Below are 108818 nucleotides of genomic sequence, written 5' to 3'. Positions count from 1 at the left end.
TCATATTGGATTAGGGCTCACCCTAATGATCTCATCTTAACTTGACTACATCTGCAAAGAGCCTATTTCTAAATGAGGTTACATTCTACTGGTACCAAACTTTAGGACTTAAACATATCTTTTGGGCAGACACACAATTCAACTCCTCTTCACCATCTAATATAAAATTTACCTTTTTCATCAGCTGTGCCCCCTTACTCCAGTAGAATGTAAGATCCACAAGGAGAAGAATTTTTACTTGTCCTTTTCCATACTGTGGGCCAGCTCAAGGACTGTGTCTGCCATACGGTAGGTCCTCAGTGAACATTGGTGGAATGACAAAGGATCTACTGACCGACCCAATGGGAATAAAAGCAGGCGCTTACCTTGCCAGCTTCCAGGATCTATTATATGGATTGACATTGTTTACTTCTTTTCAATATTTTAAGCTTCCCCCCCCCCCCACCACCACCCGCATAGCCTGATGCTCCATCTTTGCTGTTTGCCTCTAGCTAATTCCCTTAGTTTGATTCATCAGCCACCATTCAACTTCTTGTAATTAGACCTGGGATTTTATTACTTGTGTATTTGGTCATAAATCTTTTATGTAAATTAGAAGCAATATATTTCTTAATGTAAATCAAGAAGCACTACTGAGAGTAAAATTCAGTCCCTGAGACTCTGGGCAAGGGATGTCTTTCTCATTGCTTACCTAGTTTCACAGATGAGCCCAGCATTTTCCCTTTTTGGCCAAAACCCACTCCTCTCTCTCTCTCTTTCTCCTGATAATAGAGGAGAGGTCATAGTAGAGATCACATTATGGTTTGTTCTCACAAATAAATGGTTTCCAAAGTGTGGCCTACAATGGACTTCTTGCACCAGAATTAGATATGCTGATTAGTTTAATGCAGATATCTGGGGCTCACCAGACTTTCTAGGAGTGAGGCTGTATTTTAAGTAAGTTCCTGAGCCGTTCTTAAACACAGTAGAATTTGAAACCTTTGCCTAATATATGGTTCCCAACCTCAACTGTTTACAGGAACTGAATAGGTAATGTAAGTAACAGAAAAAATCAGGGATGTGTGTGTGTGTTAGTCAGCTACTGCTGAGTAATAAGTCACCCCCAAACTCAGTGGCTTAAAATAAGTATTTACTATTGCTCACAAGTGGTTCTGCTGATCTAGGTCAGATACAGCCAAACTTGGCTTACAGATCACTTATATGCTGCAGTCAGCTGGCAGGTGAGCTGAAGGCAGGTGGTCTAAAGTGGCCACACTCACATGGCCGACTATTGGCTGGCTGGCAGCTGGGCACCAGGGACTGGCCCATGTGTCTCTCATTATCTAGCAGGCTAGACCCAGCTTGTTCTCAAGATAGCCAAAAGGGAAAGCAAGTGGACACGGACGAGGTCAGAACTGTCATGCCTTCACTTCCTCACCAAAGCAAGTGACGAGGCCTTGACAAGATTCAGGTGGTAGAGAAATAGCTTTCACCTCTTGAGGCAAGGAGCTTCATGCTGCAAAGGGTGTGGGATACTGAAGGGGAATAATTGGGGCCCCAAAGTGACATGAATGAAGAGTGGTGGGGACCCTAGTGGAAAGGGTCCAAAGCTGCTCCTCTCCTGGATGCCAGAATGCAGGATCCACTCAACTGGAAAATACAGTTGTGAGCCTGTAATCACCTGATCTGAAATGTCAACCCCTAAGTAGATGCAGCTGGTTGCCCACCCAAGTCTTTTGGCCCTGCTGCCCTTCTCTGCTCTAGCTGGAAGAGCCCTGATTGTTCCCAGGTGTCTTCATGGCCAGGTACAAAGGAAGATGCCACATTCCTCAGACACAGAGTCTGTGTTGTTCTTGATCTCATTCTTCCTGCCAGCGCTGAGGTAAGCACAGCAGATAACTTTATCCTAGAGGGAAAGACTTGCAGGAAAAGCTGTTAAGACACTCCTGGGAGTCTCCCAGTTGAATAAAAAAGACTTATAAGAGGAAACTTCCTTCTTCACCACTGAACATACTTATATCTGCCTAGGACCCCTCACAATGCTGTTGTCCTCTAGAGGCCAGAAGAGAGACTTGACCAACCCTCTGGGGGATGGGCCCAATGATGGGAAGATGCTCTCAATTGCTTGCTGAGCGGCAGATCTAACCGTACCATGGCTCCCTCAGACCCTTCGGCATCTGAGGTGATAACTTACTAGTTGAAGTATTTTCTGGACAGGTCACACTTTCATTTGCTGCCGAAAGCACCATGATATGGCAGTTAATTAAGAAAATGCTAATGTAATGTGAAACCCAGTCTAGAACAGTCAATGGGGTTATGTCTAGCTTGTGGGTAATCTCTTGTCATTGATGCGGGGAAAGAGAGATAGAGAGAGAGAGAAAGAGATCTGCACCTAGCAATTTTGATGTGTTCACGAAGAGAGGTTTTCTGCAAATGTGAATGCTGAACTTTTTGGAAGTTTCAAGCAGTGGTGCCACTCAATTAGAGGAAATCTTTGGAGTGAGTTTTTCTGTAAAATGAATGAACTCTCTTTTTTCTTTAATTATGGAAAGTTTCAAATTTATATAACAGTAGAAAGAACATATGTAATGAGCCTCTGTGTACCCATCACCCAGCTTTCCTAATTATCAACTCATGGCCATGCTTGTTCATCAGAATCCTCACCCTCTTCCTCCCTGTTCAACAATTTTGAAGCAAATCCTGGATAATATATTATTTCATCCATATATATTTTAGTACATATTTCTAAGTTCTAAGCATTCTTGTTTTAAAACATAACTATGATACTATCCAAGTACTAGTATAATTACTGTCTTACTTAATATAATCAAATATCTGACCAACAATAAATATCTTGGAGTATCTTATAAAATTTTTAATTGGTTGTTTTAGTTTTGTTTTTCAAAAAACATCTATACATTACAATTGGTTGATTTATATCTTCTAAGGTTTTTAATCTCTGATTTCTGCCTCATCTTTTTTTTTTTTTTAATCTGTTGTTGAAGAACAGAGTTCATTTTCCCCACAGGCTGTATTTTGCAATTATATCTCCATGTGGTATCATGTAACATGTTTCCTGTCATCTCCATTCTCTGTGAATTGGTCTCTGGATCTGGAGACTTGATGGAATTTCAGTTTGGTCTTTTTAGTTTTGGCAATACGACTGCAAAGGTGGTGCTGTGTCCCACCTGGAGGCTCCAGCATTTGGTGTTCCCTTGTGGTGACGTTAGTGCCTTGGATGAGCATTGCCTAAAACACTAGGTCCACTGTTTCCTCAGAGCTGAGTCATCACATCCAACCAGCACAGGATCCCAAGACTGCTCCACCCACCTAATCTGAAAAGCAGAGGATGCCCTGCAGATCCCCAGGTCTAACGCCTTACTTTCTAGGTGGGCATTCTGAGGTTTGTCTGAAACCACAGCCCAGTTGGGATGACGAGAGTGGGGACCTCAGCAGAGCACATACTATGAGTTAGACCCCATAAAAAATTAACTTCATTCAGTCACACAGAATATGGAAGGTATATTTCAGTGGAAGGAATATGTAACAGAACTGGGGAAATGGTCTGTAGGGTATCTATATAAAAGGAACCCCCCAATTATACTTTGATTTTCTTTATCCAAGGAAGCACATGATCCTTCACCAGAAGGTGAGCTCTAGGGAGACGAGAGATTTTCAAAAAGCTCCACCCAAAAAAGAAAGGAAACTTTGTGAGGAGATAGATACATTAGCTAGACTAATAATCATTTCACTGTGTATAGGTATATCAAATTACCATGCTATATACCTTAAATATGTACAAATTTAATTATAGAAAAATAAAGAAATAAATTAAATTATATTTTTAAAAATTCATACATAAATTAAATCATGTTAAAAAACAATCTTGGTTTTGAGAAGTAAAAAATATAATTTCAAAATGCTTCAAAATTAATGTTAAATAGATATATATTAGAAAATAGTAGAAGTTTGTGAACATAAAAAATGGTAAGCCTCAGGTATCTGTAATAGAATTTGTGTGGAAGTCTTACTACTTCACAATAAGGTAAATGGAGTGTTATGCATGCATGCTATTCTCCATTTTAAATGTTTAGATAATACATAATAAAAATAAATTAGTGGTAAATATTTGGAGTCATTTTTTTAAGGATTCCACCTTGTCTTAGAAGAAACCATCTCATCCCCTTCCCCCAATTTTATTCCTGGAAATAGAATTCCCCAGTGGAAGTTATAAGTTAGCCCTCAATTTATGCCTTGTACCAGTTAAGAATAGTTCCATCAAGAGTAACAGAAAGAGGAGGAACCAAGATGGCGGCATAGTTAAACAACTAATCTGCTGCCTCACACAACAATTTCAAAAATACAACTAAAAGACAAAAACGTCTACCACCCAGAACCACGGGAAAGCTGGCTGAGTGGAAGATTTACAACTAAGAAGAGAAAGAAGCACAAACGCTGAAAAGCTGAGGTACGGAGGCACAAGAATCGGGCCGGCGGCTGGGTGCGCGGCTTTTCTTCAACCCGCAGGGAGACAAGCTCCCGATCACTCTGAAATCCAGTTTCTGGGGACACTCGGGGGACCCAGGCACCTACGGGGAGAAGCTGGACTCTCGGCCATCGGGTTGGAAAGTGAGAGTGACTTTTTTGCAGTGGTGCGCCCAGCAATCATTGTTTACTGCGCTGGAGCGCGGGGCGCAGGGACTTGGAAACGTGGAAAGGCAGAGACGGCTGACGGCAGCCATTGCCGTTGGCCACGCCCCAGCCTAGTGATGCCCTGAGACCCCGCCCCGCCCTGAGGCCCCGCCCCGCACATTCTACAAACCCGCCCAGGCTCCACACAGCGGCTTTTGCATATAAATGGCCTGTTCTGTGCCAGCTTAACCAAAATAACTGCAGCTCCAGTCAGACTGCTCCAAAACTGCCCAAGCAAAGGAGGAGAAAACTAGCCCTTGCTGTAGCTCCTGCTGGGGGACACACAGTACACAAGGGTACACCAAGAGTGTCCACCTCAAGTAACTGGGAGGCTGACCCGTTGAACCAATAGGACACCTAGTACACAAAACTATCCTACCAACTTAGGGAAGCAGAGAATATGAGAAGGCAAGGAAACAGATCACAAACCAAAGAAATGGAGGAGAACAAGCGACTGGACATAGAGTTCAAAACCATGGTTATAAGGTTTTTCAAGAATTTCATGGAAAAGGCCGATAAATTCAATGAGGGCCAACTAGAAATTAAACATACACTGACTGAGATAAAAAATATTATACAGAGACCCAAAAGCAGACTAGAGGATTGCAAGAATCAACTCAAAGATTTGGAATACAAAGAGGCCAAGGACACTCTTCCAGAGAAGCATGAAGAGAAGAGAATTCAGAAAGTTGAAGATAGTGTAAGAAGCCTCTGGGACAACTTCAAGCGAACCAACATCAGAATTATGGGGGTACCAGAAGAAGAGAGAGAGCAAGATGCTGAAAACCTATTTGAAGAAATAATGAACGAAAACTTCCCCCACCTGATGAAAGAAATAGACTTACAAGTCCAGGAAGCACACAGAACCCCAAACAAAAGGAATCCAAAGAGGACCACACCAAGACACATCATAATTAAAATGCCAAGAGCAAAAGACAAAGAGAGAATCTTACAAGCAGCAAGAGAAAAACAGTTAGTTACCTACAAGGGAGCTCCCATACGATTATCGGCTAATTTCTCAACAGAAACCATGCAGGCCAGACGGGAGTGGCAAGAAATATTCAAAGTGATGAATAGCAGGAACCTACAACCAAGACTACTCTACCCAGCAAAGTTATCATTCAGAATTGAAGGGCAGATAAAGAGCTTCACAGATAAGAAAAAGCTAAAGGAGTTCATCACCACCAAACCAGCATTATATGAAATGCTGAAAGGTATTCTTTAAAAAGAGGAAAAAGAAGAAGAAAGATAAAAATTATGAACAACAAATACATATCAACAAGTGAATCTAAAAGTCAAGTGAATTAAAAATCTGAGGAACAGAATAATCTGGTGAACTTAATAGAATCAGGCATAGAATGGGAGTGGATTGATAATTCTCAGGGGGAAAGGGGTGTCTGTGTGGGGAGTATGGGAAGAGACTGGACAAAAATCATACACCTATGGATAAGGACAGTGGGGGGGGAGGTAAAGGAAGGGGGGGTAGGAACTGGGTGGTGGGGAGATATGTGGGGAAAAAGGAGAAACAATTGTAATCTGAACAATAAAGATTCATTAAAAAAAAAAAAAGAGTAACAGAAAACATCTGACAGTGGCTGTATTTGTTTCCCAGGGTTGCATGTGATAAGTGACTGCAGACTGGGGGCTTTAAAACAACAGAAGTCTAGTCTCTCATAGTTGAGGAGGCCAAAGGTCCAAGATCAGGGTGTCACCAGAGTCACCCTCCCTCTGAAGGCTCTAGGGGAGAATCTTTCCTGCCTCCTCTGGCTTCAGGTGGCTCCTGATGTCCCTTGACTTGTAGCTGCATTTGCCTCTGTCTCCACATGGCCTTCTCTCCACAAGACTCCTTGTGTTCTCTCCTCTTCTTATAAGGTCACCAGTCATTGGATTTAGGGCCCACCCTAAATCCAGGATGATTTCATCTCAAGATCCTTAACCAATTACCCTTGCAAAGACCTTATTCCCAAATACTCTAAGGTCATATTCTGAGGTTCTAGGTAGACATGAATGGGGAGGGAGGGAGCACTATTCAACCCACTACAGGGGATTATACCGAGCAGAGTTCTTTTCTACCAAAATAAGAAATCAAGAGATAGAGGGCTCTTGCCGTGGTGAAGAAGCACTCCAGAATGTCTTAGCTGACCCACTGTGACTCCCCTGGCTTGGCACCATGGCTGTCCCAGCCCTAGCCATATGCCCACAGTCAAGGATGGAAGGGGAGAGGTGGGTTGTCTGCTGTGTGTGACCATTTTTATCAGAAAAGCAAAAATTTCCAAGAGACTCTCACACTGGATTTCTCCTTATATCACATTGACTATAACTGGTTATAAACCACCCCTACCTGCAAGAGAGGCTGGGATACTGGTACACAGAATGATTGTGAATGACTTGGGGTAGGGAAACTATTTTCTGTTAAGGGCCATTTGGATATTTACAACCTCATTCACAGGCCATACAAAATTATCAACTTAAAAATTAGTCTGCTATATTTGGTCAAACAGTTAATTAACTCACCCCTAATGCCTTGGCAGGGTCAGACCAAATGATTTTGCAGGCCTTCTATGGCCCAAAGACAGGACATTCCCCACCCCTGGCTTAGACCAATCACGAGACGTGCCTGTGCTGGGCATATCGCCATGTTGGAAAAGACTGGGGTCGTTAGCCAAAAGCAGATGGCGGGTTTGTGTAAGCCAATGTCTGCCACCCCCAATCTCTTCTGAATTTGGTCCCTACAAGTCTGCTTGCAGGAGCCTTTTTTGACAAAGTCCAGTTTCAGGTCAGCATTGACAAAGTTGACTCCACCAAAATAATGTGCCTTGTGCTTTCTTGTCAGGGTAGCAGATAGTTCCTTCTCCCACATGACTCCAGAGCAGGGCTTCTCAAGGGCTGATTTTGTCTCCCAGGGGGCATTTGGCAATGTCTAAATGATTGGCACATCTTGGGGTAGCTTTTGAGCGCCTGCTGTGTGTCAGGAGCATAGACAACCAACATAATCTCTGTCCCAAGGGCTCTCAGTGTAGAGAACACAGGGGTATGCATGGTGTGCGGGTGATTCGGGAGATAAAGTGGAAAGGAGCCTGGAAGAAGTGTTGCCCAGAGATGTTAAGCCAACAGAAGGAGGTAGAAGGCAGGCAGATGAAGGATGTTCCCGAGGAGGCATGGTGAGAGAAACAGTCCTGAGACAGAAATGCCCAGCATTTCTGTGGCCAGGCCCTGTGGGTGGCCACAGAAATCTAATATGAGGGTTACACTGTAAACCAAAGCCAGGCATGGAGAGACCATGTGTCATGTTATAGCAGTTGGAGGCCATATTCGAAGTCATTATTAAAAGATTTATACCAGGAGATTTCCTCTGCCTTAGCAGGTGGAATTGTGATGCACACGGTTGAAGGTAGGGACAGAGGTTGGGAGGATGTGGCCTGTTGAGAGAAGTAGAAAGTCAGTCATGGGTAGAGTATTAGGTTTAGAAAGAATTATTTAGGTGAAGGTCAATTAAGGTAAGTAGCCTAAAAGTTCAGTGAACATGGTATAGTCAGAGTTTATTTCCTACTTCCATCCCAGTCCAGTGTGGGTCTGTGATGGGACCTGGGTGTGAGGAAGGAGGGTCCCGGTCCATGCAGTCATGCAGGGATGCAGGCTCTTCTGTTTAGGAGTTCTGCCATTCCCTAGGGCCTGCCTGGCAGTCCTCTTGGTTCTCTGCAGAAGGCCAGCAGGAGAAGGAAGAAATAGGATGGAAGACCCTGCAGGAAGCTTAGAGGCCAGGCCTGGGGGTGGCCAACGCGGACCTTCGGCCCACATCCTGGTTGTCAGAACTCAGACTCATGGCCCCACCCCCATACGAGGGAGTCTAGCAAGCATAGTTGAGCTGAGCGCTCAGAACAGAAAGGAAATGGGTCCGGCTAACATAACACTGACTCTGCCACAAAATGTTTCAGAGGTAAAATCATCAGGGCCCCATAATTGATTCCACGTGGAGGAATGGGAGAGGGAGAGTCGGAAAGCATCCAGGTTTCCACCGAGGAGTTTGGGGCAGGGCGCCCTGGATGGTGAACACGGGAGCTACTGCCTTAGTAAGGACAGTAGGTCTATTTTGAAAGCACCACAGAGCACTTCGCATTGACTGCCTGTTATACTGTGCAACCTGTATATAGGAGAAATGCTTTCATTATATATATATATATATATATATATATATATATATATTTATATTTCAGAGGCTTACTCTGCCATAGCAGATAGAATTGTGATGAACATGGTTGAAGGTAGGGATTTTATATAAATGGATATAATCACAGGCCAGGACAAGAGGTGAAAAACTGGAGGATCTGAGCCAGTCAATCAAGATGGAATTTATATTCTCGGACAGATTACCAGCAGGCTATGTGAAAGGTAACTAACTGGGCAGGGAAGAATGGAGACAGTAAGCCGGTTTGGGGAAGAGACACGGTGTGGGTACCTGGGTGATGGGGGTTGAGGGGGCCAATAGGCAGATTCAGCATGGAGTTTGAAGGTAGAATCATCAGGATCGACTGCAGAGTGAGGCAAAGAGAAGAACAAGGGGTCCATCTCTGATTAGTGGCCAGCGTGTGCTGCGGGGAGTAAGAAGCATCCCTTTTGGGAACATTAGGTTTGAGACATCCCTTGACGTCCTGGAGAGATGTCCAGGAGGCAATTGGACACACAAGTCCTACGTTTAGAAGAGACGTTGGTCTGGAAAGGCGTGTCTGGGAGTGAACACTTCCTTGCTGGCCTGCAATCGGCAGCTCTGGGTGAGCCCGCCCAGTGGGTGGGGAGTGGGGGGGGGGGGTGCGGGTTACAAGAGCAGAGGAGCAGGGTGCGTGGGACTAGGACCAGGAGACTTGTCAAGTGTCTTTGTGAATTAGCTGTGTGGCAATATAAGCCTGTTTAAATTTCTGAGTAGGTTTAAGATGTGTGTTGTCATTTTTCAAGGCCCTGTTCAATAAAATATTTGGGTAATTACTGCACTTGGGAAACTGGCTCAAATTCACCGAGGCCTAAAAATAGCGAGTTTACAGACCTGTGGATTCTTTTCTCATGACAGTGAAGCCTCGAAATCCCAGCCAGGCAGCTGGGAGGGGCAGGCCCCCCTTAGAGGCGCCGACAGAGGCTGGACACAGAGACTCGCTGGCAGAGACCTTTCCAGTGAATTCTGTGCAGCCAGTAAACCAGATGTAGGCGATGGCTGGACTCTCCCTAGTCCACCAGTCGACTATTTGTTGAGAAAAGGTGCTCATCATAATGCTGCCTTCCTTCTGAATTTGAGCCATGAAGGGTCAATGGCTGCAGGTCCCCAACTCAAAGGGCAGCCACAGCAGAAATGAGCTGGGGCTTGGAAAAGCACGGGCCAGGGCGCCCCTGAAAACACGTATGTGACTTGTGGCCGAAGGAGTCCATTTCTAAGTTTTGCTTTAGTAAATGATGCTACAGTACTTCCCAACAGGACACAGTAGTTGTGAAAAAGGCGTGGCTTTCACTACCAGCAAGCAACATAATCTACAAGTACCAACATTTAAGAAAAAAACGTAGGAGAGGTTGTTCTTCATTGCTATTGCCCATTTATTTACTTCCTCGAAGGGGAGGAGTGTTGAATTTCAGCGATGAAGTGCCTCAGAGCAGCTCAGAGAATATGGTCATTCCATGGAGTTTGAGGTCCTGACTCCTGATCAGACTGGAGTTTTCTGTTCAAAGGGGTTGGGCTGGTGAACAAATCCCTTGCACAAAGGGTCTAAGGAGGTCTGCTCCTGCCTGGGGACTATCCTCGCCTGGCCTCACATAGACGCTTTGAAGGAGGAGGATGCCTTGAGGTGTGATGGAAGGAGTCTCAGTGTCACCCGGATGGAAGTCAGACACCTACCTAGGTCCTACTCCCATGAGCAAAAGGCAGATCCCTCAGAGCAGGTGCTAAATGCTCTGGGTAAAGAAAATCTCAATGTGACAGACAACGTGCACACGGGATGGAATGTGAGCCATCTCAGAGGGATGTGAAGTTCGTGTTTCCACCAGTCGTCCTGAGGTCAGAGTTTCTAAGGGACAGAAGCAGCAGAGAAGCTGTGCCATTGGCACACACTGTTATTTGAATGGTGCCAATATCCTGGTTTTCACTGTAGGTGTACACACTTATGTTCCTGTATAAGCAAACCCCCATGGGAGTTAGGGAGAGTGCCAGCCCTGTCTACTCCGTATGACAGAGCTCAGCAAGGCCTGGCTGAGAGCTGTGTCCCATACACAGTGTCAGCTGGATAAAAGGTCTGACATTTGAGATCTTCCCTGCTGGACCTCAGCCTCCAGACCAGCCTTCCTTCCAACCACTTACGGTTTGCTGATGCCTCAGGCCTCAGAACTCTTTGCTCAGCGAGCCACGGGCTTTCCTGTCTCTCACGTTTGGTTCAGGGTGCACCAGTTTTCTGGAAGATTCTCTCAGTAGGGTCTTTGCCTCTCCCAGTGCAGCCCAAACCTTCCAGGAAGAGGTCCAATGTAAACCTTTATAAAGCTTTCTTGGCCACATCAACCTAACGTGATAGGATTGGGAGGTAGTCGTAGTATATGCAGAGACTGAAACTCTGCCTCTGAACAGGAGGGCAGGGACAGACCAAAGAAAGAGGATGGCCACTTCACTCTGGGAAGTGATGGGCATTATTAAAGGAAACTTACACAGTGGAACCTCGTTTTTCAAATCTCTCCCATCTCGAACAATTCGCTTCTCAACCTGGCAACCCTTTCATGCTGATACCTGTATGATCAGTCACACATTTCTCAGGTGACAAACAAAGGAGATAATGCACAAATATGAGTCCATTTACCACTGTTAAAAATCTCAGGATATTATGCTGTGAATATTTTTGTGGGTTTTTGCCTTTATTGCTGCTTATAATTATTGTTAAATTTTCATTTTTACTGTATATTTCCTTTCCTTTTTGTTAAATTTTCATTTACATTTCATGTCCTTTTTGTTTTTAAAGTATTTATTTATAGATTAAACAGCATAATAGATATGTATTGTATATAAGAAAGGTTAAAATAGGGAATCTGGAATTTGGGGTTCTGGAATGAATTCAATTTACATTATTTCTAATGGGAAAAAAATGATTTGGTTTTCAAACAGCCTTCCAGAATGAATTAAGTTTGAGAAATGAGGTTCCACTGTATATGAGGCACGTCTTGGATGGCTGCAAGATAAAATAGTTTCCCAAAACTGCTTGGCAGGTACTAGAGAATTATATAAGGGAAAGGGACGGTCACAGGTACTAACTAGTACATGAATGCTACCAGCTACAGAAATTACATGCTTGCCCAGGTCAAGACAACAACCTGTCACAGAAACCAGCACATAGCAGGAGGCGGGCATGGGTGCTGATTTATGTCAGAATGAACATCAGTTACCATCAGTCTTTAAGGGTGGCTGTGAAAAGCAATCTTCATTTTTGCCTGTGTCTAGTTCATGGGACAGACAGTGGTCATCTCATAGAACAGTCCTTCCTCCACACGTAGAGATTTACAATCGTTGTGAAAATTACCATACTGATTTGGACAATAAATGAGTAATGGGCTGCTCTCATTGCCTGGATTTAGGTAACTCTTGCTCTACCTAAAATTTCATTCATTTACTCAGTGTCCCAGTTGGACTCCAGGCTGTGTCATAGCAGGAGTCCTGCAGGCAGGAGGCGCTCAATACCAGTGGGTGCGACCTGTATTTGCCTGCCCGCCTCTCTGCGCCTTTGTAATTCACAGGGCGGGGCTAGGGTGGTCCTGGAGCTGCAACAGGCAATCCCGAATCAAAGGGGAAGAAACATGCCTAATAGCAATTGGGTATAGATCTTTTAGAAGAACTACGAAGTCCCAAACTAACATGAGACAGGCACGATTCACCTCCAAGTGTTCCGGACCAGCAAAAGGAGGAGTCTGAGGACAGGCATGCATTTGAGTCTAAGGATTTAAGGAGTAACCACTGCATTCCAAGAGTGTGAGGCTCTGAGCCAGTACCTTCCCGATGACCTCAACTTAGGGAACTGGAGAAAGAGCAAGAGACAGAGGTTTTTCACACTAGCTTGAAAATGTAGCACGTAAGTAAAAATTAAAAGATCGAAATGAGTCAATTATTAAAGTAGTATTCATGAACTCAACACACTGCTGACATATAAGGAAAGTGTCGTTTAGAGTCAAAGAAGATATTTAATTTATTTTGTCTTCATCTGTGGCTCAATCAAATAATATTTCTAAAATCATTTCCATTTCTTTTTAAATAGAATATGTGCTTTTTAATTGGAACACTATATTTTATCATTCAGTAAGAGAGAATGATCTTGTTTTTTATTTATTTATTTAAATATATTTTATTGATTTTTTACAGAGAGGAAGGGAGAGAGAGAGAGAGAGAGTTAGAAACATCGATGAGAGAGAAATATCAATCAGCTGCCTCCTGCACACCCCCTACTAGGGGATGTGCCCGCAACCAAGGTACATGCCCTTTGACCGGAATCGAACCTGGGACCCTTGAGTCTGAAGGCCAATGCTCTATCCACTGAGCCAAACCGGTTAGGGCTTGTTTTTTATTTTTTGTTTTTCCCAAAAGAAGCTGTCTCTTTTCCAGACAATGCACTTAGCATATTTTAAAGACACAGGTCAAGACACATAGCTGTGGGAGGTGGGATGGGAGAAACATTCACTTTGTTCTTTTGCTACAAATTTCTAAGAATGAGTTTGTGAAATAGACGTGTCATAGAACATATATGCATAAATGGTGTAGTTATGTTATTAGTTAATAATGGCTTGACTAGTGACACACACAAATTCATTTCATGTCTTAACAATAAAATGGCAAAGAAAAATCATGAGTGTGTTTCTCACATTATTTCAGGGTGAGACAGAAAATTCTGTTTCAAAAGCATCATCCTATTTGCAAAATGCCTAAAATGAACCAAGCATGCTGTGGAGGCAAAGGCATTTCCAGAATTCAAAACATTAAAAGAGCCGTGAACCATCATTGCCAACACTGATACATTCTCCTATATAATAAAAGGCTAATATGCAAATTGTCCCCACAGGCAGGAGTTTGACCGACTGGGAGTTAGACGTGCACTGGCCACCAGGGGGTGGTATGGAACACGACAGGCATTGGCGATGTGGTGCTGGCAGTGGGTGGCAGTGGAGGCACTGCCGGCCCCCATGGGCCCCGAGGAGAGTGGGACCGTGGCAGGATGGTGGAGCAGGTGAGCGGGTGGTGCCAGGCCAAGGTGGGTGTGAGCGGGGACCCCGATCACCCCACTGATCACCCCACAGATCAGCCCTGATCATCAGCCAGGCCTAGGGACCCTACCCATGCATGAATTTCATGCACCGGGCCTCTAGTTATTTATAATCTGCTAGTTAAAGTTTCAAATGCTAGACAAGTTTAAATTCAAATTGTGGCCACTCAGGACCCAGTCTTTTCCTGTCATATAAGTTCATGGGGAAATAATTTATGGTAAATATAAACCCAACACTAGAAAAATATATTTTACTTTTGTGAGTTTTTATGAGAGAATTATTTGAAGGAAAAACATGTATACTGTTTTCACCTGGCAGATAATGAAACATAAAATAATGGTTTAATATACTATTTTAAGAATAATGAACAAAAGTGAAGAGAACTACTCATAGACTACTTTTTCTTATTGCGAGTCATGCTTAGAATTTTCTCACCGATTTCTGAATATTAATTTTGCATTCTGCTACTTTGCCAAATTAATTTATTAATTTTTTTATGTATAGTATCATGTCATCTGCAAATGATACTTGTATGCCTTTTATTTCTTCTTCTTGTTTGACTGCTGTGGCTATACTTCCAGTACTATGTTGAATAAGAGTGGTTAAAAAGGCATCTCTGTCTTGTTCCTGATCTTAAGGGGAACATTTTTACTTTTTGTCCTGTGGTTATGATGTTGGCTGTGGGTTTGTCATATATGGCCTTTATTATGTTGAGGTGTGACCCCTCTATTTCCACTTTGCTGAGAGTTTTTATTATAAATGGGTGCTGGATTTCATCCAATGCCTTTTCTGCATCCATTGATATGATCATGTGATTTTTATCTTTCATTTTGTTTATGTGATGTATAACATTTATTGGTTTGTGAATATTGTACCGATCTTGCAAGTCCAGAACAAATCCCATTTGATCATGGTGTATGATGTTTTTAATGTATTGCTGGATCTTGTTTGTTAATATTTTGTTGAAGATTTTAACATCATCAGGGATATTTGCCTATAATTTTCTTTCTTTGTAATGTCTTTAATTGCTTTTGGAATTAGGATAATGCTGGGATCATAAAATGAGCTTGGGCATCTTCCCTCCTCTTGAATTTTTTAAAAATAGTTTGGGAAGGATATGTGTTAGTTCTTCTTTGAATGTTTGGTAAAATTTGCCTGTGAAGCCTGTTCAGGACTTTTTTTTTTTTTGGGGGGGGGGGTGTTATTAGTGCTTCAATTTCATTAGTTGTAATCAGTCTATTCAGAGTTTTTGCTTCTTCCTAATTCAGTTTTGGAAGATTGTATGTTTCTAAGAATTTATCCATCTCGCACAGGTTGTCCAATTTGTTGGCATATAGTTGTTCTTAGTGTTTTCTTACTATCTTTTGTATTTCTGGGGTGTCAGTTGTTTACTTCTCTTTTATTTCTGATTTTACTTATTTGGGTACTCTCTCTTTGTTTCTTGATGAGTCTAGTTAGAGGTCCATCAATCTTGTTTATCTCTTGATTTTATTGATCTTTTGTATTTTTTTTTTAGTCTCTATGTCATTTATTACTGCTCTGGTTTTTATTTTCTTTCTTCTACTTATACTGTGCTTCATTTGTTATTCTTTTTTTTAGCTCTTTTAGGTGTAGGGTTAGCTGTGCTAGATTTACACAATGAAATACCACTCTACCATAAAAATAAAGGAAGCCATGTCCTTTGCAACAGCATGGATGGACCTGGGATTATTATACTAAGTGAAATAAGCCAAGATGTAAATATAGGAAAAATAAAATGATGCAAATATTTGATTAATACGTAAGTCATGAAAAGAGAAAAAAGGAAAATAAGGCCGGTGAGGTAAAATAAAAAGCAAGTAATAAGATGGTAGATATAAATACAACTATGTCAGTAACTATATTAAATATAAATGGTCTAAATATTCCATGAAAAAGATTAAGACTGCCAGTCAAATTTTTAAAAATCCAAATATGTGCTGCTTACAAGAGACAGCTTTTAGCTATCAGGACACAGGAAGTTTGAATGTGAAGGGATAGAAAAAGGTATGCTGGGAAAACCAAATTTGTTTGTTAGATAAGCTTCATTCAGGCATAAATTATAGTGCTACTGACTATGGATTCAATATTAATTGATCAACAATATATATTAAATAGATGTCTTTAATAAATAATTACTTAACAATGAATCAAAGCTATGTATTGATTGGTTGGTAAAAATGTTATGACCAGAAGCTCTTCATTTCATTTAGGAGCAATGTTTCAGTATTTGATAATTTGGTGTTTGTGGCAGCTTTATAGAATATCACTAATGTGAATAACAAGAGCTGACTGTATATAATGTCATAGAAATATGATGTGTATCATGTCATAGATGGTGTCATAACCCTTCCACAGCACCCCTGTTCACCTGAATTCCCAGCCTCAACTTTTGGATAATAAGGTGAAAAGATTCACACATTTACCCTTTTATCTCTTTTATTTGTCTTGATTATTGGTAGGCTTAGGCACATGTCTAATACTTGTTTTTGTTTTGTTTAGTTTAATTTGTATAACCTACAAGTGTCCCAAGACCCAAATTAAGGACATCTATTGTTTGGCCTGTGTAGCACTTTTGATATTTTTGAATTAGTTGCTCACATTTAAAAACCCAAAGATTTCATATAAAATTTTGAAAGGATCAGGCATATAATTCTTCCTCACAACTCCTTGTGACCAACCTTTCAATCTTTGGCCTTATAAATCTCTGAGCATCCACACAAATCAGTGGCTGACACCTATAACTGAGGGTAGATCTGTCCTTCTTGTCATTCTTGTCTATACAAAATGACAAGCAAATGAACTGCCTAAAATTCTGCCTTTTGAGAAGATCTCCCTCCAGCATGGTTTTCCTGGGATTTTCCTGACTGGGTTGACATGCTGCACCTGTCCACTTCTAGTTGGTTCCTCCATGATGTGCAGCACCAAGTATAAAGCAGGCATGAGGGCTTTTCCTTCCCAGTCAACTACACAGAAAGAACTCCATAAGGAAAAGGTTACAATGCACAGAGACAGGTGTCAGTCTGAAACACATGCTTATGCAATTTATTTGTGTGTCCTATACCCGCTGGAGGCCAATTACATAGATGCAACACCCACCAGGTGATGAGCTCGCTTGATCAGACAACTTGATCAGTATTTTTCAGGGTCAAGTAACAAGTAAGAAACTTTTATTCAAAATGGAGAATATTATTCTGCAGAAGAGAGGTCTTTGCTTTAAAAACCTCTGGCTCTGTCCTGTGATTTTATTGTTGGGACTTGCCGGAGATACCCCTCGCTTAAAGTATCATTTGATCTGCTCTATCATAAGGCTCAAGTGACAGTGCAATTGCATTGCAACCTGGACTTGATACAGAATCTTCTCTTGCTCTGGTACCTTTCAGGTTATTCAGTAAATGGGTTGAAGAAGCACAGTACAATGTGATATATGTTGCCTCCAAAATTCAGAAGGCCCCCTAGGTGTGAAGCATCTCTTTAGTTGTGGGTGGAATAATGTACAGCAACTTTTCTTTATCCTGGAAAAGAATATTCTGACATGCTTCAGACCACTACATGCCTAGGAATTTTATTCAGGTTTTGATACCGTGAATTGTCCTTGCATTTATCTCTTGCCCTCTGGCTGTCATGGATCTTAGTAAGGCATCTATTATGGACTGAGTTGTGTTTGTCTTCGTACCCCAGTTCTTAGTATATTGAAGATCTAACCCACAATATGACTGTATTTGGAGATAGGGCCTTTAAAGGGGTCATTAAGGGTAAATAAGGTCATCAGATGGGGCCCAAATCCTATAGGACTGGTGTCCTTATAAGAAGAGAAGGGGATATTAGAACTCTCTACATGCATGCACAAACAGAAGATTGTATGAGGACACAGAGAGAAGGCAGCCAACTTTAAACCAGTGAGAGAGGTCTTGCTAAAAACCAACCCTGCTGGCATTTTAAACTTGGACGTCTAGCCTCCATAACCGTGAGAAAGTAAATTTATGTTATTTAACCCACTTAATGTGGTATTTTGTTATGGCAGCCCAAGCTAAGATAGCACCTAAGGTACTTGTTACCTACTAATCATATTCAATCTGAATAATTCCAAGAATGTAGAGAGTCAGTGTAATATTTCATAGGGTATCAAATAATCAACTTCTCCACAGACTGGATTATGGCAGAGAAAGAAGGTGGATGTAACTCTGAGGCAAGATTGTAAAGGTATATTGTTGGCTCTGCCAAGTGAGAACAAATTTCTTTGGGTACTAACAAGTTAGAAAAACAAAGGGAAAGGAAGGAAGGAAGGAAGGAAGGAAGGAAGGAAAGAAGGAAGGAAGGAAGGAAGGAAGAAGAGGTGCATTTGTGAGATTTGAGAAGGAAGGAAGGAAGGAAGGAAGGAAGGAAGGAAGGAAGGAAGGAAGGAAGGAAGGAAGGAAGGACGGGAGGGAGGGAGGGAGGGAGGGAGGGAGGGAGGGAGGGAGGGAGGGAGGGAGGGAGGGAGGGAGGGAGGAAGGAAGAAAGGAAGGAAGGAAAGAAGGAAGAAGAGGTGCATTTGTGAGATTAATAGCTATATATCAAATGCCAGGAGCTGTGTTGATATTTTCCAGTAAAGGTACCATATCTGGAAGAACAGCTGCTATTGAAGTCACTGTGTAACTAAATTTATGGTGTCCATAGTTCCATTACCTTTTGAGATGACTCAAGAAGTAAGTTAAATAAAAATGTAATGCTCTTTCAACTTACAAAAAAAGAGTAATCTGATCAAAACTTACTGCAAAAATATTATATGATCACCACCCCTCCCTGTATCTTTCAAGTCTTTGGCAATCATACTGATCTCTGCAGTCCACCCAGAGACATGGTATTTTGTTTGTTTGTGTCCTAGAACAGTGGTCGGCAAACTCATTAGTCAACAGAGCCAAATATCAACAGTACAACGATTGAAATTACTTTTGAGAGCCGAAAACCGACTTCTGCGCATGGGCCACGAAGTTTCAATCGCACTGTACGTGCACACCCGCATGTGGTATTTTGTGGAAGAGCCACACTCAAGGGGCCAAAGAGCTGCATGTGGCTCGCGAGTTGCAGTTTGCCTACCACTGTCCTAGAAGAAAGGAAGAGTCTGAGGGACTTCCACTTGTTGCCTTCTATCGTCCAAGCACCAGGGACCCAATGTGCAGAGTGCAGAGCACTCTAGTGTGTATTCCAATCACTACTTTCAGGCACTGGAAAAATGACAACAAAACGGGTCCACTGCCAACAGGACCCACTGTGGGATTTGGATTACAACCCATTTATTATTTGACCAACATAAGTCTTCACTCTGGTGAAACACAGTGATTAACATCAATTCAGAGTCAGTGTCTAGTGACCCACAAAAATTGGAGAGTTTCCCTTTCTCCACGGCACTTCCATCCTACTAAATGGATTCTGGCCATTTTAGGGAAGGCTTAGAGGGTGATTTACAGAATATACATGTAGCAAAATCTCAGGGTTTCCAGCTGTGCAATATTTGCTTAGTGATGGCAGGGCCTTGGACTCTAGCTCCATTAACACAGGGATCATGTTGCTTGGCTCACCCTCATATTCCCAGAACCAAGCATAGTGCCTGACACAAAAGGGAGCACATGAGTAGTTTCTGAATGAATGAACCTGGGAAGAGTGTGGGAAAGGAACACACTCGGCTCTGGGCCCAGCTCACACACAGGTTTGGAAACAAAGACCATCAAGACTGGTCATAGCCCTGGCCGGTTTGGCTCAGTGGATAGAGCGTCAGCCTGCGGACTGAAGGGTCCCAGGTTCGATTTCAGTCAAGGGCACATGCCCAGGGTTGCGGGCTCGATCCCCAATGGAGGGCGTGCAAGAGGAAGCTAATCAATGATTCTCTCTCATCATTGATGTTTCTGTCTCTCCCTCTCCCTTCTTCTCTGAAATCAATAAAAATAAATTTTTTTAAAAAAGGCTGGTCATAAAGAGTGCCCAGTACACAAGGGTGCATCTGTATTCCTGGAGCTCTCCATTGGTGACAACTCAATGGGACCAGATCCTAGGTATCCAGAATTCTGAATCTCAGCCACTTTCAACTTCTTTTTTTTTTTTTTAAATATGTATTTTATTGATTTTTTACAGAGAGGAAGAGAGAGGGATAGAGAGTTAGAAACATCGATCAGTTGCCTCTTGCACAACCCGTACTGGGGATATGCCAGCAACCAAGGTACATGCCCTTGACCGGAATCGAACCTGGGACCTTTCAGTCCACAGTCCGACGCTCTATCCACTGAGCTAAACCAGTTTCGGCAACTTTCAACTTCTTTTGGCAAAGACAGCCTCTTTCCCCCTACTTGCCTCACAGGTCTCCACCTCCAGGTTTACCCAAGTCTTAGTTCCAAGGATGAATCTTGACTGAATACAAAAAGGATTAAAGAAGCACCAGATCATTCTCTGAGAATGAATATCAAGTCACCTTTGACATCCATCTGATTCTGGACTCATGCCCCATACAAGTGCATGGGCATCGGGTGCCTTAGAATCTGAAGCCTTGACTCTCTAGGTCAGTGATGGTGAACCTATGATATGCGTGTCAGCACTGACACGCGTAGCCATTTCTGATGACACGCGGCCGCTGAGGAGGCCGCATGCCGAGGATGAAACATTTGCTGTTCCTGAGGATGAAACATTTGCGAAATAATGTTTTTTCCTCAAAGTGACACACTACCGGAGTTATGCTCAGTTTTTTGGCGAAGTTTGACACACCAAGCTCAAAAGGTTGCCCATCACTGCTCTAGGTTGTAGTTTGCTGGCTAAGATCCCACTTGCCTCTCCTTCTGCCCCACTTATCTTGCCAGGCCCCTCCCACCTCTTGCCAGAGGCCCTTTTGGATACTTCCTTAGGTATTTGATCTGATACCATGCTTCGCAACATATTTTTAAATTTTCTTTTATTTTGTAATAGGTGTAGATAAACACAGAAAAGATACAAAATAGTACAGAGTTCCCATATGCCCTTCCTGCAATTATCAAACCAGGAAATTAACAATGATAGAGCACACATCACTAAGCCATGATCTTGTTGAAATTTCATTGTTTTTTCCATGAATGTGCTTTTATTATCCCAGGATCCCACCTCTTATTTAGTTGTGTTGTCTCTTTAGCCTTCTTCAGTCTATCACAGTTCCTCAGTCTTTCCTTATCTTTCGTGACTCTGACATATTTGAAGAATACCAGTTAGGTATTTCAGAAAGTCTCTCAATTTGTGTCATGTGAAGTATTTTTAAAGGTTATATTGCATCATATTACATATAACTTACAATTCCTATTTCCATATCACTCACAGAATAATTTATCTTAAACTTCCCATCTGGACAAGTGGACTCTTGATCATTTGATCTTGCTGTCATTTCATTCTCTTTATGGCTTTTAGAATCACCCCGATCTGCAGCCATCCCGAACCCACTCTAATAAATATGCTCCAGCATCTTCATCCTCACTACACCTAAAATCCATTTTTCCTTCCCCCTTATCCAGGTGAACTCCTAGTATTATTCAAGACACTATTATTCAGGCAAGTGATGTTAGAAGCTACAAAACCCCCACATCTTAGTGGCTGAACATAATAACAGTTCATTTCTCATTCACTCAAGGTCTCATGTGGATGTTCCTGGTTGGGTGGTTCCCTTGGAAGCTCTCCTCCAAGTGGTGGAAACATCTCGTGGCACTGCCATCCTCAACAAATAGCCTCTAAGATCACCATGGGACGGAAGAAAAAGAAGTTTGTATCTATGTCACATGCTAATATATGTTCACATCATTTTAGCCCATATTACATTGGTCAAGACTAATCATATGGTCACAGCCATATGCAAGAGGTTAGGGAAATGTAGTTTCCTGGATCCCAGGTAGAAAATGAAGCAGTTCAATAAAGTTATGGCATTTCTATGCCATTGGCCACCCTCCAGTGACCAAATTGCTTTATATTTCTCCCCACATAATACAATTTGCTCACCCTCTTCCCAAGAGAGAGAACTCAGTCACCTATCCAGCTGTAGTAGGCAACTCAGAGCCCAGGATCTCTGCATGGTTCAGGCCTCCCCCTGAGAACAGCAGCAGTTCTTTTTGGTCTGACCTTCTGTGATCTGAGAGATAAGATCTGCCACCCCACTTTCCTGATCTCCAAAATACAGCGGTGGACCAGGACAGGAGAACCTCTGATAGAACCGCATGGAACTCTTCCATTTGGAGAATTATTCTATTAATTCTGGGAAGAAAGTCACATATGGGGACCTTTGTACATGGGGACCCACTGTCTGGGAAAAGGAGGAAGGAATGTTTTCTTAAAGGTTACGGAGTAGCTTCTTGTGGAGAATGTCTGACTTTTGCAGGGTGTTCTACATCGTCTTTCAATCTCTAATAACTACAATATAACGTCTTCTGATAATTTCACCCTACCTTATAGTAATGGACAATTTCACCCTACCTTATAGTAATGGACATGCTAAGCTGGTTGGTTTCTAATATGTGGGATAAACTGTTTATTCATATGCCCCTGTCAATAGCAGCAGGGGCCTTGTTCCTTAGAATGACTGACAGTCTTTATGCCCCAGAAACATCACAGGATCCAAACCAAAAGAGACCTTCTCATAGCCATGCCACCAGACTGCAATGATATCCACCTGTGGAGCCCTGCTGAATGTATTGCTTCAATCATTTTTTTTTTTTTTTGCTTCAATCATTTTTGTTATGCTGGTAATGGTAGGCTCCCACAATGTAGAAGTGACCTGGCTGGCTTTGTAGCATGGAAACAACCCTGAATGCCAGTTACAGGTCTGTACATGGAGTAAATCAAGAGCTGAGTCAGAAGGCAGAGAATTGGGTTTAGCCAAAACCGGTTTGGCTCAGTGGATAGAGCATCGGCCTGCGGACTCAAGGGTCCCAGGTTCGATTCCGGTCAAGGGCATGTACCTTGGTTGCGGGCACATCCCCAGTAGGGGGTGTGCAAGAGGCAGCTGATCAATGTTTCTCTCTCATCGATGTTTCTAACTTTCTATCCCTCTCTCTTCCTCTCTGTAAAAAATCAATAAAATATATTTTTTAAAAAATCAATGAGAATTGGGTTTAATTTTCTCCTGTTTATTTTTGCAGTGTGGTTGCTTGCTGCCATTTTCAATGTCTTCCTCTTTTTAGATCCTGCATTCCCTGCATTCCATCCCCACAAACTGCTTTCAAGATACAAGCAAAGGCAGTCCATCAGGATGAGACTTTTCACCTAAAACTAATCTCATAGATATGAGATTATAGAAATACCAGTGGGGGATGTTAGGGGCAGAAACAGAATATTGGGAACTAGCTATAATTATAAGAAATATTCATCATGCTCTGCTAATCATAATTGTTCTGTTCTGATTAGAGAAAACACATTCTAACCTGACTGGGAGTTGTATGCTCTGAGACATGGGAGCTAACAGCAGAATGCAACCCACCCTCCTTTCCGAAGAACTGCCTACCATTATAGAAAGATTTACAACCTCATGGCTGAAACAATCTAGTCCTGGAGCCACCTGCCCTTTGCTACCCCCAGCCCTATTGCCTGTAATCAGGTCCCAGAGGAGCCAGAAGTCACAGCCTGCATTATATAAAGATATAACCATTATGCCTTTCCTCCTTTTCCCATGCCTGTAATTCTTACTCTCCCATGTAATCTTTGCCCTTCTACTCAATATAAGCAGCTGCCTTATGGGGAGGGGAGAGAAAATTTCATTGGATGACCTGCTGCTCTCCTATACTGTTGCATTTTTGGATTAACCGCTCATATTTGATTTAACCTTGTTTCTGCTTAACTGGCTCAAGTAGCACAGACCCCTTGGTTGTCTGGTTACAGTACCTCCCACATTGCATTAAAAATTATTTTTTTGACTTGTCAGGTAACGAATGCCTCAAGGTTAGGAACTGCCCTGCATTTATCACTGTAGCACCTGAGCCTGGAACTCTGCCTGGCACAGGGCAGGTGCTGAATGAGCACTTGTCAAGAGAATGTTGTGGTCGGCAGGAGGCCAGGTTCAGAGTGGACATCAAGAGTCTGTCATCTCTGCAAAGAAGGATGGGGATTCCCAAGTAGGGAGAGAAAAATTAGTGATTATTGTAAGATATATTTTCTAATAAAAATGAAAATAGCATTATGCTCTTTTTCACTTATTCAAGTAGGAAAATCATCCCCCACCTCCCAGCCTTGGCATTTACTTGGTCATTGTGCATTTCCCAATGGATTATTCTTAATACAATAAAGTTCTCAGCAGAGGCTATTATTTATTTTTCTTTGAATAACATTTCTTTTCCTGAAATAAATTCTTACTTTCAGAAAAAAAACAAAAAACAACCATAAAATTTGAACATCAGTACTGGGAGGGTGATTGGGGCACAGTCCTGAAGATTTAGGACTGTGCCCCAAGACTTTTCTATTCAAGGAGCTCAAGATAGAAAACCTTCCTATTCAGGCAGAACTATGCCCAATTAAGTGATGGGAATACGTAAAAATGTGGAACAGTAGCCACTTGTTTGCTATCTAAGAAACAAAGCGCTCTTGATGAGGTTGCATGAAGGGATTCTGAATAGCATTTGGATGTCTCTTGGCTGCTGAGGGTGGCCTGCAAGTGTGCAGAAGGAAGCTTCTCAGTGTTCTGGTCTGTCCTAGAACACAGAAAGCTGGCCACCAGGAGAGATGTGCCAGGAGCTGAGAGGCAGTGGTGGTGGTGGTTGTGGTGACAATTTTCTGACAAGCAGACATGAGGTGTCTCATGTGGTGTTTTTTTTTTTTTATTGATTTCAGAGAGGAAGGGAGAGGAAGAGAGAGATAGAAACATCAATGATGAGAGAGAATCATTGATTGGCTGCCTCCTGCATGTTGGACCAAGCCTGCAACCCAGGCATGTGCCCTTGACCAGAATCGAACCTGGGATTCTTTGGTCCACAGGCCGACGCTCTATCCACTGAGCCAAATAGGCTAGGGCATGTCTCATGTTTTTATAACTTGCCCCAACATACTGCCTAAGCTATCTGCAGCCTCATCCCAAAAGCCCTTAACTCTCTCTACCCAGGGCCCAGTTTGGAGAAGGGATTTAACTGTTTGAATGGGTAGCACAAGAGTTCTAGACTCCCAATCCTTGGGAAGGTGACCTGTCTTTGAGAAATCCGTTTAGCACATGACTCTTTGAAGCAGCTCATTGAGCAACTATTCGTCACCCCCTTCCATCCCCTAGAGCCACCTGTGGCAGGAAGGCAGTAGAGCACTGCCCTGGGGAAATCAGAGCATCAGATCTGGCTGCTTGAAAACCCTCAGGGGCACTCTAACTTTCCACAGGTTGCACCACCTGGTTAATTTAATCACAGGAAGGAGCAGTCTGTCAAGTGAGTAAAATGCCTTTACTTTCCACTCACCTATTTTTTCTTTAATTAATAGGCTTCACTTTTTAGAGTAATTTTAGATTTACAGAAAAACTGATGGGAAAGTACAGAGTTCCTTTATATCTCCTCTCCCTACATAGCCTCCCCATTAATAACATCTTCCACTAATGTGGAACATTTACTACAACTGATAACACAATTAATACTATGATAAATAAAATTAAACTACAATCTGAAGAGCTTTAAAATTTTTAAATTAATATGTTAAAATTTAAATAATTAATTAAAGTAACTTTAACAAAATAGCTAATAATATAGTAAGTTATTATTAACTAAAGTCCATAGCTTACATATGGGTTCACTCTTGGTGCTGTACATCCTATGGGTTTGGACAAATGTATAAGGACATGCATCCACAATTATAATATCATACAGAGTAGTTTCACAGCCCTAAAAATTGTCTATGTTCCACCTATTCATCCCTCCGCACCACACTCCCAATCCCTGGCAACCCCTAATCTTTGTATTATCTCTATATTTTTGCCTTTTCCAGAATGTCATAGAGTTGAAATCATACAGTATGCAGCTTTTTTAGATTAGCTTCTTTCACTCAGTAATAAGCATTTAAAATTTTTCCTTGATCACTCACTCATTTTTTGAAATCTCTGAGTAATATTTCATTGTGTGACTATACCACAGTTTCTTTATCCGCCAAGTTTTAGACATCTATATATATATAAAAGCCAAGTGGCCAGAACAACTGGAATGACTGCTCGCTGTGACACACACTGTAGCTGGCCAACTGGCCAAATGGGGGCAGGGCTGACTGGCCAACCTCCCACAACCCGCCCCCTCAGCAGCCCGCCTCCCACATTCCCTCCCCCCAGCCGGCCAGCCCTGATCAACCCTGATCAGGGTGGGGCAGCCAGACCCCACCCATGCACAAATCCATGCACCCAGCCTCTAGTTATAAATAAAGCTGCTATAAACATTCGTGTGCAGGTTTCATGTGGACATAAATTTCAATCACTTCAATTAGGTAAGTAAATGCCTGGGCACATGATCACTGGATTATATGGTAAAAGTATGCTCAATTTTGTAAGAAACTGTCAAACTTTCTTCCAAAATACCTGTGCCATTTTGCATTCCCACCTGCAATGAACGAGAATTCCTTGTGTTCCACATTCTCACCAGCATTTAATAGTATCAGTGTTTTGGATTTTGGCCATTTTAATAGGTGTGTTGTGATATCTCATTGTTGTTTTAATTTGTAATTCCCTGATGACATATGACATTGAGCATATTTTCAAATATTTGTTACTCCATTGGGTTGCCCTCCCCCTCCCCCATGGGCCTAATGGAGATATTTCCTATTCAAAGCAGAAAGAATTGGCTTATTATTATGGGGGAAAATGTTTCTAGATCAATTGGGCCAAATATTCTCTTAACACATTTTTCAAAAGTGATGGGGAACTACACTAATTCCAAGTAACATTTCCCTTTTTAGATACTTTCAAATTAGACAGCTCAGTCAGAGCTAAAAACAATAGGAAATGATTAATACTCCCCGCCGCCAACCTGGGGAGCCTTGAGACCAGATCCTATTGCTTTGCAATGGGGGGAAGCACCCAGTCCAGACTAGTGAATACTTTGCAAAGAGCGAGACACTAATTAATTTGAGATATTTCTACAATCCTGCCTCCCACGTGTATATTTCAGACCAGCTAGATTTTAAGAGATAAAGGAAATTGTTATCTCATTGACAGAACCAGCTTGTTTTTAATTCAATGAAACTGAAATTCACTGCCTGCACTGGCTCCAGCAAATTCTCTGCAAGCCAGTATTTATCAGGACATTAAGATGTCTCTATTAAGGACCAACATGTCTACCACAGAGAGGTATACAAAGAGCAGAGTGCTGGCTCTCTCCTCATTGTGATGGGGAAGAAGAATTAATAAACAGACACCAGGAGGGATATAGAACATCTACAAATAATACAGCAGCCAGGAGTTTCATGTCCATTTTGACCAGGACACTGGTGCTGTTGCAATTTCTAGTTTGACATTGAAGATTAGAACTGTCTGCTCTGAGGTGCACTCTGAAGAAGAAACTGTGCTTAGTGGGACTATGGGACAGTATGGTGGCTATTTGTCTGAGATCCTCGAGCCTCAGCTCCTCTTCCTCGCCATGGCCAAGCTCTGATGAGCATCACTCTATGAAGTGAAATGGTAAGTGAAACATATTTTAACATTGTCTGTCTGGACTTTGTCTCTGGCCTAAGGACCCTTCATTTACTATGGTTTACCCTCAGCTCTGAGTATTACATAAGCTTTTCCAAATATTTCCTCCACAACACCGAGTTTTAACAATTACAATCATTCTTTCCTAACCAGCTCATTTGTAGATATTGAAGAACCTATTCTTCCAGTGTAATTCATAAAGCAACTGGTTTCCAGCATCTTCCTAGATGAAATACAATGTTAGGGAGGTATTCTGGCCACAGTGCACGAAATTCATGCACATTAAAAGGGAATTAATTAGAGGAAATATTTTAATATTGCTATTTGTCCTTTCTCTATAATAGAAGTGTCAGAGATGAAAGAAAATTAGTAAAATGTATATGAAAGTCTTCCTCCTGTCAGAGTCTGGGGCATGCCGTGGGACCCAGAGTCAAGTCCCTGCCCACCTGTGCGCACCTCAAAATCGCGCGAGACCCAGCCCCAGCCAGCCCCACCTTCGTCAAGCCCCACAGGGTGGGGGGTGCAGCCTCAGGTCCTCCAGCCCAGGGCTGGGTGGGGGGCGCAGCCTCAGGTCCCTCATCAAGCCCTGCCAGGTGGAGGGCATGGCCTCAGGTCCCCTGGTCCCAGTGCCGGGGCAGGGGATGCAGCCTCAAGTCCCCTGTCAAGCCCTGCTGGGCAGGGGAGGGGGGCGTAGCCTCAGGTCCCCTGGCCCAGCCTCAGGTCCCCCGGTGCTGGGGCCAGGGGCATGGCCTCAGGTCTCCCAGCCCTGGCACAAGGGCCCCAGGGTGTGAGGGCATGAGGGCGTGAGGGCGTGAGGGCGTGATGAACCATTTGCATATTAGCTCTTTATTATATAGGATCTTATTTTTTATATATATTTTTATTGATTTCATAGAAGAAGGTAGAGGGAGAGAGAGATAGAAACATCATTGATGAGAGAGAATCATTGATCAGCTGCCTCTTGCAAGTCCCCTACTGGGGATCGAGCCCACAACCTGAGCATGTGCCCTGACTAGGAATTGAACCATGACCTCCTGGTTCATAGGTCAATGCTCAACCACTGAGGCACACCAACAAGACATGTGCTATACTTTTATATGATTGGCAGCATAGTAGTTTTGTTTACACCAGTATCACCACAAACACATGAATAGTGCATTGTGCTATGACATTAGGACAGCTATGGTGTTGGGTGGTAGGAATTTTTTCATCTCCATTATAATCTTATGGGACCACCATGGTACACGGAATCCTTCATTGACCAAAACATCATTATGCGATGCATGATTATAGTATCTTTGATTTGCAAATGAGAAAACTGAGGCAGAGAATTCAAAGGTGACTTATTCAAGGTCATGTGAGTAGGAAACAGTAGAGTCAGGATTCAGCCGAGTGCTTTTAACTGCTCTGCGTGTCCCACTGCTGTTCACCTAAGTTGGAGCCATGAGGGGGAAGGAGTGTCCTCTAATTAATGTTAATTTATGCTACTGAAACTCAGATTCGCTGGGCAGGTTGGGACTCAATGGAAGATCAAGAAAGTGATTTAGTGATAAGAAAGGAGTTGCATCAGGGTTAGGAGAGAGGCAGTTGAGCCCCAGGGAGAAACAGAATAAGAAGGGGTGATCAAGAAGCTGGGATGGCGACCTTAGTGGCTCAGTCAGAATGATAAGTCAGTGCCAGCCATGTGACCAAAGGGCAGGTCACCAGAGTGCCTGGCTGCAGCAGCAGCAACTCGCAGACAAAGCTCCAGCAGGATGGCTGGGGCAGGATCACAAGGCGCCTTTCCTTGTGATGAATTGTGCTAAAGCCTCTGAGGGGTGTGGTCTCAGAGGGCCAGCTCACCTGGTCCTCAAAACAGCCCCCAAACGTCTCTAGAAAACAGCAGGATGTAAGTTTATTTCTCATAAATTCTCCTTTTATTGGAGTCATATCTGATGTCTTCTTTTCCCCCCAATTGTTCTAAAATATAATTGGATTTCTAAACTATGGTTTTAAATTTTATTTTCAGACTAGAGGCCCAGTGCATGAAATTCGTGCACAGGGGTGGGGGTGTCCCTCAGCCCAGCCTGCACCCTCTCCAATCTGGGACCCCTTGAGGGATGTCCAACCGCCCGTTTAGGCCCGATCCTGGTGGGATCGGGCCTAAACGGGCGGTTGGACATCCCTCTCATAATCCAGGGCTGCTGGCTCCCAACCACTCACCTGCCTCTGCCTGATTGCCCCTAACTGCTTCTGCCTGCCAGCCTGATCACCCCCTAACCACTCCCCTGCCAGCCTAATCGACTCCTAACTGCTCCCCGGCTGGCCCAATTGCCCCTAACTGCCCTCCCCTGCTGGCCTGGTCACCCCCAACTGCCCTCCCCTGCCAGTCTGGTCACCCCTAACTGCCCTCCCCTGCCAGCCTGGTTGCCCCCAACTGTCTTCCCGTGCTGGCCTGTCCCCCCCCAACTGCCTTCCCCTGCTGGCCTGTCCCCCCCCCCCAACTGCCCTCCCCTACAGGCCTGGTCACCCCCAACTGCTCTCCCTTGCCAGCCTGGTCACCCCTAACTGCCCTCCCCTGCTGGCCTGGTCGCCCCCAACTGCCCTCCCCTGCAGACCTGGTCTACCCCAACTGCCCTCCTCTGCCAGCCTGGTCACCCCTAACTGCCCTCCCTGCTTGCCTGATCGCCCACAACTGCCCTCCCCTGCAGGCCTGGTCCCCCCTAACTGCCCACAACTGCCCTCCCCTGCAGGCCTGGTCCCCCCTAACTACCCACAACTGCCCTCCCCTGCAGGCTATCTTGTGGCAGCCATCTTGTGTCCACATGGGGGCAGCCATCTTTGACCACATGGGGGTGGCCATCTTGTGTCTCGGAGTGACAGTCAATTTGCATATTACTCTTTTATTAGATATGATTGTGAAAACTCCATTCAAATGAGTATTTTAGAGCTGAAAATCCTTTCTTTGATTCCCAACAGTATCTGCAAATCTCAGAACTCTGGTTGCAAGCCTGCTTAAGAAGTGGGCTTGATCCACACTAGCTCCATCCCCTCCTGCCTGGTCAGGTGAGGGAGGCTGACACTGGAGATGACTTTCCCACAGGAGCTGATCCAATGGGTGTTCAGACTCTCTGGCATTTCTCTTTGAGTCGTAATGTACAGGGGTCCTACCAACAGGACAGGGGATCTAGACATGCAATCAGTGGGGCAGAGAGACCCAAATTGCAGTGCCTTGGAACCCAGAGCAGAAATCTCTCCTGGAGGCAACAGAGATGGAAGTGGCTGAAGGAGTTTGAGAAAGCATGTATCATGATGAAGCCTGTGCCTGCTGCCAATGGACAAGGGGACAGGGAAGTGGTTGTGGCTTCTGCACCCCCAGAGGCCACCAGTGGGAGACAGCCTGGAGCACACTGGTTCATGTCTGGACAAGGGTGGCAGCATTTGACCACCACAGTGGCCTTGGGTGGAGGTTCAGACAACACTGAGGGTCATAATCCCCCTACTAGGCCTTGTGTTTATTTTTGTCATGTTTTCCTCCCGGCCATTGTTTTAGCTACTTATCTGTTTCTTGCCTGTCACTGTGCCTAGGCAGCGAGTATTTCATCTGCCCTCTGCTTGGCACACACATACTCAGTGCTCAGTAAATCGTGTTGAATGTACACCTTGCCCTGAAGATGCATCCACTGAAGAGGACACAGATACAATAAGTTTCTGCTTTGCTGGATTTCACCTTTGGCCCGGCAGCAGTGGGTGTGATCTTCCCACAGACAGTGGCAAACTGAGCAGATAGCAGATAATAGGTGACTGACGCCATGCCCAGTGGCCTCCCTGAGGGAGGAGCCTGGCACACAGATAGTTTTGGTGAGAAGCAGGTCAAAAGTAAGGAACGAAGTCCCTGCCAGGGAGAAGTTAAAATGCTATTAAGTTAAACAGGAAAAAGCCAGGGATTCTGCGTCAATAATGGAAAGGGACTGGTGGGCTGAGGGAAAACCACTTAGGGTTAAAACAAGCCAGGCAGCTGGCAGTGGTAAGAAGATGGCCACTTCTGGAACATGACCTGACCTTACCCCTTCATACTAAGCCAGTCCCTACCTCTATCCTGTGCCTTGTGCAACATTAAAGTGTAACCACATGTTGAGGTCAGAAAGAAGGTCCAGAAGGCAACAGAGGACAAGATGGAAACCTGCCCCTTCAAACCTGGGGACAGTGAGAGGAGGACAGTGAGGCCTGGCAAAGGGGCAGGGTGAGGCTCAGATGAACCAGGAGTGCACAATAGGAAGGGCTTTTGGTCACAGCAAAGTACATTTGTCAGGGAAGTCCAGGTGTGGGGGAGCAGTAGGCTCCTAGGAGGCTGCAGACTTGGGGTGGGGGGTAGGGGGATGGCCCAGAGGAAGCAGAGCAGTGGGTAGAGTGGCCAGGGACTCTCTTTGCTAGGTGACGAGCTGTGGGCTAGGCACCTGGATCCACCTGGTGTCCCAAGGACCCCGCACTATAAGAGCAAGCCAGGGGCCACTGGCTCTGACCAGATAGAGAGGTTGACCCAGGGTCCCTGAGAGAGGCTGCAGCCCCCAGCAGCAGTAGGGCCATTTCCCTGTGGAGCAACCTTCTGCCCCACACTGCGGGTCAGTGCCATGATCCCACATAGAATCTCAGCAGAGAGCTGGTCCCAGTGCAGGTGGGTGAGACATGTTCAGGTGGGGAAAACAGACAGCGGGCCTTCCCTAGGGGCATAGAAGAAGCTAGAGGGACCAGGAATTACTGAATCAGCTTAAGTGGCAGGGTCTACAGTCATGACTTATTTGGCAATCTTGGACTTACTTCATCATAGCCCAAGGACATCCTCACATCTCCTCCCTGGTGAAGCTATCAGGGCTGTGGCAGCACTTCGAGAATGAGGTCAAGTATCAGAGTGGAGAGGCAGACATGGGGGAGGGGGTGGCTGGTGGTGGCAAACTGACCCAGACAGGGGCTTTAACTTCTGGCAAGCCCCAGGGCCCAGGGAAGCGCTGTCCAGTGGGTTGTAATGTGAGCCATGAAGGCCACAGCTAATCCTTGGCACCCAGCTCCTGGGCACTGATCAATCTGGGTGAAAGGAACCTCGGGGTTGAAGTCTACTGTTATGAAAGGGGCTAGCATGCTGTTCAGGCAATAACTCAGGGAAGTGCCAGAGAATGGCCACAAGATTTGTTTATAGGAGGACTTGCCTGCAGAAAGTGGGAAGAACAGTTAACTCTGAACATTGGATGATGTAGTCTCCTGGCTGTTCTTATTTTTTATAGAAATCAATGTTCTATGTAAATAATGAGCACATAACCATTTACCATCTGGACAATGTAACATATTAACAATAAGCCTCCTGATTTTGTTGAGTATGTGTCTCACAGCCTCATACACAGACTGCCTTTATCATAATGCTCTGCAAATGCTGTTCTGGTGTGTCAGAGTGACTTTGGGAGGAATTCTAGGGCATAGAGTAAAAATAAAAATAAAACTACTAATGCCTCTTTCCCAGTGATTTGGAAAAGATACATCTTTATATAGCTTTTTTATTTTTTGGACTAACTTTTTTTAAATGACAAAATTGGGTTAAATTTTTGTTAATAAAGATTGCATTATTAGTCAATTTTGCTTTTTCTGGTCAAACCAGTTGCGCCTGGAGAAACTCCACTATGAGCAAACATGTAGTTTCTAAACTATTTGAAGTATATGTAACAATATTTAATGGAGAGAAGTAAATAAGTTATGACTTATGAGTGTTAATGGGATAATGCTCATATTTGGGGGACTACCAATTTGAGAAGGAATTTTTATAGATTTCAACACTGAATATCAAAGAACTATGTGAAAAGAAGGCTGGGAACTCTAGCATTATAAATCAAATCATTTCTTGACTTGTCCTAGAAAAGTAGGACAACTGTGCAGTAATAATTCTTGAGTGTGCATTCCATTCTTTGCAGTACCAAGACTTTGAAAAATGAAATGATTTTTCTTGATTCAAATTCAAAATTTATGTTCTTTTTAAATACAGCACTTGAAGTCTAAATTATTTTGACTGCTAACTTGAACTGGAATTTCTTGTGGCATTATGGTCTATATTTAGTGCTGTGATAAACTGTTTCCAAATCTAATACCACATTTGTAATACAGAATACCATGTGATAAACACTTCTGAGCTTTGGCAATGAAGGAAAGCTTTCACCAATTTTAAGTACAGAAAAGATGAATGTTAGGAATATAATTTCTAAAATGTGTAATGGTACACTTGTTAAATTCACACTGTGAATAATATTCAAAGAACAAGCCAAAAAATTAAAATTCCATTGTTTGTAGTTAAAATTTCCCAAGTTTCAACAGAAATTTAGCTAAATTTTCAGTTGAGATTGAGAAAAATGTTATGATGTTCAGAGCAACAGTGTTTGCTATTTATGATCAGATGGTGATAAAATTGCAAGAGCATGAATTATTTGGCCTTTAATTGGCATTAAATATTTGACAATTTAAAAAAAAGGAAGAGAGAGAGAATGAGAGAATAAAAGAAGAAAAGGAAGAAAGGTGGGAAGGAAGAGAAAGAAATAAAGAAGGGAAACAAGGGAAGAAAATTGCTAGTTTTCCAAAGTTGGTCTTTGTTTTACATTCTTACCAGCGATGCATGTGTGGGCGTTTCAGTTGCTTCATGTCCTCACCAACACTTAGGCTTTTTAAATTGGAATCGTTCCTTCACGTGTGGTGATACGCTTATGGTTTTAATGTGTTTTCCTGGTGATTAAAGATGGCAATCTTTTCATGTGCTTATTTGCCACAGGCACATCTTCAGTGGAGTATCTGTTCAAATCTTCTGCTCATTAAAAAATATAGCCTTCAAAACACTCCTAGTTTTCATATCCACCTCCTTCCCCTACCCCCAACTCTTCTCTAGTTCAGATTCTCATTTTATCTGATCTAGACTCCCTGTCTCCCAGCCACTTATCCTGCCACCTCCCCTGCATCTTCCACAGTGCTACCAGAGACATCTTCCAATGTCTAGATGTGCTGATGTGTCATTCTCCTGCTCAGACGAGTGCAGTGGGTCCTGACTGACAGGGTGCCTTCTTCATGTGCTTCTCACCTGTTTTATTCCAGTTCCTCCCATTCCCCCTTTTGTTTCATTTGTTTGTTTTTCACCAACAGTGGACTAAATGCAGACCCAGGAAGCCTCCCTGTTCTTTCACTCCTGTGGCCTCTACAGGTATGAATGGCCTCTACCCAGGTTGTTATTTCCCAAGAAGACCTGTGGGATCTCTGTCCTGAGTAAAAGAACCCAGCCCATGGCCCATCTCTGTATTGTTTTACGATTTTAAAAATACATAAAATTACAAAGTATAACATAACCACCCAACTTTCTCCCTTGGGGTAAGGCAACTCTGGATTTAGTACCCATTCTCTGTTCAATTGCCCCATTCAGTGTGCAGAAACTGTCAATAGATCTCAGCGGAGCTCATGAACTCTTTGTGCAGCCTCCCATCCCCCAGCAACGTTGGCAGAGAAGTGTGGAAGACCCCGGCCCTGGGAACACAGGCCTTTGGTGCTTGCCTAGAGCTCTCCATGGTCCTGCAAGTGCCGCTGTGCACAGTGCAGATTCCAGAGTCTGGTTTCTCATTGCCCATTTTCTCCTATTCTATTTATAACATCCTAGCTTCCCTTTCCTCCAATCTACGCTCCATGACCCATCTCTGTTTTAAAATTTAAAAAATACATAAAACGACAAAGTATAACATAACCACCCAGCCTAAATATTTGAAAAAGTTTTGATATACTTGCAGATATTAATAAGGAAAATACCTTAATAAAAGGTAGTTTAGAGTAAAACAACAAAAAACCTTTGAGAACATCTAGTGAATAACCCACAAGATTAGAATGTCAACATGGTCATGTTCTAGTTTGCTATCTCCTCTACATCTGTTGGCAAACCCCCTTTCTCATTTCTGATACAACACATTTGAAAATCTCAAAACAGAGATTTTTTTTTAAAAAAAGCAAAGACATAATCCCAATGGCTAATGTAGAAAATAACCTTGTATAAAAAGAAAAGAATGCTTAAAATGCTAATCTCAAAAAAAAAGGCATTCCTGTTAAAATGACACGAGAATGCTGACAATAACCTCTATTAACAAAATTGTTCTTAAATTTCTTGCTAATTTAAGCAAACAAAAACAAAATAGCTTCAAATGATGCCCTGGACAGGGTGGATCAGTTGGTTGGGCATGATCCCATGCACCAAAAGGTTATGGGTTTGATTCCACCATCATGGCACATGCCCAGGTTATCAGCCAATCCCTGGTAGGGGGGCATGGAGGAGGCAGCCAATCGATGTTTCACCGTCACATCAATGTTTCTCTCTCTTTCTCTAAAAATCAATAAAAATATTTTAAAAATATTTATAAAAAGATATTTGCAAATGATATGACTCAAAGCTGGGAAACCTAAGAATAACAATAACAACAAAAAAGTTGAGAGCTTATCAAGTAATTTCAGAAGCATGGCTAGATACAAATTAACAAACTTCAATAGCTTTGATTTATCCTAGTTATAAAAAACATTTAGGGATACATTCTCATTCACAATAAGCAAAATATCAATTATCTAAAAATAACCTTAACAGAAATGCATAAAATTTATAGGAAGAATGTTACATGGCCCTATCGATATAAAGATATTGATGTTATGAAATGCTAATGTAGGTGGGAAGTTTTCAGGGCTAACAATGTTATTGTCTGAACTTCTAGAGTGAAGAAATGTCAATAAAGACCAACAAAAACGATGGGACTTTTGACAGTCATTTTATTAATCTCCTTAATTAGTAAAATTAAAAGAAAGACTGAAGATGATTTCCTAAGCTGTAAGGAAATGAAGGGCAGAGCGACAAGATAGAACAGGATTTGTTTCCATGTTAGTCATCCATCCAGTGTGTGCCGGGAAAGTAGAAATTCTGCATCAGATCTTCAGTTAAGCCAACCTTCTGCACACATGGACGATTCCAATCAAACGGCAGCACTTAGAAGTAACCCTCACAGGGGGCTTCTCTGGCTCTGGACACATCTTCTGCCCAGGTGCGCCTTCCAAAACACAGGGGCCCGAATCCATCAAGACTGGCTCAGCTGTTTGAGTTCTCCTGAGTTACCAAATATTTATTGCTTTATGGTTTCAAGTAATTATTTGGTCTGAAAAGGAGCCAAAGTTCATTTAATAATAAAATTTCCCCGCAAAAACATTCTGTTTTTAGTGAAAATGAAGCACAGCCGCATCAGGAAGATTTCTGTGTAATTCTAAACCCCAAAAGCCCACGGAGAACAGAGTTTCTACATAAAAACTCATGAGGGAGGGAGGCCCTACTTGGTAGGTGAGCCAGGAGAAGGGTGGGGGAGCTGATGGGGGTTTAGGGGTCTGGAGAGATGGGGGCAGCAGTGAGTAAGCTGACAGGACAACACTTCAGGTGTGTCTGGAGGACTCCTGAACCTAGCACTGTCAGCAGATCAGAAGTGAACAGTCTCTCCTTTTCCATTTCTCTTTTGGTTTTCACCTCTGCAAATGTGGCAGCAACTGAGGCAACACTGCCCAAGGGACAAGGGAGGGGACCTTTACTAGGAGTTCATTAGATTTTCACAGAGAGTGAACAGCTTTCTAATTGGAGATTTCTTTTAAATACCTGGCCCAGTAGTATATTTAAAAAATATATACATACATTTTATTGATTTCAGAGAGTAAGAGAGAGAGAGAAGAAACATCAATGATGAGAGAAAATCATTGATAGGCTGCCTCTTGCAAGCCCCACACTGGGGATCGAGCTCCTAACCCAGTATATACCCTGATTGGGAACTGAACTGTAACCTCCTGGTTCATAGGTCTATGCTCAACCACTGAGCCATGCTGGCTGGCAAGTAGTGCATTTTTTTTTTTTTTACTGCCATTTATATTCGTGAACCTTCAAATGCATCTTAAGCAAGAAATTCTGCTTCAAGGTATCATTTTGCAATGTTGAGATGTACTTTTTAAAAAGTGCCTTCAAAATTTCTAGTTCTAGCCCTGGCCAGTGTGGCTCAGTTGGTTGAGTGTGGCTCCATGCATCAAAAGATCACTGGTTTGATTTCATCAGGGCACATGCCCTGGTTGTGGGCTCGATCCCAGGTCAGGGTATGTGTAGGAGGCAGGTGATCAGTTTCTCTTACATCAATGTTTTCCTATCTCCCTCTCCAAAATAAAATAAAAATAAAAATTTCTAGATCTATTTGGAACTTAGAAAAAAAAAAGAAAGAAAAAGCATCTCAGACCAGGGAATAATGCTGGTTTACGGCGAGTGACCCGAGACTGGGATGTGCAGGAGGTGCGACTGCCCTGTTGCACCTGCCTACTCCCACCCTCACACCTCCAGAAAGTCCCTTTGTGGGGGACAGAGTAGCTTGCTCCTTATAAATATCCCAGCATCCTGCACTGCCAGCACAGTCACCTGGTGGGCCAGGCTGGAGCAGCGGCAGGTGCCTTTTGTCCAGGCCTCAGCTGGGCCTCAGACATCTCCTTTCTCCATCCCTAAGTTCTCTGCCTGCATAGCACCCAGTAGGGAGAGGCCGTGCATTTCTCTGAGTCCCTGACTATACTGTGGGTACCCAGTGGGATGAGAGGGACCCAGAAGACAGATCATGCTTCTATGGGGAGAAGGGACAATATTGCCTTCGATCTTGTCAGAACTGTTCTATGGGATTATACAAGGCCTAATGGAAGGTTTTGGTCCATAAAGGTCTTCAAAGACGGTATGTACATTCTGGTCTTGTGCACATTCAGCTAGATGTAACCAAAAGTCCAAAATCAGAGAAATGGTCAGCAGCCATTACCCAGAGCTCCAGAGCCCTACCCTGGTATGCAGTAGAATACTTCAACCTGCATTTCAGTTTGACTGGTAAGTTATTAGGTAGCTTTTTTACTAGGAAAACAATTCCTAGGGCAAATCGTGAAAAAGATGAAGTAGCAGGAAAATGACAGAGAAATAATTCACTTATATAATCCCTAGAGAAACATTATTAAAAAAAGCATCAAGTTGAAGATAATTCCACTGACAATGGACTTAAATCAAAAATGGAATTAGAGTTTTCCTGGATTTTGGATAATCTTCAAATTTCTCAAGGTACCACCTACAATAAAAAAAAAGGACATTAAAAAAGGAAATAATTTTGTCACTTAAACATGTAACACATGCTAGCAAAAGGAACAATATTTTTTTTATCACCAAGGCATACAGTTTTTAATAGTAATAAAAATGTTGGCATTTCAGATACATAGGTTGATTTTATCTATTTCATGAATAATTAGATATATGTGATTATAAAGTATGATTCACAAGAAGTGACTCATATAACCCACCCTTATACTGGCAAGAAAAACTACTGATTTGTGATAAAGATGCTGATTAGCATACGGAGGATACATCTTTCCAGACCTAGGAAGCGTGCAGACTGGGGGAGAGAAGAGGAACCCAGTAGGTATATCTTAATTATTTTCTGGTGACTGGTAGTTTTTTCCAATCCCCAGGAGAGAACTACTGCTTCATACCCAGAGTCTGTGGAATGGGCACCCAAGCTGGCAACTCTGAAACAGACCTGGGAAAATACAACATGGGCTCATTCATCATTGGGCCCTGCATTCAGAACAAACAGGTCTTTTCCATTCTGATATAAATTATATCAACAAAGGCACATTCATTCATTTTGGGTTAACAGCTAGTTGAGAAGGATGGAAACTAAGTAGACAGAATAAAAATTTAAAATAATTTGACACGATGAAGAAATAGAAAAATGGAGTTCCCATGAGCTCAAAAGAATGCTAAACAGATTAAAACTCATGATGGAAAACAATTAGTTATTTGTTAACATGACAGCAATATATGACAACAGCAAACAAAGTGAGTGAAGAAGTCCTATGGAATTTAGATTTTGGCGAGGTTTAGCACTGTAACGCACAAATAGAGAATTATGGGAGAATACCATGTTTACTTTCAGATGCTGTTCTGTATACCCAAAAGGACATGTAATGAGCAAAGTCCCGAGGAGCTGGGCAGTGGACTTGTGGATCAAGTGTAGCAACAACAGCCTTTTCCAGCTCAGTGATGTGCTGCAGACAAGAGTGCTTATGGCAGATATGGCCACAGACAACAGCAGTGCAAAGTGTGCACAAGTACATTATACATATATTTACTCATTAATCACTGACATTTTTTATAGGCCTATGCAACTGTCTGAATGTGTATCCTCCAAAATTCGTATGTTAAAAACCTAAGGTGATGGTATTAGGAGATGAAGCTTTTGGGAAGTGAGGCTGGAGCCACATGGTGGGATTAGTGTCCTAATAAAAGGGGCCCCCCAAAAGCTCCTTGCTCCTTCTGCCATGTGAGGACACAGCGAGAAGGTACTGTCTGCAACCCAGAAGAGGGCCTTTGCCAGAACCTGACCATGCTGGCACCCTGATCTCAGACTTTCAGCCTCTAGAATTGTGAGAAAGAAATGTTTGTTATTTATAAGGCACCCTGTTCACGGTGTTTTGTTATAGCAGCCTGAACAGACTAAGACAGCCTGCTTGGGACTTAAAACATGAACCATGGACAAGTTTCTAAGAGCTTCCCCATAAATCAACAGCGTTGGGCACTGTGTTAGGAGAGGCAGGAGGTGAAACTGTCCATTGAAGAGGGACACACTAGCCTAAAAAGAACAAGAATGGAAGCAAAGGACAGCCTAAAATAGAAAAAGCAGGCCAGCACGCCCACACACCTGCAGGATGGTAGAGGGCTGTGACAGCCCTGCTGTGAAGTGCTATGCAGCAGGCTGGATTCTACCCGCTGTCACAAAGAACCTTTATCAGAGCAGAATTTTCTCACCCAACAAGAAATATGTTAGCCATAACTGGTTTGGCTCAGTGGATAGAGCGTCGGCCTGTGGACTGAAAGGTCCCAGGTTCGATTCCGGTCAAGGGCATGTACCTTGGTTGCGTGCACATCCCCAGTAGGGAGTGTGCAAGAGGCAGCTGAATCGATGTTTCTCTCTCATCGATGTTTCTAACTCTCTATCCCTCTCCTTTCCTCTCTGTAAAAAATCAATAAAATATATTTTTTTAAAAAAAAGAAATATGTTAAATGAACGCCATAGAAACCATTTCATAGGAATAAAATACAACCTTGCCTTCTGGTTGAAAGTGAAATGACCCTCGGCTGAGGACTACCCACTTCATCTAATTCAGGTTATGCTAAATCTGAGGTAATTCTTCAAAGCTGTTACTGTTTTTCTGGCTCACAAACAGTTTCGTTTTCCTACATTTCTCTTGTGGAAGTCTTTCTCTAGTAGAGACAGGTCAGTGACAGCTGAACAAACACTTTGCAAGCACTCTCAAGTCCTGCTCTTTGAATTCGAGTCTGATGAATGGGGCTGTGAGACCAAGGCAGCATTTCATAAACATATTTGTAATCATCACACTATCAATCAGTATCTTAAAGACACACTGAATTTACACTGAATTCACTTTTTAAGTGACATTAAACTTAACAAATGGGTAAGTATGTTCTCAACAGAGCCCCTCCTCAAAGGCTATCCTCCTCCCTGGGGGTCCAAGCTGCAGTTTTGAGACATGACAAGTTTACATATGTACTCACTCTATCACCTCACAGCTGCAAAAGCATGGGCAGCTTGCGCTCTGGTCCACTGCATAAGCACGAATGCCCAAGGCAGATGGGAAAGAAGCCATGTGAAAACAAGTCTCCTTAAAATTCCTTGAAATGTTGCCCTCAAACCAGAATATCTGTTAGCACTTGGCACAGCTGACCCAATGTGTCGGACCTAGCACTTAATGATCAAGATAATCATTTATGAATTAAATACTTCTGTTACAGACAGAAATTTGTTGTAACAAAATGCTGCTTTGAGGACTACTCCAGCCATGAAGACAGAAGAAAAGCAGTCCAGAGATGGAAGACGCTGACGTGGCCCTCCCATACTAGCAGTTAGCAGCTGTACATCACTGCAGGTTGCCCAGGACCAAACCAGAGAGAATCGGACCTGCATTACCACCATTTGTCCACCATCCAGAACTGAAATGTCATTGCCGACATGTACACATAAGGAACTGTTGGACATTGAAATTGGGTCTCAAAAGAACTGTTGGCCCAGAAAGAAACTCACTACAGACTGATTCATTTGCCTGTCAGCATAACCATTATTGCTTGTGTCATTTTCGGTTCTTATAAGTGTATTTCTAATAGCACATGATCTCACTCATCTAGGGGAAATAATGAACAACATGGACTGATGAATAAGAACAGACCCAGAAACAAGGAGGCATGGATCAGACTGTCGGGCCTCAGAAGGAGGGTAGGGGAAGGTGGGGGTAAAGGGGAGAGATCAACCAAGGGACTTGTGTGCAAGCATATGAGCCTAACCAGCGGTTAAGGACAATAGGGGGGTGGGGACATGTGTGGGGAGGGGTGTGGGATGGGAATGGGGGGATGAGGACAAATATGTGATACCTTAATCAATAAAGAAATTTAAAAAAACCCAAAAAACAAAATGCTGCTTTGATGCAGCATTAGCCCTGTGGACTGTTTTCTTTTGAAATCAGTTTATCTCATGGGCTAATTAGTTGGGTTCACTGGATTACTAGGGAAAAAAAAAAGAACAGCTTTCATTTTGTACTCAGTTTGTAAAGCCAAGATTTGTAAACATACTTCCACTAAACTGAATTGATTCATTGTTCAGCAATTAAAATTGGTTTACACCAACATTAATTTAAACATCAAACAAATGGCAAAGAGCCCTTTCAATTCATGAATCTTTGTGCAAAGGATACCTCAGAAAATGAAATTATGTATTTTCTATTTCTGTTACATATTCCAATACTGAGAGGGATTTTCCTATTTCATTTTCATTTGAGGAGTGAGCCTGACAATTGGCCTGGCATGCTCTTGTTCAATCCTCCCCTGATCCAGTTTCTTAAAATATCAGCATAATCTTATTTGTTTTTATTATTAGAAACCAGCCAATATTCGCTTCTTAAAACCTAATATAACAAATATCTGGGAGCAGCATCTTCCCCCAGAGGTGATTGCAACCAGGAGAAAGTAGTTAAAAAGGAAGAGGAGGTGAAGGTGGAGGTGGAGGCAGGGAGAGCACAGATTCCCAGAAACATAGGACCTCAAGTTGGGCTGAGATTAGTTGGCTGTTGTCATCATTATTGATGCATGAAATTTAGCTGTTTTATTCATTTTCTAGGACTTTGTAATGCATATTTAGTCTAAAGTACTGACATATTATTTCAGTCAAGCCTGTTTAGAGTATGAATCCTTCTGGTTCTGAAGGAAGCATTTGAATGTGATGTGTGTGTGTTGGCGGGGTGTGGGGGGGAGGGGGGGCACGAAGCCCATAGTCCATCAGGAACCTAGGTGTGAACGGGCTCTGTTGGGGAGGATGCTGGGCCTTCCCTCCAGCTGCAGGCCTTCTGTGCTCCCATTACTGCACAATCAGCATTCCTCCTTGTAATCAGCGTGTTCTAGGTCAGATCCCAAATGCCCTGCTTGACATTTAACTTGACCATCAAGTCCAGAGTCCAGCAGTGTAAATTCAGAGCCTCAGAACAGGGTGGACAAAATGATAATGCTGATGTATATCCAATGATTCCTTATAGCTGGGTTAGTCTTCAGATATTTGCATGATTTTGTGCTTTTTAGACACAGCATGGTATAAACTGGGATTTGGCAATTCAAATTAATATTAACATTTCAAAAATCTAACCTAAAAACTGGTATAATAAGGTCAGAGAACAAATTAAAAATGTTTGTAAACTTACTGATGATGCTGTTGTGCTCTGGTGAATAAAACACAAAAGGTGAACAGAGCGAAAGCCCCGCCTTGAACAGACCAGGTGGCCAGGCCATAGCCACACCACTCAACCACTTCTCCAAAGTAGTTGGCTGCACTTACGTATTCAAATAAGCCTCCTAGAAGAAAGCACAGACCCAGTGGTGCATTGACTACAAAGTGATGTCTCAGGAAAGATTGACTTAAGAGATAACGGTAAATACTACTTTGGAGAACATAAATTCAACTATGAGAAAATATAACTTTTACAGAATTTTAATCAATGAAACACTTCCAACATTACTAGTTTTACTATTTCATATCACAAATTCAAGTAGTAACTATCTACCTGTATCAATACCTATCTTTTTAGCTGAGGAAAAAATGCTATAGTTTTCATATACTTTAATATATATCACTTCATTAATTAATGGATCAAACTGACAAAACCTGAGCAAGGACAGAGAATACAGAACAACAATTAATGAACCAGCTTAATAAAATGGATCTGTATAGAACTCTAGACTAAAAATTGAAGAAAATATTAATTTTCAAGGACAGATTCATTCATTCACTCATTCACTCACTCACTCACTCACTCAGTCAGTCACTGGTTTAATCACTCATCAAAACTTTACTGATTCATCAAGTCTACATTATGGCCAGACCCTGGTCTAGACACTTAAAGCAAACTGTGGATAAAATCCCCACCCCCCACATCTGGAACATTAAACTTCAGTGTACTAAACAAGGAAAGCACAGAGTCTGGCAGAGGGTGTGGAGTTCTGTGGGGAGCAGAGCAGGGTAAGAGGGCTCAGAAGTCGAGTTGGGGGAAGAAGGAGGTCATGGTAACAGACAGTGGCTGGGAACAGGCCTCCCTGGGTAGGTGAATTTTGATCCCAGACTTTCTGGGAGGGTTGGGCTGCAGTTATTGGGGTGGAAGCCCTCTAGGCAGGAGAAGCAAAGGCCCTGAGGCCAGAGCTGTACACTCTACAGGGCCCCAGTTTAAGTAATTTGATATCTGTAAGATTTTTTGGTCATTTGTTCCTTATGTCGCTATTCTCCTTGTATGGTTTCCAGGTATGTAAGTGTGCTTTCCAGCTCCATTGAAGTTTTAGTCTTACCTACTTGATTTCTGTTTTAAAAGCTCTATTGATTTATAACTTATATTTGCTAGTCCTTTTTATAGTATATATATATATATATATATATATATATATATTTTTTTTTTTTACTCATAACTTCAATCCTTTTTTATTTTTTTAAACATTCAAGTATTCAGTATATAATCTGTTTCTATTAACTCTAAGATCTGAAGTCTCTCACGTTTAATCGTGCCAGATTTCTTCATTGGCTCTGCAACCTTGGAGTATGCTCTGTGGTCTGTGGGGCTCTCTGAGGACCTGACTGCAGGACCCTTCTGTGTGTCCTGGCCCATGTATGAGGGCACCACCCACCAGGACGACATGGATCCTAATTCATGGCTTGAGGTTTTTCAGACCCTCCAAGTGGCACTAATTTGGGCTGCAAAGCAGCATGAGGGCAGCAATGACCACAGATTCTGATGTGTGTACTTTAGACATTAGGACTCACTTAGATTTTGCCCTCTGATGATGACTTCCTTCCCTGACACCACATTCATACATTTAAAATGACTTTTAAAAAATTTCATCCAGTGAAAGCAAAGCATGGAGAAAAGAAGTACAAAGCCAATTTAAGGAGAATATGGACTAAGATAATTTGATATATTTAAATTGTACCAGGAAGTAACTGAAAATAAGATGAAAAAGGGTAGATAGGTTTTTATTGGTGTTAAGCATCTAGTGGTTTGGTTGACTTTTTCTTATTAATTTAATTAACCCTTTATATATTATGAGCAATAATAATAGCTCTCAGTTAACCCAAGAAAGTACATTTTATTATCTCCATTTCATAGGTGAAGAAACTTGAGCTCCCCCCACCCCACTTCCGCCGCAAATGTCACCCAACATTTTTAATTGTTTTCAGAGGGAGGGTCAGTCAAGGTATCTATTATGTAATATTTTTTAAAATGAAGTATTAGACACCCTTTGTAAACCATAAATTCTTCCTCATATTCTCTCTTTCCAACCAGAGATAACTAGAGTTTCCTTTTTGGTTAATAACCATTCAGTTGGGCAGAATTTATCATTTTAATAAAACAATATTCATAGTGACTGCTATGAATAATAGTGACTCACATTAAAAACTACAGCTAATACATACTACACATTAGTTACTAGATCTGGCAAAATTAGAATAGCAAGGCACCATAGACTAGCAATGCAATTTTAGAATGAATTCTCCACTTTCAGTACATACCCCTTGGGATTTTGTATCCAGTCTCCCCTGGTTGCCTGAGATTCCTCAGGATGTGATCTGAGTGAATGTTTATCAGCATGCCTATCAGCCACAAGACAAAACCTGAAGGAAAAAAACACACAAGTGTGTTACGGTTGATAAACTACAAAATTTATGAACCCAGGCCTGAAAAGACAGTATCACTGTACTCCTTCAAATTATCATTATTAGTATAACATATAAGCCATAACTAACAGTACAAATCATAATATTGTCCTTTATTTAGAAAGATAATTACTGTTCTTAGGTATGCTCAATAGGGCTTTGTTTTTCTAATAAGATTATCTGATCTAGTCAAAATATTTTGACATGATGGCCACAATCTATGTTTTTAGAATGACTGGGATGATTAGAAGTATTACTTATGGTTATAACAGCTGTGAGGCATGGCTGCCCCCTCCATGCAACAGAGGAGAAGAGTGACATCTCAAGGTGTGCCTCATCGTGATGCACACAGGTCCCCGGAGGGGTGCTGGTTCCCAGGAGCTACTCCCTGGTCCTTCTCGCTTCCTTCTTTATAACCTCATTTGAACATTTTCATACATATCCATGGCTTCCAACACTGCTGATTTCCTGCTCACTTATCAGTCAGTATTTCTAGGTCTGCTCACCTGCCTCAGCTCCCAACAAAATCTTCCACTGCCACTGCACGCATGTGGACACCCCATAGCTTCCAGAATGCTTTCCCTCCCATTCTTAAGTCTTCAGAGGGCTGTCCTCACAGGAGACTTATTAGCATCACATCAATTAATGCCAAAAAGAAAATGCAAAATGCCAAAATAGTGTTTTATGAAAGAAATAACTTGATTTGATTAAAAAAAAAAAGAGTTAACTTGACTGTTCTGAGATACTTCAAAAATGTGAAAGGCAGATGTTGCTTTATGGTGGCATTCCATTCAATATGAAAAAAAATGTATGCTTGAAGTAACATTATGAATTACTCATCACTCATCATGATGGTATTAGTTTTTCACAATTAGAACAGGGACTTTAAAGCACTATGGTTTATGGTAAGGGTTTCAAAATGTCCTTCTGATTTCGCCACTGTAGGCTGCTTTCTTCCAGGCATGTTAAACTTGTGGTCCGCCAATCGCGAGTTTGACATGCTTGTAACAGCTCCTACCAGATTTTGTAATATAAGTCACTTATCGAATTCGTAAATTTATAGCTGATCCACCACATTTTTTTTTCATTTAGTATGTCACTGCTACGTGATGTGGCCCCCAATTTGAGGTCCCAGAAAGTAGCATGTTCTCAAAATTCCATGCTTACTTTATTCTTCTTCTAAGAGACAAGCTTCCTTTACTGTCTAGATTGGGGTTCATCTAAGCTAAACATTTAATTCCATTTCTGGCGATCTTAAAAATTTTTGTATAAACTCTTTTAGATCAATGACTTTTACTGCTCTGGAATTAATTATTCATGCAATTTCTTGTTGGTCTCCTTACAAAACCGAGCTCTATGAAATAAATATAATGCAAAAAGAGTAACTTAGTTTGTTTCCCTATTGTGTTTTTTTTTTCTTTTCATTTTTGATTCCTTCGCTTCAATTGTAAAGAAGCCAAGAGCTCTGTGTACAATTTATCAGTGTCTTAAATTTTACAACAGCTTCCAAGGCATCTGCAGGTAATGTGGTCTGTCTCCTTTAAATGACAATGATATTCACAGACCAAAATGATTCTTTGTTGTTGTTGTTGTTCATCAAAATTATTCAAATAATGATTCCTGTGAGAATCACAAATAAACATTAAAATCCTTATCTTTTAGATTAAAAACAAAAGCCCTCCCCTTGCTACTTTTGGGAAACCAGTGTGGTGAGCAGGTTTAAACCTTTGCTCTGCTATTTACTCAATTTAGATGGTGGGCCAGCTGCTTAACCCACGGATTCTCCCTTTCTTCTGTGAAAGGACCTAACTTCTACTCTTCTCAGCATGTTGGGGAAGCATACGGCACATACATGTGCAGTTCCTGGCTGATGGCCAGGCCTGTTCTTTCTCCTGCGTTTGATGGTTGGGGCAGAAGAAAATCAGATTGTCTAAAGGCAGGTAAGTCAAGAAGATATTGGGGATAGTGTACAAACAATCTAATTTAGTGTTTCCTGGAGGCACGGATTTGTGGCGTGAGAAAAGGATACTGAAACACTTTTTCATCCATCCTTCTTTTGATAGATGAGGAGGCAGCTCCCTCCTAGTAAGAATTCAGGTATGACCAGGGCACTGCCCTGGGAATAAAATTTTAATTCACAGAAAAAACTATGACTGAGAAATGTAAAAGTACTTTGTCAACAACAAAGTACTTCAAATGTTAGTTTTCTCTATCATTACAAATTTATATAGGGAAAAAGCCAAACAAAAGGTAACTTTATGGAGCTTAGGATAAAGGACTGTGGGGCATCTTGAAAATTTGAGGTTTAATTTCATATCTCTTAGGGAGGGGTTATAGGGGCACGTTACATCTGAATGTGTTACAATTAACTGTAGGAGGTGCACGGCTATCTTAGATAAGATGAACAATTAGTGCCCAAGTTTCCTCAGTGTTCTGGCTGCTCAAGCTGCTGAACCTTATTGCTATATTTAGGTTTGCCTTAAGAACAGGTATTTGTGCCCTGGCTGGTGTGGGTCAGGAGGTTGGAGCGTCGTCTGATTTGTGCACCAAAAAGTGTCGGGTTCAATTCTGCATCAGGGCACATACCCAGGTTGTGGGTTTGATTCGTGGGAGGCAGCCAATCTCTCACATCAATGTTTCTTTCTCTCCTTTCCTTGCTCAAAAAAGCACAGATATTTGCACTTTCGGTGTCTGAGTGGGCACAGGTGCTGTACATCTGCATCATCTCCCGCTGCTGGGACACTAGGATAGCCTGATTCTGCCCCTAGCACTCCAGCCTCCCCCGACCCCTGCCCCGCCCTTGCCCCCGCCACCCCACCAGCAGCTAGGTCATGAACCATCTCAGACTTTTTGCTCTCCCAAGAAGTGTGGGAAGTGTAGGCTTTCTCACTGCAAACAACTGGAACACGAACAATGAAGTGATGACTGGCATGGTGGAGTGCATCATTAAGGTCACTCACCTGTTAGGAATCGGGGGTCAAGGATCCAGTTATCAGTATACACTGCATATTGGCTTAAGTATCTGCTTTGCAAGTAGCCATTATATGCACAGAACATGAATGCAATTACACATGAGTACAATGGTGTAGGCTTCCCTCCTCGGATCAGAAATGGGAAAATCAAGGACCTGAGAAAACAAGAAACAGAAACAAATTAAAAAGAACAACAATAAAGTATTTCTGGAATTCTATTTTAAGTGTCTTGTTTTTTTTTTTTTTAATTAATTTCTTTATTGATTAAGGTATCACATATTTGTCCACATCCCCCCATTCCCATTCCACACCCCTCTCCACGCATGCCCCCACCCCCCTGTTGTCCTTAACCACTGGTTAATCTCATATGCATGCATATAATGGCTATTTGCAAAGTCCTTTGGTTGATCTCTCCCCTTTACTCCCACCCTCTCCTACCCTCCCTCTGAGGCCCGACAGTCTGATCCATGCCTCCTTGTTTCTGGGTCTGTTCTTGTTCATCAGTCTATGTTGTTCATTATTTCCACTAGATGAGTGATATCATGTGCTATTAGAAATACACTTATAAGAACCGAAAATGACACAAGCAATAATGGTTATGCTGAAAGGCAAATGAATCAGTCTGTAGTGAGTTTCTTTCTAGGCCAACAGTTCTTTTGAGACCCAATTTCAATGTCAAACAGTTCCTTATGTGTACATGTCAGCACTGACATTACAGTTCTGGATGGTGGACAAATGGTGGTAATGCAGGTCCGACTCTCTCTGGTTTGGTCCTGGGCAACCTGCAGCGACGCACAACTGCTAACTGCCAGTATGGCAAGGCGACGTAAGCGTCTTCCATCTCTGGACTGCTTCTCTTCTGTCTTCATGGCTGGAGTAGTCCTGTCGATTCCTCTCTGTTGCTGGAATCCACATGGTCTCAGAGTTGTTTTCTGAAAATATACAAACATATTCTCGACCAAAAGTTAATAAAGGGATATTTTCTATAAAATTGACTTGGGATCCTATTTCATTTTTTGCCCAAATCATTTTCCTCTGGCTTGTTTTGACACCTAGTGTGTTTTTCATGGGTGTCTTGCTTTTAGCCTTACAATTAATTTTCTAAAGTATTAATTTTCTAGATGTAATTTACTTACAGGGTATTTTTCCTTACATGATATTCTTCTACTATCCCCCCTTTTTTGATTTAAATATTAGGAGGCTTTTGAAAATTTTATAATGCAGTCTTGATAGCTTTTAAATTTTAATTTTTTGCACTATAATATTACTGCTTTAGGTTCATTACATGTTATGCAATTTTATCATGAGATGAACCACCAATAAAAATTTTAGTTAACACTTTAGGAACACCTTTTTGTCCAGTACAATTAATTTTTCTAGAATATTCGCTTGTTTCAACTAGCCAATTTAAATTTGCCTGAAAACTTGACTACTATTTTACTGTCAAATTTATTACTCTAACAACAATCTTATTTTACCCTGTAAATATTAGTGGAAAGGATTATTTGCCTTCTTGAGTAGGCCCTGAGCATTCCTGGTGGTAGGCTGGATTTAGATATCAAAAACCCACTTCCCCACACCATGGGTACACGACAACTCAAACAATTCTTGTTGCAGTGAGAGGGCAGCCGCTGTCGGCCAAGTCTCTGTCTGTTACCCAGGTTCTGATTTGAGCTGGGCATGGGACGTTAAGCAGCCATGGGGGCAGGAGACTTCCTTCAGAAGGGGTGAGTGTTCAGGCCCCTGCAAAGTTGGGGGGTGAGGGTCTGTGCCCCCCAAGTTCTGTTGACCCCCAGGTTCTCTCCTGATGGCCCCATCTGTGACTGTGCCTGTCTTAGGTTGTTCCTTCCCTGAGGAATCTTACCCGTCTATGGCTAACCAGCCATCCTCCGGGGCCAAGCAGGGTGATGTGAGGTTCAGTTCTGTCTCCTTGGTACCCTATGCCCCCGTGGCCTCCACGCCCAGCACCTGCCTTGGGATCCCCTCGCCTGCTGAAACAAGCGAATATTCTAGAAAAATTGTACAACAATTATTCTCAGTAACACATACTGATTTACTCTATCTGTTAAAGGTACAACTTATAGATAAAAACATTAACCATCTTTGCCCTAGCTGGTTTGGTTCAGTGGATAGAGTGTTGGCCTGCAGACCAAAGGGTCCCGGGTTTGATTCCTGTCAAGGGCACATGTCCGGGGTTGTGGGCTTGATCCCCAGTGGAGGGGGTGGGCATGTAGGAGGCAGCCAATCAATGATTCTCTCTCATCATTGATGTTTCTATCTCTCTCCCCCTCTCCCTTCCTCTCTGAAATCAATAAAAAATATATAAAAAAAAGAGAAAAAAAAAAATTAATTGTACTGGACAAAAAGGTGCTCCTAAAGTGTTAACTAAAATTTTTATTGGTAGTTCATCTCCTGATAAAATTGCATAACATGTAATGAACCTAAAGCAGTAATATTATAGTGCAAAAAATTAAAATTTAAAAGCTATCAAGACTGCATTATAAAATTTTCAAAAGCCTCCTAATATTTAAATCAAAAAAGGTGGGAATAGTAGAAGAATATCATGTAAGAAAAAATACCCTGTAAGTAAATTACATCTGGAAAATTAATACTTTAGAAAATTAATTGTAAGGCTAAAAGCAAGACACCCATGAAAAACACACTAGGTGTCAAAACAAGCCAGAGGAAAATGATTTGGGCAAAAAATGAAATAGGATCCCAAGTCAATTTTATAGAAAATATCCCTTTATTAACTTTTGGTCGAGAATATGTTTGTATATTTTCAGAAAACAACTCTGAGACCATGTGGATTCCAGCAACAGAGAGGAATCGACAGGACTACTCCAGCCATGAAGACAGAAGAGAAGCAGTCCAGAGATGGAAGACGCTTACGTCGCCTTGCCATACTAGCAGTAGCAGCTGTGCATCACTGCAGGTTGCCCAGGACCAAACCAGAGAGAGTCGGACCTGCATTAGCACCATTTGTCCACCATCCAGAACTGAAATGTCATTGCTGACATGTACACATAAGGAACTGTTTGACATTGAAATTGGGTCTCAAAAGAACTGTTGGCCTAGAAAGAAACTCACTACAGACTGATTCATTTGCCTTTCAGCATAACCATTATTGCTTGTGTCATTTTCGGTTCTTATAAGTGTATTTCTAATAGCACATGATATCACTCATCTAGTGGAAATAATGAACAACATAGACTGATGAACAAGAACAGACCCAGAAACAAGGAGGCATGGATCAGACTGTCGGGCCTCAGAGGGAGGGTAGGGGAGGGTGGGGATAAAGGGGAGAGATCAACCAAAGGACTTGTGTGCATGCATATGAGCCTAACCAGTGGTTAAGGATAACAGGGGGGTGGGGCCATGCGTGGGGAGGGGTGTGGGATGGGAATGGGGGGATGAGTACAAATATGTGATACCTTAATCAATAAAGAAATTTAAAAAAAAAACAACACTGAAGAAAAAAAAAAAACAAACCTCCACTATCTGAAAACCCATAGCTCGTCCTAGTCTGAGCATTTTATCATCCATCACCATCACAAATGGCTCTCTCTCATTTACTAAGCACCATCAGCTATAAGGCCTCCCAGCTACCTGCACAGCAGAGACTTTATACACATTCCACAAAGGATGAGATCAAGACTTGGAGTGGTTAAGTAATCTGTTCCAGATCACAGGGCTAGTGACTGGCCAAACATGTCAATCTGGGTAATTCAAAGATCATGTTTTTCTGTTATACCATGCTGGCTTAGGTGCACACTAAGTTTAAAGAGAAAAAGAATAAGGACAAGAAATTACAAACTTATGAAGAAAAGAGGATGCATGTTTCAAAATTATTGATGAATGAAGTGTTAAAGAAGCAACTCTGAGGAAACATTCTGCAAAGGTGTAGTGTTTCCCTCCAGGATGTCAGAATTATGTATAGGGCGGCTAACATTTGATAGTCCTCCCAATTCAGTTTCAAGTGCAGGGCTGAATTCTGAATGCAGCAAACACTGGCTGGCACCTTGTAAAGGTGAAACCCAAACCTCTCTTGTTTTTCCCTCACACCCCTTTCCTCCTCTGTCACTCATGTCCTGTGCTGCATAGTAACCTGACTCTAGATTGTCAGCACTACCACCTGTTTTTGTACAGCCTGTGAGCTAAGAATGACTTTTACATTTTTAAGTAGTGGGAGAAAAATCAAAAGAATATTTTATGACACATGAAAATTACATGAAATTCAAGTTTCAGTGTCCGTAAATAAAGTGGTGTTAGAACAGGCCTGGTCACCTGTTTACATACTTTCTGCGGCTGCTCTGCAGTTACACTTGCATACTTGAGTGGCTGTGATAGAGCCTGTATATTAGTGAGGGCGAACCTATGACATGCGTGTCAGCACTGATACACGTAGCCATTTCTGATGACACGCGGCCGCATGCCGAGGATGAAACATTTGCTGCTCCTGAGGATGAAACATTTGCAACTAGAGTCTTGGAGTTAGTTTTTTCCTCAAAGTGACACACTACCCGAGTTATGCTCAGTTTTTTGGCGAAGTTTGACACACCAAGCTCAAAAGGTTGCCCATCACTGCTGTAAGTAGTGATTTCAACCCTCTGCATGGCTGCTTGGTGCACTGTAAATTACCATGACACAGTGTTTCGAGTGCTATGGGTATCCTTGTTTGACACATTTTAGTATCAGCGATATCCATGTCAAGACAAGTGAACTGTTCATGCTCTGAAGGCACATGAGTGTGGATATTACTAGAGGTGGCAAAGCAATCTTTGTTATGCAATGACATGCCAGTTATGCCAAAAGCATAGAAGTTGGCATTACCAGACTATGCACTCATCAGAGTATCCCCAACTCACAGGAAAGATCAGAAAAACAAAGAAAATTTAAAACAGAATCTCATCACAGAATTTCTTTACAAAAGAAATGAAAATGAGGCCACAACCACAGGAAGTTACCAAGTTAGGCAAGCAAGGGAAGCCATACCCCCACGGGGAATTAATCGGGGAATTAATCGGCTGCAGTAGCAGCCAAAGGAACATGCCTAGACAATGCAAACTTGCAGGACTAACCTTTCCGTGAGAGCAGCTGCTTGAGGAGTTGGGACACCAGGAGCAATGCCAATAGTCAATTAAAAAACAAGGCTGGGCAGAATGGGGTTTGGGGGGTGTGGGAAGAGATTGGACAAAAATCTTACACCTATGGACGAGGACAGTGGGGGGGGTGAGGACACCTGGGGTGGGCGGGGAACCGGATAGAGGGGAGCTATGGGGGGGGGGGAAAGAGGCACATCCGTAATAATCTGAATAAAGATTAAAAAAACAAAAAACAAAAACAAGGCACAAGATCGAGTGAGCAGTCTTCCTCGGCTCTTGTTGGGTCCATGGATGTCACTGATACTGCTCAGTTGTATATTTAAGGAGTCAATGCCAAGGCTGACCTGACTGAGGAACGAGGCTCTTAAAATAGTCTGTGTGGAACAACTGGAAACAAGAGTATTTCCAAAGAAGTTGAGAAAACACGAATTCTATACAACCCAAAGTGGAATCTACTGTTACAGCTGATAGTAAAAATGTGTGGAACAGAAAAATGGACCCATTACAAATTTATAAAACTTGTGAAGATGTACATGTTTAATGCTACTCCCTGTATCATCAGGTACTTTCCAGAACAATCTATGTCATGTGATTGAACCAATAGGGTCAACAGAGAATTTTACATTCTCTCCAGGGCTTATACAGAAAAATTGCCCTCACTCATTGAGTTTTGAAGGGCTTTGGAAGTTAGCTTTTGCTGCAGATCTGATAATGTTTCTTAGTGAATTCAACCCTACACTATAAGACAAAACATCACTTAAGTGCAAAACTTACACTGTGGTTAAGTCATTTCAATGATAATTGACATGGTTTGAATGGCAAGTCATGTCAAACTGCTTTATATACTTTTTATGCTGTTAAAGTTAAAAGAAGAGGTGATGTCTCCATTCTTACAGAAATTTGCAGTGGATATAATTTCTAGAATCAAAGTAGTTTTTGAACCTTGATTTCTATATTTCAAAAATCATTTAACTGTGTAATTGAGGAGTTGTCACCTAATATTCAATTGGAAGATACTAATCTACAAAGTAATGACACACTAAAAGGCAAATATTGAGAAAATCTAAAAGAATTTGATAAATGGCTCTCACGGAATGAACATGCTCAATTAAAATAATAAACTCATGGACTGATATCAATATTTGGCAATGCCTGTGTGGAAAGACAGTCTCTAAGATAAAATTTCTCTGCAGATTAGCACTAAGAGGTGAACACTTATAACAGACTTTGGGAATAGGAAATACGCTGAAGCCCAAAGATATGAAATGTCATCCCCCACCAAAGGAATAATTCCATCCTTCTCATTACAGCTGCATGACAAAAACTGCACTGAGATATTGTTGTATTTTAAATTGTGTCAATAAAATTTTTGTGAAAATTTGTTTTCTCCTCTGTTATAAATACTTACACAATATCCCCTATTTTGTCTGCTGGCCCACAAAGTTTCAATATGCACTATTTAGCCCTTTTCTAAAAAAAAAAAAAAGTTGCCAATCCTTGCAGACCAATAGTTTTATTGCTAGCTTTATCCAATGGTCAGATAAGTTTCTATTGAAAGAGTACAAAAAACATTTTACATAAATGTTAAAGGCAAGCTTTAAAATTAAATACCCATTGCATTTTGAAGTTATTTTCTACATCTTCTTAAAAGCTAATATCTTTTTAAAGTATGATCATTGTAAGACACTGTGTAATATGAAGCGAGAATTCTCGTGATCTGTCTGCAATGTGTTAAAACAGTTATAGACTGGAGCCATCACTTATACTTCCTTAGAAAAATGTTCTTGCTCAAGACCCTGCACTTGGCTTTCAGGCAGATGTTGCAGTCTGGGGCATTTGTGCTCGAGGTGGAGACCATGCATCTATGTCCTCAGTTACGCAGTTACACTGACTTCTGCCCCAGCATGTACCCTGGGAAAGATATTCATGAAGGACCTTGGTAGAATTACTTCTCTTTGGTCTCATGTGAATGTCAGAAAAGTGGCCATAGCCTGAAATGGCCTTAAAAAAAATGACACAGGTCTATTCTATTGCTCTCTTAATTTCTGCCCTTGAAGAGGACAGCAGTGACCCCTATGCCACAGCCAATGTCAGGAGGAGAAAAGGCAGGCTCGGGCAATGATACCTGTGCCTTCAGAACTCCAGGAGGGAGAGAAGGTCCTCCTCTCCATCCTGTCCTTCCCCAAGCCTGAGCATCCTCAGGTGGACCAAGCACTCCTGGCTCTGAAGACACAAAAGCCCAGTCTTCAGTAGCCAGACGTCTAGATGCAGCACGCCTTCCAGAAGGGAACACTTTGCTTCCTCTTAGCAGTTTTCAGACTTTCTCCTTTTATGTTATTCTCTTTAGTTTTACTTTTCTTTGGAAATCCATGCAGCTGTTGTCAGAAAGGTTTTCCTTTGACTTAGACCAATTAGGAGCCAGAATGGGGGTGGAGAGAGTGGCTTCCAGGCATGGCTTTTATCTGACCTTTTATCTAGTTAGATAGCAGTTCAAGGATCCAAGTGGCTCCAGGGCAGTTTCTCACAGTGAAGGGTCATTTAGGGACCGGGAGTCAGGCTCAGATAGTAAAAAAAAAGGCAGCACACCTGCTAGACTGACATACTTAGCACCTGTCAAGACCCAGGGCCCAGGATCCAGAGTGTCTGTTATATCAGGTCTGGGTCTTCAAAAGCCTTTTCTCACAGGTTGTCTTCATCTAGGAACTGCAGGAAATGAGCATTCCTCCTCTTTGAGAAAAGGAATTAAGTCAGACTGAAGTTGAAAATCCTTTACAATGGAAATTATCTTTAAGACTAACTATGAAGTACTTGGACTTAAAGGTAGCTTATTTAGGTAATGTGTTATATAAATCCATTTTCTGTTGATAATGAGCTGAAGGCTACACAATAGCCAGGTTCCATGGAGCTACAAAGCATTTCAATTTTCTCACTCATCAGGCTGGCTGTGGACAGAAATCAGCATTTGTTCTCCATCATGTTATAATTTTTCCATTTTACTTTCTGTTCCATGTGAGCAGACTCCCTTTCACCAAGTTGTCTTAATTACTTGTGGAAATTTGCACATTTTTGTGTCTGCAAGGCAACAGGGAATATGGGACACATCTGATGATGGGGATCTGCTGAGCACAGACCTAGGGTGGCTGTCAGGAAGAAGAGGCCTTGTGGGTATTTGAAAGTCTGCAATCTGGGGACCATTCAATATTCTCCCTCTGTGGATCCCAACCTGTCATAGTAAAGATAGTGACACCACATGCTTTAGTGGGACTTCCTTGTCATGGACAAAATGTTCCCACAGATGACCTTTGCCACCTATCAGGAAAGAGATCAGGGCCCTGGCACATTCCTTCCCACAGCTGTTCCCTCTTCCCATTCAAGACTTTCCTTCCCTCCCTGGCTCTTGGGCCAAAAAGATCTCCCAGATTCTCTACAATCTGTCTTCCATTCCTTAAGGGCCTATCTTGTCTCTATATCCCCAATAATGTGTGCAGTGCTGGATATACAGCTTAATCCTCAGCAAATGTTTGCCGGATGAAGAAAGATGTCCAAGTTTCCCCTCTCCTGTAAGCAAATACTCTTTCCCATTGACCTTACGGAGCACCTCCATCTGGCTTCAGTCCTCCCCACCCCCTCGAGAGGCTAAAACTCACCTAGGACAGGGCCTAGCCTCCCTCCTCAGAGTTCACACTGGGCCCCCGCAGACATCTGCCAAGCTCTGTAAGTTGCCACCACTTGGACCTGGTCAGTCTCTCTCTGGAGCACATCCCGATTAATGCTTCTCTTGCCATTAGCCAGACTCTGGCTTCATTCATACAATCTCCTCTCTTATTCAGGCCAATATCACTTGCATTGCTCTGTACAAACGAGGGACTCCATTAAGTGTTTCCCAGCTCAGCTGCATGCCTTGTAACAAGTGCTAAATGCAGCTGGTGCTTCTATTCTCTTCCAAATGCTCACCAACATAGGTCAGATGACTGTTGAATAAATTAGTTGCTAGGGTAGAATGGAAAATGTTTATCTTTTCTATTTGGAAAAATTCAATGTCCCGAAACCACACAGGCTATGTGTAAAGTGAGATGTGCAACTTAAAAAAATAAAAAATAGCCTAGTGGGTTACATGAAATCCATTGGTCATAGATTAGGGAGGTGGGTGGATTAGGGAAGGGGATTTCAAAACTACACCTGACTAGGCAAATCCTCAGGGGCAGAGTTTCTAAAGCTACTAGTCTAGGCATCAGAGGTTGCAGTCCCAGCAATCTCTAGTCTAGTCCAACGGCCTTGTATAAAATTCTAGAAATGACGTCGGCCTTTTGGGAGGCTGCATTCATTACTTCACTAGAGTGGGCATAGAATGGATTAAACATCATAACTTAAGTTCAAAAGCTTAGCCAGGCTTTCAAACAAAGCTCTGTAAAGTGCTCTCTTCTTTTCCAATGTCTTCAAAAACTTTTTATTGGCACTCAAAGCTGGCAGCAGCATGCATGAAAGACACTCAGAGTATAGGCATGGATCTGCCCACTTGCATGACAACCTAAAATGGTATTATTTATCATGTATTCAGCATTCAGATTTACCAACACTATGAAAGCATTTTATGGAGCTGCCTTTGTTTAATGCCAATCCCACAGGCTGGCATCATCACTGTGTCTGTTTCATAGATGGGGAAACCCACTGGAAAGCAATTTAGTAATTCATCTTAGGTCCCAAGTGACGGGAATTAGATAACACGTGGCAAACTGACTCCAGAGACTGCTTTTAGCCACTAGAGAAACAGACATATGGACAAACATAGGTCTGGTATATGTATGGCAAAGTGTATATAGACACAAGAGTTCTACTGATATTCAAATTGCATCCACAAATTTGGTAATGTTCAACCACATTATCAAAAAATCCAGCAGTCTGACAAAACTTTAATGAAATACTCTTGGAGTGTTAGGGTACAGGACTCAGACAGGCTTTGTTGAATATGAACTCTGCCTACTTAAAGTGCCTGCATTAAAGCAGATGACAACACACTGCACCAGGCAGGACTCCTGTGTCCTAATAACCACACAGAAGTTCCTAGATAGACACACACAGAGATACAAGCATGCTTACTTCTTCCTACCTCTCTATGCAGTGGGTGTTGTAAGGTGGGACCCCCAAATCAGAGAGCTTCAATAACCTGCCCACATTCACAGAATAAGTGAGCCCAGCTTTCTTGATGTAGAAAATATTATTTGTAACTGTGCAGCCTTCTGAAGTCTGAATCTAAAATTTTACATTTTGATTTCCAGCTTTTGTTCAGCCTTTTGGTTTAGCTGTGTAAAAGCCAAAGCCTAAGACCTGGAGAGCCCAGCTTATCAGAAGAACCTGAAGATCTCAGACACAGCCACTAAAATTCACAAAAACCAAGAGTTGGAAGTCCTCTATCTGTGTCTAAAGTCATTGCTTGGAAAGCTACTCCCCCAATCCTTGGTCCTGTGCATAATGTGGAGGTGAAAGTCTCAGAAGTGACCAATTTCTGGCCCCGAGTACTATACAGGGGGATTTACAAAGTCCTTCCAGGAAAGCAGCTTTCCAGGCAATCACCTACCCAGGAGAAAACAGCCCCACTGACAAGGATACCAAATGGAAAAGGCAGCAAAGGAGCCAGAAACGTTGCTGGGGAGCGGAGGTGGGGTGGGGTGGGGGGTTGTTACCTTTGGCCAGACGCTCTGGTCTTCAATAAAGCCCGGGATTATTATATAGCTAACACTTTCTAGGTTGAAATTTTACAAACAAGTGTTAATGTAAGAAACATTCAAACCTGTAAAGAATTTTTGTGAGTTTATTGGAGCCAAACGGATTGTGATAATATTCCAGAGAAACGGCAGTTTTTCACCTTGCTTTATACATTACAATCAAAGGAGGAGATGTAAGTGGGTTACATGAAATCCATTGGTCATAGATTAGGGAGGCGGGTGAAAGGGGATTGGACAAAAAGTAAAATGATAGACACATGCTTCTTTTACACAGGTGGGTTACAGGATAGTTAAGTCAATAATTAACTTGATAACAACAATGAGGAAATTTGTGGTCTTTGTCCTGGTGCATTAGTTGTGCCCTGAAGGGTCTCGAAAAAGGGAAGTTACCTGGACACTCCAAAGGTATGTTATGATAGATACAAAAAGACAATAAGCTAGTCAAGATTAAAGTTGATCTTTGTTAGGGAAGATACCAGTCTAGGACTGCTTTTAGTTAAAGTTTTAATTTCAGACCACCCTTTGTGGTTACTTTAGGCCTCTGAGTTTGCAAGACCTCCCCTCCACATAGGCCTTCCCGGAGCTAGTCAGGTTGGCATGTGGCCCCTTTTCATCCACACAAAGTCTCTTCTATCTCCCCCCACCCCACGCCCGGCACCTTTAAAGTCCTCTCTAATGTCTCACCCACTTTTCCAGACGAATATTTCTAAGCTGACTCCCTGTGGCAGGGTACAGAAGTGGGGCCCAGAGGTGTAGGGAGAGGACACCAGGCACTGGGGAGTGGGGGTCCCTCAGGGAGAGGATGCCTGGGGGCTGGTGGGAGCGCAGTGTGTTGGCGCCAAGGACAACGGGGGAGGAGAGAGAGGTAGGAATGGAGGGGACTGTCGCTGAGGGAGCCTGGGGCACACACAAGGAAAGAGCAGCAAACTGGGGGGAGGGGGAGTGTGTGGGTAGGTGTGTAGAAATAGGAGGAGGGAGCCGGCTGGGGGGCGTGGGGACCGGGAGCCTGGCCCGGGCCAGGGGGGGAAGGAGGGCCAGGGGCACAGGAAAAAAGGAGAGCCGGGCGCAAGCAGAGGGAACCGGGTCGGGGGCGCAGAGAAGGGCGCGGGACCGCCGGCCGTTACCGTTGTATGTAGTGGACGAAGAACATGGCCAGGAGGACGCGGTTGGGCGAGTGGCGGAGGCGCTCGGCAGCCGTGCCGACGCACACGAAGAACGGCACGGCCAACGAGGGCAGCTCCTGCACTGCCCAGGCGGTAGGTGCCGCCAGCCGCCAGGCCGAGCGCTGCGACGCGTAGCGTCCATAGGGCGAGCCCACCAGCGTGAGCAGCACGAAGGCCAGGAAGCCTAGGGCGCACTCAAGGTAGGCGAGCGCGTCGAGCAGGAACCGCTCCGCCAGCTCCATCACGGAGGACGGCAGGCTCGCTCCATCGCTGGGCGACCGTGGCGGGCCACATATAGGCGGTGACAGGGCGGTGAGTGGTTGGGAGGCGCGGTTACCTGAGGCTGGGGTGGCCCGCCGGCGCCCGAGGCGCAAGCCGCTCTTCCCGGGCAGGTTTGAGGCGGCGGGGTGCGCCACTGGGGTCAATCCGACCAGTCACTCGCGCGCGCGGTGCGCCGGGGGCGGAACGGGAGGCGGGCCTGCAGGCTTTCCGCCCCGCCCACGCGACGGAACCACGCCTCCCGGGCGCCGCGCTCTCGCCGCTCTGCGCATGCGCGACCTCGGGCTGTCCGCGGAGCTGCCTGAGGCAACGCGGAGAACCCTAGCACCCGACTCAGAGACGCCTTTGGGGCTGCTCTCTTTGGCCACTTTCAGGCTGTCAACGGGTCCCTTCGCTCGTTGTTTTCTGGACGTAGGGGTCACAGTGCTCATCACTTGCGTCTTGAGGTTTCCTGCAGGCCCGGGAGAGGCGGAGCGCACCTGCGGGGGTCCTTGAGCGGCAACCCGGAAGTACGCGCAGCCGACGGTGGCGGGTCGGTGGGTGCGGGCCGCGTGCGCGACCGCGTGGGCCATGGGGCGGCGGGCGCGGTGCAGGCGGCTCCAGCAGCAGCAGCAGCAGCAGCGGCGGCCCGAGGGAACCGAGGACGGCGCCGAGGGCGCCGGAAAGCGCCATGACGCGGTAGGAGCCGGTGCCAGGCGGGCCGCGCCCCACGTGGGCCTCCCAGACCCCTAGACCTGTGGGGCGGCTCCCCGAAGCCTGAGTAATTCCCCCTTTTTCCTCAGGGCTGGGAAGGCGGGTACCCCGAGATCGTCAAGGAGAACAAGCTCTTCGAGCACTACTACCAGGAGCTCAAGATCGTACCAGAGGGCGAGTGGGACCAGTTCATGGAAGCGCTCAGGGAGCCCCTCCCGGCCACCTTAAGAATTACTGGTTACAAGAGGTAAAAGGAGCCGTGCGTTTGTTTCCTCAAGGGTTGGGATGCCTAAGGTTGAATTTTAAAAACGAGAGTGTTTTCCTGAGAGGTGTTAAAGGGCTGGATAACTGCTGCAAGTCAGCGGTGTGGATCCGAGAGTCTTGAAGCATCGGGGAGGGAGCGCAGGGCCCAGTGGGGTAGGTCAAGGAGGTCTGGAGGCATGTGAGATGAAAGGCTAGAATAGGAAATGAAAAAGCAAACTGAGAAAGAGTGGACCCCCTGGGGGTTCGTGAGCCAAGGACGCCTACTCTTTGGAACACATGAAAATTTCTGACATTACCGAGTTTGGATAAAGCTGTTTCTCTCTCTCTCTCTCTGTATGTATGTGTATGTGTGTGTGTGTGTGTATATGTGTGTGTGTGTGTGTGTGTGTGTACACACACACACACACACACACACACACACACACATACTAGAGGCCTTGTGCATGAAATTGGTGCCCTGGGCGGGCGGGGGGGGGGGGGGGGTGAGGGTGTCTCTCAGCCCTGCCTGCACCCTCTTGCAGTCCAGGAGCCCTCGGGGGATGTCCGACTGGCATGGGGAGTGGGCCTAAGCCAGCAGTCGGATGTCCTTAGCGGTGTGTGGAGGCAGGAGAGGCTCCTGCCACCTCTGCTGCTCTCACCCGCCATGAGCCTGGCTCAGGGCTTCTGGCTGAGCGGTGCTCCATCTGTAGGAGTGCACTGACCACCCAGGGGCAGCTCCTGCGTTGAGCGTCTTCCCCCTGGTGGTCAGTGCGCGTCATAGTGACCGGTGGTTTTGCATAGTAGTCTTTTATTATATAGGATATATAGGGTGTCCCCCCCAAACGGTGTATATACACATGTTGAAAATGAAATTATTTTAATAAACACTGCCTTTATAATTACTCAAAGTGTATACATTTTTGTAGTTAACATCCTTCCAAGATGAGTTGCAAGCAAAAACGGAACTGTAGGAATATTTAGGAGGGAAGGAATGCAGTAGAAGTGTATTTAGTTTGTCATCCTTTGGTGATTAAACAGTGAGTTTTGTTTAGCTTTGAAGGAATAAAGAGGCAGTGATAAAAGAATGGCTTCTCTCCATGCAAAGGTGGTTTTAGTTTTAAATCACTTGAAATCTTAAATTCACCAAAAAATAAACTGTATTAGCCTTTCAGTTTGGTTTGAAACTTGCTTTTTTTTTTTTTTAACAGCCATGCAAAAGAGATTCTACATTGCTTAAAGAACAAGTATTTCAAAGAATTGGAGGACCTGGAGGTGGATGGTCAGAAAGTTGAAGTTCCACAACCCCTGAGTTGGTAGGTACAACAAGGCTCCATGCTGTTGCATGTCTGTTTGGGATTTTAATCTTTGTCACTTGAATATATGTCTTGGTAATGCATTTGCTATTAGCACAAAAGAACCTGAACATACATATGAGATGTCCTCATGTTTTTCATCCAATGCTTTTTATCGTTATTACTTTATACTGGTGTGCATGTTTTCATGTATGATTTTTTTCCAGTCAGTCCAACCCCTTTGTTTCCGTGATGTTACCACTTCTACCATTTCCATTTAAGCTCCTTGTTTTCTCATGTCAAACTGTTGCTGAGTGTTTACTTTCAGAAAAATGACAGCCTTAACCTGGCAAAGGTGCACAAGACTGGTCCAGCTGACTGTCTTACTGTCTCTGGTGCCCCAGCATGCTCCTGATCTTTGTGCTAACCTTTTTTTTTCTTTGCCCTGTTCTGTAGGTTACTTGTTTTTCATGGCCCAGGTCAAGCCTGAGTTGTCTGAAGACATCCCTTGTGTCGACAGCATAGTCTGTCTTGTAAAATGCCTGGCGTCAAGTCCTGGGGAGTCATGAAATTGTTATAGTTCCACATTTCAGGTTATCAACTTTGAGGCGTTGAAGATTCTCACAAAATGTGTGTGTGTGTGTGTGTGTGTGTGTGTGTGTATACATATTTAGATATTTAAATAATTGTTGTAAAACCGTGAATTTAACCAGTATTTTCTGATAACTTTTGGAGGTTTTGACTATTCAAGTGTATGATATTATCTTTCTTTTTTACATATCTTTTAGTGATTGTAAACCAGGGTCAGGTTTTCATTAATCATGGGCTGTAGATTTGTTTGCTTTTCTTTCTTTCATTAGCCATTTGGATTTTTAGTGTCCATATCACAGACGTGTGCAGGGTACACATTTTGAATCAATGACAAATGCCAATGCTAAAATCAGTATTCAGCTGAAGTTCTCTGTGGTTGAAGAATAGAAGTGAATCACTGTCTAATAATGGCCAGTCATTCTCTTCATGTTATTGATTGTTTTAATTTTCTGAACACAACTGAAGCATGTGGGCAACATATTATATGATTTGGGTTTCCAATACTTAGGTTTTGTTTGTTTTTTTCCCCTCATTATCAGTGATAACTGCATGGCAGTTTTATTGTATAAACATTTACTCAATCAAATTCACTTATCAGGTGTGGGATACCCATACATCTCTCAGCAAGCAAGTAAAGCAGACACTTACTAAGATGCCTGATGGTTTTCTGTATTGCTCAAAATGAAGAAATGTATAATATTAGAGGCCCAGTGCACGAAAATTCGTGCACTTTAGCGGGGGGGGGGGGGGGGGGGGGGGTTCCCTCAGCCACGGGGAGTGGGCCTAAGCAGAAGTCTGGCCTCCCTCTGCGGAGGCGACCGGGGTGATCAGGGGAAGGTGCCACCCCCATCACCCCGCTGCCGCCCCCATCACCCCGCTGCTGCCATCACTGCTGGCCGCCTCGGATGTGAGGCCTGAGCCCCGGGCTTTGCAGTCACCGGGGCTCACGGCTGCCTGAGCCCTGGGCCTTGCAGCTGCTGTGGCTTTGTCCGGATGGACATCCAGAAGACATCCACTCTAATTAGCATATTACCGTTTTATTAGTATAGATTCTTCTTAACCTTTTGGTACATAATGGAATAACATTTAGGAAAGTTTGTGGGAACTCTTGTTTTCTGTATATAATTTTTTTTCCTTTTCATAGACTCAGAAATATAGTAAATAAAATTGCAATCAAATGCTTGTCAAACATTCTGATACTTGGTCTACCACATTATTTTGATTGTGTGATCTGTACTTCTTTAAATTGAAGAAATTTATTATCTTATGTGTTTCTTTATTTTTCTGATGACCTTTATGCCATCATTAACTTACCATACATAGTGAAGAGCAGAGGATTCTCCACTTTTTTATCAGGTCCTAAACATTTATCATCGTGGTTTTACTGTGATGGCACATGTGTGTGTCTCCTGTGACCCCCTAGGCTCTTCTTTTAGAACCATGCTCCTGTGTCCCAGGGGACATCATGCAGTGTTGGCTGACTGTACTGGAGAGGATCATGGATGAGCAAGCAGAAGAAAATTGGGTGTCTCGTTGGCTATATGACCTGGATAAGCAAGAAGTCATTAAGAGAGCACTTTAATATATACAGTCCATAAACATTTTACTTTCTTTTTGGTCAGGTATCCCGAAGAACTTGCCTGGCACACAAATTTGAGTCGAAAAATTTTGAGAAAGTCTCCACAATTAGAAAAGTTTCACCAGTTTCTGGTTAGCGAAACCGAATCTGTGAGTAGAGTTCTTTAGATTTGTTGGTTTCCTTAAAGTTTTAAATGCATAACTGTGTCATAGTTATATTTTTAGCCCTATTTGTCAATGGGAGTGATCAAGTAGATAAAGTATGCAGGAAAGACACCTGCATCTGTATTTTTCACCTGTAATCTGTGATTATGAAGCTGTTACCTTGTTTGGTTGCACTAACCATGAACTTTGATAGGGATATTATCACAGTTGTCAGCTTGATTGTGTCTTGCTACTCCTGGGTTTGGGTGGCTGCAGAATTGGGGTGTGCACAGGACTCTGCTTGATAGCATGCCATTTAAGAGACAACCACTTATTCCACTCTCCTCCTTAGGTGTATATGCCAGGTGCTTATAACAAGAAAGTAGTATGTTTTTATGGCTGTGTTACTTATTTTACTAAAAGTGAGACTTTTAAACTCACTTTTTATTACTTCTGTTTTTTTCTTGTCCTGTCTATACTCCATTTTTGTCATAACAGGCATACATACATACAAAAAATACCTAAGCCTTAGCTGGTTTGGCTCAGTGGAAAGAGTTCGAACCGAAGGGTCCTGGGTTCGATTCTGGTCAAGGGCACGTATCTCGGTTGCAGGCTCCTTCCTGGCCCGGGTCCTGGTCAGGGCTCATGCAGGAGGCAACCAATTGATGTGTTTCTGTCACATCGATATTTCTCTCTGTCTTTTCCTCTCTTTCCCACTCTCTAAAATCAATGGAAAAATATCCTCAGGTGAGTTTTAAAAAATAATACCTAAATAGGACAATTTTGTTCTAAAATGTCACCATCGTCACCCTCTTGGTTTCTTTGCCATCCCAGATTCTTGATTACAATGAACATTTACCATCATGGTTATTGAACTTTTCACCTTTAATATCAAATTTTTCCCCAAGAAAATAGCAATTTTCTGACGCAGTACGTATTAAATGCCCATAAAGTTTGGATATTGTAAGCTTTTCCGTTCCCTTTTTTCCTTTTGGTATACTTAATGCTCTAGTATTTTCAATCAGGAGTTCCTCCTTCCTAATTTCTAATCTTCTAGTCAAGGAAACCTCTGTTTCTTCAACAGATAATGTTATTTCTTTTTCCCTCTTCTCTATCCTCTTAACAGAGTTAATATCTCCAGGTTTTTTTCCCTGAAGCTAGAAACCCTTCACCTCACCTGGTTCTAACTTCTCCTCAACCCACAGCTGTTTTCTATCATTGTGGCTTTTTGCCCATTTAGGTAACCTGGTAAACGGCTCCTGTTTGCCTGGCTTTCTACCCCACTTCCCAATAGTTAGGAATATACTGGACTGAGTACTACCTCATTCCTGATTCTGTACTTGGGGACCCAGTACTAGGAAGGGTTTTCTGACTCTGCTTTGACTGAGATGCAAGGTCAGGTAAAGATTAACATGGTTAGAGAGCAAGTTACAATAGAGCAGAGGGTTTGTGGGGATTAGAGTGGTATCCAGTTGAGTAGGTTGTAAAAAGCCAGATTTGAGCAGCTTTGAAAGGTGGAGGAGATGGGAGTTTCCTGTTAATAGTGTATGTCTAGGGAAATGGTCCAGTTTTTATCAGAAGTCAGCAGGATGAGATACTCTTATTTAAAGCTGGCTGTGGCCGAAACTGGTTTGGCTCAGTGGATAGAGCAGCGGCCTGCGGACTGAAAGATCCCAGGTTCGATTCCGGTCAAGGGCACGTGCATTGGTTGCGGGCACATCCCCAGTGGGAGGTGTGCAGGAGGCAGCTGATCGATGTTTCTCTCTCATCGATGTTTCTAGCTCTCTATCCCTCTCCCTTCCTCTCTGTAAAAAATCAATAAAATATATTAAAAAAAAATAAAGCTGGCTGTGAAACCTCTTCAGGATGTGTTTATGAATACAGCCTAATTGCCAGGATGTCTATAGTCAAGGGCCCACAGTTCCCATCCCCACTTTAATGCTTCGAGTCAGTGTGCCTTAGTCAAGTTAAGATTCAGCCTTCACAGACTCATTGCCAGCCCAAAATCCATATGGTGAAAATTAGTGGGTGTGAATGAATGTACAAGTCTGTATTTAGATTCTAACAGGCCGATGGGTAAGTATAAGATGAGTAGTGATAGCTATACAAAAGGCCCTTGTTGTTTTATAACTTTCTCCCCTGTTGTTGTTTTTTTTTTAATATATTTTATTGATTTTTTACAGAGAGGAAGGGAGAGGGATAGAGAGCTAGAAACATCGATGAGAGAGAAACATCGATCAGCTGCCTCCTGCACACCCCCTACCGGGGATGTGCCCGCAACCAATGTACATGCCCTTAACCGGAATCGAACCTAGGACCCTTCAGTCCGCAGACCGACGCTCTATCCACTGAGCCAAACCGGTTTCGGCTCTCCTCTGTTTTTATATTGATTTCAGAGAGAGGAAGGGAGAAGGGGAGATAGAAACATCAGAAACATCAGTGATGAAAGAGAATAATTGATCCTGCACGCCCCCTACTGGGGACTAGCCCTCAACCCTGCCTTGTGCTCTGAGCAGGAATATCAGACCATGATCTGGTCCATGGTTGGACACTGAGCCACACCAGCTGGGCTACTTGCCCTTTTGAAGCATTCATTCTTAAGGTTGTTAAAATAGAGTTGTGATTGAGGCAAGTGCTGAACTTCATCAAGAAAATTTTGTCTGATTCTGAACTGTCGTACATCTTCAACAGATGCCTTAGCCCACTAGCGAAGATCTTTAGAACAGACGATTTAGTGAAGAATTTTAAATAATTTATCTTGGGGAAGGAAAGAGAAAAGCAATGGTTGATGCTTTGACCTTTCTGAGAGACAGTTCTCAGGAATAGAAAGCAGACATGGGCTGTTCCTGAAAATGGACTGAGATATAGAAGTTACAGTTTTAGCTGAGAGGGAAAAACTTGCTAACAGTGACTTTGTCCTGTGCCCCCTTCGACTGCTCCTCTTGCTGAAGGTATTTCATTGGCATTGTCTGCCTTTGAGACATGTTTACCCAACTTCCAGATCTTCTGAAGGTAGGAAGTGGGGACTACATAAGCTTAAAATTCCCTTTGTTTTAATGAAATTTCAAAATGCACTGTTTTTTTTAAAGGTAAGTTTTGGTAAATGGTCATCCTTACTTGACCTTTAGGTAGCAACCTTGTATCCACTAGTATGAAAATCTGTCCTACCTCTTTAATGTGTGTGTGATAGTACTATTGTTCTGTGTATGATTGATTCTATGGTCTTTTTCTGTTGCATTTAAAATTTTGAATTTCCAATATTGAAATTTTCTGCACTTTTTAATGTCATTGCTGACTTTTTAAACATTTTATTTTCTAAGGGAAATATCAGTCGTCAAGAAGCTGTTAGTATGATTCCACCACTGCTGCTTAATGCTCACCCTCACCATAAGGTATTGTGTATTATATAGAAAATCATGGTGGGCAGGCTGCTGTCTGTGTTTGTGCCGCTCTGTTGTTGAGACCTTTTTTTCTTAATATAATGAATTTTTTTTTCCACTTTAGAGAAATAGAAAGTGATAAATTTTTCTTTAGGTATTTCACATTTTTGTCCTATTTGATTTTTATAAGTTATTTAACTATTTTCTTCCTTAAATTTTTTTTAAAATATTTTTTTATTGGTTTCAGAGAACGGAAGGGAGAATTTTTAAAAAAAATTAAAAACATTTTTTTTCCACTTTAGAGAAATAGAAAGTGATAAATTTTTCTTTAGGTATTTCACATTTTTGTTCTATTTGATTTTTATAAGTTATTTATTTTCTTAAATTTTTTTTAAAATATTTTTTTATTGGTTTCAGAGAACGGAAGGGAGAATTTTTTAAAAAAATTAAAAACATTTTTTTTCCACTTTAGAGAAATAGAAAGTGATAAATTTTTCTTTAGGTATTTCACATTTTTGTTCTATTTGATTTTTATAAGTTATTTAACTATTTTCTTCCTTAAATTTTTTTTAAAATATTTTTTTATTGGTTTCAGAGAACGGAAGGGAGAGGGAGAAAGAAATAGAAATATCAATGGGAGAAAAACATTGATCCATTGATTGGCTGCCTCCTCCACACACCCTACTGGGGATCGAGCTGTGACCTCCAGGTGCATAGGACAACGCTCAATCCACTGAGCCCCACCAGCTAGGCAAAATTTTTTTCTTAATTTGTTTATTTACTATACAGATTATCTTCAGTGGTCTTGATTGACTAAATCAGATTAATAGTCATATTGAACATGTGTTGAGAGGTTGTTACATGCACTCTTTTCTTTGCCTGAATTCATTTTATTATCCACACATCCCTGTGGGGGTAGATGCTACCACTGTCCCCATTTTTCCAGATGAGGAAAAGGAGATAAGGAAAAGTTGAAGTAACTGGCCCAAGGTCACAGGACTAGTCATTGGCTGAGCTGAGGTTTGAGACCAAGTAGCTCTCTTCTTAGCAATATGTTATAGTGCTTCTTGCATTTAGTATCTTTTACTCATTCATCCCTAACTGTATTGCCTTTACTGGCTTGTAGTGCTGTCTGTTCCCGTCCCCTGTGGAGAGAGTAACTTAGTCACTGTGACTTGAGGGCATTCCATGTTACGAGATCCCTATCAGTTAAATATATCACATTGTAGATTCATTCTATAAAGAAATATATTTAGGTATTGGAATAGAAATAAAAAGATTAGAATGACTCAAATTGTTTTAAATTAAATGTAGAATGTTTGATTTCTTAAAATAAAAGTCTCAAATATTTCCTTACTTTTTAATAGATCTTAGATATGTGTGCAGCACCTGGATCAAAGACCACACAATTAATTGAAATGCTGCATGCTGACATGAATGTCCCTTTTCCAGGTATGCATTGGACTCGGGGTTTGGAGGTAGCTATGCAACTTTGGTGGGATGTAGACAGGGAAAAATTAGAACATTGCCTGAAGCTTCCCTGAAAGTAGGACTAGACTATGTTAAGAGCTGCTATCTGACTCCCCAGGTTCAAATCTCACCACCATTTACGAGGTGAGTTAGGTAATATTACTAGGCATCGCGTATGAAATGAGCCATCAGTCCTGAACTTGGGGTGTGTGATACAAGATTACAAAGTGCTCAGAATATGGCAGCTATTACTGTAGTATCAGTGATGCTCCTTTATAGAGATTTTATAAAGATGCGAAAATACTGTGTATAGTCCTAGTTAGTCTTCTAATATTTTTATGTACCTTTATCTCCTACTTCCTTTAAGAGAGAGCAATATTGATTATAAAATGTTACTAGACGTTTTTGCCTTTTTGCTGGAGATGAGAGGGGAGCCAGAGGGAGAGGAGGTGGCACCCAGGAAACATTCCACCACGTACTTAGCCGTGGTACAGCTCAGAGTCTTCCAGGGAACAGCTTTTAAATGTTCAGGAGTGTGAGGCCCCACCCCAAGAATCTGATCCAGAGTCTAGAATGGTGCTCCAGCACACATGCAGTATTTTAAAACACTTGTCAGGTGATTCTGTTGGTTTGTACACCTTTCTCTCTCCCCTCATCTTCCTAATTAATTGTTACTAATAGAAAAGACATTTTTGGCACAATAACTGGTACAAAGTGAATAATTAGTTGAACAAATGAATCTTGAAGTTTTGAAATTTTAAGGGACCATGAAATCCATGCTGAGCTGCTGGGTTTCTGTTTTTGGACCACTCCTGTAGTCCTAGCCAATCTTTCACACTCGGGACTCAAGTTTGGTGGATCCTCACCTTTCACACGGCAGCCTACAGGTTATGTATTTCAGGAATTTACTTGTGCTGCATGTCACCCAACACTACAATTTTATATTCCCAGAGGGATTTGTCATTGCAAATGATGTGGACAACAAGCGCTGCTATCTGCTTGTTCATCAGGCCAAAAGGTTGAGCAGTCCCTGCATCATGGTGGTCAACCACGATGCGTCCAGCATACCAAGACTCATGATAGACGTGAATGGAAAGAAAGAGGTTCTCTTCTACGATCGCATCCTATGTGACGTTCCATGCAGGTATTTATATTATCAGGAGACCAGAAAGCCCAGGATCCATTAAGAAATCACATAAAGACTAAAATGAAACTGCACATGAACACACCGTTGTCTGTATGATTCTTGTGGTAGCTGGTATGAAGAAAGACATCGTGACCTAAATTAGAAGACAGACACAGAGTTTTAGTAATATGGAGACTGAGCATGTGGAGCACAGTTAAGAAAGGGGTGGTTTTGGTAGTCTAAAAGAGAAAATACTTGAGAGGAAAAGGGCATCATAAACTCATGCATTTCAGGATGTAGTCAGTTGGAGTGATTTGTTGATCTGCGTGTATATGCTTGTACTTCAGTGAGTATGTAAAAACAGTCATCGAATAAATACACATTGGGTTTTTACTTGTGACTTTTATATTGTTTAGCATGATGAAATTGGGAGTTGAAACTTTCGATAAACTGATTTTACCTGTATCTGTTCACATACTTTTCTTCACATTTTACATGTAAATTTTAGGTTTTTAGAGTTTACCTTTACTAACGTTTTATGCCATAACTGAATGAGCCATCAGTCCTGAACTTGGGGTGTGTGATACAAGATTACAAAGTGCTCAGAATAATTACAAAGTCTCTGGCAATGCACTATCTGGCTGTGTTTCTTCCAAAAAGATATGAGTCAAACTAAAGATGGCTGTTAAGTTCTTTGAGGCAGTGACATAGGCAATGATCACAAGGGTTTAATAGCTTTTGAACACATGATTTTGTGAGGCTCGAGTTCAAAAACTGCCACAAAACTTTGTTAGCACTAAGTAGTGTTTAACCGATGCATCAGTATTAACTTCATCGTGTTTAAACAAGTGGCAGATTTACTGCTAGTAACAGAACTGAGTTTGAAAGTAATAGCTGGTAGCACTGAATATGGCTGAGTTTTTAAATACCTGGAAAAATTTCCCTTTAAAGTAAAATTTAAAATTGGTCATGAAATGAATTTTTTTCTAGGTTGCAATTTTCTAATTTTCCTCTGGATCAGATGTTTTCCTAACCTTATTCATTTGATTGGGAGCCTAACTCATTTCTTATACCAATATTGTGAGAGTAAAGTGACCTTATGAGCACTAAGTTGTGAGCTGAAAAAAATTATAATAGATTTTTAACCCATTGCCGTACAAGTGAGAGATGTCATATGAAAGCCATAATATCTCAAGACATTTTCATCCTGCAGACTCTGTACCTCAAGGACATGTGACTAGACCATCAAGGAAAATGAAACTTTACAGAGAAAGCAACAGATGCAGGAATTACCTCAGAAAAACTGAGTAGATAAAAATAGTCATGTTCAGAGAGATTAATGAATCAAATCTATTATAAAATTTACTAGAGGCCCAGTGCACGAAATTTGTGCACGGGGGTGTGTGTCCCTCAGCCCAGCCTACACCCTCTCCAATCTGGGACCCCTCGAGGGATGTCCAACTGCCCTCTCACAATCCAGGACTGCTGGCTCCCAACTGCTCGCCTGAATGCCTTCCTGATTGCCCCTAACCGCTTCTGCCTGCCAGCGTGATCAACCCCTAACCACTCCCCTGTCAGCCTAATTGCCCCAAACTGCCCTTCCCTGCAGGCCTGGTCACCCCTAACTGCCCTCCCCTGCAGGCCTGGTCCCCTCCAACTGCCCTCCCCTGCAGGCCCGGTCGCCCCCAACTTCCCTCCTCTGCCAGCCTGGTCACCCCTAACTGCCCCCCGCTGCAGGCCTGGGTCCCTCCCCGCAACTGTCCTCCCCTGTAGGCCTGGTCCCCCCCAACTGCCCTCTGCTGGCCTGGTCCCTCCCAACTGCCCTCCCCTGCTGGCCTGGTCCCCCAACTGCCCTCCCCTGCTGGCCTGGTCCCCCAACTGCCTCCCCCTGCAGGCCTGGGCCTCCCTCAACTGCCTCCCCCTGCTGGCCTGTTCTCCCCTAATTGTCCTCCTATGCCTGCCTGGTCCCTCCCAAATGTCCTCCCCTGCTGGCCTGATCTCCCACAACTGCCCTCCCCTGCAGGCCATCTGTGGTGGCCATCTTGTGTGTTGGAGTGATGGTCAATTTGTATATTACTCTTTTATTATATAAGATGCCTATTTTTTTTAATTTAATCTATTGATCAGATTATTACAGTTGTTCCTCTTTTTATCCCCATAGCTCCCCTCCACCCGGTTCCCACCCCACCCTCTACCCTTACCTTCCCCCCTCACTGTCCTCATCCATAGGTGTACGATTTTTGTCCAGTCTCTTCCCGCACCCCCCACACCTCTTTCCCCTCTGAGAATTGTCAGTCCACTCCCTTTCTATGCCCCTGATTCTATTATATTCACCAATTTATTCTGTTCATCAGATTTTTTTTATTCACTTGATGTTTAGATTCACTTGTTGATAGATATGAATTTGTTGTTCATGATTTTTATCTTTAACTTTTTCTTCTTCTTCCTCTTCTTAAAGAATACCTTTCAGCATTTCATATAATACTGGTTTGGTGGTGATGAACTCCTTTAGCTTTTTCTTATTTGTGAAGCTCTTTATCTACCCTTCAATTCTGAATGATAGCTTTGCTGGGTAGAGTAATCTTGGTTGTAGGTTCTTGCTATTCATTACTTTGACTATTTCTTGCCACTCCCGTCTGTGCTGCATAGTTTCTGTTGAGAAATCAGCTGACAATCGTATGGGTGCTCCCTTGTAGGTAACTAACTGTTTTTCTCTTGCTGCTTTTAATAGTCTCTCTCTGTCTTTTGCTCTTGGTATTTTAATTATGATGTGTCTTGGTGTGGTCCTCTTTGGATTCCTTTTGTTTGGGGTTCTATGCGCTTCCTGGACTTGTAAGTCTATTTCTTTCACCAGGTAGGGGAAGTTTTCTGTCATTATTTCTTCAAATAGATTTTCAGTATCTTGCTCTCTCTCTTCTTCTGGCACCCCCATAATTCTGATGTTGGTACGCTTGAAGTTGTCCCAGAGGCTCCTTACACTATCTTCATATTTTTGGATTCTTTTTTCTTTTTACTTTTCCGGTTGGGTGTTTTTGCTTCTTTGTATTTCAAATCTTTGACTTGATTCTTGTGATCCTCTAGTCTGCTGTTAGATCTCTGTATAATATTTTTTATTTCAGTCAGTGTATGCTTACTTTCTAGTTGGTCCTTTTTCATATCCTCGAGGGTCTTGCTAAATTTATCAGCCTTTTCTAGAAAATTCTTGAAAAACCTTGTAACTGTGTTTTGAACTCTATATCCAGTTGTTTGCTTTCCTCCATTTCTTTCATTTGTCATCTGTTTCTTTGTCTCCGCATTTTGGCTGCTTCCCTGAGTTGATAGAGTGGCTTTGTGTGCTAGGTGACCTATAGGGCCCAGTGGCTCAGCCTCCCCAGTTACCTCAGCCTCCCCAGTTACTCTTGGTACACCCCTTTGTGGGCTGTGTGCTCAGTCCTGTTGTAGTTAAGCCTTGATTGTTGTTATGACTGGGAGGAATTGACCTCCAGGCCAATTGGCTGTGAGGATCAGCTCTGTCTATGCTGGGAGAACTTCTGTGCTGGAGACACCCTTATGAGACAAGATTTGCAAAAGCCTCTGTGCTCAGCTTGGATGGGGCGGAGTCTCAGGGTGGAGCAGACAGCATTGGTTTCCCGTCAGCCCTGCCCTAATAGTCCCCGGTATCTCAGTGTCCCGTTTTAATCGCTGCAAGCACCTCTGAGAGAAAGCTGCCCTCGAGTTGCGCCCACTGCCAGACAGTCCAGTTTCTCCCCGAATGAGTCTGGGTCCCCAGAGTCTCTCCTGGAACTGGAGTTCAGTGCAGTCAGGAGCTTTTGTCTCCCCCGTGCTTGAGAAAGCCAGTTGCGCACTCAGTTGCCAGTCCTCTTTGCGCACGCGTCTCAGTACCTTTGCCTCCTGCAGCTCCTCTGAGTCTCAGTGTGCTCTTCTCTTTCCTTCTAGTTGTAGAATTTCCATGCAGCCAGCCTTCCTGTGGTTCTGGATGATGTCCGTTTTGTCTTTTAGTTATAGTTTTGAAATTGTTGTGCGACGCAGCAGTTTAGGTGTTTACCTATGCCGCCATCTTGGTTTCTCAGTCTAGGATGCCTATTTTATAATTTAGCTTGAATGTGACATATTTGTTAAACTCTAATCATCTACCTGTAGAGAGTTTTAAGTTCTTAAATATCTTTCCAGTGGAGATGGCACCATGAGAAAAAACATTGATGTCTGGAAAAAGTGGACCACCTTAAATAGCTTGCAGCTGCATGGGTAAGTAAAACTTTATAGTTGGCAGCATTGTTTGAAAAATCAGTTGGTCAAAATTTATTGTTGAATCACCTAATTGGGCATCTAGATCTTTGACTCTATGTAAGCATCAGAGTGTTAATGATGTAACTTGCTCCATGGGAATTTGCTTGTATATCAGAAATAGTTGCTTTTAAAATCTTTAAGAGTAGTAAACTGAAAATTGTACACATTTATTAAAAATGTGTTTTATAAGAATTTCCTATAACATTTCTAATTTTTTTAAATGAAATGACTACTTACTGTCTTACCAGTTGTTTTCCTGTTCTTTTGTGTTTAATTATTTTGTTTAACATTTTTATCTCATATTTATTGTCCCTAAAATATTTTTGTAGAATTCTTAAAAAAGAATCTCATACCTTAAAAATAACTTCTGTCATGTCTAGTGTATTACAGTTTTCTGTTCCTATGGATTTTTTAAGTTCCTGTTTTGAACAGTTTTGATTTTTCTTCATTTAATATTAAAATTATACATTCTTAACTTAAATGTACAACAGTGGATGGTCTAAGTATGTTAAAGAATGTTCATCATTAATAACTTCAGCACCACATCTTGTTTCTCTGCTAAATAAATACCACTGTTTTGTGAAACAGGAATTAAAATTAGAATGTGCTGAAGGGTACAAGTTGTTCATAGAAAGAAAAATCAAATATTTGTATAACTATGGAGGCTTTTTAATAGTGAAATTCATCTAATATGTTGAATTCAGTCATTAATCACTTTATGCTTTGCTTGTCAACATTCTGGGGAAACTCCACAAACCAGTGTTTCTATAAATAGGTGCTTTTTTATATTTACACTAGAGGCCTGGTGCATGAAAATCATGCATGGGTAGGGTCCCTAGGCTTAGCCTGTGATGAGGGCTGATATTCCCCAGCTGCCAGCTGCTGACCGGAAACTTCCTTTATTCCACGCCGCCCCCCGGTGGTCAAAGCACATCATAGCAAGTGATTGGTCTCCTGGTCAAACTCCCGTGGTGACAATTTGCATATTAGGCTTCTATATATATACTAGGGGCCCAGTGCACAAATTTGTGGGCCGCGAGGCTGCGGTAGGCACAGGGGCAGGTTTCAGCCCATTCTCCACGCCACCGCCTGGCCCCTCCTGCCACGGTCCCCTGTCTGCCAGCAGCCCCGCTCCCGCTGCCGCCGCTCCCACACTCTAACGGCACCGGCCCCATTCCCACCCGCTGACGGTGCGGAGTGATTGGGGCTGGCACCAGGGTGGGTGCGAGTGGGGCCAGCACCATCAGCGGGTACAAGTGGCAGCTGCTGCTCCGATCGCCTCTCAGGAGCAGGGGGAAGGGGAGAAGCCCTCAGGGGCGATCAGGGCCGGCAGCCACTGCTCACACCTGCTGATGGCGCCGATTGTTCAGATCTGGCGCCGGGCACCAGCAGCAGGTGCAAGCGGCGGCTCCAGTGCCACTTGCAGGTGCGAGCGGGGCCGGCGCTGGCAGTGGGTGTGAGCAGCAGCTCTGGCGCTGGCAGCAGGTGCAAGCAGGGCTGGTGCCAGCAGCAGGTGTGAGCACCGGGTGGGACCGTGGTGCACGGGAGCAAAGAATTATCAGTAACCACCAGAGGCTTGACCCAATGACAGCGACCAATGCCCCATCTTGGTCTGGCACCCCTGCTCACCTGCTCCACTATGCCACTGCAGCCAACGCCCGCCATGTTCCACACACGCTCCCTGGTGGTCAGCGTACATCATAGCGACCAGTTGTTCGGTTGTTCTGCTGTTCGGTCTATTTGCATATTTGCCTTTTATTATATAGGGTAGATGAAACATCTTTTGTAGGTTTATTCTAAATTCACTAGAATTTAAGAGTTTTTTTAAAATTGAAATTATTTATTTTAGAGTACTCTGTATTTTATTGTAAGTCTGTCATAAAAACTTATAATAAATATGTGACATAAAGGGTGCCCATAAAGAATGCGCTCTCTGGCTGTGTTTGGTCTCAGTGATTTAGTATATCCAACCCTTAGCTTACAGCTGCGGATTGCTACACGGGGTGCTGAACAGCTAGTGGAAGGTGGCAGGATGGTGTATTCTACGTGTTCGCTGAACCCCATTGAAGATGAAGCAGTCATAGCATCTTTACTAGAAAAAAGTGAAGGTAGGCACGCTGTATTAATAAAAGTATAGACTTTTCAAAACTATTGCTATAGTGCAGCGATTTTTAGCCTGTGTGCCGCAGAATTTTCATAATTTATGTGTACCATGAGATGAAAAAGGTTGAAAATTGCTGCTATACTGTATACTTCTGTAGACCTTTTCCAGGGGCATTTGCTTATATTATTAGCCTGTAAACCCTAAAATGAGGTAGTTCTAATAGAAAACCAGCTTATATAATAGATCTGTTTTTCATGAATTACAAGCTTTGCCCATTATCTGAGTGTGAATATTTATGTCAGATTTTATCAGTGTAATTGTGGTAAAACATACATAAACTTAATAGTTATCATTTTAACTATATTTAAGTATACAGTTTAGTAGTGTTAAGTACATTCACATTGTTGTGTAGCCAGTCTCCAGAGTTCTTCCTCTTGTAAAACTGAAATTCTGAACTCATTAAACAACTCCCCATTATCCTCTCCCCATTGTTGTAGTATCTGTCTCTGAGTTGGAACAGACTAGGTATCTCATGAGTAGAATCATACAGTATTTTTCTTTTTGTGACTTGCCTACTTAGCATACTACCCTCAAGGTTTATCTATGTTGTAGCATGTGTCAATTTCCTTCCTTTTTCAGGCTGAATGATATTCCATTGTATGTATACCATCCATGGACACTTGGGTTGCTTCCTCATTATATTATGGTGGACAATAGCTTTGAGGCTCTGCTTTCAGCTTTTTTGGGTCTAATACCCAGAAGTGGAATTGCTGGGTGATGTGATAATTCTGTTTCAGGACCCACCCCCATACTGTTTTCCATAGTGACTGCACCATTTTACAAGTCCACCAGCAGTGCACAGGGTTCTAGTTGTCTGTATCCTCGCCAGCACTTGTTGTTTTCTGTGTTTTTTATAGTATCTGTTCTGATGGGTGTGAGGTCTTATAGCACTGTTTTATGAAATGTTCTGAAGCAGCAATTTCCATAACATTTTGATGTAAAATATTATTTCTCCTTTTATGTTTTCAATAAAATGATCATCTTTCCTGTCATATTCTTCTTAAAGCAAATTCTCAAATAGAATGAAATTGCAAATTTCATTCCAGAATAGAGTGCTATCAAATTTACTACATGCATTTTTGTGAAGTTAAGACAAGAGTGCATTTCCTGTGGTGGTATCTACAACAGTCTGGGCTTCCAGTTATGTTTTCAGTGGCTGGTTGATCTATGTGTAGTCAGTCCTCACTCTTGTCCTTCAGCCTGTATTTACTGTGTTTGTTTTGTTTTCGCTGTACTTATGTTGGTCTACAGAAAGATGTGATATCTGAGTAATGTTTTTTTTACATGGTCATAATCTCCACAGTTTTGTTGGTACTTAATCTCAGAAGGCATATGAAGAGAAAGACTGTGGGTGATGTAATTTTATAGAAAACTAGAGGCCCGGTGTGCGAGTGGGGTCCCTTGGCCTGGCCTGCAGGGATCGGGCCAAAACCAGCTCTCTGACATCCCCCGACGGGTCCCAGATTGCGAGAGGGTGGTTCTCATGTGATGCACCCCAGAATTGGGCTCCTTCCTCTCTGGTTCTGGGTGTGTCACCTGAGAACCACAGCTGCCAAGTCACCACAGCTTGCCACAGTTCACTTTAAAATGTTACTTTTTTGGTTCTGGGATGTTTGTTAGCCATAAAGGCACGAAGGAGACCCAAATCAACTGACTTCCATGTCTAAAAACCATTGAGCGTCTGCCCACTGGTGGTCAATGCACATCATAGCTACTGGTCGAATGGTTGGCTGGTCACTTAGGCTTTTATCCTATCTAATAAAGAGGGAATATGCTAATTGACTGCCACACCCTCACAAAGATGGTGGTGCCCATAGCCACAAGATGGCAGCACCCAGTCCCCTCAGCTCCCCAACTGCCCAGGGCTGGCCCAAGGTGCAGGCAAGCCTCAGATGGCAGCTGCCCAGCCACCCAGGGCCGGCCAAGGCTTGTGCTGCCAGCAGTGGCAGCAGCAGAGGTGTGATGGGGGCATTGCCTTCCCCTGTTCACTGGGTCGCCTCTTGCCCCTGAGGGTTCCCGGACTGTAAGAGGGGGCAGGCCAGTCTGAAGGACCCCCCCTCCAGTGCATGAATTTTCATGTACCAGGCCTCTAATATACATAGAATAGATTAACTGGGCATCCCACACAGTGATTAGGCAGGTGGGTTTCCAGTCTAGATCTTGCTCTCACAGCCATTAAACGTAGTTGTTTCAGGCTTGTAGACTCTTCTCAGTCCTCGGTGACAGGTGTCCTGTGTAGACATGGCTTCATGGGAGCATAGACCTTTGCTGAGCTTTGTACTTGGCAATTGCTGTGACTGGACAGGGTGTGGTTCCCACCTGAAAGTACTCAAGAGACTTAGCTTGAGGAAGGGCAGCCCACAAAACATTCAGTCTACAAACACTGAGCCAGCATTGGCAGCTTCTCACCTAGATACTGGCAGGCAGGCATACTGAGCAATGGACAGTGTTTGAAGAAACCAGTTTCTGGGAACCTCCACTATTAGTGTTCACTTTTTAAAGTAAGATTGTTCAGATATACTAGTGGAAGTCAAAACAATGTTTTGGTCAAAGGTGTCTCACTGCTAGATGCCTGTTGGGTATTCTCTTGCTTTGTTGTTTGTAATTATTGTCTGAGTTTTCATAGCTTATGTGGGGCTTTGTTGGTGTTTCCTCTTCTGTGAGGCTGTCAAATCAATGTCTGTGGCCTGTGAGTGGTAGTTCATGTGAAAGGTTTCCTGCCCCATCTCACAGGTTCTGGAAATACTGCTACTGTAGACACGATGTTTTTAAAACTAGGCTGTTGTCCTGATGGGCAGTTTTAGAAAACTTAATTTGGGCCTAAAACAATATTTAAAAATTGCCACAGTTCACTTTAAAATGTTACTTTTTTTCACTTTAAAATGTTACAGACCCAAATCATCTGACTTCCACGTCTAAAAACCAGGAGTGGACCCTTAGCTGAGTTCTAGCCTGATGATGCCTTTAAGGTGATTTTGGTCATGGAATCAGTCAGCCTTGGATGCGTCCTGGGACTCTGCAGCTCTTCCCTAGTTCAAGAGCTTTATTGAGCTCCAATTGACATACCATAACACTCACTGGTTTCAGCTGTACAATTCTATGATCTTTAGTAAATTTACTAAACTGTTGCATAGCCCTCACCACAGTCCAATTTTACTAGTAGTCCATTCTTATCACCTCCAAGCAGAGCTCTCCTGCCCATTTGCAGTCACTCCCTGTTCCCATTAGGAACCACGAATGTATGTTCTATCTATACCAGTGGTCAGCAAACCGCGGCTCGCGTGCCACATGCGGCTCTTTGGCCCCTTGAGTGTGGCTCTTCCACAAAATACCACGTTTTTAGCAAAGGCCAGCTTAGGAGTATCCTAATTAAGTTAATAACAATGTACCTACCTATATAGTTTTAAGTTTAAAAAATTTGGCTCTCAAAAGAAATTTCAATTGTTGTACTGTTGATATTTGGCTCTGTTGACTAATGAGTTTGCTGACCACTGGTCTATATACAGTTTTGCCCCACCCAGACATCTCCTAAATATAGAATCATGCAGTATGTGGTCTGCATCTCATTCACTGGGCATCATGTGGAAAAAATTTATTTTATTTTATTTTTTGATACGTAGGTGCTTTGGAGCTTGCTGATGTGTCTTCTGAATTGCCAGGACTGAAGTGGATGCCTGGACTCACACAATGGAAGGTAATCTTTCTGTGAGGACTCTGCTCAGCTGAGTAGGTACAACCCACCCAGCCTTCATAGTCCTGAAAATTCTAAGCATCCACATTTGGGTAACTTGAATAATAGCTTTGGTTATGCTTTTTAGAATCAATTTTAAGATTATACATAAATAAATAGTATGATTATACAAATATTTTTCTCTGACAATGGAAGAGTTTTCCTGCCTCATTCTAATTAGACATCAGCTTTGTTTATTTTCATCTCTATAAGTACAGCTTTGCTTTATTTTATTGGCTGAGATTTAAGCTTCATTTGTAATATGCAAGAATTCATTTTTCAGTTTTAAACTAGAAACAATATGAGGCTTGTGTTTTTTCTTTTTTAAATTCCACATGGAAAATGCTTTATAAAATAATTGTCCTGGTTTACAGAATAAACAGTTACTTCCTTTATTTTTAATCTTCACCCGAGGATAGTATATTTATTCCATTGATTTTTAGCGCAAGTGGAAGGCAGGGTGAAATAAGGAGAGAGAGACACATCGATATGAGAGAGACACATTGATTGGTTGTCTGATGCACGCACACCTGGGGGCGCGGATCAAACCTGCATCCCAGGTACTTGCCCTTGATTGGGAATTGAACCCGAGACCCTGCAGCGCAGGGTGACATTCTAACAACTGAGAAAAACAGGCCGGGGCTATTTATCTCATTTTTATCTTTGCAAATAGTCTTCCTAGCTTTAGAGAGAAATGAAAATCACCATTTATCATTTTTGAGAGCATGTACACTGGCCCCTTTTTATTAGGTAGTGCTGGTGATTTAGAATCTTCCCCTCTCGTTTTGCAGGTAATGACAAAAGATGGGCAGTGGTTTGCAGAATGGGATGAGGTTCCTCACAGCAGACATACCCAGATTCGGCCGACCATGTTCCCACCAAAGGACCCAGAGAAGTTGCAGGCGATGCATCTAGAGCGGTGGTGAGTTTGTGGGGCTCTCAGAGTTTGGGGACAATGGGGAGGTTGGGCATTCCTGCGAGGCCTGGGCTGCGCCTCTGGCTGGCCTCAGGTATGTAAACTTTTCAACACGTGAGAACTCCATACCTGTTAGCTGCTGGCATTGAGCCTTTGTGAATAATGAAGGTAGTTAGAACCTAATGGTAATACATTAGATACTGCATTAATTTTCTGCATATTACACATTGGCCATTCCTTGAGTGAGGGCTGTGTGACTATTAACAAGACATCACTTCTCTATCACAGGTCATCTTTGTAGTACTTGTCTTAATATTTAATACTAAAAGAATGTATTTTGGATCAGTTAAAAAGTGAGAATTGTGGTGTTTTTTTTTTTTTAGTCTTAGAATATTACCACATCATCAAAATACTGGAGGGTTCTTTGTGGCAGTATTAGTGAAAAAGTCTTCAATGCCATGGAATAAACGTCCACCAAAGGTAAACGTCTTCCAAAATACCACAGCATATCATGTGATCTCTTTGTGCATTCAAGGCAGGAGCTGACAGAGGTCAGTTGGAACGTGTTTTGAGGGGTGGAGGGTGGCTGGGCCTGATGGTGTGTGGAGGGATTCATTTAAATGTTGAGTTTTCCAAACAAAAAGCAATTTCTTATAAGGGATATGCAAGTGGAAAAGGCAGACTTTGGGAAATTCATTTCTTCTGCACCTTAAATCTAATTATTTTCTTTTTAAGATTCTTTTACTGATTTTTTTAAACATATTTTTTTATTTTTTATTGATTTCAGAGAGGAAGGGAGCGGGAGAGAGAGATAGAAACATCAATGATGAGAGAGAATCATTGATCAGCTGCCTCTTGCACGCCCCCCACTGGGGACCGAGCCCACAACCCAGGCATGTGCCCTTGACTGGAATCGAACCTGGGACCCTTGAGCCAAACCGTCCAGGGCTTGATTTTTTTTTTTAAAGGAAGAGAGAGAAAGAGGCTGTCTTCTGCATGTCCCCACGATGGGGATTGAGCCTGCAACCCAGGCATGTGCCCTGACTAGGAATCGAATCAGCAAACCTTTCAGTGCACGGGACGCCGCCCAACCATCTGAGCCACACTGGCCAGGGCTTAAATCTAACACTTTAATAAAAATTGAAAACATGTAAAGACTGTTCTGTGGCTCAAAATCAGAGTATCCTCCCCCCCAAAAAAAAAAACACAAACTGGCTCTGAACTCTAATTCCCTGTAGAATTAGAGTTTGATGGAACTCTGCTAATCTCAAGCCTGTCTTCACCTTGGCTGTGAATAATTACAGCTTGTCCAGGCCTAGCTAAAAAGGAATGGATTGGCCCTGACCTGTTGCAATGGATCTAAACTGCCTCCTGGGTCATTGTAAGGGCGACTGTGAAGCAGAACGGCTGAGAAAGGGCTGCCTTTCGAGACTTGACACAAAGTTGTGATTTAACATGTACTCTCCTCCATATCAGTTTGGCATTATTTTGTTAGTTTGTATGTCAGCCTTCATAGAACCTAGCCTGGAGTCACAGTCTGAAGGTCCGCATTTCTTTCAGATCCATGCTTAAAAATTAGGACAAATAATGCTTAGACTTTGGAGAAATAGTAAGTAAACAGTTTTCTGGGATATGGCTAATCCAGATTAATATAGGAGTATATAGCCTCAAACTGGCCCAGGATTGCAACTGGCACTTTTGGGCAGTCACCATGACATTGGTGTTAGGCTAGAGAGTGTTTCCCTTAGAGAGTGAATCGGTCCCTAACTCCCTGGTTGGGAGGAGAGCTGGCCAATCAAAGCACTGCTAACAGAAATGGAGCCCCAGCCACATGTGTAGTTTTGGTTTTCTTGTAGCCTCTTTTCCCAAGAAAAGTGAAATTAAAAACTTTTTTGTTTACCCCGTTATATTTAAAATGTTATTTCCATATAATCAAAATAAGTTATTAATGAGGTATTTTATATGCTTTTATACTAAGTTTCTAAAAATAGTATAGATATTACACTCTGAGATGCACCTTCCCACTAGTCACCTCTGCAGGGGTCAGACAACTGTACCACACATAGGTTGAAGATCTGTTCACATAAGTGTACTTTAGATTCACTTGGATTGGGGGCTATGTTGACATTTTGTTTTATAATCACCTATGTAAATGGGTTTTGAACTTTTTGTTAAGCCTGTCTCCTCTGCTGTGGCATCACACTTTTTAGAACAACTTAGTGTCATTTAAATATTCTCCACTTTTCTATCATATTAGTTTCTTATTTTGTTGTGTAAATATATTTTGGTTGTCTGTGCTACTGGGGCCTTTCTGAGATTCTTCGTATTCAGGATTCTGGGATCTAGTTGAAGTGAAGATGTGTAGACACTAATCCAGAGTTTGAGTCAGGGAAAGCCGTTCTGGCACAGTGCTGCTGGTGTTCTGGGGAGGGCGAGATTAGATCGTTGGGATGGAGCAGAGAAAGCTTCCTGGAGAAAAGGCATTTGAGATGGGCTCTGAAAAAGAGGCAGCATTTCAGGAAGCGAAGATGGGGGTAGAAAGGATGTGGGCCACTGCTGGCCTTGCCAGACAGTTTCAAGTGGCGGTTTTGTTTTTTGCCTTTTTCTACATTTAAATAAACTGTTCTCTGGGAGGCAGTGTTGTATAATGTTAATAGCTTTAGAATCTCACCGGCTAGTCCACTTTACAGCTTTGTGAACTGGGGAACTTTTTTGTGCTTAGGTGTCTAATTTGTATGCTCACTTCATAGGGACTGGGAATTACTACTTTTACCAATCTTGGGACTTATTAGAAAGGACATATAGTTTTAAATAATTTTTCATTTAAGACTTTATATAAAAAGTATATGAGCATTTAACATAAGTAAAACATTTTGCTCCTTCTCAAAACCACATTTATACCTTTGCCCAGTTCAGACAGTTATTATTCAACAGGTATTTCCTTGGTCCCTGGAGGTACATTCTTCTGATTTTCATCGAAGTTTCTCCAGGTGCTCTGGAACAGTATCACTATCCTTTCCTACATTGTGATTATTCCTATACTTGTCTTTTCTGCCCTGCCTACAATTTAGGAATTGTGTTGACTCCTTTGCGTCTCTCAGTGTGCCTTATACAGAGTGGATGCCAGCAGCATTTTAAATGAAGACAAGCTGGCATTATCTGCCAGCTGTTTATGCTTTTTATGGGATTGTGGTAAAGTGATTTTAACCTTAAAGAAACAATGTCCATGAGTTCTGTTTATAATAGCAAGATGTTATATTTATAAATAACAGCAAGATGTTATATTTTCTATAAAATGTTATAGGAAAATAGTTGAGATTGATTTTGTGAGTTCCATATTATTAATTTTTTGTAGCAGTGCAAAGTGGATTGGAGAGTAAATAGACTTACTATTCCCTCTGACAGCTGCAGGGGGAGTCTGCGAAGCCAAGAGACCCTGTGCAGTCCAGCCCTGCAGGTCCCACGGGAGAGAAAGCTGCGGGCCCCTCGGAGCTGGAAAGGAAACTGGACACTGGAATTGGTGATACAGAAATAATAGAAAGGACTGAGGATTTAGAGAATAATGGAAATAAGAAAGATGGCGTGTGTGGGTAAGAAACATGGTTCTGTCTTGAGCCTAACATTCTAGTGTCTTCCCAGCTGTGTAGATTGTCTGGGATCTCAGAACCTTTCCAGTGGTGGTTTTTCAGCAGGCAGTGTGAGCACATTTTGGCTGGCAAAGTACTCAGTTCAGTGTTAAGGAACTTTTGGTGTGGGTGCTGCTGTCTGTTGTCTGTGGGGAGAGATTTAAGACCTGAGGAGGCGTGTGTATAAAGCCCCGTGATGCACAGAGCTGGGGGTGAGGGTTGAGGGCAGGGACGAGTGTGCTGCTGCTGATTTCAGATGACTGATTTCATCTCAATTCCTTTAGTCCCCCTCCATCGAAGAAAATGAAGTTATTTGGATTTAAAGAAGATCCATTTGTGTTTATTCCTGAAGACGACCCATTATTTCCACCAATCCAGTAAGGATTAATTCAGCCTTTTTTAATTCTTTAAAGAAATTTACTGTGGGGTTATAAATGTATAACTGGTAACATTTAACCATAGTTTTATTTTTATCTAGCTCTGTATAGCTGTATTTTTACTTTTTAATTGCATGTTACAGCTGGATGAAACTTTAGGGTGTGTTTACTGAACCCTTCAATTTAAAGTGAGCAGTAATCAGAGAAAATAGACTGCCCAAAGGTAAAGACAGTGGAGAGATGGAAGAACTCGACTCAGATCCTGAATGTAAATTACTCAGTTGAATTATGAAATCAGTGGCCAAGGCTGCCTTACTCAGTTCTAATTTAGGAGATGAGGAATAGTGGGGCTGGGTAGGGCCTTAATTGGGAATCTCCAGGCAGAACAGAGAGAAAAGATGCTTAGGATAACAGTCTCAGGTTCTCTCTTCCTTATTCATTAAGTTTTTGTATATATTTACCAGAATGGTCACTTACGTTGTCTTGTCGGGGAGAATAGGGGGTGCTTAAAGACAGTCTATTAAATTTTGAATTACATTCATAAGCACCTCTGCTTTATTTGTAGGAAATTTTATGCTTTGGATCCTTCATTCCCAAGGATGAATTTGTTAACTCGAACTACAGAAGGGAAGAAGAGACAACTCTACATGGTTTCCAAGGAGCTGAGAAACGTGCTGCTGAACAATAGTGAGAGGATGAAGGTACAGGTCACAGATGGGGACTGATGCATAATTGAGGACTCCTGCTCAGGTTTCCTTGGGAGGACAGATCCTGGCACTGGCTCTCCCATGTCCAGTATGGGCCAAGGTCCCCAGAGCCCTTAGCAGGCCCAGGCTGTGTAGCCTGCGTCCCTTCTGTCCCACTGTCCCTCTCACTGTTTGTGTCATGGGAGGTAGGTGTCATGGGTTTGGAGGGTCTGGCTGCTGCTGCTGTGGTATGGTGTCATTTCCATTTTCTATAGAGTGTTTCTACTTTTAGCTCCCTGTTTCCTTTTGCTTTACTGTTTTCCTAACTTGTTTTTCCCTTTGCCTATGTATTTAAGGCATTGTATCTCCAAGTGTTGTCTGGAGGTCCATGAGGTCAAAGTGGTTTCATAACATTGACTAGGACTTGGTGTCCACAGGGGCTTCCAGGGGGACAGGATCCTTGCTCCTGACAGCCCATAGAATGTGCTGACATAGTCTTGCATTTTCAAAGTTTCCTGGTCTTTTCCGAGGTTCTTCATTTCTCTTTTCCTTCTTTCATCAGTTACTTACAGTTCTGCCTTCTCAAGGTAGAAGGGATTATTTTAATTGATTATCCTGACTTTTATTTATGTGTGTTTCATCATATTTTTTAACTTATAGGTTATTAATACTGGGATAAAAGTCTGGTGTCGAAATAGCAGTGGAGAAGAGTTTGATTGTGCTTTCCGGTTAGCACAGGAGGTAATTTGGGGAACAGATTTGGACAGCACCAGCCACGAATAAATGGGAAGCAGTTGGGCACAAATAGGAGCTTCTGAGCCAGCCCGACAGGTCTGGATGGCTCAGAGCTGGGCTGGCACTACCAGCCATTTGAGTCTCACTGTTGCACTCTCTGAGGCTGGGTTTCCTGCTCTGGGAGAGTGTTTGCTTACAGATGATTACAGGTTCCAGGCAGGGGGTGGTGCACCTGCCTAGGGCTATAGTGAGGTGATGGTCCTTGGAAAGGCCCTGAGGACAGTGGGTGCTCACTTTACCAGGTGATTGTTTCCATTCATAAAGTGACCTCTCTTTGTTCCCACAGGGAATCTATACATTGTATCCATTTATTAATTCAAGAATTATCACTGTATCATTGGAAGACGTTAAAATTCTATTAACCCAGGAAAATCCATTTCTTAGAAAACTTAGCAGTGAGGCATACATCCAAGCCAAGGACCTGGGTAAGCAGTTTGACTTGCGTGGAGGCCTCACTAGTCCTTATAAAGACAGTACAGCTGTGGGTGTTTCCTCTTGTTGAATCTTTCTCAGTCTTATATTCAATACATTGTGACTGTCTTTTACTGACTGTCAGTTTCCAGAGGGTTTTGTGGAAACATAATTGGCCTCAGTGTATTGAGGGTCAAGGGCACCCCTAGGGTTGCTCTCCTTCCCCAGACCCTGGGAGACTCTGCATCTCCCAGCTGCCATTGATGGTGTGCAGTTATTAGGGCCTGGCCAGCCCACCAGCCGGAGCTCCATGTCACTGCCCACCAGGAAAGGTACCCATGTGGCAGCAAAGAATGCATTTTTATCAATCCCGTTTAAGCAGAATATGCAGTCTTGCTATGGCGTTGCTAGCCAGCCAAAATAGATTCTCACCAAAACAGATTTTCGTAACACTGTTGATTTTATATTTCGTAAACCTCCACTTAGACCACTTGAGTGATATTTTCACTTAAGAATAAAAATAATTCTCTTACTAATTTTTAGTTGAATTTATTGGGGTGATATTGGTTAATAAAATTATATAGGTTTCAGGTATACAATTCTGTACATCTGTGTATTGTGTGTTCATCACCCCCAAGTCAAGGCTCCTTCCATCACCATTTATTGGCCTCTTTACCCTCGTCTACCTCCCCCCACACCCCTTCCCTGTGGTAATCACCATACTGCTGTCTGTCTGTGAGTTGTTTTTTGGATGGGGTAAAGTTGTTTTTTGGTGGGGGGGGCGGTTCTTAATCCCTTCACCTTCACTCTTATTAACTTTTATGTGTTCAATATTTCTGGCTCAATTTGATGAAAGCATGAACAAATAGGTTATTGAGGTCATATAATCGTTTGTTTTACATTTAAAACTGGAGGCCTAAAGAACATAGCACATGCTGTGTTGAGTCCGCATCCTCTTGTCTCCTCAGGCATAACCTCAATTTAGAGGAGAGATTATTTTAAAGGATAAAGGAGCCATTTGTACTTTTTTAATCCTGTAGATGATTGCAGTATAATTTTTGATATTTTTTATGTGTTTCATGCTGTTTCTGGGAGTTGGAACTGTTATCTAACCTTGAACTTTGAGAATTAACCAGTAGTTAGTCCCACCTCCCTGCGTCTGAGACTTGCTGAGTAGCTTCACCTAAATCCCAGATGGTCTGTCTTGGTCCTCTCCCACATTGTCCTGAACCATGTTGTTCTGATGGCCCTACTTGGTGCTTAGTTGGCTGATGCCTTCATGTTTTTAGGAGAAAAGTCCTTTCTTCATTGAGATCCTGGAGACCCCAGAGTGTAGATTATTTCTTGCTCTCTTTCCATATAAACAGAGGTGTCCACTGACTAGGAAGCTTGGCCAATGCTTGTCTATTTCTCTTCCAGCCAAGGGGAGCGTCGTCTTGAAGTATGAGCCGGATCCTACGTAAGTGGGGATGTTCTTGCCATCGGGCTTTGGTGTTATTGTTGGGGGATTGTGGGTGTGCTTAGAAAGAAGCCTTTTATGAATGTTCCTTAAAACAATATAGGGAAAATTTAGAACTGAAATACTACATTCTTGTATATCATCATGAAAATATTTTCTATATAATGTTCATTTCAGTCCAAACATATTTTTATTTAGATAATAAAATGTATAGTATGTGTTCTGTGTGCTTTAGAAACCTAATCCTAATTTCTGTCTTAAACAGAATAAATGGAAAGATTGAACAGGTAAGAGAGATTGCGTTCTGCCTTCTCTTCCGTTGGTTCAGTGCCTGGGTTACCTGTTAAACATCAGTGCTGTTCTAGGGTGGGGCATGCGGGGTCCCCTGTGGCTCACAGGGAACCAGCCCTGCTTTCATGTAACCACTGGCGCTTGACAGAAATGCTTGGAGGAGCAGGTCCCAGATTGTCAGCACTTTCCAGGAGCGGGACAGAGAGCTCGGGTGGCTTCCCAGAGCACCCCAGCTAGTGAAGGAAAAATGGCCAATTTGAGGGTTTGATGATATTCAGGGTAGGAAGGAGGAAGCTGATCTTTGAGAAAATCCACAGGATCACAGACTGAAATGCTTTCACAGTGGTTTAGTGGTATAATTTTTGGAGAGACTGCATATTAAACCTCTTTGGAGGCAGTGATGAAAGACTTAATACTTACATGAAGCCACTTTGTTTGTAGGAAACCAGATACCCTGCAGTGTCCCATTGTGTTGTGTGGATGGCGGGGAAAGGCCTCAATTCGAACTTTTGTGCCCAAGAATGAAAGGCTGCATTATCTCAGGATGATGGGGCTGGAGGTGTTGGCAGAAAAGAGGAAAGAGGGGACTGCTCTGACGGACGAGAGTGCAGCCAACTCTGGACATCTTGAAGATGATGAGGTGAGTGCCGACCAGAGAGCAGAACAGACTGCCAGTCCAGACGCCACCAGCACAGGCAGTGACTCGGCTGGAGGTGCCACTGTGCCCCGGTGAGGAGACCGCGGGGCCTCTGCCTTGGTGTCTACAACCAAATCCAGAACTTTGGACCTGCAAAGTACATATTTTTAAAGACTGGAAACTGACGGAACGATGGAAGCATCTATGAATGATCTCAGTACTGCTTTCATAAGGAGTTTCCAAAAAAAATTTTTTTAGTTTGTTAGAAGTTGCTCACTTTACTTTGTTCTTTGACAAAGCTGGGTCCAGTGTACCTGTTGCAGGTAGTAGAGTTTCACAGTTAAGTCTTAACTTCCATCGAGAAACTTAACGGCTCTTACAGAAATTTTCAGGTCCCCTTTGTTGTGCCTATATTGCTCTTAAGTCCAGTATTTCTTTTAATTATTTATAGAAAGAGTCTATATCTCCTGATGAGTTGTTGGAAAACTGCATTATGAGCTTTATAATAATTATGTTAAGTTGCACCATAGCAGTGCGACATTAACATGCAGTAAGGTAAATATCTGAGGTCTCAGATGACTTCTGTGCCTTTGTAATAAAGGGTGAAATAAACTTGGTTGGAGTAAAAGCTGTATCGTGAATTGTGATACTCATGTGCTTTTGTTGATGGAGTGCTTTGCACTTTTAATTTTTAAATGGTGTTTGGGATCCTTGGAACATTTAAATAAAGAGTTAATGATAAATGTGTATGTGTGTATGGCTTGTTTTAACCTCATGAGGCAGAAGGAACAAACTTGAAGGGCTTCCCTGTGGTTTGTCTTTTATCCTCTAGAGGGCAGTATTAGTGCTGCAGCTACAGTGAGACAGATCTGGGTAGATCAAGGTTCACTTACTGGTAGCAATTTGAGAAATTTGCCCAGAACTCGGGCTCTGTGGTTAGAGAGCCTGTAGGCGATGTTATTCAGGCTGCACGACTATTTCAGTTTATCACTTATTACATTCCTGCTGTGTGTCAGGCAGAGTTCTGGGGGCTGGGACATGGCTGATCATGACAGACAGTTTCAAACTTTCAAAAAAGAAGAGTAGTATGTGAAACTTCATGTTTCTTTCACCTAGCTGTCACACTTATTAACACAATATTGTTTTATTAATACCTCTCCTTATTTCCCCATCCCACCTACTTACTTGTACTATTTTAGAGTAAATTGCAATAGATAATGACCTTTTTAAAAAAAATAATCTCACTGCCCGGCCAGCAGGGGCTCAGTGGTTGAGCATGGACCTATGAACCAGGAGGTCAGGGTTTGATTCCCGGTCACGGCACATGCCTGGGTTTCGGGCTCGATATGGGGTGTGCAGGAGGCAGCCTATCAATGATTCTCTCTCATCATTAATGTTTCTATCTCCTTCTTCCTTCCTCTCTGAAATCAATAAAAATACATGAAAAAATAACCTCACTAACTTTACACCTAAAATAGTAACAATTTCTTAATATTAAATAGCTTACATGAAATGTCTATATACTGAAAATATAAGACATGGAAGAGAGATATTAAAGAGAAATATATGGGAAGATATTCCATACTCATAGATTGGAAGAATTAATATTGTTAAAATGCTACCCAATGTGATCTACAGATTTAATGGAATACCTATAAACATTCCAATGGTAGTTTTCACAGAAATAGAAAAAGCAATTTTAAAATTTGAAACCCCAGACTCATAATAGCCAAAGTAACCTTGAAAAAAAGTAAAGCTAGAGGCATCATATTTCCTGATTTCAAGCTATATTCTTTTTGGAAAGCTATAGTAAAGCAGTATGCTATTGGCATCAAAACAGACACATAGATCAATAGTATAGAATAGAGAGCCCAGGAATGCTTCCACGCCCATATGGCCAATTTTCAACAAAGAAGCCAAGAATATACAATGGGAAAAGAGCCTTTTCAATTGTGCTCGGAAAATTGGATAGCCACATGCAGAAGAATGAAACAATCTCTTACACCATACATAAAAAACTCAAAATGGCCAAGACTTTGGTGTAAGACAAACGTGGCCCACAACGAATATTATTGTGGCTCAGCCAATATAACAGTATGTAAGAAAAGTTTTAATAAAAATTTTGTAACTTAATTTTTACAATATCCTGTTACACATAATTATTAATAATGAACTACAACGTTCGCTAATGACTGATTACTATAATCGTGTTGCAGTCATCTCCCTTATGTGCCTATGCGCAGGTGCCCATTTCTCTCCACTAATACTAGCAGCGAATATTTTAGCAGCCGATTGCCACTTCATTAGTCTTGGACTAACTTGTTTGGTGTACGCAACAGGAAATATTTCACTTTTAGAGAACAAGAAAAGTAGGTTTATTTGCGTTAATGCTTATTAATTTGTGTAGTTATTCAGTGTCTGTTAAGTTAATGTTCAAGAAAAACTACTAATTTTTATTAAAGTGCCCTATTATTTTATGTTAACAATTACTCATTTCAGCCCTTTGTATTCAGCATGTCTCTATCGAAATAAACCTAAGTTTCTATGAAAATTGAAGCTTTTGTTTTTTTGCGGCCCATATAAACTTAAACCTTGTTTATTTGGCCCGTGTTAGCCTTTGAGTTTGACATGCTTGGTTAAGACCTGACTGATATCAAAAATAGAGTTCACACATTTGTGTATGTGCTTGACTGAGGAGCCACTGGTGAAACTACCATCTGTGGGATAATAACGCCTCGTAAGTCAGCAGTGCCTTGGTGCCTCAGTTGGCCTCGGATAGCCGGGTCCGGTGTGGAGAGCTCCTCGTCCTGGGAAATGGGGTGGGGTTGGAATAACAGGGATTGGCTAATGAAAAGTAGACAGTGCTGAAGAATGTAGGCATGATAGATGGAAAAAGTTATGACCCCCAGGGCTGCAATAGAGCACCCCACACCCTGTGATGTGTTGGGGTGAGTGTGAACACAACTCAGTGAATGGCAGAGATGTTACTGTGGGTGTGCGTGGACTGAACTTGCTGGAAATCCAGTCTGTAGGGTGCTGGAGGATGTTTTATGGAGAGGTATCTCAGCAGAGGCACCCTGCTACGAGAGCATCAAGGAGGCACTGGGTGGCTGCTGGCTCCTGGGTGTGGCTGGCCACAGCACCAGGAAGCTGCATACAGTGGAGTCGCCTGAGGAATGGGCACCAGAACCAAGAAAAACCATGCCTTCCTACAATGACTCTAGTGCCTTCTACCAACGAAGCATAACATGGTGCCAGTTGGCAAAAGATAGTTCAAGGGCCCAGATCCATTTTGGCAGAGAGGGTAATGAGGAATGAATCTTGGCTCCCAGACTGGTTGGTGCAGCCAGACCTTGGTGTCGGGAGACTGTAAATGGATAACTGTCGTGACTCATTTAATCCAAAATCCTAATTGGGGCGGGGGGGTGGTCATTACTACCCCTACTTAAAGATAACAAAAGAGCCCTAGCTGGTTTGTCTCGGTGGTTAGAGCATCAACAGGAAGATTTAAGGGTCTCAGGTTTGAGAGCACATACCTTGGTTGCAGGTTTGATAGATCCTGGCCTGGTTGGGGTGCATGCGGGAGGCAACCAATTGGTGTTTTTCAAATCGATGTTTCTCTCTCTGTCTCGCCCCCTCCCTTCCACTCTCTAAAAATCAATGGAAAAGAGTATCCTCAGAAATTCTATATAATCAATAGGTAATATGCAAATTAACCCTCACGCTTTCACAAGATGGCTGCCTACAACTAGGCCGGCAGGGGGGTTAGTGAGGGACAACCAAACGACTGAACAGCAGACTAGGGTGACCAGGCTGGCAGGGGGGTTAGTGAGGGATGACCAAACAGCAGGTTGCGTGGGGCGGCCAGGTCAGCGGGAGGGCCATGAGGGGCGACCAGGCCAGTGGGGAGGGTGCAGTTGGGGGCGACCAAGTTGGCAGGAGGTGCAGTTGGGGGCAATTAGGCTGGCAGGGGGAGGGTGCAGTTGGAGGCGACCAGGCGAGCAAGGGGGGCAGTTAGGGCCAACTAGGCCAGCGGGGAGGGTGCAGTTGGAGGCATTTAGGCTGGCAGGGGGGCAGTGAGGGGTGACTAGGCCAGCGGGGGAGGGCAGTTAGGAGCGACTAGGCAGGCAGGCAGGTGAGCGATTAGGAGCCAGCAGTCCAGGATTGTGAGAGGGATGTCAGACTGCTGGTTTAGGCCCGATCCCTGGGATTGGGCCTAAACCGGCAGTAGGACATCCCCCTAGGGGTCCTGATTGGAGAGGGTGCAGGCTGGGCTGAGGGCCCCCCTGCCCACACGAATTTAGTGCACCAGGCCTCTAGTTAACAATAACAACAACAAAGATAAGAAAAACGAAGCAGCATTGAACAACTAACCAGACCTCACAGAGTAAGTGACAAAGCCAGGATTTCAATTTTAAAAGGTCTTGACCAGCAGGAGCAGAGCTGAGAGTTCAGTGGCAAGGGGTCTCTGACCCAGGACACCTCCCTCCCATGGACAGTTGGAGGGCCTGGGTGCCACACAGGGGTTAACTTGTTGCTCAGGTGGGTCAGGACTGTCCACACCCTGCCCTTCTCTTGGCTCCCAGAATGTTTGGGGCAGCCAGATCTCGGTGTCCGGAGGAGTTACTGGAAGACGCTTCTCTGGGGAACGGTCCAGCTCCAGAGAAAAGCTCTAAGTAAAGCTAGTGGGTTTGCTCAGGGCTGGCCCTTGCTGGGTTTCTCTCCCGCCTCCCAAGGATAGCGCTGGAAGGAGGAGGGCACTCCCTGTGAGCCTGGTGGGGGCCTAGTTTAGAAAGCTTACTTTCTCAGATTATGATTATGAATTTTACATGTGGAAGATGACATTAAAAACGTTTTCAAAAACATTAACTGCAGACAATTAAGCTCATGGGAATCTTGGCAGGTGGAGGTATGTAGAAGATGCTCTTTCCGAACTGGGCCACCCCACCCACACCCACACCCACACCCCCACCCACACAAGGAGTGGACCCACAGCTCTAGGAGGTGAGTGTGGGGGAGAGATGCTGAGTTTCATGCGAAGGGTTTTACAAGGTCTGGAGAATACCTGGAGCTGGAGGACAGGAAGGCCAACTGGGGTCTTGCATGCAGACCGGGTGGGTCTCAGAGGACCCTGAGCCTGCTGACCACCTCTCTTGCTCTTTCCCCTGGAAGAACAGAATGGAGTGTGTGCACCCAGGGCAAACACCAGTGTGGCTTTGAACCCAAGTCTCTGGGGACAGTGTACCAACCCCCCGGAGCTGCAGACGCACCTGCACCTTGTAGGTGAACGTGCGTGGACCCAGCTGGCTGAGGCCTCTCTGCCGGGATCCTGGCCCTGTTCCCACGGATCCCACAGCTGCGGGCTTGGCTTTCCTTGGCTGGCCACTCAGTGGAGTTGCAACAGGGTGGGCTGGATTGGAGGAGGAACCTGAGCGCCAGGTGCCCTGGGCTGTTGCTTGAAAAGTGAAGGAAATGCCAGGTGAGCCAGGAGCTGTTGGTTCCCTATGCCTGGGGCTGGGGGAGGAGGTGGAGGGGGATGGTGCATGATGCGTCTTCTGGGATGACTAGAGTGAGCCTCAGGTGCCTGGGAAGGTGAGTTACACAGGGGTGGTGGGGACTATGCACCCCTAGTTTAGAAGGTTACACAGGTGCATGTTCTTGTTCGGGACTAACTCCAGCCACAGGCCACAAGGCACCCTAGGGTATGGTAGTAAATAACAGAGATCAGACCCTCTGAACAAACCCTCCCCTTCCCCACATACTGTCCCCACTCCCTCTCCCCTTCCAGCCCGCCTTCCCATTTCCATCTTTGCCTGGTGGGAGCAGAGTCAGGGAGAATACTAACAATGCCTCTCTCCAAGGCCTGACCTCCCCCCACCTGATTCACAACAGCGGCTCCCATTTGGTGGTGGCTTTGCCCTCCCTTAACTGGAGCTGGGGCCCTGTGCTCACTCTCTGACTCCTGTGCACAGCAGGTCTTGTGGGTCTATTTGAGATAGACCAGCAGGTTAGAGAGCGTGGCTCTTTGATTTAAAGGCATTAAGAAGTGAATTGTCCCGATGGGATGGGAATGAATCACTCCATTTCATAGATGAGGAAAGAAAAGCATGTCAGCAAAGCAGCCACCTTCCAACCCTAGTCGGGGGGCTTCTCTAAGACAAATGTTAGGTGACAGGTGGGTTGGATTCCACTGAGCTGCCAACCAGCAATCAGAATCCAAAAAGAGCGTCAAAGGCCACTGTCCCTCCATTCTCGCCTCACTCCCTGCATCCACCACTGGTGACTGGTCAGGGGCCCAGGTGTCTTCCGCTGGGTTCTCCCCCAGGGATGGCACAGTGTGGCCCCTCCTCTCTAAGCTCTTAATCCTGTTTTGTTATCTGTGCCACTCTCCCAGGGGAACCTACATCCAGGATGAGCTTTCTCAAAAACTTGTTTTTTAAAAATTCCCCTGAAAAAGAATTGGCAGGAAAAGCATTTCTCTACTTCCTGGGATTGTATTTGTATCTCAAAATTCCTGCCAACTCTCACAACCTAAGGCATTGTATTATTTTAAAATCAATTGCGTTTCAACTAGAAGCTGTACGTGAATATGATAAAGTGGAAGCCACAGTTCAGCTCTGCTTCTGGGTTCCCCAGAGATAGCAGGCATGGGGGTGATGTGGGGCTAGGCAAAATTCCAAGGACAGAGGGTGGCTTCCCCGTGCCCTGTGCTCACGTAGCCACATGGCCAGTTGGCTATGTGAAATCAGGTGACCGCCGTCACTTAAAGGGTCTCTTCTCTGTTCTTTCACACTAAAACAAGAGGCTCCATATAGCGATCTTTGATCTCCCTTCCAGCTCAGAAGATCGGTAGTTCCATGGGTGGATACTAAGCAACACAACTGCAGTAGAGTTACATTGAATACAGTGTGTATGTGTGTGTGCGTGTGTGTGCGTGTGTACGGGGATTTAAAGTCAGCTAATTTTTACAGTCTTGGAGTGGGGAAGGCTTTTAAAAATATGACCCCAAATCCAGAAACACGAAAGAAAAGATTCATAAATGCAGCTACATAAAAATCTCCTGTATGGAAAGAAAAACACCCTATAAAATAGTCAAGACAATAGACAAATTGAAAGGCTTGTCAAATCAAAGCGTTCAGTTCTCTGATAAATACAGTGCCTTCAAATCAAAAAGGGAAAGATCAACAAGCAGAGAAATAGGAAAAATATGCAAATACTAGCAGCCAATAAATGTGAATTATGCTCAACCTCATAAGAGAATGCAAATGTAAGCAGTGAGATACAATTCATCCTTTTCTCTGTAGCACAGTATTGGCAAGGTGCCCTCACACATTGCTGATGGGGGTCCATAGTGATTACTCCCTCTGGATGACAGCTTGACAATCCCCATCAAATTTAAAGTGCTTATATTCTTCACTTGGGAATCATATTTCCAGGAACTTATACAACACATATTTTGGTGAGTGTGCAAGTTTAAATACCCCAGTATGGCAAGAGCAAAGGATTGGAAACCACTGGCTAACAGGAAATTGATGAACTAGATGATCATGTGCCCATGATGGAATATTAGTATGTAATGGCTAAAAGAATAAGGCAGCTCTGTATTTACTGGTATGCATCTGAAGTATACATTCTGCAAAAAAGGCAAGGTGAAGAATGGCCCAGATATCTTACCAGCATTTCCATTTTGACACAGATACCTCTGGGAGGAGAGATACCCAGAACTTGTCACCGTTCTTGTCTCTAGGGAGGAGACTGGGCATCTGGAGGACAGGAATTGGAGCGGAATTTGTTGTATACCTTTAAATTTTGTTCTGTTGCATGTATTACTTGTTAAAAATAAATAGATACATTAAAATAATAATGCCGCTAAAGGCTGAATGTCTATATCTTCCCGGAATTCATATGTTGAAACCATAATCTCCAATGTGATGGTATCTGGAGATAAGGACTTTGAGGGGTGATTAGGTTAGGAGGGTGAAGCCCCCATGATGGGTTAGCGTCCTTATAGAAAAGACTAGAGACCCGAGCTCACTTCGTCTGTGCTCTCCGTCATGTGAAAACACAGCAGCCCCACGAGGACTGGTCTGGGAAGTGGTGTGGTGGTTTGAGAAGTACTTGCAGACATCTGGAACGCTTTAAACTGCATCCACTCAGTGCCCCACCTCCCCATCACAGCATCCGAGTGCCCGAGCAACTTGGAGGGCCTTGTAATCTAGGCCTTTCTTCCCCCCAGCCTCTCCATTGTCATGTGCCTTTGGAACCATTGCCCTGGTGTCACCCACAGCAGAGAACCCTCACACTGACCTTGGCAGTAGCTGAAGCTCTGTCACCAGGTGACTGACCAGGAGAGACAGGCACACACGCCACAGGCCTTTAGTAGTGCATTCGTAGATGCGCTTTGAAAGGCAGCTTTGAACTCAGCTTGAAAATATTTCTTTATGTTATTATCAAAACAACCATTTTCTTTTGTCTCTTGATTTATACATTCAATTTAAATGTTTTATTATAAAACATTTCTAACATACAAAAGTGGGAAACGTGTACAATGAACCCTCCTCACATAACCATCACCCAACTCCAGTAAGTAACACTGCCCTTCCCCCGCTCCATCCCCACCCTCCCGCCCTTCACACACACTCCAGATTGTTTGAAAGCAAATCCAAGTCATTCTATCACTTCATTCATAAATTTCTAGGAGAAAAGATGCACCACTTTCTCTTACACCATGTTTGGATTTTCTCACCTAAAAAGTGCAAGACCCAGAGTTGAGTACTGTTGTGCTCCAGTGTTTGTTTGTTTTTTTAAGGTCAGGATCTCAGCAGCTTTAAGGACACATCATGTCACTCCTGTGTGTTCCCAGGGGACTGTCAGCTCCAGGAGGCCCTGTCAATCTTGTGCACAACTGGCTGTGTCTCTACTGCCTGCACTTGGGAGGCTCCGTAAACCCTCGTGGAATGACTGGGAATAACTGGGCTGAACCAAGCCATTTCCTCCCCATTTGCAGGGAAACAATTTCTTTCCAGGCTGTATTCCCACCCCCTGCAGGGCTCCACTTCTTGCTCTAATAAGCTAAATATCCCTGCAATGAAACCAGCTAGAATCCTAATTTTCATCTTATTAGAAGTTGTCCCCCAAATGATTATCCAGCCCAATGGTTCTCCACTCCAGCCACCCATTTGAATCACCTCAGCAGCTTTGAGAACACCCTGGGGCCCTAGCCTAGAGAGCCTGCCTGGTCTGGGTGGGTGGGTGGGGCCCAGGCACTGGGGGTTCTTCAGGGTCCCCAGGGGTTCTCATCAGCAGCCTGGGTGCAGACTGCTGTCCACCCATTCTCCAAGCACCGACAGTGCCCAGGCACAGACAGGAGGATCAGCGGAAAAACTAACTGCTCCGGATTCTCAAAATCATTTGTTTGACCCAGTTTTTTCCTTTCAAGTCTAGGCAACAGCTGAAGCCAGACTATTAAGCCAGCAAGCACAGCTAATTGAAAACCACCAGGGGCCGCCTTTCCCAGGGTGATGGAGCGGCTGCACTGGCCCAGCCCAGTCACCTGTGTCTTGCAAATGATTCCCGACGTCTTCAAAGCAGGCAGGCCCCTTCCGGAAGGTTAAAGCCCCATTTTTATTCCTTTTCTCTTCCACAGTGAAACCTCTTTCCCAGGAGACTCTACAAGCCAAACGGAGACCTCAGTGGGCATCCCCTGGTTATTGAAGGTTAAGTTCAATTTAGCGGGACTTGCTAACATACACAGGAAGGCATGGTAGGCAGAATTCTAAAGTGACCCCCTCAAATTCCCATTCCCTAGTGAGCATGCCCTTTATAATCCCCTCCCAGGACAGCCGGCAGAACCTGTGACTATGATGGGATACCAAGCCCATGAGGAAGTTGCACCTATCCTGGTTTATGTCAATGAGTCCAGCCTCTGTGTCTCCTCAAGGCCAAGGCCATAAAATCCAGGCTTGTGGTACCAGATCAGTGAAGGCAAAGGGGGAGTGTTGGCCACTGCCCTTCCCAGCCTCATGCTCAGGATGGGCTCTGGGTCCTGGTCCTTCCACATCCAGCTCCTCCATCTGATGTCCAGGAGCCCATCCTTCTGGCGGCCACTTCTCTACTGAACTTGAGCTTCCCTTCCCACCAGCTCTCCTGGATGGCCAACGGTGGTCCCTGCTGCTGTGCCCTCCCAGAGTGTCCTTGCTCCCCTCTTCCCACTGGGAAATGTGAGGTTTAACTGCACATCTTCAGCGATTCATAACCATGTTTTATAGTGAATATTTGCTGAGCATTTTTGAGGCAGTAGGTAGAAATTTCATTCTCAAATATTTGAGGTCTTTCTGTTATGTCCCTGTTTACAAAGGACAAACTAAGGCTTGGGGAGGTTTCACAACTTGCCCAAAGGGACCACACTGGATTCAAAAGATCATGTGGTCATGCCTAATGTCTGAGGCCCTCCATGGAATACTGTGGACTTCTGGGGAGATGGAGGCAGGAGCGGGTCCTCAGAGAGACAGAGATAGGAGTCCAGAGAAGGGCTGCTCTTGAATTTTCAGGTTTATGTCGGCTTCAATGCCAGTTTGACTTAATTCAGTTCTTGATATCTGTTCAAGTCCAAAGAAAAACCCCTGCTCCCCGACATGAAGCTAAAATGAGCAAATTTGTTTTTTTTGTAAACAAATAGTAGCTTAAATAAAATAAGCTACTATTTAACAGTTTTTGCTTTTCTTTTTTTTTTTTTTTCATAAGAAATTCCTATGCATTTCAAACAGGCTAGGGGGGGAAAAAACCTATAAAAGCAAATTAAAAACAATTCCTATTTTGAACACACAACAATGAATGTGGTTATCTGTTGCTTACACATGCAACTTTGTTCTGTAGCTAAACATTTTATGAAATGTTATGATCAGCACCTACTGTTTTGTCATCTGCATCAGCTCTAGATCACTAACATTGTTGTTGAACTTTTTTTTTGGTGGCATAGATTTCATTGAATAAATGAGCCATAGTTCATTGGATTGCATATTGTTGAGTGTCTGTGTTGTTTTTGCTGTGATCAGCACTATTGCTACCATGCAGGAATAAGTCAGCAGTTGGCAAACACTTACTGGTTGATAAATTGACAGACTGGTCCATTAATAAGATGAAGATATGTGAGACCGCTTCATGGAAAAGAAAATTCAGATCCTTGTGTGCCAGGTTTTCTAATCCTGGCTGAAGATTAGACGCACTCAGGGGGCTTTTAATAAATACAATGGCTGGGCCCAACCCCGGAGATTAAAATTTAATTGGCCTGGGTGTTCCTGTCATAAGCACTTTTTAAGAAAGCTCTTCAGGTGATTCTAATTTTCAGCCAGGGTTGAAGAACACTGAAATAGGAGTCTATAAAATGGGTGCTTGTTTATATTTTAATAACTTATGAAATGCCCCTCTTGTTTCTTTTTGAACGCCTTCCCATCTTGCTTACTGAGATGGCCAGGTTAACTTGAGTAGGTCAACCAGTGGAGACATAAAGTAATTTAGTTGAGAGACTTATTCTTTGCTCATTTTGAGAGATAGGAATGAAACTCAAACTAAACCAGGATAATACAAGAGAACCAAATTGCACCCTGTAGGTGTGGCTCAGTGGTTGAGCATTGATCCATGAACCAGGAGGTCCCCGGTTCAATTCCTGGTCAGGGCACATGCCTGGGTTGCAGGCTCAATCCCCAGTAGGGGCATGGAGGAGGCAGCCAATCAATGGTTCTCTCTCATTGATGTTTCTATCTATCTACCTATCTATCCCTCTCCCTTCTTCTCTCTCTAAAATCAATTAAAAAACATTAAAATGTTAAGAGAACCAAATTGCAGGCCCATATTACTTATGAAGACATAATAGTAGCAAACTGAATGCCAGAGGGTGGAAAAATGATGATAACCCACACCTAAGAACTGCTTAGGAATGTAAGGAAGATTTAATATTAGAAAATCTGAAAATTGTCATTGTTTTGAAAGAGAAAAACATCTTAGTAGATGTAGAAAAAGCATCTGATAAAGGTAACCATTTCTGATTAAAAATAAAACCTTCTTATTAAAGCATGAGTAACAATAGTAAATGTTCTTAACCTGATAAAGTCTACCTGAAAATAACAAAAATTATCCTAATGATGAAACATTGGAAGCATCAGTTTAATATCAGCAACAATACAAGGATGTCCCATATCTCTGCTTTTTTTGACATTACATATAGAGAAAAGATATGCTAGAAAATGAGAGAAATTTGTCTTTATTTGCAGATGATATGATTATTTACAGAGATAACACAAAAGTCTATAATCATTAAGAAAAAAACGTGTTTAGCAAGGTAGCTGGATAGAAAATTGACATACAAAAGTTAATATCCAAAAATGTACAATAACCTGACCCTAACTCCAAATTCAAGATACTAGTTGTCTCTGGGGGAAGAGGCAAAGTGATAATGGAAAAGTGCATGTGAAGATATCAGTTATCAGCAGTGTTCTCGCCCTTGGGTTGGCTGGTGAACTCAAGAGTATTCATTGTAAAATACAGACAGGGAGATGCACGTACCTAATACAGAGGTCCCTGTATGCACCAGTGATGGTATTGTTACCTGCATTTAGGATGATATGCAAGCCCGATTCTGTGCATCTGAGGCCCAATTTTGTTTTTTTAAAGCAGAGAAAAATGGAAAAGAAACCTTACTTAGCCGAACTACCATATTCGAGAAGCATAGGAACAAATGCACTGTTTACAAGTCTTGTGGGTTGGCCTCAGTTTCCAAATCTCCCTTCCAAGATTGACAGACACTCTTGATTCAAAGGGTGCATTGTGAAAGACTGAAAGGTCCTTGAACACGATGCTGTAAGTTCTTTCAGACAATCTGCATTTCTCCACCCTGAGCAAATACACCTTTTTGTCTGTGCTGCTCTGGACTCTAGGTACAGAGTCTGCACGGGCCATCACACAGCTGTCACCAACCTCCTTGACACTGTTTTGGTTTTGTCTTTCTGGTCCCAAGAGCTTGTTGTAGATGAGGTCCAGTGTGTGTGCTGTGTAAACACTCTTTGAAGAAGTCCCCGCTGACATGCAGTCATGGAACATAGAGCTGTGTTCCAGGTGGCCTTCCGCTGTCCACAGTCTACAGTGTGAGAGGACAGTCACCCTTGTTCCCAGCAGGTGAGTTAAATTGTGACTATGAGAGTGTCCAGCAGCGAGGCCCCTGAGGCCTCCAGGGCTGGCAGCAAGGGTGACTTTTCCCACTGCCTGGAGGGCAGTCAGCTGTGGCCCCGAAGCTCCCTTCTGCATCTGGATCCTGGCCAGCTTCTCTCCAACACCAGCAGCCGTGTTCGGAGGACAGAGATCCCCAGACTGACGTGAAAAACCAGGAGACCATTGAGCAACCAGGCGTCAGGGTGTTCATTTAGAGCAGTGGTTCTCAATCTTTCTAATGCCGCGACCCTTTAATACAGTTCCTCATGTTGTGGTGACCCCCAACCATAAAATTATTTTCGTTGCTACTTCATAACTGTAATTTTGCTACTGTTAATGAATTGTAATGTAAATATCTGTGTTTTCTGATGGTCTTAGGCCCTACAGCAGCGGTTCTCAACCTGTGGGTCCCGACCCACAGGTTGAGAACCGCTAGCAGGGTCGCCTAAGACCCCACAGGTTGAGAACCACTAGCAGGGTCGCCTAAGACCATCGGAAAACACAGATATTTACATTACGATTCATACAGTAGCAAAATTACAGTTATGAAGTAGCAACGAAAATAATTTTATGGTTGGGGGTCACCACAACATGAGGAACTGTATTAAAGGGTCGCGGCATTAGGAAGGTTGAGAACCACTGATTTAGAGCAATGAGCCAAACAGAAGGTACCAACCAATTCCTGATTCATTCAGTGTGACAGGGGGCAGGCAGGAGGTGCCAGCTGCAATGCTCCACTGGCTCCCCAGGAGGCAGCAGTGGGGCAGGTGAATCAGTGCAGACCAGGAAAATCATCCCGTTGCCCCGGGGCCCCACACCCATGACTCCTGCCTCGTTATGGCTCTGGGGGCAGGGTCGGGGGACAAAAGAGAGAGGGCCAGGGCTAGTGGAAAAGTGTGGACACAGGTGGAGAATGTGCCTCAGCCAGGCTCCCAGCAAGGGGGAAAGAAGGGAGCCTGGCTTCAGGGCCCATTTGACAGCATTCACCGCTACCTCAGGCAAAACCCTGGGTCCCCCCAGCACCCTTGCCCCCAGGAGATGGCCCTGTCTGCTCTCCAGGCCCTGTCCCCTGATGTTCTCTGGGGGGTTGGCTCCACGGTACTCTGTCCTTGGGATGTTATTCATTGATTTACCACTTCCCCACCCCTTAACCTCCCCCAGCTCCTTCCCACCACTGTAAGGTGACTACACTTTACTCTTAGAAGAAGGCAAAGTTAAAACCTTCTTTCACTCCGTTCCTTTGCAATCTGAGAACATGGCCTGCACCCACTGCCCACCCTTCGCCACCCCATTCACTGCTCAGCCCAGGAGCCTGGGCATCCCCGCCCCTCCACTGCCTTAGGGTCACTGAGTCCCCATTTCCTTCAAAAGGACCTCTCCATGTTTGGGCAGATGCTGCTGCTTGCCTGTCCAGAGTTCACCCATTTTCCTTACCAATGGAAACCCAATTTTATCTGAGGCATTACTACGAATGAATGTTCCCAGTGCCCCTTGCAGCTAAGGTGGTCGGATGCTGGTCACCCCTGCGCAGCCCATGGAGAGGCAGCAAGGCCCACTGGGTTCCTCCCCCAAGCACCATCGTGTGTTTTGGAGGGTGGGGCCAAGCCCTCAGTTGGCAGGGGCTTCAGCCCAAGGGCTTCCTTGCAGACCTCCCTGTCCGTCCATCACAGGAGGCACCAATCCCAGAGGGAGGGTGATGGGGTCCCTGCAGGGGTTCGGTGGCCATTCAGGTTTCACCTCTTCAATTTGTTGCCTGTGGACTGAGTCAAGGCATGACACCCAGGGCCACTGGGCTTCCGCAAGGCTTTGCAGGAGGAAATCCCTGCAGCGTCATTGCTCTTCAGAGCGTCATGGGCTGGCTGTGCTGTGGGAAGGCCATTCTCTGTCACCTCTGCCAAGAATGCCACAAGCTCTTTTAGAAGCACAGCTCATCTTGGCCAGAGCCCTGGCGTCTAGACGGCCAGCTTGCCAAGACCCAGGGCCTGTGTCAAGTGAAACTTGGGAGGTGGCAGACAGGTTTGGACCACAGAGCTCTCAGTGCTGACTCACCCCAAACCCTCCAGGCCGGGATAGGCATCCTAGAGGGCTGCCTCCTCTCCCAGAGAAGGGCACCCTCCATCCATGTCTGCGGGACACCAGCTCATACTGGCTGGCTCCCCAAGGAAGAGATGAAAGTGCGAAAGGGTCATTCTGCAGTTTTGGGAGACTCAGACCGCAGGGGAGGCAAGAGTGGGTGCTGGGACCTTGCCCACTCCCCAGTTCCCCTGCTGCACCATGCTGTGCTCGGCTAAGGCCTCACCTGGCCCCCGTCCCCTCCCAGGGACAGACTCCATCCCTCCAGCTGGCCCCAGTGGGAGATCGCAGGCAGCTTCTTTATGGCCTGTAGGGACATGGGAAGGGCACCCCATCCCCCTTCCTGGGGCTGACCTGTTCCTAAAGGTACCCACAATGTCCATGCAAGGCAAGACACACAGCTACCTGCATGGGGCTGTTTGCAGTTTGGGAATTTGAGGCCTCATCATTGTCACCCAAGGGCCACCCATTGGGGGAGAGTCGGGTCACAGCTGCGTCACAGCTGGGACAGCATGGGCCTCAGCCACAGGGGTTTATCCCCATGGTAGGGGCTGCTTCCAGTGCTGGGTGTCCAGAACTCAGGGCAGACCCAAGAGGTCCAGGGTAGTGCTTTTTGTTTCCTTCAGATAAACACCCCAAAGTGGGATTGCTGGGTCACATGGTAGTTCTAGTTTTAGTTTTTCTGAGGGACCTCCATACTGCTTTGCATAGTGGCTGCACCAATTTACATTCCCACCAGCCGTGCACGACCGTTCTTGCATCTTGCTTCTCTTTGGTTTTTATTTGTCAGATTGGAAACAGGTGGGGAGCAGGCCTGCAAGCAAGGCCTCGAGTCTCACTGTGGAAAGAAAACTAGGGAGATGGATGAGGGCGCCTGTTCCTCTGTTTCCTGCTGAGGCTCTGTCCGAAGTGGGGGTGGGGGCAGGACATCACGAAGATGTCCACGACTGCGGGGCCTTCCACTCCGCCAAAGGAGGAGGATGCGGAAATAGTAAGAGAACGCCAACAGAAAGCTGTTTTCCCAGGAAGAAATGTTCTTCTCTTGACTAACTAAGCTTTGTTCCCAGCTGCAATAGAAAAAGGAAATTTGCAATTTGGAAAATGCCTGCTCATGTCCAGTTTGTAAGAACTTTTCTCTGCTTTTCTGTGCTGCCGTTTCACTGGAGAGGGGCCATCATAATCTTGGCCATTTTATTAGCACTCAGCAATTTTCAAAGACTTGACAGATATAAATGCTTTGCAAGAACTTTTTTTTTTAAATTACATTTTAGCAGAAGCAAGTTTCTAAAAATCTGCGTCTGTGACCTTCAGTGCACAGCAGCGAAGGATGGGTGGGAGCTGGGATCGCTGGTTGACAGCGAACAGGAACATGCCGGCACTTGGGCTCCATTCCTCTCGGGCTCATAAATCTACCTGCCATTTTGCCCAAATCTGGAAAACATCTCTGACTAATGGAGAGGCCTGGAGATACGTACACTAAATACTCAGAGGTGAGGCCGAATTTCTTTTCTCACTCCAGCTTTCAAAATGCTGAAATTCTGCTCTTAAAGCCTTCCTCTCGCAATCACCTTTCAGGGGGTTCGTTATGAAGTGTATCCCGGATGTGTTTGTGCTCCGGGGGTGGGGAGGGGGGGCCTGGGTTGTTCCTCACTCTCCCCTCTCACCCTGTGCCCCATTATGTACTTTGGAGCCCAGGAGGCTGACAAGCCCCAGGAACGGAGGAGGTTTTGACACCGATCGGGGAAAACTCCAACAACCATTTCTCTTCCGTCTTTGTCATTTCCTGTAGCCCGTTGTTCACAAGACGCTGCCAATGCTTCCATTGAAATGACGACTTAAAATGGTTTTGTCGAGAGACAATTCACATACCATACAATTTACCATTGAAAGTGTAAAACTCAATAGTTTTAATATATTCAGATATGTGCAACCTCAGCAAGCTTTAGAACATTGTATCACATCAAAAAAGAAGCCCATACCTTTTAGCCATCACCTGCCTTTCGGCCCCGTCCTGAGCAACACCAATCTGCTTTTGTCTCGACAGATTCCCCTATTCCGTGTGTCCTGCTCACCATCGCACCCACAGCACCCCAGCACCTGCACAGGGCAGACTCCAATCCGCTCTCCTATTGCTGAGCGCTAATGTCAGATGAGAGGGAAAACCACAGTGGCAGCCGGATGGGGTTCTCGAGAGGGAGGTGGAGCTGGAGCAGCCCCAGGGGTCCTCTAATTCGACAATTGGACACTTTTCTAAATTTTTAATGTGGAAAAATAAAAATTTTTATTTTTATAGCGGATTGGAGCCTGCCATGTGCAGGTGCTGGGGTGCTGTGGGTGAATGAATGAATCTGTGAAGGAAGCCCACCGGAGCGCTGTGGTTTGAATGATTTGAATTCTTGGACAGAAGAGGAAGTGGAGCGGAAAAGGGAGGGGCTCCTGGCCATAGTTCACATTCAAGGTCACCTAGGGTGCCAAGCACTTCACACAGATTAGATTATTTAACATAGAAAGTA

General features: G+C 43.4%; 2 protein-coding genes and 1 long non-coding RNA gene across 7 annotated transcripts; 2 read left to right on the top strand and 1 right to left on the bottom strand.

The window, feature by feature from the left end:
- The first annotated feature begins 9008 nt into the window (after positions 1 to 9008).
- Positions 9009 to 22385, top strand: LOC129148739 (uncharacterized). Its single transcript, XR_008555707.1, has 3 exons — positions 9009 to 9060; positions 13734 to 13898; positions 21575 to 22385. It is a non-coding gene; the product is annotated as an uncharacterized LOC129148739 (long non-coding RNA).
- Positions 22386 to 36347: 13962 nt separating this feature from the next.
- SRD5A1 (steroid 5 alpha-reductase 1) lies at positions 36348 to 61181 on the bottom strand. Its single transcript, XM_008161802.3, has 5 exons — positions 60816 to 61181; positions 48852 to 49018; positions 45748 to 45849; positions 43397 to 43547; positions 36348 to 38706 (listed from the first exon to the last, which is right to left on the bottom strand). The coding sequence occupies exons 1-5, from the start codon at positions 61094 to 61096 to the stop codon at positions 38640 to 38642; spliced, it is 768 nt and encodes a 255-aa protein (XP_008160024.1). The 5' UTR covers positions 61097 to 61181; the 3' UTR covers positions 36348 to 38639.
- A 324-nt stretch (positions 61182 to 61505) lies between these two features.
- NSUN2 (NOP2/Sun RNA methyltransferase 2) lies at positions 61506 to 91806 on the top strand. Of its 5 annotated transcripts, XM_054715250.1 has the most exons (20): positions 61506 to 61811; positions 61916 to 62073; positions 63278 to 63382; positions 65575 to 65680; positions 68995 to 69066; positions 70422 to 70506; positions 71476 to 71668; positions 75821 to 75895; positions 77915 to 78045; positions 81722 to 81795; positions 82623 to 82753; positions 83131 to 83227; positions 86153 to 86337; positions 86658 to 86750; positions 87316 to 87451; positions 88097 to 88177; positions 88518 to 88656; positions 90062 to 90101; positions 90367 to 90388; positions 90834 to 90997. In XM_054715250.1, the coding sequence occupies exons 1-20, from the start codon at positions 61704 to 61706 to the stop codon at positions 90915 to 90917; spliced, it is 2115 nt and encodes a 704-aa protein (XP_054571225.1). In that variant the 5' UTR covers positions 61506 to 61703; the 3' UTR covers positions 90918 to 90997. The 5 variants fall into 5 exon arrangements, with proteins under 5 accessions (XP_054571225.1, XP_027995242.2, XP_008160267.2 ...); XM_008162045.3 differs by lacking the exon at positions 90367 to 90388 and having other exon boundaries at positions 61510 to 61811; positions 90834 to 91806; XM_028139441.2 differs by lacking the exons at positions 88097 to 88177; positions 90367 to 90388 and having other exon boundaries at positions 61509 to 61811; positions 90834 to 91806.
- The last annotated feature ends 17012 nt before the right edge of the window (positions 91807 to 108818 follow it).

Source organism: Eptesicus fuscus, chromosome 4 (genome assembly GCF_027574615.1).
Source record: "Eptesicus fuscus isolate TK198812 chromosome 4, DD_ASM_mEF_20220401, whole genome shotgun sequence".
Classification (NCBI taxonomy): Eukaryota; Metazoa; Chordata; class Mammalia; order Chiroptera; family Vespertilionidae; genus Eptesicus; species Eptesicus fuscus.
Note: the sequence above shows the minus strand (reverse complement) of the source record. Positions and strands in the feature narration are given on the sequence as shown.

Excerpts from the sequence above, each read along its gene's own strand:
- SRD5A1 (XM_008161802.3), bottom strand. The coding sequence starts at position 61,096 with ATGGAGCTGGCGGAGCGGTTCCTGCTCGACGCGCTCGCCTACCTTGAG. Across the intron at positions 45,850-48,851 it reads TGACCCCCGATTCCTAACAG|GTTTTGTCTTGTGGCTGATA; the intron begins GTGAGTGACCTT and ends TTTTTCCTTCAG. Across the intron at positions 43,548-45,747 it reads TGGATACAAAATCCCAAGGG|GAGGCTTATTTGAATACGTA; the intron begins GTATGTACTGAA and ends GCTTTCTTCTAG.
- NSUN2 (XM_008162045.3), top strand. The coding sequence starts at position 61,704 with ATGGGGCGGCGGGCGCGGTGCAGGCGGCTCCAGCAGCAGCAGCAGCAG. Across the intron at positions 61,812-61,915 it reads CCGGAAAGCGCCATGACGCG|GGCTGGGAAGGCGGGTACCC; the intron begins GTAGGAGCCGGT and ends CTTTTTCCTCAG. Across the intron at positions 78,046-81,721 it reads TTTACTAGAAAAAAGTGAAG|GTGCTTTGGAGCTTGCTGAT; the intron begins GTAGGCACGCTG and ends TTTGATACGTAG.